General features: G+C 52.8%; 3 protein-coding genes and 2 long non-coding RNA genes across 11 annotated transcripts; 1 reads left to right on the top strand and 4 right to left on the bottom strand.

Moving 5' to 3' along the window:
• Positions 1-6,232: 6,232 nt before the first annotated feature.
• Positions 6,233-14,994, bottom strand: NOX5 (NADPH oxidase 5). 2 transcript variants are annotated; one of them, XM_065688423.1, is made up of 15 exons: positions 14,875-14,994; positions 14,234-14,384; positions 13,775-13,985; positions 12,743-12,965; positions 11,957-12,110; positions 10,990-11,165; positions 10,727-10,909; positions 9,905-10,037; positions 9,013-9,155; positions 8,519-8,647; positions 7,552-7,676; positions 7,147-7,231; positions 6,866-6,965; positions 6,615-6,781; positions 6,233-6,364 (listed from the first exon to the last, which is right to left on the bottom strand). In XM_065688423.1, the coding sequence occupies exons 1-15, from the start codon at positions 14,992-14,994 to the stop codon at positions 6,233-6,235; spliced, it is 2,232 nt and encodes a 743-aa protein (XP_065544495.1). The 2 variants fall into 2 exon arrangements, with proteins under 2 accessions (XP_065544495.1, XP_065544496.1); XM_065688424.1 differs by lacking the exon at positions 8,519-8,647 and adding an exon at positions 7,963-7,986 and having other exon boundaries at positions 8,980-9,155.
• A 19,641-nt stretch (positions 14,995-34,635) lies between these two features.
• On the bottom strand, positions 34,636-48,602 carry LOC136019147 (uncharacterized). Of its 4 annotated transcripts, none has more exons than XR_010614759.1 (5): positions 48,303-48,602; positions 47,402-47,524; positions 44,352-47,130; positions 36,086-36,221; positions 34,636-34,945 (listed from the first exon to the last, which is right to left on the bottom strand). It is a non-coding gene; the product is annotated as an uncharacterized LOC136019147 (long non-coding RNA). The 4 variants fall into 4 exon arrangements; XR_010614758.1 differs by having other exon boundaries at positions 34,636-35,169; XR_010614757.1 differs by having other exon boundaries at positions 34,639-36,221; positions 44,352-44,425; positions 46,007-47,130; positions 48,303-48,535.
• A 43-nt stretch (positions 48,603-48,645) lies between these two features.
• ANP32A (acidic nuclear phosphoprotein 32 family member A) lies at positions 48,646-69,999 on the top strand. Of its 2 annotated transcripts, none has more exons than XM_065689038.1 (8): positions 48,646-48,860; positions 63,974-64,123; positions 64,274-64,396; positions 65,715-65,913; positions 66,120-66,218; positions 67,720-67,817; positions 68,770-68,830; positions 69,009-69,999. In XM_065689038.1, exons 1-8 carry the CDS (start codon positions 48,807-48,809, stop codon positions 69,068-69,070), a joined length of 846 nt encoding a protein of 281 aa, XP_065545110.1. In that variant the 5' UTR covers positions 48,646-48,806; the 3' UTR covers positions 69,071-69,999. The 2 variants fall into 2 exon arrangements, with proteins under 2 accessions (XP_065545110.1, XP_065545111.1); XM_065689039.1 differs by lacking the exon at positions 48,646-48,860 and adding an exon at positions 59,805-59,822.
• Positions 48,892-50,196, bottom strand: LOC136019148 (uncharacterized). Its single transcript, XR_010614760.1, has 2 exons — positions 50,062-50,196; positions 48,892-49,426 (listed from the first exon to the last, which is right to left on the bottom strand). It is a non-coding gene; the product is annotated as an uncharacterized LOC136019148 (long non-coding RNA).
• A 6,552-nt stretch (positions 70,000-76,551) lies between the features above and the next one.
• Positions 76,552-111,710, bottom strand: CORO2B (coronin 2B). 2 transcript variants are annotated; one of them, XM_065688595.1, is made up of 13 exons: positions 111,416-111,710; positions 105,201-105,287; positions 93,703-93,903; positions 83,549-83,665; positions 81,735-81,884; positions 81,073-81,237; positions 80,170-80,286; positions 79,991-80,095; positions 79,579-79,675; positions 79,216-79,328; positions 78,367-78,457; positions 78,130-78,269; positions 76,552-77,668 (listed from the first exon to the last, which is right to left on the bottom strand). In XM_065688595.1, the coding sequence occupies exons 3-13, from the start codon at positions 93,901-93,903 to the stop codon at positions 77,537-77,539; spliced, it is 1,428 nt and encodes a 475-aa protein (XP_065544667.1). In that variant the 5' UTR covers positions 105,201-105,287; positions 111,416-111,710; the 3' UTR covers positions 76,552-77,536. The 2 variants fall into 2 exon arrangements, with proteins under 2 accessions (XP_065544667.1, XP_065544665.1); XM_065688593.1 differs by lacking the exon at positions 105,201-105,287.
• Positions 111,711-126,013: the final 14,303 nt, after the last annotated feature.

The raw sequence follows: 126,013 nt of genomic DNA on the forward strand, positions 1-126,013 counted from the left end.
TTCCTGCAGTTTCTTTTCCCAATGGGAACAACCAGCCACCGGAATAATGTCCCCAGGAAGTGGTGACTCCCCAGCATCGGACACTGTTAAGGTTCAGCTGGACAGGGCGCTGGGACATCCAGTCTGGGTCATGCTGTGCCTGGAAAGGTTGGACCAGGGGATCCTTGAGGTCCCTTCCAACCTGATATTCCATGATTCTGCAAGGCTTTGTGCCAGCAGCACTTGGCCCTCCAAAGGCTGGCTCCTGTCCAGATGTGCTTGCACACCCCGCTGCCTCTTGCAAGACCTCCTTTGCACGTCACAGCCTTGTCCTCTCCGCTCCTGCCCTGCTCCCCTTCCCCTGCTCGCACACTCTGGCTTTGCCATGAGCTCAACCCCCAGCTCCAAACTGCCTTTGCCCAGCGCTGGTGCTGGGACAGCATGGGCTGGGTCTCGGAGCAGGGACGTGAAGCTGCTCAGTGGGGCAGGGGCTGGATCGACCCTCCCAGCCCGGTTTCGGTTCATGGATTCACCCAACATCATCCAACCCCAGCTGCCTCCGGGTCTTTTATACCCTACAGGCTTCCCATGCTAAACCCCAGGTTCCTAAAATCCAATGGTGGATTTTTAATCCCCCGATTTTAAAATAACCAAGTAAGAAGACACTGAGCGAGTGTCTTAATTACAGCATTACCTTCAGTATCTTCATTACCCATCAGCAGACCCAGGAACGGTGAGGACTCCGCATTGCCAAGCCCCCTTCACCACCTCACCCCGTGGCTGCAAAGCAAGCTCCTTTGGTCTTATCTTCTCCAGGACAAGCAGAAGAGCCTGAGCACACGGGATGCAAGGTTTGGGGAGCAAACAGTGGTAGAAAGGGATGCATGAAGCCCTTGACATGGTGCTGGGGTGCACTTTAGGAGGCAAGAATGGGTTTAAAAGGTGGATGCTGCCCTTTGGTTATGTTTCATGAGCTGCTGAGGGTCAGGCGCAGAAGGGACCTCTCAAATGCCTGGATTCTGATGGCTTTGCAAAGCAGGAATAGTCGTAAAGAATTCCTCTTTCAGCGGGGCCCAGGATTGTTTCCATAGCAATAAACACACGCACACCCCGCTCCTTTGTCAGTTACGCTTTAGACTTATTTGTCACACACCATGGATATGGAATCACGAGGTAAAACACAGTTTTGAAGTTAAGGAAAGGGTTTTCCTGCTGCTGGTGCTCCAGGTGTGCAGAGGGAGCGGGCGCCGCAGCCATCCACACCTTAAAGCTTCCATTGCAAAGGAGTTCAGCATCCCAGCGATGCTCCCACAGACTCAGAAGTGGGGCAGGACTCGTCTGTGCTTTCATGGAAGAGGTTCCTCAAGTGCTGTGCAGGAGGGGGTGTTAAAGGGATGAAAATTAACAGGTTCCATCATTAAATGTAATAGTAAAGATAAAGCATCCAGGTAAAACTTGGAGGCCCCTTTCTGCCCGCTCCATGCTGGTGTGATGGCACATCAGCTGTCCTGGCTTGCTCAGTGCTTTGGAGTCTATCCAAAAGCAAACAGCATCCTCAGCACGCACTGTAAAGCAATACATCAGGTGCTGTTGTTCCAGCACAGGATAAGGGATGTGAGCAGAGGCCCCGTCTACCCTAATGCATTTAAATAGAGCTTAAAAGATGCAGCTCACATGCCAGTGTGAAACAATTTACATTGCAATTACTCTCTTGTTCCAGATTAGCTGCTGGGCCCTGTCTGCTAAACCCTTCCTTTCCTCCAGCCCTGTACCCAGCTCCGTTATTCTCCTGCACCGGGCTCTAAGCTGATGATTCATGTATTAATACGTGGTTATGAGATGCCTCCTCTCCCTCCGCTGCTGCTCCCTGTCTCTGGCAATAGAAAGAGGAAATGAATTCTTAAAACCTCAGGAACAAATAGTCCGTGTGTGGAGATCAATCCTGCTCCCACTGACGTCAATGGAAACATTTCCATCGGTGGCAGCGGCGGCAGGATTAGTCCCATCTATCGGATATTAGCTTGAGCTATAACCTCACCAACCCCCATGGAGTGAAGGGGGAAGCTGTATCTGTTAGGACAAATGGTGGGCATCAAGTGGCTGTTAAAGATCTTGCTCTTTAGTGGGGGAAAGCAACTACTGGGGCTGTGAGCAGGGGGGTGCCTGTGTTGTAAGGAGCATCCATGCCCGCACAGGGACCCCCAGCTCTGCTCATGGGGCTGGAGCAAATCACTGCTCTTTAAGTAACCCCTCCACCTCCCCCGCGGAAAGGAGGGGATGGAGCAGGAAAAAGCACCTTGAACCCCACCAGCCCCATTGCGCCCCATGGACCATCCACCCCACCGCAGATAACCAGGGCCAAGGCTGGAATCAGCCCCTCCAGCTGCGCCCAAGGAGGGGTCTAACATCTGGGCATCAGCAGCGGAGAGGAAGGTGTCGTTGTCGCACTCCGCGCTTGCTGGGCCACCCCTGGAATACCGTGTCCAGTTCTAGCCCTGCTGTGCAAAATAAGGCGCGGATAGGGTGGAGAGGGTCCAGAGAAGGGCCACAAAGATGATCCAAGGAAGGAAAGGCTGAGAGAGCTGGGGCTGTCCAGCCTGGAGAGGGGAAGGCTCAGAGAGACCTTATCCCCATGTTCCAGTATCTAAAGGAGGCTACAAAGAAGATGGAGATTCCTTCTTTACATAGAGTCCCATGGAACAGAGGAGGGGTGATGGGCACAAGTTACTGCTGGGGAGATTCCCACTGGACACAAGAGGAAAATGTTTCCCAATGGGAACAACCAGCCCCTGGAATAATCTCCCCAGGGAAGCGGTGACTCCCCAGCACTGGACACTGTTAGGGTTCAGCTGGGACATCCAGTCTGGGTCATGCTGTGCCTGGAAAGGTTGGACCAGATGGTCCTTGAGGCCACTCCCAACCTGGAATTCCAGGATTCCAAGATTTGCTGCTGCCTTACTATGCAGAATCCCCCCTCCGCCTTGTTACATGGTCCTCCATCCCATGGCCCTTCCCTGTCCCTCTCAGTCCCCATCTCCACCAGTCAGGGACCAGTCGTGCTGGGGACAATGGGAGCAGTCACATCCCCTCCCTGTACAGCTCTGGAGCATCTCCCTCCCCGTCCCACCGGCCAGAGGGAATTAAAAGACCCAGAAATCCCCGTTTCCCTAATGAGAAGCCACAAACTAATGAGCCACCATCCAGGCCAAATATTAGGAGTCGCATCATAATTATATCAACGAAATCAACAACAATTTCACAGCAAAGGTTAATTACAGCGAGCTAACAACCTGACAGGCAAACTGATGCTCCAGCAGTTGGGCAGACTAATTGAAAGCTAATGTTGCTCCTAAATTGAATTTCAAATGAATTTTACATCCATAGTTCATTTTGCTAATTTCATTCCCTGGATCCTGTAATTTGTTGGCAGTGATTGATTACTTAAGTGAATAATATCTATGTACCAGGACCACTTAGCAATAGAATATGCCAAGTGTGATCATACTGATAATAAATACGGTTTCTTTGAGGTTTCCTGCTCTGTCTGGGTCTCGGTGGTGCTGGAGGAGCAAAGGGCTTTGGGCAGTCATCAGCTCCTATTTTGGTGTCTCCTTTACACGGCGCATTTCATCCCTTCCCAAATCCTCCTATTCACTTATCCATGGATGAACTCTATGTATTGAGGGTTTATGAGTGAATACCTGCAGGTGCTATTCCATGCAAGAGGTGCCTTCAACCAGCACTCTCCAACCCGAAACCCAGCACCGAGCCCCAGCCCAGCATCCCGATGACATCCCAACACCCATCCCAATGTCCCGAGGCCCAGCCCGCACTGGGACCCCACCGGCTGCTGCTGCCTCTCCTCGGTGGCTCTGGAGCATCCGTTGCTGCAAGATGAATGCAATTACATCTTAATCAAATTTGAATCCAGGGAATGATGCGCTTTGCATCCGACCAACAATCAGCTGTTGCTATGCTACAGCCCCAGTGTAATCACAGTAATGAAGCCAGCCAAGGGAAGGCATTAATCAGGAGGCAGATCATTATCCAGCCTCACCCCCTGCCTCCCCAGCTCCTGATGCCGAGCCTCCTGTTGCTTTAACATGAGAAACAACCCCAAACCAAGGCAGATCCCGGGATTCAGGGAGCAGCCCCTCTCCGGGTACCATTTCCCATCCCAGCTGTGGCCCAAGCTGCCCGTGCCCCACTGCTCCAGCACCGAAACTCCACGAGCAGCAGCAATTCCTCCCCCCCTCAGTCCCACATCCTTTAATCATTTATTCCTCAGATCCAAAGGAAACCTCTGACGAAGCGGAGATGTGCGGATGGAAGGGGAAGGGCTTCATCAATTTTTCATGGCCGTGGCTGGGATGTGAGCAGCTCAGGATTCATCCTGTCAGCACTGACCTTGATGCTGCCTCCATCGCTCCTTGGAGGTGCCCACCAGCGAGGGGAAACACGCTGGGATGGGAGCGGGAGCAGGCAGCTGAATGCCTCTGAGATGCTTCATGCTCCAGGGCACCAAACCACCTTCTATAACGTGCCAGGACAGGGAATGCAAGTCCAGACCAGGAGGAGCACCCAAATTCCTCCCCACAAGCCATGTGCGTGACTGGAACAGGCTACTCCACATCTCGGTGTCCCCGAACACCAACACCTTCCTATAAAGGGAAAGTAAAAGCAAAACCCACCCGGCTCCCAACCCTCTTCCAAAGCATTCCCAGGCAAGGCTGCAGGATTCCCAGCAGGGCGCCATTCCTGGATCTTAGGGGATTTGTGTGATTTCCCCCCAGATTCCTCTGCTTTGGGCACGCTGGTGCCACGGGGCTCACAAAGAGCTCCGTTTGCCTCCTTCGGTGATGGGGTTTTTGGTGCTGCAGCCGGGGAGCGCTTCGGCCCCTGCGATCCAGCGGGATGTGAGTGATTATCAGCAGACACATCGTGATTCATTCTGCTTATAATTGCCTCGGAACGTGGGGCGAGCTGTAATTAACTCTTCTTTATGATCGAGACCAGGGTGTTTTCCTCGGCCACGTGATGCCGCCGCGGACAGCCCCGGTTCTTCTTCGCAATGGGAGCGCATGAATGCGTGCACGGGAATGGGGTCAGTGCAGGAGAGCAGCATCCCTAAATCCCCACCGCTCCATGTGCGGAGCGGGGGCTCTTTCCCTGCAGGAGGCTGCAGCTGAACCGATTTTCCTTTGGACCTGGCAAACAGGGTCTTGCATCATCCCCGGGTTGAAACAACCCCTTTAATGACAGCGCATGGGCTGCCATTGTGGTGATGCTGGTACATGGGAGCCCTGCTCCATGCCGCACAGGATCAGCCTATGGATCGGGGATCACATCCAGGCTCTGTTTCTGTAGCAAAGGCCCTGAGCAGGTTGGGCTCTGCATGAGCCTTTGCTCTCCTCGTGGGTGACTTTGCCATGGGATGAGTGTCTCCTCTACGTTGATCTATTACTTTTAACACCAAAGCATCGGCGTATGGCACGGGTGGCCCATAAGAGACCCTGTAAACCAGCCTCATGTCCCCATTTGATCTGAGCTCGGATGGGTCCCCGTGGGTCACACCAGCAACGCGTGGGGCCATCCCTGCATCCCTGCAGCCATCCCGAGGCGGATGGGCTGTGCTGGGCACATCCACACAGCCTGGTTTCCGGTGTAAAAAGGGGCAAAAGCGCTCTTGTGCTGCAGAGCAGGGCTGGGGCAGGACAGGGGCTGCCCCGTTATGGGGCTTGGCAGAAGGATGCTGCGTGCCCCGCTGGAAAGGAGCAGCCGGAGCTGCTGGGGACGGGCTTGGGACCCGCGCAGCCCCGGTCAGCCGGCCCCGGTTATCGAGGCTGCAGTGCCCTCCTGTGGGCATCCCACAGGGCTCCCCCGTCCCAGAGCCCTGCGAAGTGATGCAGGATCCCATTTCTCCATCCCAGTGCCCTGCAATGTGATGCAGGACCCCGTACACCCCGTCCCAGAGCCTTGCGAGGTGATGCAGGATCCCAGTTCCCCATCCCAAAGCCCTGCAAGGTGATGCAGGACCCTTGTCCCCATATGGCTCCAGGGCCCCATCCCATCCACCTCAAAGCCCCGTGGCCCAACCCAGCCCCTTCCCCTCCCTGCCCGCTCTGCATCCCACCCTCCCCAGCTCTGACCCAGCACCACCGGGAGCCACCCCAGGCAGTGAATAAGGATCCATCCACGGAGCCCATCACCCTGCACCAGGCCTGGTGGACTGGGCTGGGGACCAGGGCTGCTGCTAGAAATGCTCGTTGAAGAAGAGGAAGCCGAAGCGCTCGCAGTGCACCCGGATGACCTTGGCAAGCGCTGGCGAGCCGCAGAAGAAGACCTGGACCTTCCCTTTCTTCTCCTCTGCCACCTTCCCAAACACCTGAGGCGAGAGGAGACGGTGGCAGAGCCAGCCAGGACGGCCGGATCCCTGCCTGCGTTGGGAGCTGCTGCCCGGCGCAACCCCATGGCCCCGGGATGCTTCCCCAGGGGAGGAAGAGGCTTCCCTGGGTCCGGATACCCCATGGTGCATCCTCCTGCTCCGAACCAGGGCTCTCCTGTGCTGTGCCCGCAGGAAGAGCGGGTGATGGGGACGCGGCTCCCTTCCCATGGGTGATGCCACCACCCCTCACCTTGCTCCAGTCGGGGCGGCCGGGCTGGGTCCTGGTGCGCAGCCCGGTGATGGAGTCCCTCTGCTCCTTGGCCGCCAGCAGGTCCAGTGCCATCTGCAGCGCGATGCCCTTCATGTCGTGCTTGCCCAGGGCCGAGGTCATGTACATGTGCATCTCCAGGAAGCGCCCTGCGTGTTCCCGAGGGATGCTCCCGAATCCGGCCCCACACCGCGAGCACAGGGGCGGCGGGGGGGTCCCTGCCTCCCGCTCACCTCCCGGCTCCTGCTCAGCCTGCTCCATTTCCAGCTTGGTGAGCAGGCTGACGAACCACTCAAAGTGCTTCTGGTCCCGGTTGATCCAGATGAAGTCAACCTGGAAGGACACAGCAGCTCCTCATTCAGAGCCGGCCGGCAGCGCGGGGACCACATCCAACCCAGACCTGCTGGGCCGCAGGGATGCTCATGGGGTCTGCAGCCTCAGGAGCCTGCAGCCCTCCTGCATCCATGCCCAGGGTACACCCCTCGGTCCCACATCCCGCTCCATCATCTCCCACCTTCCTGAGCATCATCTCCTCGTCCCGCAGGTCCTCACACCATGAATAGTGGCAGCTGGGGCAGCTCTGCTTTCGCCGGCGGTACCTGCATGGGCAGACACAGCCCTGCCTGCATCCCTCGGACCCCACAGGCCATTGATGGAGACCTTGAGCCCTTGTTCCTCACCAGCTCTGGTTCATTGCCTATGGCCAACCTCTTACCAATGGGTTCCCTGCAGCAGAAATCCCATGGGGAAGGTGTGATGCTGAGGGGGGACCTGGCTCTGGGTCTTGTGGCCGTGTGTTATGAGCCCCAGGGTTAGAAGTGAGGAGGACCAACACAGGACATCACATCCTGTGCCTCCCAAAGCCGCACCAGAGCTCCACCAGCACGCCCACAGCCTGAGCTGCTGCCCCAGCACCAACCTGTACATGATGCTCTGCAAAATGGAGGCGAAGGGGGTGATGCCGATGCCGGCGCCGATGAGCACAGCGTGCTCCGAGGTGAAGATCCTCCGGGTCGGGGTCCCATAGGGGCCGTCGATGTAGCACTGGGAGAGATGAGGAACTCAGGGAGCACTCGGGCAGCCCATGGATGCTAAAACAACTCTTAGGCTGCGGGTAGGAGCAGGCTTATGGAACCCAGGGAGACTTTGGGGTCTTTTATGGGAGTGTTATGGGAGCAAAGGAAGAGGAGGATGAAGCCATCCAGTAGCACAGGGTTTGGATCAGCCCCAGACGGGAACATCCACGCATGGGGCACACTTATGGGTCCCGCCAGGGATGCTGAGCACAGCCCTGCTCACCAGAGCCAGGGAAGGACCGAGCATCCCTCACCTTGATGCTGCAGAGCCGATGGGGCTCCCCCAGCCCGATGCAGACCTGCGAGGTGAAGAGAGCCGTGACCACCTCCTCCTCACCCAAACCCCTCCACGGCAGCTAAAGCTGAAACCCTGCTTGTTCCCGAGGCTGGGATTTGGGGTGGGGGTTTCCCAGCTGGGATGATCCAGGCTGCACACACGCTTCCAGCCGCATCCCTTGGGCAGAGCCGGGGCACTGCTCAAGCCTCTGGGGGGCATCCCCAACATCCAGTAGGAACCCGTCACCTCATGGCGTTGTCTGGACCACCCCTTTGAGCACTGATTCAGAGGTCAACCATCCCAATCCCCGCTCGAGCTGGGAAGGGAGGAATTGGTTCACAGCAGCCAGGAACTGCTGCTCACCAAGGGATAGATAAAAGCAAGAGGGTGACAGAGACACTCCTTAAACCCAGTGCACGCTGATGCTTTACCTGCCAGGGCTGCTCCCCCAGCCCAGACACAACCGATATCCTGGGACGTTTCCATGGCAGGGATAAGGGCCCGTAACGGGTGCCGGTGGGAGATGTGCTCACCTCTGATGATGGGTCCTGCTCTGCCGGGGCAGCAACACCGGTTGCTTTGTATGAGGTCAACTGAACGGCTCCATCCTCATCCGTGGCCACGGACCCCCCGTCCGAGCCGGCTCCGCTGCAGAGACCTTCCTGAATCCAAGCACAAAGGCATCACTGGCTGCGGTGCCTCATCCAGCAGGGTCATACGGCTTCGATGGAGAGAGGGGGATGCAAGTTAACAGGCTCAAGGAGTGATTTGTGTTGGAAGGGACCTTAAAGCTCCTCCAGCTCCAACCCCTGCCACGGGCAGGGACCCCTTCCACCGGAGCAGCTTGCTCCGAGCCCCTGTGTCCAACCTGGCCTTGCTCCTCCAAGGCTGCACAAGCACCTTGCAGGGGATGTGCACCACGAGTGCCCCCAGCCTGGGGCTACCCAGGCAGCTGAGCCCTGGGGTGACCCCGAGGGGCCGCACTCAGCAGAGCATTGACCAAGAGCTGAGCCCTGCCCGCACCAACCTGTGCCCAGCACCGGGGTCTCCTCGCCCGCAGGCTCCTGCTGAGGGGTTTGGGCTCCGGGCTGAGCGATCCCGGCTGCTGGAAGTGTTTATAGAGCTTGGTGGTCCACTGGCCCAGGGACCTGATGTGCAGCCAGAGGGTGTCTGCGGGGGGAAGCGGAGCAGCGGGCAGCATCCTGTGCGTGGAACTGCCCTGCAGCCCTGGCGCCGCGGCCCTGCGCTGCATAGGGCTGGCCCTGGGGACCCCGCAGCAGCCACAGGGTCATGGACAGGGCTGGGGGGAAGGAACCTTTAAGCTCATCCAGCTCCAGCTTCTGCCTAAGAGCTCAGCTCAGCCTCCCCTCGGGCAGGTTCAAGCCATTCCCCTTGGCCTGTCCCTACAGGCCCTTGGCCAAAGCCCCTCTCCAGGTTTCCTGGAGGCTCCCTTTGTGTATTGGAAGACTGTGCGGAATCAGGGGGCATCCCCACTAACATCCTTCGCATTCAGTCCTCACAGCTTGCTTGAAATACCCCGAGTACCTGATTTTACACAGCACTTAATGCACAGGCAGAGATGGAGGTGGGTGAGCTGAGGCATGCACGGACACACACTGCCCTGCTCCATAGTACAGATACCTCTTTGCAGGACCCTCAGAGGGGTTCGAGACGCCCAGATGGGGCTTGTGTGATGGGAAGCATCACCCCAGGGATGGGAAGCATCACCCCAGGGATGCAGCACATCGCGGCGATGCTATGGGAGCATCGATCCTATGCTATGGAGCATCTATCGATGCTATGCGGCGATGCTATGGAGCATCTATCGATGCTATGCAGCGATGCTATGGAGCATCGATCGATGCTATGCAGCGATGCTATGGAGCATCGATCGATGCTATGGGAGGACCAGCGATCACCTTGCTGCTCGGGCGCGCTGCTGATGGTGAAGGGGTGCCACTCGTAGGAGGCGATGGCCGGGATGTTCAGGTAGATGTAGTCACCGGGCTTGTAGTGGAAAAACTGTGGCCTCTCGATCACGAGGTGAGTGACCTGCAGGGAACAGAGACCGGAAAACCAGGAGCATCCAATGGGAACATCAGGCTGGTCGGTCACAACCAATGGTCCTTCTGAAGCCCACGACCACTAGGTCCGTGCCCCCCATGTTAAACAGCGGCCAGCATGAGAAGGGCAGATTTGACCTAAGGAAGGGGTTTATTCTCCTATCCCCTGCCCAGCTTCGCTATCAGACCAAAGTCTCAGCTAGGGGTGGCCTCAAGCAAGGATGTTTTAAGAGGAATTGAGAGTCTCAGCAGTTTGTGCCTTGCCTCCAGGCGTTCTGTGAGCTGAGACCTTCTTTTACTTGAAAACCAGCAAAACCTCTAAATAACAAAAAATAGTGGCTTGAAAATGAAGAACCTGCTGCAAACATCCACCAACGCAGCCCGAAGCCACCCAAACCTACGTCTTTTCCAGACAAGCCATTCATCGCATCGCATCCCTCCAGCACGTGGCTGGGGAAGCACCCGACACGTTGGGGCCATCACTCTCTTCCATGTCCCACTGTCCCTCCTTGTCCCCTGCACTGAATAACCGCTGTGGCCGGTGGCAAAGTGCTTTCCCCCAAGCTACAGGATGCTTTGCAAACAGGGAAGGTGTTTGTGGGGGCCGCAGCACCTGTGTTCCCACTCTGACACGAGGAGGGAGGTGGGAATGGGATCGCAGACCCCACGGGCACAGACCTTGGATGGGAGCAGGTTGACCTCCACGATGCGCAGCCCCCCTGCCCGCCGCCAGGCCAAGCCAAGCACCTTCTCCAGCACAAAGAGGCAGCCAGGAACCACGAACCACTTCCAGAAGTGGGGACCGTGCAGGATGAGCAGGATCCAGACGGAGATGTAGGAGAGGTGGGTCCAGTAGAAGACCTGCGGTGAGCATCCATTGAGAGCAATGGTGCTTCACAGCGCATGATATGGTCCCTTATGGGGGTATTCGTGCGACCCACCTCGAAGTGGCCGCTCCGTCGCACGCAGGGGCTGGAGAAGGCGGCCATGGCGAGCAGCAGCACCTGGAGCGCCAGCCCCGTCTGCGAGGCCGTGCCCCACAGGCCCCCCATGCCCGGCTGTGCCCGCAGCAGGTACTCGGCGAGGGTAGGGTGCCCGTCCTGCTGCGCCAGCCAAACTGGGGTGGGACATGGAGGTGGGCTCTGAGCAGGGAGCTCTGCCCTGGGAGGGTGCTGAGGCGCTGGCACAGGGTGCCCAGAGAAGCTGTGGCTGCCCCATCCCTGGCAGTGCTCAAGGCCAGGTTGGACACAGGGGCTTGGAGCAAGCTGCTCCAGTGGAAGGGGTCCCTGCCCATGGCAGGGGCTGGGGCTGGATGGGCTTTGAGGTCCCTTCCAACCCAAACCAGGCTGGGATTGACTCTATTACATTCTCCCCTGGCTCTGCTGTGGGGTGGGGGGTCCGTGGGGCGCAGACTCCACTCAGGAGCTGCGTGGGGATCGTGGGAGCCCGTCGCTGCCGTCCGGGGTGCCACTAGATGGGGGTAACAGACAGTGCATGGACTGCACAGCACCGTGTGCCCTGGGGCTGCCTGCACCCAGCCTGCAGCCCCCCAACCCGCTCTGATCTCTGCACACACCCCCCCCCCCCCAACCTGAGCTCCCTCCCTGCGATATCTGCACCCCACGGGTGAGCATCCCCTCTATGGAGGGTGTGCATCCTTCCCGGAACACACGCATCCCCTTCTCCGGGACATCTGCATCCCCCAGGACACGAGCATCCCTCCTACGGCTCGGTCCAGGCCCCTGCATCTTTCCACCAGCACCCTGTGGGTGATGCCCCTGCACCAAGGGGCTCTCCCCTGAGCAGGACTGGGAGGGGGAACCCCCGCAGGGCTAATGGGGCACCCTGGGGGGGTCTCACCCGAGGTCAGGCCATGTTCGCCCCCCATGCCCGGGGGCTGCTACTCACTGAAGTTGGCGATGTGGGCGCCCGTGTGAGCGGCTGCCAGCACCAGCACCACGTACCCCACGAGCTGGTGGAACAGGACGTGCTGGTCCAGCGGCAGCACCTTGGCCACGGGGGTGGCTCGCAGCCAGGTCAGGCACCTCCGCAGCATCAGCGCCTACAGGCAGGACAGGAACAGTCAGGGATGGGAGAGGGACAACCTGGGATGCTGGGGGCCATCAGGGATGGGAAAGGGACAGCAGGAGATGCTGGGAGACATTGGAAGTGGGAGAGGGGCAATCAGGGATGCTGGGGGCTATCAGAGATGGGAGAAGGACAATTGGGGATGCTGAGGGTTATCAGAGATGGGAGAGGGGCAATCGGGGATGCTGGGGGCCATCAGGGATGGGAAAGGGACAGCAGGAGATGCTGGGGGCTATCAGAGATGGGAGAGGGGCAATCAGGGATGCTGGGGGCCATCAAAGATGGGAGAGGGGCAATCAGGGATGCTGGGGGCCATCAGGGATGGGAGAGGGGCAATTGTGGATGCTGAGGGCTATCAGGAATGGGAGAAGGGCAATCAGGGATGCTGGGGGCCATCAGGGATGGGACAGGCACAGCCGGGGATGCTGGGGGCCATCAGGGATGGGACAGGCACAGCCAGGGGTGCTGGGGGCCCTCGGTCTCCGGAGCCAGCCCCTGCCGCGCTGCTGCGGAGAGCGCCCAGAGGCCGCGATCGAGGACCCGTGCGCGGGGCGCCCGGGGCTGCCCCGTCCCGCAGAGCCGGCCGCGGGTCCCGGCCGCGCTCACCGCGAGCAGGGCGCAGTTGAGGTTGAGGCAGTGCCCGCAGCCCCGGGCCAGCGCCAGGCCCCCCGCGGGCCGCGCCGCCAGCGCCAGCAGCGCCAGGTTGAGCCCCGCGTAGCCGCCGGCGCAGCGCAGGGCCCCGCCGCGGTTGCGCCAGAACGCGCGGCGCAGGCAGCGCGGCCGCGGGCGGCGCTCGGAGGGAGGCGGCGGCTTCAGGCAGCTCGAGGCACTGCGGGGGGCACCGGCATTGACTGCGGGGAGCGGCAGACCCGCACCGAGACCCGCACCCAGCCCCGCACCCAGCCCCGCACCCATCCCTGCACCCAGCCCTGCACCCAGTCCTACCCCCAGCATCACATCATCCCCGCACCCAGCCCAGCATCGTCCCTGCACCCATCCCTGCACCCATCCCTGCACCCATTCATGCATCCATCCCTGCGCCCAGCCCAGCATCGTCCCTGCACCCATCCCTGCACCCATCCCTGCACCCAGGCCAGCACCGTCCCTGCACCCATTCGTGCATCCATCCCTGCACCCATTCATGCATCCACCCCTGCGCCCATCTGTGCACCCACCCCTGCATCCATCTGTGCACCCATCCCTGCACCCAGTCCTACTCCCAGCACCACATCATCCCTGCGCCCATCCCTGTATCCAAGCCCTGCGCCCATCCCAACACCACCCCTCCGACCAAGTCTGGCACCAGTGTGGCACCATCCCTGCACCTATCCCTGCATCTGAGCACTGTACCGATCTCAACACCATCCTTGAACCCATCCCTGCACCCATAACTGCATCCAAACCCTGCACCAAGCTTGGCATCATCCCTGCATCCATCCTGACACCATCCTTGCCCCCAGCTTAGCACCGTAAGATGCCCCAGTTGCTCCCAGTGATACCTCATGGTCTGGGCACCCCATTAGACCCTTGATGGGAGCATAAACCCCATGCTTTTTCCTCCATTCAGGATGAAGAAGGAGCTCACAAGGGAACTCCCACCCCTGTGGGCTTGTCAGAGGGACCCAGCAGCACACGCACCTGATGGTCAGGTTCTCCATGACCTCCGGGAAACGCTCCAGCTCCTCCCGGAGCTCCTCGAAGGTGATGGAGCCGCTGTGGTCCTTGTCAGCGGCCTCGAAGAGGGCCAAGGTGAGGTCCGTGAGCCGCTCCTCAGGCAGGGCTATGGCGCTCTCCCGCAGGCACCACCGCAGCACCAGGCGCAGCTCATCGGGGTCGATGGAGCCGCTGCCTGCATGGGGTGAGCAGGGACCCGGGAATGTCACAGAGCCCTGAAACGCCTTCGCCCTGTGCCCCTAACCCAGGAATTCTTCTGCCTAAGAGCTCAGCTCAGTCTCCCCTCGGGCAGGTTCAAGCCATTCCCCTTGGCCTGTCCCTACAGGCCCTTGGCCCAAGCCCCTCTCCAGGTTTCCCCTTTGGGCACTGGAGCTTATTTAATAGTCACAACCCCCCGAGCTAACGTGGTTTCCCCCCTCTCACCATCCACATCGTAAACCTGGAAGAGGAATCTCAGCTTGTCCATCTCACTCCCGTGCACGAGCAGGCTCAGGGCCTTCAGCAGCTCCTCCAAGCTGATGGTCCCGCTCCCGTCCGCATCGAACAGCGCAAAGAACCGCTCAGCAAAGAAGGGCTGCGAGGAGAGAACAGGCGCCCTCACAGGCCATGGGGTGAGCTTCACCAGCCCCATGCCCGTGCTACAGACCAGCAATGGGAATTGCATGGCGAAAGCTGAAGGTCATGGGGAAGCCCAAAAACACGAGGGAGGGATGAAGGGGGTATTGGCACTGCAGCCGGAGGCGCTGCCTGGGGGACACAGGGACGGACAGGGCAGCAGGGAGGGAATATATGGTGGGAATAGCCTAGCATGATAAAAGCAGACTGTGAATATCCAATTGATTTTGCATTGAGGATGGTTAATCCAGGTTTTCCACTCCTGCTCTCTGCAGAGCACCATAGGATCCCAGACTGGTTTGGATTGGAAGAGACCTTAAAGCTCCTCCAGCTCCAACCCCTGCCACGGGCAGGGACCCCTTCCACTGGAGCAGCTTGCTCCAAGCCCCTGTGTCCAACCCGGCCTTGGGCACTGCCAGGGATGGGGCAGCCCCATCGGGAGCCCTCACCTCCTTCACCTGCAGCGCGGTTTTGAACCCCTCCAGGTCGATCTCCTTGTCCTGCCCCGCGATGCTCCCGAACTGCTTCCTCACCCACCGCAGCCACTCGGCGTCCTCAGCCGCGCTCATGGTCAGCGCCCTGCGGGAGGATGCGGTGCAGCAGCAGCCCCGCTCAGCTCCCTGGCCCCGCTCTGCCCTGCAGGAGCGACATCCCTCAGGGCTCTGCAGCTGATGGGCACAAGGGAGGAATAAGCCCCTCAGAGCACGCAGGCAGCTGCCCGTACTGCAGGATGGGCAGAGCAGCCGTGGGGCTCACAGCCCTCCCCAAAGGGGCTGTGCAGGCAGGAAGGTTTCTGCTTCGCTCCCTGGCTGCCCTGCATGGTCTCCTTTACTCATCCATCATCTTAACCCGGTCCATGGGCTGCTTGCCCCGTGCCTCCTTTACACAACCGAGCAGCATTGCACAGCCCAACATGAGCTTGTGCTCAGCCAGGCTGAACTTGTTCCATCCATCCCTTAATCCCAGGATTTCCCTAACTTTTGAGAGCTCCATTTTAGAGACTGAACCATTCCCAGACCCCTTCAGCTCCCAGTGACAGGGAGGTGCTGCTCCTCCATGCAGCTGGGATGAACGGAGGTGGCAGCAGCAAGATGCTCCCTCTGCAAACAAAACTGGAGCAGGGCGATGAGGAACTTGGATCCCCACAGGCACCCGGTCCTCTCTCCCCTTCCCTCTCCTGCATGGGCCTCACCTCCATCCTCCTGCTCCATCCCATTCGGTCCCTGCCTCTCTCCTCCCTATCCCCATTCTCCATCTCCAGACCATTGCGCTTCTTCCAAGGAGCCCCAAAGTACCCCAGGCTCTCCTTATATTGGGAAACCAGGAGAAAACCAATCAGAGCTGCTGCATTCAAAGAGCCCTTTTGCAGCCCTGGACCAGGTGTGCTGTGTTACCCCAACCCCTTCCCAAACGGGGTCTCAGCAGACGGACACGGTGCTCCTGGGGGGATCAGGAGAGCTGGGAACAAGGCACAGACCCCTGCTCACACACAGGGAAGCTGCTCCCAAGCCCCTCTCCGCCTTCACACCGGGTTTAATCCATCATCTCCATCTCACACTCACCCCAGTTCTGCCATCGGGTCTGTGGGGGCTGCACGGTGCTCCTGTTGTCATGTACCATTCCAACGCAGCTGATCACAGCTGCTGCCCGTTAAGCTTTCAGCTTCCTTTATTTTACATTCCTTGCACCCTGCAGCGTTCCAGCCTTGGGGAGCGTGTGCTGCCGGCTCCAACAGCGAGCCTGTGTCCGCTCCCTATTCACCAGCCGTCCGGAACACATGGGATGTGTCTCTTTCATACTGCACCTTTATCCCTTCCGGACCAAATCCCGCTTGTACGGCACTAAACCGGGACTAAATCGGGGAGGAGGTTGCCATGGGGATGTCAGAACCAGAAACCAGGTAGTAAAGCGTTTGTGCTTTACTACTCCAGCGCTGCTGTGGGTGCTCCAGGCACTGAGCGAGCGGGGAAGCAGGGAGAGGCTCTGTACACTAAGCGGCAGAGTTTCGCTTCAGCGCCGGGGCTGAGGCAGCCGATCCCAGCTGGAAAACTCCCTCTGGCTCCCTGCTCCATCGGGAAGCTGGTCCAGCTGGGTGCAAAGATCCCGCTCCGGCTCCATAGGAACGGCTCCGGTCTCAAGTGGAGACGATGGGGACCGTGTGCTCACAGCCCCGACGGCCGGAGCATCCTCAGCCTCCCCTCTCCTGCCTCGGGGGCTGCCAGCGGTTACGCCGCGAGTTTTAAAGCAAGCCTTTGGTCTCAGTACACAAACCCCCGAGTGAAACTGCTCTGGCCCAGCCAAGAGCTGCGAACCGGGTGCTGCAGACCCTGCGCTTCCCTGCGGCCGCGCTGTTTGAAGGGGGTTATTGTCCCCGTCTCCCAGGGCAGCAGGATTCCATCTCGACCGCGCGTGTTTTACGTGGAGTTCCAGCTTTCCCTACCAGGATCCAGCAGCAGCCAAGCACAGGTTCTGAGCTAAACCCACCAATTCGCGGCCCAGATCAACTCCTTTTAAAGCTGCGGCAATCCAAGGTTGTGAAAGCCTTTACTGGGGGGAGAGTAAACCAGAAATCACCCGCATCTCACAGACCCCCTTTATACCCGGACTATTCCCACCACACAAACACCCTGCAGGGATCTAACGTAGAACAGAAGAAACCTTCAGTTTCCTTATGGGACTTCATAAATAGTGGCCAGGCTACAACAGGAACAGAATGTATCATGTGCAGGCGTTGGCCATTTCATGGAGCGGGATGCTGGGCCATTCACTGCCCCTGGAGCAGGCGCATGCAACAGCACAAGTTGGGTTTAATTCGGTTCTTGCCTGAAGTTCCTTGTGTAAGGTGATGAAAACAAGCCTGACGAGGCAGCCCCTATAGACAACCACTGTCTGCCCTTCTCCGTGCAATGGAGAGTCATGTTTAGATGTAAATACTATCCTGAAAATTCGGAGGCACTAAAATCTCAAGACATCTATATAAATCTATCTAAATCTATCTAAATCTATATAAATCTAAATATATCTAAATAAATCTATATATATCTATATAAATCTATATAAATCTATATATATCTATATAAATCTAAATAAATCTATATAAATCTATATATATCTATATAAATCTATATATATGTATATAAATCTATATATATGTATATAAATCTAAAGAAATCTATACAGATCTAAAGAAATCTATATAAATCTAAATATATCTATATAAATATATATATCTATCTAAATCTCAATAAATCTATCTAAATCTCAATAAATTTATCTAAGCCTCAATAAATCTATCTAAATCTAAATAAATCTATCTAAATCTAAGCAAATCTATATAAATCTAAATAAATCCATCTAACTAAATCTATATAAATCTCAATAAATCTATATAAAACCAAATAAACCAGCTTAGTGCCTCTCTCACTGCAACTCAGCACAATTCATACAGAATCACAACTGGCCGATGGGTACCAGTCTAAAGGATCCTCTTCAGAAGATCGTATTTCCCTTTTCAAAAGACAATCACGTTCATTCTGTACTTAGCAACCCTCAGAGTATCTGCACTGAGGCAAGCAATGATGTGCGTAGTAACAAAATATGCAACTTCTACCTTCAAACACCTAAATCTGCTCAGATTTTACACAAATATTTCTACAAAGCGGAAAGCAAAGATGATGAAATTGTATTAAAAGTGGCCAAAAATCTTTGAAGAATTGCCTATGATAACGTTTTGATACTGAAACCCACCTGAAATCAGGTATTTGATGCCGCTTTCCTTCTTTTGTGTTCCAAGATCCAACGCTCTTCACCTAGCTGCAGGTTCCCACCTATGTGGTTTTACCTTACTTCAGTGACCGCAGTGCTGCTGTCTTCCCTTTTAAAGGTTGAAGCCAAGGCAGCCTGGAGAAAGCTTTTCATGCCAAATGAAGACAAAAAGCATTTCAACTGCGCCATTAGGGTGCATCTGGTTGTGACATCCCCGTTATTAACCAGTTATTCTGGAACTACCCTGGAAGCGGGTCCCATCAATCAACTGAAGAATAGAAAAGAGCATGTGGCTCCTCAGATACACAGCACCAAGTTGCCCACAGCAGCCTCCCAGTATCTAAAGGGGGGCTTTGATTACTAAAAGCCGCTCTCTGTGGCTTTCTATGATGCTTTTTGATATAGATAGACAGGTAGGTAGGTAGGTAGGTAGGTAGATAGATAGAGAGATAGAGAGATGGATAGATAGATAGATAGATAGATAGACAGAGACAGATGATAGATAGACAAAGAGATAGATAAAGAGAGAGATAGATAGAGAGATATAGATAGATAAAGAGATAAATAGATAGACAGAGATAAATAGATAAAGAGACAGAGTGATATAGATAAAGAGACAGATAGATAGACAGAGCGATATAGATAGACAAAGAGACAGAGTGATATAGATAGATAGACAAAGAGATAGATAAATAGGTAAAGAGATAGATAGATAGATAGATAATGTGTATATTTATTGCTATAAAGTCAATAGTTTACAGCCAAGAGCCTTTTCATTTTCATCAGGCAGAAGGAAAAACGTTTTAGGAAGATTATTTTAACTGAATATGCCAAATGTATGAAATAATGACTATATTAGAGAGTGAGAAATGTATTTTCGGATCAAGTTTCTTTAACCTGGTATTAAACCATCAAGATCTGCAAGTTGTATTTCTCTGTAGCATCATGCTATAAAGTCATTTTTAATGGAGAAAGCAATGTGTGTGTCCTGGATACGGAACAAGTGAACATATTGAGCTTAAAAACATCTTTATGTCAAAGCCCCCGAACCTCCCATTTTCAGCCCTGCAGAAGTTTCAAGAAAGAACAATTTTTGACAGAAGCCTTCTGAGATTTGAAGTAAAACCCAAAGCAAATCCAAACGAACGGGAGGAACACGGGAATAACGCATCGCTCCACAGATCTGGCAACCAACGGGACACGTAAACATTGCACGGCGCTATTTTTAAGTCAGAACATGTTTTCCAATGCCGAAATTCCAATTGGAATACGTCCACATGTAAGAAAAAATAACATAAAATTGGGGAAATTGTTGGAGCCCGTTACTTATGGTGCCATTAATGTAGAACACGGGGTGTGCTCTGAAAACAAGCGTGACTCGAGTTGTCATCTCCTGTCTGCACATATGAAACACACGAAAATCTGGGAAAGCCCACGGAGCATCACCCTTGATTTCACCATGATCCAGTTCATCATTGACAAATAACAGGCACAAGCAAGGGCGTTTAAAATGGTAACTTTTAATTGTTCGGATAAATACAGTTAGAGCTGGTTTGGCGATTGACCAAGCTGGAAATCAACCTTTCAAACCTCAAGGAAAGACAATATCCCAGATATTTGAGTGTTTTCACCGTTCTTAACAGCAGGGATATTTGTCTCACCACCACTATCAATGCAGGTATTTAACTGATGGCTACACTCAGGAAGCAGGTTAATCAAAGATCTTCTCTTCCCAGTTTCTCCTAGACCCAATGGATAGAGATAGAAAGAACGGAGTAGAAGCAGCGTTAGACAATACTGTTCTTACAGATTCCTTCCTTTTCTAGTGCTTCCCAGATCCCAGCCCATCCAACGCACCCATTGAGAGGTGGTTTGTGTAACACTCTCAGGCGCACTCTTTACCTGCAACTTCTTGACCATTCCCAAATGGACTTTGTCCAGAGCTTGATGTTCCACCTTTGACTCGTGCAACCTTTTTCACCATTTTCGCTGGTAGCTTTTGGGTTTTCAACCTGAATTGTGACATTTACCATTGATGTTTTTAAACATTCTCCAAGGATTTCACTAAACCCATGTATCAAGAGTCTTATTTTTAGTGGCAGCGGGTTGAAGGATGAAGGCTCACTCTTGCAGTGCTGTCATCAGCTGAGGAGCCTCATAAACACATAAACCAACAGGAATATCTGGGACAGTTGGGAGTGTCAAAGCGGATGGTGCTGTAGATTTTCTTCTCATTGCAATGTTTTTGAGGGTTTTTTGGTTTTTGTTTTTTTTTTTTTGCTTTTTAGCATGTTTCTTTGAACCAAAGAGCATCAACGGTATCATGAAGAGTGGGTGCATGAACGGAGTGCTGAGCTAGCCATGCCCTGTGTGGGCACACTTCGCATTACTCATAGAATCATGGGATGGTTTGGGTTGGAAAGGACCCCAAAGCTCATCCATTTCCAACCCCCTGCAATTAGCAGGGACCCCTTCCACTGGAGCAGCTTGCTCCAAGCCCCTGTGTCCAACCTGGCCTTGAGCACTGCCAGGGATGGGGCAGCCACAGCTTCTCTGGGCACCCTGTGCCTCAGCACCCTCACACAGGGATGAATTTACTCACTGCAATGTCCATGAGGCTCCCTCCTCTTTAGCTGCTTCTGCCCTAGAGGGAGTTGCTTGAGCTGCTGCAGGTGGTAGATAGCTGTAAGGTTGTGCACTCGTGCAAACATCAGATGCACATGTGCTGTGCTCACCTTTCAGCCAAACAACCTCCAGGACAAAATGCACTTCTGCTAGAGTAATCATAATCCTACTTACAGAGAATCCATTTGTTTTGCCATACGAGATGGTGTCCCTGCTTTCCTGAACGGATGAATAATACAGTGAATCCTGCAGTTTGCTCTGTCTCCGAGGGGAAATGGAGTTTTTTCCACTCCACTCGAGAAACTCCCAGTTTCTACTCCATAATGGACATGGGAAAGGCACAGGGAATACATTCCTAAGAGCTTATTGGTTTGAGCAAGGTCCTATCCTTCACTGTGCAGCTAAAGACTGGTGCTGTGCAAGGAGTTCTTACCATGGACTATAGCCCTGCTTGTGTCTGCAGCTGAAACCTCAGTAGACGAGGATGGATGATGCACCATCACCTGTCAAACACAAACCCCAACTTCAATCACATCAGGACTCGCAGCTCATCGAAGTGATAATATTCCTCGCCATATATTATCACACTGCATGTTTTAGGTTCAGATTAAGACAAACTTCTGCAAAAAACCTGGGGTGGAAGGAACAACTTTAATCCAAACATCGTGCCTGGAGAGGCCTAGAAACTCCAAGTTAAGGCTACTATTTTTAGTAAGGAAGCAATCAAACCAGGCCAAGGGAAAAAACCCAGCGTATTTGTGAACATCCTCCTTTCAATACTCACAACTCATAAATTTGCTTCTCCTCTCGACGCACTCCATGGGGGAGAACACAGGCTTTCTCAAGTGGGAAAATGTCAAAATCCAACTTGCAAATGAACGCTTTCAACTGAACATTTTAGTTCACGCTTTGCTTTCCTACCTTTTCCTTGGAGCCATGGAGAGAGGCACATAGAATCCCTGACTGGTTTGGGTTGGAAAGGACCCTAATGCTGATGCAGTTCTAACCCCCTGCCATGGGCATGGACACCTTGCACTAGAGGAGCTTGCTCCAAGCCCCTGTGTCCAGCCTGGGCTTGAGCACTGCCAGGGATGGGGCTGCCACAGCTTCACTTTGCATTGAGCCCTCTGCAACTTGCATGGATTTTTCCCAAACATTCCCTTCCATAGGTGGAATGAGCCGAACCTCTAAAAACAAAGAGAAAATGGGTTCTTTTCCCATGTAGCCTCTTAATAAAGATGCCGCGCAGAAGCATCCCACGTAGCAACTCAATACAGCCCAACCACCTCCAAAGCAACGGGCAGAGCTTTATTACTGACCTTGCAGAGAATGACCCATCTGCTTCCCCCATGCCCCACTGCCTTGCAACCCATAGTATGTATGTGAAGGCATTCAAGCGTTCCCAGAAGCTCAGAGGTTTGGGGGGGGGGGGGCTGATTTCCACCTGAGCTCATCCCAATCATTCCAGAGCACATTAGGAATGAAGCGAGTCCCAGTTTGACGCCGTGTGCGTCCAGGCAATCCCACTGGTCCCTCCTGAGCAATACAAAAGAGCAGCTTTGGAAGCAAGACATGAAAGGCGATGTAAAAAATGAGCTCTGCTCGGCTGCTGCTGGAGAAAGGAGCGATGCAAGTTTCCACCTCAGCTATTAAATAACCTGCCCAGCAGAAAGGACGTGTGACAACCGCTTCTACACCATGAGCCTTACAATGGCTGCGTAATGGTCGAGAGCAGTGAAAATGGCACTTTGGGAAGTCTCCCACATTAAAGAGAGACCCAAAGGGAATAATGTCCCAGGCGATATTGAACCTGAAGCGCCAGAGCAAGGCTGTGCTGTACTTCCAGCTGTTTCCTAATGCTGTGTTTCCCTGAGATGGAGGCAAGGAAAAATGAGGGGGATTTCACAGTTCAAACCTTGCTGGTTAATCAGGAACCAGGAAACCGAGGTGCAGACAAAGCTCACGGTTATAAAAGCCAACCTAAAACGTTACAAACCTGTATCTGCTGGCGGAACGCAGATGAACTTCTGCTTTTCGCCTGTCCGTTGCGAGGCTGCACAGTGCCTCAACGTGCACATCATAAATAAGGTTCTGTAGCTTTGTGAGCTAAAGCCCTACCAACAGAACAGCATCCACACAAGAACTGGTGGTTGGAGCGAGGCTGAAACCACACAAGAATAGAAACCTGACATTTGACGACAAAGGACTTTCCTCACATCATCAGCTCTCTAACAAGGGAGACTTCACAGAGATGTTCATGCAGCCCTTACAGCAGCACAAAGTCTTCTCGTTTCATCATCTCAATGAGCAACCTTAAGGACTAAAAACCAACCTGAGAACATGGGGGGGAAAATTACAGCTACATTCCTATTGAAGCAACGGAGGACGTCAAAATCCAAGGGATCTCAAAGGCTTTACAGGAGAAGAACAGCTCTGATTAATCAGTTTTGCCCATGGACTCACAGCAAACCCTGAGCCCACGCTGTGATCCAGACGATGGAAAGCCTCTCTGGTCCCCCCACTGCCATTTGTCACCCCTGGAGGACAGATGGAGATGGGAAGGAGAGGAAGAGGACCAGAGCTGTCACAAGAGGCATTGATCCGTGCTCTGCTGCCTTCTTTAAAGCCTCCTCAACCTCCCCACCGTGCAGGAGCAGGGCTGGGGCTGACGTTGCATCCTTGTGCCCATGGGCGCACCAGAAGGGTCTCTATCCACTGGAGCAGCCACTGCCTCGGCATCAAAGATGCTGACCCACTGAACACTGCCAGTGGGGAACTCGAAGCACAGCAGTCCTATGGAGTGGTTTCTTACACGTGTGAAAAGGCATTTTCCCTGCTCTGTATCAACAGAAAACGTTTATAGATGCTGCAGTCAAGTGACATGCCAAGAGAATAGAATTAATATAGACTGTGGTGGCATCCGCAAGTGCCTTCTGCTCTTTCCAAGTGTCCCTTATGGCTCTCTTAGCGACAGCCCTATGACTTCTACCACACCAGAAACAGAACATACACACGAGGAAAGGTTTCAGGTCACAGCTGCGCTTTGCCAGGCTTCTCTTGCATTGCTTTCCTGCATGAAGAGTTTTTGAGCAGTTTATTCAGGTAGGATTTTATGGAGACAATTTAGAGGTTTTACTGCTACACAGGAGGCAGAGCTGAGTATTTCGATTTCTGTGAAGTTTTCCATAATAGCTTAGTATTTAAAACCTATATGGCATCAAAGGTACAGAGAAGACTTGTGAAAAGGCCATGGATTTACTGTAGTCCATCCAATCTCCAAGCAAGAACATAAAGGTTTCTGGTCTTCTCTAACAAGCCACTGCTCAGCAAAGGGAAAAAGGTGGTTTCTGCAGCACAACAAACACAAGCAGCAGCTTCCTGCAGGCACTCGCATGGTTAACCGTGGGGTTATATCAAATCCCCTCCAACCCACGGGCTGATGGATAGGATATGGAAGGATATGGAAGAACGTGAGCTGGAACAAAGCCATGAGCTCTCCTCAGGTTGGTAACAGCATCCTCAATGCATTCCCTCATCTCACCTGCCCTTCCAGCAAGCTCCCCATCCTGCTCACACACCAGCCTCCAAGCTACACATCCAACAACATCTTTCTTGATAAGATCTTGGTTTAAGCAAGAAGAGTCTTGATCCAAGTAATCACTTCCATCAACAACAATGCATAAATGCTGGTGGTTGGGGCATAACCAACTACTTCCAGGGAAACAAATCCGGTGAGGAGTTGTCTGTGTAGCTCAGCACATCAGCATCCCCTCCACACATACCTCTAATGCTTCCTATCTGGTTTTATACGCTCAGTGCCATGAATAAAGCACAGCACAAACCATCATGGTTCCTGGGGAATAAACAGGCATGTGGGCCCAGGACCAGCTCCACAATAAGTTGGTGGCCTCCTGCAGAAGGAGCCCTGTTGGGAAACCTCAGACTTTGAGGCTGCAGACTCCAACTAGGACATTAATGATGCTGTCATTAGGGCAGAGAAGTGGTGATAGCTGAAATCTGTGACCAGCAACAAACAGCTTCCACCACACCATCACCGATACAGACCTTGCCCCAGCAAAGCACCAACCTTCCAAACCCTGAGTACCTGTTACTGCTTTGTGGGGATTGAAATCACAGAATCATAGCATAGTTCAGGTTGGAAAGGACCTCAAGATCATCCAGTTCCAACCCCCCTGCCATGGGCAGGGACACCCCACACTAAACCATCCCACCCAAGGCTTCATCCAACCTGGCCTTGAACACTGCCAGGGATGGAGCACTCACAACCTCCCTGGGCAACCCACCCCAGTGCCTCAGCACCCTAACAGGGAAGAATTTCCTCCTTAGATCCAATCTAAACTTCCCCTGTTTCAGTTTGAACCCGTTACCCCTTGTCCTGTCACTGCAGTCCCTGATGAAGAGTCCCTCCGCAGCATCCCTATAGGCCCACTTCAGATACCGGAAAGCTGCTATGAGGTCTCCACGCCTGCTACCTGTTACCTGTAGGGAAATAGCACATGTTAATAAAACACCGTTGTCTACTTTCAAGCTCTCCATGAGACAAGCCTTTTGAGCATGTCTGTGCTGCATTTAGTGTGCACAAGAGACCTCTATCCCCACAGTATGTGCTAAGGTTGCAACAGGGGACCTGGCTCCCCAAAGAAAATGAGCACAGGATTGATGTGGGAGCAGGGAAGCAGAGAGGTGCTTCCATGTACCCACACCTGACCCCGTGGCCAGTGGACCAACGGCAGCATTAGTCGTTTACACCGTGATTTACTTCTCTCATGCCTCCGAGTATGTTAAAAGAATCAAATGCTATTGCCCACTATTAGCTACTGCTATTAAAGGGATCCTTCTGGTTAACATTTCCTTTAGGAAATAAGAGGGTGAGTTAGAGGTGGCTACAACCTGTATCAAATTGAGAGTGATTCAGTGCAGCAATAAGGCAGCTATTAGCCTCATCCACAGCAGCTTGCCAAGGAAGAGCCTGAGAAATTGTGTCACAAGCAGCAGGAAGAGCAGCCCCGGACTGCTTGCTCCCACTATCACCAGCAATATTTCCTCAGTTAAATAAGAGAACACATCTGAAACGGTTAAATAAGATAATGGCACTCAATGGTGCCATAAGATAAGGCATCTGAAATAGGAGGAATAAATCCCCTGTCGATCCAACATGTCAGAGGAACAGCCATCACCCAGAGCACCCTGGAGCATCTTTCCTTACAGAGCACAGGCACTGTCAGCATTCTGTAGAGGATGCTCTGGTAAAGAGGTCTCCAGTCCTCCTGTGACCTCTGCAAAGCAGCCACACCACTCTGCCCAGCTTCCATGGCGTTCTCCATCGCCCATGGCATGACACAATAGGAGAGAAATACAAGGGGGGAAACACCTCCAGACATCACGAAAACGAGACATTAGGATTTCGCTAGGCAATGGGAGAGAAAGCATTTAAAAGGTGTGAAAATTCAGCTCGGTAGTCTCAGGAAGTTTGGTCCAGAGGAGCGAGCGCATCACATCACGGGTGCTCACAGGCGGCGATGGCTGTAGGGGGATCCTCCGGCAGAAATCTGGCACTGCCTAAGGGAAAGGGGGCTGCGAGCATTTGTATTTCAAGAGCAGTGGGAATGAAAGCCGGGCTTCAGGAGCAGCAACCGGCTGGAGAGAGCAGGCTGCAGGAACCGGGGAGGACGCAGTCTGCACCGAAACCCAGCTGGGCAGGCGCAGTGACGGAATGCTCGGCTTCTCCCACTGTGGAGCTATTTCTGGGCTTGGAAAGAAATCCTCTAGAGGGAGTCAGAAAATTGTTTAAAAGAGGGTTTTTTCCCTTTTCTGATGTTATCAAAAGAGCAGGGGACCAGGAGCCATCCCACACAGAGACTAGAGACGCCCACCGCCTTAGACGAGTGGTGTTTAGAGCATGGTAGAGGCAAAAGGGCATAGAGCAGACACAGACATGCAGCAAACTGCAGAGCAAAGGGGAAGCCGCCTCTCTGGGGACCTTCAGCGAGAGACGTTTTCAGCCGTCAAAGAGGTTTTGGGGGAAGCAAAACCCACGGCAGCCGGAGGAGCTGGAGGCATGGAAGGCTCCCAGCGCCAGGGTGAGCCGGGCGAGGAGGGTCAGCACGCCAAGGTCGAGGCTGCGCTCACAGAGCTGCGTGCATCAGCACTTTCCGCTCCTGGTTCAGCCACCAGATACACAGGGAGAGTAAATATTGCATGAGGCAGCAGCGCGGGGAGCAGAGCATCCCTGTTTGGGCAAGGAAGGAGTTGAAATGACTGTAAAGGGCGAAGTTATTTGGGACCCTTTAAGAATCACAGCCCCTGTAAATCCCTGGGGAAATGCAGCCTCTTTTACCTCAAAGTTCTGGACAATTCCATTATGTCCAGGATTTATTATCCATGCTTTGGCAGGACACTTTCAACCTACTACAGGATTAATGGCTGTGTCTCATTAACCTCTAGCTGTTCATAGGTGCAAGAAGTCCCACAGCAATCAATGGAAACGCACGTGTGAAAATGGGATTTCTGCTCCAGGAAAAGGCTCCATTTCCCGTTTGTGCTTGGAAACTCGCTGCATTTGGGATAGCAAAATGCATCTGAATGAGGCTGCGAAGCTGGGATTGCAAATCCAACAAAACGGGAAACACCTGGGAAAAGGAAAGGTCTCTTTGAGAGTTTCAAAACACGTTTACTACAACCCTGCCTGTGCTTTGATGTCTGCATTTCAATACAGGAGCCAAGAGACCGGCCCCGCTCCCCATCTGCAGCACCCAAGGCACAGCTCTTCCCCCTCCTGCCAGCGTGGTCCAGCACTGGGAGCCAGGAATGGGAAGCAGCAGGAAGCAGCAGGCAGCACTGCCTGGAAGCCGGCGCTGAGCACATGGGGAAGGGAATGCTCCAGGGTAGCTGTGGCCAAAGAGCAGCTCCCATGGGAAGCAGGGCAGTTCCAGACACAGCACCTGGATGGACCTAACGACACAAGACCGCTTCAGAGCATCACAGAGAGGACCAGGTGAAGTCTGGAAGTCAAACAGGGCCCTCTGCCTGGGGAGATCCCCCCTGCAGCCCTGATCCAGCTCTGGGGCAGCAGCACAAGAGGAACCTGGAGCTGTTGGAGCGAGGGCAAAGGAGGCCATGGGGATGCTGTGAGGGCTGGAGCTGCTCTGCTCTGGAGCCAGGCTGAGAGAGCTGGGCTGGGGCAGCCTGGAGAGGAGAAGGCTCCTGAAGGGGAGACCTGAGAGCAGCTCCAGTGCCTAAAGGGGCTGCAGGGAACCTGGAGAGGAGCTTTGGGCAAGGGCCTGTAGGGACAGGCCAAGGGGAATGGCTTGAACCTGCCCGAGGGGAGACTGAGCTGAGCTCTGAGGCAGAAGCTCTTCCCTGTGAGGGTGCTGAGGCGCTGGCACAGGGTGCCCAGAGAAGCTGTGGCTGCCCCATCCCTGGCAGTGCTCAAGGCCAGGTTGGACACAGGGGCTTGGAGCAAGCTGCTCCAGTGGAAGGGGTCCCTGCCCGTGGCAGGGGTTGGAGCTGGAGGAGCTTTGAGGTCCCTTCCAACCCAAACCATCACAAGATCCTGTGGATCCATGTGTCTCTCTCCATGGCTTCATGCTAAAGGTTCAGCTGCTGGAAGCCACGAGCCCAGCAAAGGAATTGCCAGGTTCTCTCTGCTGCCAGCTTGGTGCAGCACCCACCAAAGATGCCCTTCCCCAGCCATCACCCAAGGCATCCTCAACAAGACTCACTCTCTGCATTACTCTTTGTCCTTTTGACTAAGAGACACTTGAACCAACCTCTGGATTGTGCCAAGCACGTCCTTTCCTTGGAATCCATGGCCCCCAATTCCCTCAAACAAAGAAACCCAACTCAACCAACCAGAAACCAACACCCCCCCCCCCCCCCCAAACCAAACCAAATCTACACTCACTTTTTATCCAAGCCTCTTCTCCCAGCTCCTTGGTTTCCTCTTGTTCAATGGAAATAATGCTATGAATCATAGCATAGTTAGGGTTGGAAAGGACCTCAAGATCATCCAGTTCCAACCCCCCTGCCATGGGCAGGGACACCCCACACTAAACCATCCCACACAAGGCTTCATCCAACCTGGCCTTGAACACTGCCAGTGATGGAGCACTCACAACCTCCCTGGGCAACCCATTCCAGTGCCTCAGCACCCTCACAGGAAAGAATTTCCTCCTTAGATCCAATCTAAACTTCCCCTGTTTCAGTTTTAACCCATTACCCCTTGTCCTGTCACTGCAGTCCCTGATGAAGAGTCCCTCCCCAGCATCCCTATAGGCCCCCTTCAGGTACTGGAAGGCTGCTATGAGGTCCCCACGCAGCCTTCTCTTCTCCAGGCTGAACAGCCCCAACTTCCTCAGCCTGTCTTCATACAGGAGGTGCTCTAGTCCCCTGATCATCTGGGAGAGCTCACCCCAGCTTTGCAGTCCTGTATTATCCCAGAAGGAAGGGCTTGTCTCCGCACAGATTTTGCGGCAACATGGCGAGCTCCATTTGTTTGGCAACAAACACGGTTCATTCACAAAACTTGCTGGTATCAGTGTAATTACATTACGATAAACTTATTGATACAGTTCACGAAATCACTTCACGACCGTGCTTAAATGCATGCATAATTGTGCTTAAAGCAGCTCTGAAGCTGACAAACATATGCCTGACGTTTTTCAAGTGCTCGTAAAGAGTATGTTCAAATGAACCCCCCCGAGATCTCCCAGCTAAATTGGGAATCTCAGATAACAGGAACACAGAGATGCCATTAAGGCCCAGGAAATCTGTTCAGGCCCCAAGCCTAACAATTTGTCTATACTGGAAATTCCTTGCTTGCCTTCTCTTTGGTGTTCTGAAGTGTTCTGTGCTGATCAACAGGAGAACTTGGTAGGAAACCACTGGTATTTAGAAGCTCTTAGGATATAGGTGTAGTGGGACACTGAAGGAGCTCACAGGCAGCCGGTGACCCCCAAACACAGCTGCACCTCTGCCAGACCCACTGCTGTGTGCTACCTAACCACAGGAATTCTTCATTCCCCCCCTGCTTCCTGGCTGTGCTGCTGACTGCTCCTAACACAGCTCCTGCCTCAGCTCCTGGCCAATCTACACCAAAGGAACAGCGGAACAAAATCTACCCCTGGAGAGCCTGCTTTGGCCAAAACAGAGGGAAAAGGTGAAAGAATGGAGCAGAGGTTCCATAAAGCGTGATGGAAACAAGGACTGAGAAATAGCCAGTACCCAGCGGGGCTGGGTCAGCCTGGAGAGGAGAAGGCTCCTGAAGGGGAGCCCTTAGAGCAGCTCCAGTGCCTAAAGGGGCTGCAGGGAACCTGGAGAGGGGCTTGGGACAAGGGCCTGTAGGGACAGGCCAAGGGGAATGGCTTGAACCTGCCCGAGGGGAGACCGAGCTGAGCTCTTAGGCAGAAGCTCTTCCCTGGGAGAGTGGTCAGAGAGGAGGTGTAGCCTCCAGACCCGACTTGACACGTTCCTGCTGTAGCTGACCCTGCTTCGGCAGTGGGTTGGCCCAGTCAATCTCAAGAGGTCCCTTCCAACTTCAAGGACCCCGCGACACAAATCCCAGCTCTGAGTTTTGTGCGATTCAGAAACTCCATGGAGAAAACCCTGAAATAATGACCCAATCTCCCACCATTATCATTGCTGTGCATTACTCGGCCAAAAACACCCCAAGGGGAGAACAAACCCTTCCGGTCAGTGGTGCCAGCTCCATTAGAGACACCCTAGTGATGTATCTGTCAATACCAAACTAGCTAGGGATGGACTTGCAGCTGGAGAGGATGCAGCAGTGACAGCATGTAACTGCTGTAGAGGCACAAAACAAGCTCTGCCACAGAGAAAAGTCATTCTAGACATCCTCAGCTTCTCTTGTTGCAGACCTATAGCACATCTAGTGAGGGTCAGCTGGCTGGTCCCCAAGCTGGCATCTGCTGCATGAAGTCTCTCAATTAGAAAACCCAATCAAAAGGAAGCATGTTGCTCTCCATCAATCCCTTTCTCAGTGTGGCCACGTCTAGATGTATGACCTATCATTACACAAGCCTGCAGCAGCCAGCTTGAACTCACCCATGTGAGGAAATCAGTGCAGGTGCCTCCTCCTCTTCGCAAGGGCCTGTCTCTACTTTGGGATGAGGGGGGACTTATAGGAAAGAAATCTAGGGAATAAACCAAGAAGCATCACAGGGATTGCTCAGTTATGGTTATATCATTACTTAAAACACCTTAATCATAAGGGATCTCTTGACTACAGATCCTCTGCTCCCACCAGCACCTGAAATGCAAAACGCTTCATTGCAAACCCTGAGACCCTGAGCTCAGTGTTAAACATGGATGCGCTCGAGGAACTCCTGAACAGAAGTTTGTTACACATGGTACCGTCAGGAATGAGGATCTTAAATACCTGGAAGCCTTCGGATAACACAAACAGCCCTTAGAACAGACGCACATGGAGGAAGTCTGCTCAAAGAGAATCCTCCGAATGGATTCATTTTGGGGAAAGACTGAAAAAGTGCTTTTGGGGGTTTTCCCCCCCCAGGTTGTGAACTCCCTTTCCGTACCCTACAAACACAAGCAGTACAACCAGCTACATGCTGCTTAAACGGAAAGATACATTCCTGCCTGCTGAGATCTTACCCTGGCTGCTGAGGTTTGGGGTCCCAAGGGGAACACAGTCAGAATCAGAGAGAGACGGCAGCAAAATCTGCTCTGCAAAGGAAATTGCTTTACTACAGGTGGCTTAAAATTATCTGGTTTCTATTTCTGTTCATTAACTCAAATACCTGGGGAGAAGCCATAGTGGCTGAGACGTTAAAGCCATGCCTTTTCAAGCAAAGGCTTCCAAAGCCGGCAGCCCCCCAGCTCTGGGTTAGCCACAGGCTCCCAGCAGATAAAGTGATCTAAGCCATAGTTCAGAGCAGGTAAAGAGGATTCCTTTTCCATCCTGGTTTTTGGGCATCATGGAAAATATGTGTTTACAAAACGACATTACAAACCGCTTCTCCCCATCTTCTTCTACGCAGGAACAGCAGCGTGCTGAGAATCATCCACAGAAGTAATAGATCACAAAAGAATAAAACGGGGAACAGGAACCACAAAGAAGAGATTTCAGATGGAACAAACCCCCCCTCACAAGTTTCCTACTTACCTGATTTCCCAGCCATGCGTTGCTGTCATGCCCCAACCCTCCCCCCCCAACTGCAAGGTCTGCATCTTAACCAGCTAAAAGCTATTAAAGAGTCACAGAATTACCTTTGGACCCATGTGCACATGAGAACATCTGAAGGGAAATTAGGCAAATAATCCCTTTTTAGTCACCAGCCTGACTCCATTTTCATGTTAGAAGAGTGCTGCTTACTTCCAGTCCCACCAGTTTTCCCAGAATCTCCACCCCATTAAACCTGCTTGGCAAGATGTTGACGGACACCACATTTCCCCAATGAGATGCAAGTGAAGACTGACTGGATCATCTGCATTCCTTGGTTCCTCAGTGTTTCACTGCCTGCTGAGAAACCTGGGAGGTGATGAATGCTTCCTTGGGTCTCCATGTGCCTGATCTACACTGCTAACCTCTTTCGGGAGTATGACGGCACGGACTCACACGTGGCGAGCTCTTCATGCTCCATATGGATTGCTCAATGACTCTTTGCTCCTGCTGGAGGGCTATGGCTAGGCACTCCGGTCTCTCTTGGATCCTTTGCATCTACCGCCTGCCAAAGATCAGAGTGAACTCTGTAGAAGGTGATCCTAAATAGTATTCCTGCTGGATTTTCTACATCACCATTACAGCACAGCCAAGGCAGTTATTAGTACTGAGGAGCAACACGTCCGCGAATCCCGGGGCGCTGCGAGAAAGGAATCTCAACATCAAAGCCTTCGGAAAATACATCAAATAATGTTAAAGACAGCCAGAAACACCCTTTTTTCATGCAAATTCTATCGACTCTGAATCCCTCCTGCCCCAAAACTGTGCACACAAAGGATCTTACCTCCTTAACTCCTTCCACTTCTCAAAATCAAGGACAGCAAACCCTAACACTGTGCTCTAGGCAAAAGACAGAAGCAAACCTGCTTTGGAATACATGCTTACTAAATGTATGGAAGATTACCGAAGTCTGTTTCTGGGACTCCAGAGATGAAGAATTCCAGAGCCTGAAGCAGCAGGTAAGACCCTGGATGCTGCAGTGGATATGGCTAGGAACACGTCCATGCTAACGAAGGGCTGCTAGAACACGTCTTTGGTTGGGCAACCAGTTAAAAGCACTTGACATTCACCAGACAGCTGGAGGCACCCATACACAGAGAGGACCATTTCGTTGTTGGGTTTGGAGCATCTGACTACGTACGTTAGGCAATGGGCTCATTTCAGTGCTGTTACAGCCACACCGACAGCTTGAAGTCACTATTACTTACCTTGAAGCAAGAACAAATAGGGAGGTTAAAAACACTGTGGCACTTGACAGCTGCTGTTGGGCAGACAGACAGTTGTCTAGGCACACATTTAATGTTCATTCTTCTGCCTTGAAAGAAAGGCTAAAATGTATTCACTGCTATTAATGAACAAGTAAGAACCACGTACGCTCATCGCATCCAAAACAAAGCTTCATAGGGCATTAGAGGCATATTTTAACCCCAAATAAGCTTCACCAGACTGGCTTCTACTCTGCTGCTTGCTGTTGGATGTTCTCAATGGGGTGGCCTGGTTCATTCAAAGCCTGTTCCTGAAGACTCCTCAGTACATTGTTGTGCTCAATGATCCTTCACTCACGAGCCTACTGCACCTGAACATGGCATGGTCCAGTTTTGGTCACGGTGATACCAAGGATATGGACCCTGCTCCCTCTGTTCCACTTGCCTTTGGCAGAACTCATTCCAATCCTTACCCTGAAACCCTCCAATGGTTTCTGGTCTCTGCTGAAGTGATGGTACCTGCCAAAATACGCAGCTCTTTGTAGGAAAGAGATTAAAATCGTATTCAAGCAGTATCCCCCTTTGCTGAAATCCCCTCCCCAGCCCTAGCTCCAAGTCCCACCTGTGCTTCCCTCACGTTCAGAGATGCTGAGTAAAGACACGCTGTATTTACAGAAGGAAAGTTGGAACAAGCTGCAGATGAAAACAAGGGGAAGGCATTTTGCTGGTGTCTGAAAGGCAGAAGTTGGGGAGCCACTGTCTTCATTTTAAAGGAGCAAAAAAACACCTTCAGTACTCAACCCTGGCCAGGAATAACAGGGCAGAACCCCTCCATTTTACCCCACAGAATAAAAACCCAAAGGTGACTCATTTACATCATTGTGCCAATGTAAGTCCTTGGACTAACGCTTTTCCATGCTCTAGAACTTACCTTAAGTAACCCCTATGCAGAGATGTGTGTCTATAGATTCACATCCTGATCCTGCAAGTCTACCCGCACGCTCGCCTTGTCGTTCCACTCATTTATGGCATTACTGTTTCCCGATGCCCGCAGCGGGGTACCCCACAAGTCATTTATTTCCTCTGTTTTCACACAAATTCAGAGTTTCGAATGCCTGACCTGGGGAACGGCCTTGAAGAAACCAGAGGGTGGCCACAGACCTTCCGCACACAGAAACAGGATCTGGCAATGCAGCTCTTCTTGTTCTGCCCCTGCTGCAGTGATCTCAGGAGCTCTCAGCTACCAGAAGTAGTTAAAACGTTATTAACCCACAAACATCCATTTCCTATGGCTTTCCAGTCCCGAGGCTGAGCTAGGAAAGCAAATATTTAAGGAACAATGACAGAAATAGTATGTTTTTAAGATTACTGTAAAAAACAGTAGAAACAGACCCAAGAAAATAAAGCAAGTTACATCATTTTGTGTTTTCAAGAAAGAAGCTATTCATGAAGTATGGAGGAAAGAAGAAGAATGTGTTTTATTCCTCCCCTCACGGGGCTTTTAAATATACACAACATGTCTCAAGCTCTGGGAGCTTTCAACAGGAATAATGCAGCACATGAGCCTCGGAACAGTTCAGAGCCCATCTCCAAGCACACATGCCAGCATGAACACCATGCTTTGAGCTCCATTCTGAAGGCACACAGAACACTGAGGCATTTTGTACGGCTCCTGCCCCAGAAAGCCTGACCCCACAACTGATGGCACTACAAAAGAAAGGCAAATGATGAGGACTTCATGCCTCTGATAGCGTTGTGTGTGCGCTCACCAGGGTGTTTTGCCTATCTGACTGAGCATCTTCTTCACTGCTTGGAAAGCAAAGAGTTCCTCCTCCTGTTTGCCCAACGCTGAACCCCAGCACTCAAGAGGCTGAACTGGGGGCATTCTGTGAAGTGCATCTGATTCAATCACTGCTTTTGTAATCACGGTTCTGTAAAGCAAAAGCTCTTCCATTTACCCAAATGTAAATGTTGCCTTAACAGAAATGGGAATACATGACCCATATCAAGAAAAACAAACATATAGGGGGGCCTAGCCAGGCTGGTTCTTTTTGAAGTGGAGTCTTTTCATGCTTAGCAGATGACAAGCCCTTTTTCTTGGTATATTCAGCATTTAATATCCACCACTTAGTCCTAGGTTTTGCTTTTTTCATTTTAAAAGAAACTAACACCTCATTTTCCAAGAAGAGCAACAAGAAATCATTCCTCTCTTTCTGAACCCAGACCATTTCTGCCCTCTCCAGCATGGTTTTCCAGCCTGAAATCCCTTGTAAGAGCCTGTTGTGCTCAGTTCTGGCACAGTTTGCTCCTCACCCATTGCAGCACCCAGATTGTGGGGAAGGGAAGGATGGATTTCACCCACTCAGCCCATCCACTCCTCAAAGTACCACCTGATACACTTGCACTTATGTTGCTCCAAGGTTCAAGAGCCAGCAGTGAAACCTGGATCCCTTGCAGTGGGACACCGGGAAGCAACAGATCTGAAGAGTTAGTAAAGATGTAGCTGTTCTCATCAGCAAAGAACAAGTCCTGAGAAGAACAGCCAAGAGTCTCTTCGGAACAGATCTCTTCAAGTACCTCGGCACTTGATGAGATTGAAGGCTGAAAAGGGGTAAAATTCCTGCCTTTATGTGCATAAAGGGATAAATATCTGAGAAGCAGATATTTATATATATTATACACTAATTAATATATATTATAGATATATTTTTATATCTATTATATCTATGATATATATCATATATATTATATATTAATATAATATATATTAAATATTTATATAATATCTGAGAAGTCTGATCTGTGACTGCCAAACCACCATGGAAACATTGGATGGCTGATACCCACCAGGAGATATTGAAGAGCCTCAGCATCTTCTCCAGTTGTGTTTCTGCTCCAAGCCACACAGCTTCCTCACGTGGCTCTCACTTCCCTCTAGGAAGAGTTTTCATTGACGTATTGACCATCCAAACCAGCACCCTCACTGAAGGAAAAAAGCTGCAGTTACTTCTCATTGCTGCCACCTCAATCACATCAATACTGGATGGAAAGAGCGAGTTAAATAACGCCACAGGAAATGATCTCCTGGTTGTGGAGGAACGGCAAGGTGACCATGAGTCAACAGCACTGCACTTCATGGGCATTGAAGACAAAGCAGAACACAGGTCTCAGCCGGAGCACAGCACCCAGCTTTGGAATGCTGGGCCTTAAGAGGTGCACCTAATAGACTATATAGAGAAAGGCATCAAGAAATACCTTTTCTCCTTACAGGAAGGATACAAGAAATGGGCTCCCACTGCAGCAAGGAGGACTCAGGTTAGACATTATTACTGGCACGGTACTGGAGCAAATTAGTGGAGAGCTGGCATTTCAATGTTGCTTACCTCTGAGCTCAGCACAGAAACATCAGCTGGGAAGAAAGTTAAGTGCAGCTGACCCTGCCCTGCAAGGAACCATGGACTAGATGGACTTCTGTGCTTATGAGTCAGGGCTTGATTGTTCAGTGTTCTATCATTAGTTATTTCTGGCACTCTAACGTCTACAAAGCCTAACTACTGACTCATGTCCAGAGATGGGATAAACATGCAACAGGAATTCCACCATGTGCACCAAAGAGGAGTGTAGGAGGCAACAGCAGGCAGGTACGGAGGCCAAAGGAACAGCAATATTGGACTCACAGTCCTGAGAGCTCTTCAACAAATAGCCCTGATGACTTCTGCGCTCGCCATAACAAAGTTAAGGGTTGCTTAGGGAATACTCCTCCTTGTAGGAAAGGACTGGTTTTAAATGCAACAGGCAGACATGGAGGCTGGCACACTGTATTGAGCAAAACAGTGCATTGTATTGAGAAGGCAGTGAGGGATCTGAGACAAAGGGAAGTAATGTCCTAGGGAAAGGAAGAGAGCAGAGCACAAGGGATGAAGCATCAAACCACCTTCCTGTACTGTCACTGCGTGGATGCACGGTGAACAATAGTGGAAGAAGTGATGGATCAAGTGGTGAGATACTGTGGAACTTTTCCACATGCTGACGGCCGAGGACCTCACCAGTGAAGGTTTCATTGTAGAAGGAAACATGGAAGTTTAGGCAACTCTACTCAGAACTGGAGGCAATCTGATTTCAACGATGATGCCCAATGTGAATTTGCACGGTAAGCAAATGAGGCTGTTTCATCTGCTGTGGCCAAGAACATGAAGTCTGGCACAGGAAGAGCATCTCCAGTTTCAGTGCGTGAGGCAGAAGCTGCCGCCTCATTTACACCGACCCTTCCAGAAAGCCAAAGTAAGATGTTAAATGGAGACTGAAACCAGAACAAAGCAACACCAGAACAGCTGCTGTGACCATGAGTTTCCTGCTGATGCAAAGTGAGGGACGGAGGAAGCAAGAGGAGGACTGCGGTCTGAGTATGAACACAAACCCAACCATGACATGGTAAGGACGCATCTCGGAAGGGGAAATGAGAAGTGGAGGCAACCAGTCACAGATGCCATGGGAAACCAGGAGTCCAGGAGCACGACAGCTGGTGGCAGAAGCAAAGCGATGAAGGAAATGTCTTGCTTCTAGTGAGGAGAATCCTGGTCCTCCTGTTAGGGGATGAACACACTCACATTGGCTTTGCATCCCATCGTCTGTTGTAGACTGAGCGGTGTAAATGGATTAAGGAAATCGGACATCACAACCACCTCTGTTCTGAGATAAAGCTCAGGTTTGGACTCAAACACCACAACGGTTGAGCTGTGATTCACAACCACAAATGATTTACCACCTTCAAGCAGGTGCTACTAGACTTAAGACAGAAGGGATGGATGAGCCACTTACCAGATGCAGTTGCACTCCCTAAAAGCTCCCAAGACTTGGTTTTCCAGGGGACTATTTTCATGTGCAATTTGATGGAAAGCTGAAGCACCACATAAACCTCGAGCAGTAAAATGGGGTGTAACCAGTAACCTTTAAAATGCATTACATCTATCCAGAGGGCTGGGAACAAGACAATCACATCCTCATTTATATATCCCTACCCAATTAAAGCCAAGCCTTTTGTTCGCATCCCAGATCTCAGCTGCGTCGATTGAATGGCTCTGATTGAACTAAATTGAATCTCAATGCCTCAAGTCTGGGTTTGAACGGTTTTTGCGGCATACAAAAGACCGAAGACTTCCTTTAGCAATGGGAGCATGTGCGGGGAGGGACAACAAAGGGTTTGGCTGTTACCCACATGATAACAAACCCAGAACATGCCTCCATGGAGCAACAGCACACTGAGCTTGTATAACCCCCAGTTTCAAGAAGGGGAAAATGGATGACCCGGCTAAACTAGGATGAATGGATAAACTGGGCTGAACTGGGCCAAACTGGGCCTAACTGGGATGGACAGATCTGAACTTGTCTAAATGGGGCTGGACTGGGCTGAATTGGACTAAATTTTGCTGGGCTGGGCTGGGCTGAACTGGGCTAAACTGGACTTGAATCAGCTCAACAGGTCTGGGCTGGGCTGCACTGAGCTAAACTGGGCCTAGTTAGGCTCAACTTGTCTGGGCTGAGTTGCACTGAAGTGGGCTGGACTGGGCTAAATTGGGCTCAACTGTGCTAAACTGGTCTGAATTGCGCTGGGCTGAAGTGGGCTCAGTTGGTCTGGACAGGTCTCAATTGGGCTAAACTGCACTGGGCAGGGCTAAACTGGGCTGGGCTAAAGTTGGCTGCACTGGTCTAAACAGGCTGGGATGAGCTGGAATGGGCTGGACAGGGCTAAACTGGGCTGAACTGGGGTAAAGTGTCTGAACTGAGCTAAACTGGGCTGGACTTGGCTAAGCTGGGCTGGGCAGGGGTAAAATAGCCTGGACTGTTCTGAGCTGGTCTGGGCTGGACTAAGCTAAAGTGGACTGGGCTCCACTGAGCTAAACTGAGCTGGACTGGACTAAACTGGGCTGGGCTAAACCTGTCTGAGCCTGACTGGACAAGTCTAAAATGAGCTGAACTGGGCTGAACTTGTCTGGACTGGGCTGAATGGACTGGCCTTAAGTGGGCTAAACTGGGCTGGACAGGTCTGAACTGAGCTAAAATTCACTGGACTGAGCTAAAGTGGGCTCAAGAGGGCTAAACTGGTCTGGACTGATCGGAATTGGGCTAAAACCTACTAAACTGTGCTAAATTGGTCTGGACAGGACTGAATTTGGCTAAACTGGGCTGGCCTAAATTAGTCTGGGCAGGGCTAAACTGGTCTAAACTGAGCTGGGCTAAACTGGGCTGAAGTACTGTAGGTTACCCTGCTCTTGCAGGGGGGTTGGACTAGATGATCTTTTTAGGTCCCTTCCAACCCTTGGGATTCTGTGATTCTGTGATTCTGTGAAGTGGGCTAAGGTGTGCCGGACTAGTCTGAATTGGGCTAAACGCTGCTGAACTGGGCTAAACTGGTCTGGACAGGTCTGAATTGGGCTAAACTGGGCTGGACTGAGTCAGACGGTGTTGGGCTTGGCTGGGCTAAACTGGGTTTTCTTTTCCTTGCTTTCCAGGCATATCATTGTTAAGATCAGATGTTTCTGAGCGATTATTCCAAAGATTGGAATCCTGTTGGGCTCAATGGCTGTGTTTTGGCTCAGGGCGGGGGGGCAGGGAGAGGGGGGGTTGTAAGCAGAAGGCTCCCCAGATGGCAGGAGAATGTTCTTTGAAACCATGGCAGGGCTTGGAACTGGATGATCCCAAGGTCCTTTCCAACCCTGCCTATTCTATGATTCCATAAGGTTGATGCACTGGTGGAGGCCTCCTCTTCCCATAAGGAAGCAGGTAAAGACCTTCACTCTTCAGGCTACTGCAGGCACACCCCACGTTCCTCACCCAAGTCCTCCTCCACCCCTGTAGCTACTATTGTGTTAACAGACACCAAACATCCTCGAGGTACAGCTCTACAGGAGGGAGCACGTGGACCACTTGTGAAACCCTAGCTTTTGCTGCCCAGAAGCTCCACAGCCACCTAGAAGGAAACCAAACACAATGTGGCCATACGAGGATTATGATGCTCAGTTATCTGCAGGAGAAAAACCCCGACATCTGATTCCATTTTAAATTAAATGCCAGGCTCCATCTCACTGCTGATGTTTACCAGCAGCTTCTTGTGGGTTGTCCCTTATTCTCACTGCACAAGTAGCACAATCCCATTAACGCTGTGAGCCAGGCCACCACATCCAGTGTGAGGTCAGCCTCCTGCTCAGCACCAGCCCATCAGCTGTGTTCCAGTACATCACTCCCCCTTTAAAGACACCAATGCAAGAACCCTGAGCTGTGGCTTTCCAAAACCATCCATCTACTTTACCTCTAAAATTAATCTGGTATTCAATACTTCTACACTACAGAATTAACTTCCTTTCCCATTTATTCCATCTCTGAATAAAGAAAGGAGCCACATATCGTAGTCTTTCACAGTTGTTACATTTTTTCCTTTCTTACCTCTAAAAGCAGCTGCATTTATGCTTATAAATACCTTGCATAAAGAACTGGTAGAAGACGACACTTGAAGACTACCCTGCACATGTGAGGAGCACCAGGTCCATTCAGGGGCACAGGGAAGGGGAACTCTGGATGTCCAAGTACTGCTCCTATGTTTCTCTACAACATACAAACCCCAACCTCAGCTCAATCTACCCACCTATAAAACAGATGCAACTCTTCCCCCCCCGTCCATCTCAGTTCTGAATGATTCAACGATTATTTGAATGGCCGGCTTTGGTTCAGGTCTGAACCATTATGAGAATGGCAAAACCCCCTTTCAGAGCACTGGCTAAACCAGCAGCTCCAGCTCCTACTGCCCTTTGACAGACAAGCGTTCAAGATTGACAGCAAAGTGATTTGTGTAACTGGGCAGAAAAGGGATGGGTGCACAATGCACCGAACCTTTCTGGTAGGCAGAACAATGAACAAGACACAAAGAAAAGCAAAGACACTACAGGATTATTAAACTCTTATTTGTTAACCTACTTTAGAGACTGAAGAACTAATTGTGGAGGGAAAACACACCGGGATAAGCTGATCTCCTTTTACACCAGCTGAAAACGTGGGTTTCCTTTTAGAGCTAGAATTACTTTTGTTTCATCGGCTTTAAAAGGAGATTGTTTAAGTTTTTAAGAAATCATCACTTTCACCCTGTTGTCCATATTGGAAAGAGGTTTGAAGAGGGCACAGAAAAAGCATTATAATTCAAAATACAACTTTCAGGCTTGGGGGTTTCATTGTTTAAAAAACCCAACCACAGCCTTCAGGCACAAATGGATTTTTATAGAGAATCCTAATTTTTGATGGCATTTTCAGAAGTGCAATGTGACTTCCATCCCATAAACCAAAAGCTGTTTATGACAAAGAAGATCTGTAAGACAACTGCCACAAAAAGGTCACTCTAGTAGTGCTGAGCCCCACTGCATACACGCACCCATCAATGTGAGCGACAGAGCTCCGCTACTTGCTATTGCTCTGTTGCAGTCAGGAGATGCTTGGGAGGAGTAAAGGGGTTTCTTCTTGCCCTATAATAGGGTTGAATGCTATAGCAGGGCTGCTGCAGGACTCACATTTGGCCTCACTTTCTGTTCTGAACCAACAGAAGCAACAGTGAGGGATGTTTACAGAGCACTTCCATGAAATCTGGTGATGACTTTGTACAACTTCCCCTTCCCTCTCTCCCCCTTTCCCAAATCCACAAAGCCTCTGCTTTAGAATGCCAAACAAGCTGTAGGAGGCAAGGTCTTAAGAAAGAGGAGGTGGAAGTGCCAGAAGTGAAGCAACAGGCAGATGGGAGTTGAGAAGAACAAACCTGGAGATGCCTTGAGGAGGATAAGGAAGACTGAATGAAATCAGGGCGGTTGCATGTGTGGATGTATGGGCTGCTGATAACCCAGAAGAGCCAGGAGAGAAGCCAAGTAGCCTCTTAAACAGGACAGAGTAATGATTCCTACTGCACAGGTGAAATGCGATGCTCTGCTAATGCAGGTGTTGGGGTTAGGCAGCAAACCAGCCTGCTCTGATGATGAAAGGCAGATCTCCTGAATTCCAGACCCCTCTTTGACCTTTGGCAACTCCCTGTAACAGCTGTAGACGGAAAGTGCACTTTAGAGTGCTGGAAAAGCGAGGTTTGACGGCACGTTAGTGAGAGGAAAGCACAGTTTGGGGTCAGTATTTCAGAAGTCCCCCACTTCCCAGTGAAAGAATTCTTTTTCTCATTTAAACTAGAAATTCAGAGGAAAAGGAAGCCTGGGTCTAGAACATTCCTCACCCTTTTAACCCCAAGTTCTTCAAGAGCTTCTCACTCCAAATTCCATTTGGAATCAAATCTGAAAGTGTTCTATGCAACATAACAGGAAACAACTATTAATTAATGAACAGTCTGACCTACAGCTTAAGGAATGGCAAATAGGAAGTAATACCACAGAGGGAAGTTGGAAAGCCCTATTTATTACAGCACTGAAATAATGTATTACTGAAATGAAACCTTGCATAATGGAAGTGCAGAAGCAGAAGGTATTTATGTTTAAGGGTTGGGGTTTTGCCTTGCCTGAATTCAACAAGTTTTACTCCTTATCAAAGCAATTCAGCCCCTCAGAATCCCTGCCCTTGCATGATTACTTACAGAAAACACAACCCAAAACCTTACCGAATTCCAATTCCAAGATTTCAGCCCAGCCTAAACACTTGAGGAAAAGCTCGGAAGCAGAACCAGCTCCATCCATGGTGGTCTGAAGCTGGCAAGTGGAACAAGGCATTACCCTCCTGCTGCTCCCACCTTTCTCACTCACACTACACCCAGCAGAGCATTGGACACAGTGGATGTTTTCAGTCCTAGCAGAGGCTCCTACAGCAGCTGCTCTGGTCATTACACCAGTAACTATGTCCCATGAATCACATTCCCCCGCCCAAGAACTGTCCTCACTTATCTTCACTACTTAAACCTTCAGATATGAAAGCTCCCACATCCACTGCAGCGAATTCCCTACGATACACGCTTTCTACAGCAGGTGCTTTTGACCGCACAAAGAAATGCACTCCCTTCTTAAGTACCTGTGCTGCATCAAAACCTAATCATTCTGGAAGGTATAAAATCTACAAGTTCATTTCCCTTTTTTCCCCTGGAAAAGGGTAGAACTGGCCAAACACTCCTAATTCTTGGAAGTCCCAGAGCACAGGAGGACTGCTATATTCTCACCTACATTCACAGGGCTGGTGTGCAGGCCCTGTAAAGACCTGACATCACATTCTTGCTGCTTTAAGCTGCTCAAACTGCTATCAAAACCACCCAAAACACCTTCCTATTTACCCCAACACACAGAGATTTGACAAGAATGTGAATTTCCCCTTTTAGGGTCCTCCAGATGCTTCTCACCCTCTTCAGGAACAGCCAAATCAATCCTGAAAAGTGCCCTCAATAAACTTCTTTTTGGCCTCATCATTTGCTGTTACTTTCCACCTCAGTTACAAAATACATTAACACACGTTTTAGCTTGGAATTTCGGTATGGAACCTTCTGAAGCTTTTTTGTGCTAAAACCCGACATTTTTCCTTCCTACCTCCAATTCTGTGTTTTATCCTGCCATAGCACAGCTGAATTTATCAGCTCTTTGACAGGAATTTAGCAGCGACCCTACAAGAATCCCTACAGTTCTCTTCCCCCTTCTGTGCTGACCCACTCACAGATTGATGGCAGGCTAAAATAACACTACCAATGCCGATTTCCCATTGTCTCCCGTCCAACAAGTCAATGTACTTTGATTCCCTGCAACCTACTCAGGAAGCTGCGTGGCCTCCTCAGACTTCAAACTTAAGCAATTTCTTTAAGTTAGGACTTTTTCCCCCCAAATCACCCTAAAGCTTTACGCAGCAATGAAGCTAATCCAGACTATTTTTGCCTCACAGTGTCTAATTCGTGGGATTTAGAGTTCTGAGGTTGATCATGGATGGGACAGCTTGTAAAAGGAAGACCAACAGCAGTAAGAGTGGCTGCAGATTCAGTTACAAACTAAGTAATATGTATGAGAAGCCACTGGAACTGAACAATTATTTTTCATCTGTTAAATCCTGCACAATAAAATGAAATATCAAAGCCATAAAAAAGCACTTATTTGTAACGATGTCATCTTACCTTCATCATAAAAAGACGAATGCTTCAGGAATTTGCCAGTTTAGGTGAGGAATTGCCCACGTGTCTAAAAAACGCTGAAAAATAAACTTAATGAACGCTCTTAAGCATCCTTTTCGCAAAAAGAGATGATTTACAGCGGGTCTCCTGGTTGAAAAAACACAAAACATACCCAAATCCCCTCCAAAACATACCCAAACCCCCTCCTAAATTATGCCAACTGTGACAGCCAGTTTTGGTAGGAAATAAAGGCACATATTTGGCAAACAGAACTAGGGAGGGACAGTTACTGCAAGAGACTTGCAGAGAGCTCCTTAAGCTATGTTAAACACCAGTGTCCGAGCTAGGGAAGGTTTATGGGTGTATGTATTGACCAGTCTGCTCCCAAAGACCAGCAAAACTGTGTGAAACCATTTCTTCCCTTGTTTCATTAATTATGGATGTCTACGCTCCACTCATACGCCTGACAGCATGCAAATAGAGAGGGAAATAGAATCCTACACTCAACTCAGGGGAAATAAAAGCCAGTTTTGAGACATATCACAAGTATTCAGCTCCTCTCCTAATTTGCCAACTTAAACCAGCTGCTTCCCAGGCTATAGATTGTTTAAATAACCGTTCTTCATGTCTTGTCCAAGCTTCCCATCTGAGTCTCAACCTCCCACTTGAAGCGCAGCTGAAAACAGAGCATAGTGACACAAATGTGGGATGTTTGTGAACAATTAATGCAGAATCCAGTGGGAATCACTTGTATTCCAGAGCAATTACACACCGGTCCCAGAAGCAAGCACAGAAAAAACACTGTTTGGAACTTGCCCAACTCCCTCAAAGGGCTGATTAGAGAAAGAAAAGAGCAAATAACAGCAGACAAGAGCCCTTCTGGGTTTAGATTTGATCGCTCAGTTTACACCTTGCTAACCACTGCTGGGAGATTTAAACAACAAATGGCACAGCACCACCATCCAGCCTCTTAGAGCAGCTGTAAGCTCCAAAACTTGCTCATCCAACGTCTGGAGTTGCTCTTCCTCCTCTTTTTATTCCACCTGCAGCACTCCCCTATTGATTTTAAGGGTCTCAAAGCACAAACTGGTGTTGTCACAAAACTCATATAGTTTCCCAATGCCCATTTTTGTCCCCTTTCCCAGAATTCCTGGATACCAGCAGTCAACACTGTTCTGCACTGCCCTCAATGACCATCCTCCAGCTATGCTGCAGGTGGGGAAGTTAAGGGTGACAAGAAGGATGATTTAAGAACAGAATTTTCTCTTTCCCGTTACTGTATCTACATACACAGAAGTGACTGAAGAAGATGCTACCCCAACATGAAGGCAGGCTTTGTTTAGATGCAGCAGGGACAAACAAGACCCCAGCAGATCTACAAAGGAGTATTATGAGCCACAATAAAAACAATCAGCAGCTCATTTTGGCAAGCACTCAGCTGCCCAGCATTTGTACAGACACAGAACACAGGATTTCACACATGAGGGGGATGCTTAATGCAGAGGAGCTCTTGTTTGAAGCTTGTGTTAATGTAAGGCTGCAGTATTCATGTTCAAAAAAGAAACCAGCCATAACAACATAGAAACTGCAGCTGAAATCACCTCATTGGCCAAATTGCAGTCCCATTAAGTAGGTTCTAAAGCTGGATCAGAAAATACCTGGACGATGATCATAGAGGAGCACATGAAAACCTAACTCGGGCTCAGCCGTCACTGAAGGGTTCCTACAGCGGGTGTTCCAGTGCGTTAGGTTTTGGCCCAGGATTCTGGATCAGCTTCAAACCTGTGTTCAGAACTTCCCTTGCAGACACTTAACAGCAGATCACTTTGGGCAATGGAGAAACTGGGTAAGTATGTGAACCACATACAAAAAAAATCAAACATTAACTGCAGTGATCACCACGATTACTCAAATAGGAACTTCTTTGTACTTCAGATTTAAAAAGCAGCACATACAGATAAGAACAGAGGATATTTTGATGTTCCAAGTGGGGATTGAGCAGGGATCCTACAGAGCAGCTTCCCACCAGTGCAAGCAGGGCTCAGAAAGCTTGCTCTGCTCAGGACTCCGACAAGCCAGCATTCCATACACGGAGGCATTTCTGATCAATGAAATCTATAACAGCTCGACAGCTTTATTCATAGAAACACTTAATAAAAACTCCTCAACTAAGACCAAGGAGCACTTCATCAACACGTAACAGTTTCCTCCTCTATTACAAAAGGGGGTCCCTAGTTAAATGGCATGACCATGTCCAGTTTTAAAGCTGATTCACTTTCTTTTGTATCCTAAAAGTATCAGTCCAGGAACCAGATTTTTCTGTTCCTGTTTAAGAAAAGCTTTACTCTGCAAAAGCATCATTTAACATTTATTTGTGGAACATTTCCATTCCTTTTTAGCTCTCCAAACAGCTCTTGAGGCTTCACAACCCCTTGCGACACGAGCAGCATGCACACGAATGAGGCAGAGGGGAAACCAACAGGTTAAAACATTTAATGTCGGGTTTGAACTTTGAGTAAGTTCCCCCCAACCCTTTGGAGGGGGGCTCTTTATACAATTCCATACCATGAGAACACACAACATGCTTTTTCATCCGAGGAAACAAAGGTAAAAGTATCTCCGCATCCTCAGAAACCTTAACTGTTACGTTGGCTACTTAACAGACACCTTGTTTCCATGATAGAAGTTCCTTTCCAAAGGTCTTCACCTGTGCCATGAACACAAACTCCAGCCCAAACCTTCCTTTGGGAAGCCTCAGCCCAGGGGCCACCTTTGCTCACACCTGCGAAGGAGAACGTAAAGCAGAGCTCAAGTAAAAGTCACCCTGACCCAAAGTCCTAAACACTTCCTAAAGTTTATATCCTAAAAGTACTGCAATAAGCTCCATTATGTTGAAACCAGTGCCACAGAGCAACAAATTGGAGTTACTTGCTCATGCCACAGACACAACCAAACGGCTCTAACAGATAAATCATGAGGCCCAAAACCATCGTAAAAGCATTAACCTGTTGCAAAATACTGGTGGCTCTGTACTAGAAGCTCCACTTCTTTACCTTAAGCTGGATGCAGCTTGACCTTTCTCCCAGCTCTCAGCAGAGCTTGTGCTTAGCTGTCAATCACTTTCATTGCAGTTTATCCGCTGTCAAGGCAGGTAAAAGAAGCATCTCCATCCTGCGCTGCAAAACAGTTGGACAAGGCAGTTTTCCAGCAATCCCCACCTTTGTGGATATCGACAAACACCTCGGAGGGGCTTTTACAGCCACCTGAGGCAAAACCAAGGGTAACAAGCCCACCAAAACCCCGGTGAGTGCGCGCAAGGGGCAAGCGGGAATCTCACTGAGCAAAAGCAGCACCTTTTGCCCGTGCACCCGATGAAACCGGTCCCCTCTTGCTTGCTAAACCCAGCGGAGACGACAAGCACGGGGTTTCGCTCCAGTTCCTGGCGCAGACGGCAAGCCCTGCCAGGACATCCCCGGCCCCTCATTCACAAGCCTGCCTGGCAAAAGACACAGGAAACCGAGCCAGGCCCGGTCCCACCGCCTCACCCGACACCAGACGTGCTCAACAGCAAGCGCCTTAAGCGAACACCCTCAGAGCGGCTCCAAAGCAGCCTCCCAGGTAGGGAACGCAGCCACCCGGGACTTCTCTATCCCAGCGCCTCCCTGGGCCCCCTCTCGCTGCCCGCAGCACCCCGCTGACGCGAAAAGGCCGCTCCAAGCAGCAATACCCCGCGCGGACCCAGCTTCACCCGCACCCCCCCACACCCTTACGCGGCACCGCACCGGGCCCGGCCGCGGGGAGGCCGCTGAGGGCCCGGTGGAGCAGCGCGGCCCGGCCCGGCCTCGCCTCCCCTCACGGCCGCTAAGGAGATCGGCGCCCCACCTCCCTCCGCCCGCCCGCCGCCCCGCCCCGCCGGCGGCCCCCGCGCCATTGCTCCGCCACCCCGCTCCGCACCTTTCCCTCCCTCCTGGCTGCGCGCCCCTGTGCCCGGGCTGCCTCCGGCTCTAAGCGCCGCTCCCCGCCCCGCCGCCTCCCCCAGGGTCCGGCCGGGCGCGGAGGGGGAGCGGCGGCAGAGCGCGCCCCAGCCCCTCCGCGGAGGAGCCGCCGCCGCCGCCGCTCCTTCCCCATCAGCCACCAGCACGGAATGATCCTCCGCTCCCAGCCGGGCTGTCCCCCTGGCCGCTTTCGCCGCTCCCCTATTGGCTTCCACCTCCCCTCGCCCGCCTCTATTGGCTCCGGCTCGGCGGTGCGGCGCCGCGATTGGCTGTTGGCGGTGTCACTCAGCGCGGAGCCCCCGGGAGCGCCCGCCTCCGCAGTTATCAGGTTAGTGTTCGCCGCGGTGCTGGGGCTCGGGATTCCGAGCGGAGCTGGGTGAGCCCTCAAAGTCCCTCACCGCGGCGTCGGGGGGGTCTGCATCGGTGTCACTGCGAGCGGAGCCGGGGACCGCCAGCCGCGGACATGGACATGAAGAAAAGGATCCACTTAGAGCTGCGGAACAGGACGCCCTCAGATGTAAGCAACGCAAAAATAATGCTAATAATAATCACGATAATAATAAAAACCCATCCCGCGTTTATTTTTATGATCTTATTTTTGTTGGTAAGGGGTGCGCATCCCAACCCCTCGCGGGGGAAACCGCTGCTGCCCTTGAGGTGCTTACCTGTGCGCGGAGGGGATGGGGGGCTCCCCCCGATTCGGGGTGCCCCAAGCGCGTTAAGGTCTAAAGGAGGGATGTTGGGGAGCAGCGGCTGCTCCTGACCCCCCCTCCCCTTAAACCGAGCGCGATGCCCGAGGAGGGAGGGAGGGGGGGTGGGGGGGAAAGGTCTGCCGGGCGTTTAAATAAAATAAGTTGGTGGCTCCTCTCTCTCGTGTTTAGTTGGCAAATATTTGTGCTGGGTGCTGGGCAGGGAGAGGCCGGCGGGGGCTGCGAGCGAGTTGGAAACGGTTTAGTTTAAAGTGCGTCTTCGTTTCTTTGCAGTGATCAGGCAGGAGAGACTGGGGAGCCATATTTGTAACTTTGTAGTCCTCATGAACGCGCCCTTTCTCTCTCTCTTCCCTCTTTTCCCTCTCTCCAGATGCTGAGAAGATAAAAGGAAAAGAATTTTTTAAGGCAATGCTCGGCGGGGTTGGGTTGGTCTTTTTTTAAGGGGGGGGGGGGGGGGGCAGCGATCGGGAATCGCCGCCGGTAGCGCGAGCGTTGAATTAATAATAATAATAATAAATTATGGCACGAAATACACGCACTCTCCACCCCCTCCATCCCCACACACGCACAAAAAGGCTGGATGTGTGCGTGTGCGTGTTTTTCTCTTCTTCTTCCCCCCCCCTCTTCCCCTTCGCTTCCCTTTTCCTCCGTTTCCCCCCCCCCCCCTTTTCCCCTGGGGCCGGACTTCAGGTTGTTGTTCCGCGTCTGGCGGAATAAACGAGCGAGCGAGAGAAAACTTTGTCAGGACAAAAAAATTAATAACACGATGTTAATGATCGGAATTGAACCCCGCCGCGATGGAGCTGCTGGCGGAGGTGGCGGCGGGGGGGGGGGGGAAGCAGAGCAGAGCAGGCGCGGCCCCCAACCCGCCTGGCGGGGGCTCGAACCCGGGTCGCCAGGGCAGCGGGGCCGCCGCCGCCGCCAGGCCCTTGCATAATGGCCGTGGAGGGCGAGGTGCGCCCCGGGCCCCGGCGCGGAAGGGGAAGGGGAAGCAGGGGGGGAACGTACCTCTCTGGGGGTAGGGCGGAGGCGAGGCCCCGCGGGTTGCCGGTGGCCGAGCGCGGTGTCCGAGGGACAAAGGCGGGCAGGCCGGTGTACCCTGCGCTTTAAAGTTTAAAAACTCCTGGGCCGGGAGGAGGAGGAGGAGGAGGAGGACGGGAGAAGGAAGGGGGAGGAGGGCGCCCGCCACCGCCGCGGCACACGCCGCCGTCCCCGGCGGGCGCTGAGGCTGAGCCCCGGCCCGTTGTTGGGGCGCGGGGGGCACAGTGAGGCCGCCCCGTCGAGCCGCCGCGCTGCCAGCGCCACACCGCAAGTAGGACGCGGCGCCATGTTTTTTACCTCCCCCCCCCCCCCCCCTTCGCCTCCCTCTTCCTCCTCCTCCTCCTCCTCCTCCTCCTCAGCCGCAGCGAAGGAACGGCCGGGCGCGGGGTTTGGAGCCGGGAGGGGAGCCCCGGCCCGGCCGCCTCCCTCCCTCCCTCCCGGCCGCCCGCTGTGGCTGTGCCCGCGGCTGTGTGGAGGTGCGACATGGGCGGAGGGGGCCTCCCCTTCGGCGCTGCGGGCGGACGGGCGGGCGCCCTCTCCGACATGACTGCCAGCCGCCGGGGCTGCCATTTTGTCGCCGAGCGCGGGGCGGGAGGAGGCTTGTGACGGCCGCGGCGAGACGAGCCAGGAGGGTAAAAAAAGGCGCCTCCCCCCCCCCCCCCCCCCCTTTATTGTCATTTCTAATTACTATTATTTTTAATTATTATTCGGATTTAATTCCGCGGGGGCCGCTGGGGGAATGGGGGGGGGAGGTAAAGGCCGACCCCCCCCCCCCCCCCATGCTGTGTGGACCGGGCCCCGACGGTGTGAGGTGCCCCCGGGCAGGGAGCGGGGAGAACGCCTCCTTCCTGGGCAGGGCCCTGCGGGAAGGGAGGTCTCTGCTTATGGAGCTCCTGGGTTTTAATTACCCTTATTTTTAATGATTTTTTGGCCTTTTTTTCTCTTTGTTTCCGGTCGATTTTCCATCGCTCCTACTGCTGGAGGCTTATTTAGCGTTTTAAAGGCAAGACCTGCGGCTTAAAAGACTTGATCCAAAGTGTGCGAGGTATAAACCACGCTTGGGTTTTGTTCTGGTTTTGCTGTGCTCTGTGTTAGGCCGTAGGAAGTTGCGAGCGCTGTGATCTGCGGGGGGTTCTTGTCCCTCCGTCGCTCGGGAGCCGGCAGCAGTTCACTGTAACCTAAGGCTTATTGAACCTGTCACCACGTCTTACCTGCTGGCCTTTAACTGTCAGCGAGTCGTGTGTCTCCTGCCTCCCGAGGTCATCTCCTCCCTTAGCCGAAGCTTTCTAGTTCCGTATGGAGGGGGATAAAGATGCCAACTGGGAACAGTTCTGTTTAGAGCCATTAATTACAGATGTGCGCACGTGTGTCGGGCAGCATTAAGCGCGTGGTTTGAAGCCTTGTTTCTTTACCTCTTAAAATGAAATCCAGCTAAACCCCCCGAAGGCTTTAGCTAAAAGACTTGGAACTGGGGGTCAGAAGCGGCCCTAATGCCGATATCGTTTACCTATGGATTTTAGGAAGTCTGGGGGCATGAACGGGATGGTTCTGTGCATTGTTTTCCCTGGTTGCTGCTTTGACAGATAGGTAGGATCATTATGTTCGAACTCTTAAGCTCAAGGTAAATAAATCTCAGTGAAAATAACCATGAATACACTTGTTTTGGGAGTTCTACCCTATATGCACTCAGGTTTTGTGGTACATCGTGTATAGCCTCTTATCAGAGCATACAGGATCATGACTTTTTGTAAATCAGAGTTAGATAATAGGATGTCGATAAGGCAGTGTGGTTCTTTCTTAGCGTAGATTGGTCTGTTAGAGCTTGATCTGCCCCATATACTTCTTGTGTGGTGCTGTGCAGCTGAGCTAGCTGCTTTGAGCTCTTAAGTCAGCCCGAAAGGTTACGTGTTGGCTAATAAAACATAACATAAATGGCCTGAAGTGGGTTATAGTGGCTTGTGTATTTCAATTCTCCCTCCGTTTTTATATGAGTTCGGTGTTGGTGAGAGCTCTGGGGTTTTGATGCTTGAAATCTGGTTTTCTGTGTGTTGTACAGCCAGAGTTGAGGTTGTGCATCTACTTTGTGCCCAGAAATTTCAACCTTTTATCCCATCAGCCTTTGTCACTTTTGTCCCTGCTTATCTTATCAATGTGGTTTTCTATTATAATTCTATTATAATTAACTGCCTGCTGGAAATGGGTCAGATACAGTTATTTCCCATGGGTTTCCTCCAGAACCAGCAGCCTGTAGTGGTGGAACCTCTGACCTTGCGGGGCGGGGGGGAGGCTCACCTGGATGTATTTGGGGCCATTCTTATTCATCCCCTTTGTAAACTCATTAGTAAAATGCAAAGACTGTGGAACAGGTTCAGGACTAAGACTCTTAACCCTGGGACACAGAGGTAGGCTTTTGACATTGTGCCCCACACTCATCTTCTCTGGTTTACAGCAACTCACTGGTTCATTTAGACTGAGGATTTAGTCCATCAGCTCAAACCTGTGGCAGTGATAAAATACTGATGCTAACAGTGAGACTTTCCTACAGTTCTGACTGTGTTGCACTTTCAGGCTTACTTGTCAGTCTGATTTCTCACTGGGCTTCTGTAGATTTTAACACTAAGGGGAAATGGGATGTGAGCATCTATACACATGAAGAATATAAATAAAAAGGCTCTTTTCCTCAAGCGAGTTCCTTGTTGTGATACTTGTGAGAGCTGTAAAGAGCTTAAAGTGACACAGATCACTTCCAAAACCTGCGTTTAGAAAATACTCTGGTCTTGTGTATGGGTGCAAATACAGACTCTTTAACTTTGCCCAGGCTGAGCAACCTCAAAATAGGAAGAGGTGTGAACAAAGTGGGATAGGTTGTGTCTGGGATGGCATGAGATCAGCACGTACAGCCTCTGCGGGGTGTGCAGATTACCATGGGGTTTTGCAGACTTGCATCACTTAACTGCTGATTGAGCTGCCAGCAGGGCAGAGATGGCCCAAGAAGTAGCTGTCCCCTTTGGAAACTTCCTAAGTTTGTGCAACAGCTGCTTTTTAGGGCACTGAGTTTCCAGATGCAAGTGTCTGTAATGAGTATCTAGATGGATGGATGGATGTTAGTCTTGGAGGCACTGCAGCCTGCAGTATCAGGCTGGTGATGTGCGAGCTGTCCTTACTGAGTTTCAGACCAGTTTCAGAGCTGACTGCTGGCCTGACCAGGCAAATTCTTTTCTCTCAACCTGGACTAAGTTTTAACCATATTAAAGGAGCTGTGAACGTGGGATTGAAAACCAGTGGAACTAAAAGTCGTTGCCTCGTTTTCCCACTTCTCTGTGACGCTGCTCAAAAGTAGCAAGGGCAGATTTTCATTTATTTAACCCTCGTCTCTTGAGCATTCCCCTTTTAAGCAGCACTATGTGAAGTACAGTCACCAAATCTGCTGTATGATTCAGGTGTGTGTCCAAATCTAGCTTGATAAAAGTGCATGAAGAGAAACAGCAGGTTTGGCTGATGTAAGTGTGTTGTAGTCCATCAAGAAACACATCTTCTGAAGAAAGACAGGTTTTTGTCCTGCCCACTAAGTGAAACAAGTTGTTGAAACAAGGGAAAAAAAAAAGCTGCTTAGTACAAACCTTCCAGGGTTAAGCCTAACTGTTATAATCCACCCTTGCAGCAGGATTTGAGTGTTCTATATCAATAAATAGAATATACCTTTCCACTGTTCTGCTCTAAAGGTACACCAAAAACTCCTGAGTGTTTCAAGGTACCATTAATCATGTGCGGTGATTTAGGGCTTCTAGAATATCTGTATTTATTGCTGTATTTAAAAGAGCTTTTTGTCTGTCAGTGGTGCATCTTCAAGTGTACACTGAATGATGGCATGAGTATCGGTGGCTGCTCTCTTAAATTTTTACATCCCATGAGGCTGATGCTGGCTGAATCTTCCCGTTTCATTCATTCTGTGTATTACTCCCCCCATCCTCCTTCTGGTACAGGTACAATTGGAGAAGCCTGAAAATTAAGAACTGGACCCATGAAAGGGGCGTGGGTGCTGCATCTTGAATGTTCTCTGAATGAATTAGAAGTCAGGGAAGGTTTAAGGGGTTTGGGGGTGGTTCTGGTTGGCACACCAGGATCCCAGGCACTGCTGGAATTCCCGAGCTGTGCCTGGGAGGGAGCAGGATTCGCCTGGGGTGCCAGGAAGGGAGGAAAGGAAGAAAAGGAAAGGGGGAAGGGAGGTCCTCTCCTCACCACCCACCGAGCCGGGCTTGCCATTTGTGGAACGTGTGACAGCTTTTCAGCAGTCCTGACTGACAAACAGCTCAGCTCCATGAACCAAGCCCTCTGTGTGTGCAGTGAGGTGCAAGTCTCAAGAGGGAAGAGAGAGCAGTGATGGTTTTGTTATGCTTTGGAGTGATGGGCACTTCTCGGCTATGTGTGACACTGCTGGACTTGTTCTGCGTACAGTTTGTTCCTGTCTCCTCTCTTGCTCTCGCTATCCTTCAGACAAAACTGCTAGTAAATACATAGTCTGTACTTTTTTACTACGTTGCTAAAATCAGTCCTGAAGCCCTTGTGTGTGTAAGCATGACCTTTGAAATACTTCCAACGAGGGGGGAAAACGCCACAGTGGTTTTCCTTTACACCACCGTGTAGAAGTTGTGCTGTGAGCACTCGTTTGTCCGACTTGGTCTAGTGAACACTTTCCCTTCGAAGCCATAAAAACCCCTAGGAAGAGCTTATCTTTTCACAAGTATGACTTGCTAATGCATTCCTCCAGCAGCTGACATCTTCAGAGACTGCTTTCTCTATTAAATATGCAGCTCTTAAAATTAGTCTTCATTTAAATGCAGTGTTCCTTTTTTATGTGTGTCTCTTTGTTGCTGAGGGCAATTCGGAGTACGTGCAACCGAACAAACAGCGGCTCAGCTAAATGCTTCTAACTGAAGAGTTTCTGAATTAAAGGTGCAGTGGGATCTTATGTTTTGCTTCTGGTTTATTTAATAATAGCTGGCAGTGAACGAAGAGCACTTGGGATGTGGTATCAGACACTCTGTTTGTCAAATACAGAGATAGCGAGACGTGGAGCTGAAGGGACCAGGCAAAAAGTCACTCTCCCCAGCCAGGAGCAGAGCGAGATGATACCAGTTGAAGGAAAGAGAAGCAAGTAACATTAATGTGAATATTAAAAAACGTGTAATGCGAAGATCAAGCCATTTAATCAGATATTTAAACTAGAAATATTTGGAGTTTTTTACAGAGTTATGCTGCTAACAGTAGAAACAAACGTGGAAAGTAGCTCCATGCTTTTGAATGAAACAGCTTTCCCTGTCACTGGAGCGTGTTCTCCATTCGTTAATTACTGTGTTGCTTATGCATATGGCTATACTGACCCTTGTAAATGTGTGAAAGTGTATTTGTGTGACTCACAGGGTTTCTTGGTTGGGGGGATTCCTTGTTTGAGGAAGAATAATCTGCCTTTGTCTTTCTGGAAGTTCCTGAGTGCTGGAGATGCCTCATAATTAGATAAAAGGTGTAGCCAAGAACTGCCAAGCCTCTTCACCCTTCTGCCACTCGTGTGTTTCACTTGGACCTTTAGTTTCTCATAGAACAGAGCAAAAGCATGTAAAATGAGTCGGAGCCGTATGTAGTGCTCTCAGGGTTTATAGCTCTGCTGTGTAAAATATTAAGAGGGGAGTAAAAAATAAATGTATTGATGTTGAGCCAGATTTTTTCTGAGCTGCGCAAGCAGCCCTTAAGCTGCCTCTGAACACAGAGCAGGTTTGACTTAAAGAAATAAATGGCACACAACAGCAGTCAGACAGACAAAACGACTAATTTCCCATCTCTCCTCCCCTGCACCTTTCCCTTTGCTGGGGTAGGGGTGATGCAGAGCCCACCATACACATATTGTGGCCAGCAGAAGGAGGACACCAACTGTGCTCATCCTTGTGGGAGAGAACACAGAGGGAGCCCAGCCTGAGGGGACTTTAAAAGGTGGCTTTAAACTGGTACTTTACTGCATCACTTTGAACTTGGGTACAGTGATTTAACAAGCTGCTTGAGCCCAAACTGTGACAGATGTCTGCAGGCATGCCCCTGTTGTCACCGCATCGCAGTCCCTAAGCAAATGTTTTCACGCAAGTCCTTTATTGCACCCTGGGGTAAATCTGAGTTCCTTTATCATGTGATTGATGGATCAACTAAATTAAATACAAAGCTCTTGCTGGGATATAGACAGAGAGTAAACCTGTATGAGAACAGTGGCATTATAGTTCAGAGACAGCAGTAACAGGATCTGTGCGTAGTGGTGTTCGTAGTGAAAAATATGAGAGGCACCAAAACTGTATCAGTGCAATGCTGGAAGTTTAATTTTGGGCTTTAAAACCGTCTGTTGAAGTGTGCAGAGGTATTGGGAGTTTCCAAGAAAGAGATGCAGAAGAGGAATTCTAATACAAAAGTTTGGGGTTGTGTCATTTTGAGCAACCCTAGATGAATTTTGAAGGTCCAGTAGTAGTTTCACATGACTTTGTTGCAAGAATTTGGGAGTTCCAGATTGGTTGAAGTGGTATAAAATAGGCAAAAGAGCTGGAAGTGGAGCAGGTCGCTGTTGACCCAGGCTGTGCTGGAAGCTGTTGTGTTCAGCACTTGTGAATTGCGCAGTATCAGAGAGGCCAGTCTGCTGGTGGAAGGGACACCTTTGTTCCAGTGTGGGGAAAATCCTATAAACTTCAGCCTGGGGGGAATTCCCGCAAACTGGAGCCTGAACTGCTTTGAAGTCCTGACAGGTGTCTGGCATTCAGTGACGCTTGGACATGGTATCCATGATGATGGTAATGGAGCAGTGCTTACAATTACAAGGTAGACTTTCTAATCCCATCCAGTCCTCCTCAGCTGTCAGTCACTGCCCCTGCTAATGCAGTTCTCAAGTGCTCTGGCTGCTCCTCATCTTGCCTGTACCTCGAGGGAAGTGGTTTGTGTTACGTGGCCATTTTTTGCTCAACGTTTCTCCCTGCCCCAAGATTGACAGATTCTTTGCTCAATACAGTGATGACCAGAGCCTGTGCTAAAGTGATGGTCCTTAGCTATCTAGTTTAAGACATGTGCTGTAGGGTAAATCTCAGATACTTGTAATGAAGGCTAGGAAGGACTTAAAATCCCAAATCACATACTGGTTTGGTAAGGAAAAAAAACTTGCCTAACTTTATTCTGGTTTGCTTTTTACTTGTGCATCTCAGGGGTGGAAGAGGATGTCAATTCGATTGGAATTTTCCCTTTCCCTATTAAATTGACTTCTGTCTGTGGGCAGGTCCTCATCCCGGAGCATCTCCACTGAGCTGCCCAGGAGGAGCAGCTGGGGACTGCTCCATGGAAGAGGAGTCCCTTGTGGCATGCAGCCAGTGCAGTGGCTGCCACAGCACCTGCTTCTGTCCCTGCCTGCGGGCAGCATGCCAGGGGTAGGAGAAGGCTGAACAGCTCCTAAGGTAGGTCTTAGTTGATGTGCAGCAGTCCAGTAGCTGCTCTGATTTGGACAAGGGTGGTGTTCTATGCTGCTTTCCACCAGGAGCTGGACCTCTGCACTGTGTTTGTATCACAGGGGGCTCTAACGTAGCTAGAGATCAGTCTTGAATGCAGGTGGCAAATGGCATATGGTGCTGTCTTTATTAAAAAATACATTAAAGTTCAGTTCTTCAAGTTGGTTACCTTCTCTTGATCATCTTAGAGCAGAAGTTGCATTGTGTCTTTGAGCCTTCAGAGCAGCTTTGTCAGCCCAAGGTGTGAAGTATGGTTTGTCAAACATTTGTTGCCCTAGTCACCTTCCAGATAGTATCTGACGTGGAAATTCATGCAATATGTATCTCCTGCAGTAGTAACTTTAGGGGAAGCTTGTAGCATGAGGGTGGAGAACATGGTATCCTTGCCATCACTGTGGATCTAAGCATGAGTGATGGGCTCCTGCAAGACTTGGGCTGTTACCTTCAGCTTTGTCAAACCCATGCCTTCTCCAGCAAATGAGGACATTGTGACTGGAGGGCTGGCTTCTCTTAAACGTGCTTGAGCAAACTGAATGGCATAGAAATCTGAGGAGGTCCATTTCTGCTCAGGGATCCCCACATGTGCATGAGTACAGATCTAGAGTACAGTACAAGAGCTCACACAACTCTTGGCAGTCTGGTTGCAGTAGGCAGCAGTGGTCATTCTTTCCTGTGGAGCAGTGCAAGGCTTTGCATGGACTGTGCAGGCTTTTGACACCACAGAACCGCCAAAGACAGAAACCAAATGTCTTGAAGAAGTGTTTTGCATCTGGGAGAGAATAAAACTGTCTGTGCTTTCAGAAGTCTTTTGGACTTTGCTTCCACTTTCCACAACAGGTTTCCCTTGCTCTTCCCTCCTTCCTTACCACAGCTGTGCCCTCTTCTAAGTGAGGTTTCCACTGGATTAAGAGGTCTTAAGGACTCTTGCCCGTGCTCCTCTGGATCGTTTGGTTGCGAGCTGTGCAAGACCAGAGTTAACACCCTCATCTTTACCTGCTTTTTTCAGTAAGAATGCCACATAGCGGGATATTCCTGTCCTTGGGGTACCATATGCAACGTGCACTTCAAAAGCATCTGGTCCATTGTGCTGAAAATGAGATGTTGCAGCCTTTGCTGTTCCTGCTTTTAAAGCCTGCAGAATGGTGTTTGTACTTGTAAATTTGCTTTTTATCTTTTAAAATCATATTCACAGCCATGTCCTTCTGTCACCTTGTTAAGCCTTCAGTTACAGGCTGGGATTTGGGAACTTAGTACCAAGGTCATGGATCTCCCTGCCCATGGGTTGGAGGCTTTCTGAAGGAGAGACTTCATCTTTTTACCAGTTAGGTTGGAAATGCAGACTTAAGGTGGTAAAATGTGTGGCTTAATAGTTGTCTGTGTGTAATTATGTTGTATTGATTGTGCTTGTGTTGCTAACTGGAGAGTGTGGTCCCTTCAGGGAGGCAGGGGCAGGTCTGCCAGGTACTGTGCACAGCGAGCGAGACCCAGATGTCACCAGTGATGAATCCTAGAAAATCCAGTGGTTGCTTACCTATCCACGGTTGTTTGTCCTTACCCTTGGAACAAGTTGGAGTCTCTCAGTAGACCTCATGGCTATATTAAGGATGGCATATGCATTTGGGAACGCAGCTTAGTGTAGTAACCGTACTAGGAAGCGAGTAAGAGTCCCTGGTTATCAAGGAGGCAGTAATGTAGAGTGTGATGTCGTGGAGGTCGTGAAGAGATACCCGGGATGCTGTAATCTACAGTAACAGTGCAGTGTGTGCTAAGAGAGAAGTGATGTCATGTGCTGAAAGTGTCTGAGACCATTGGAAATAGAACCAGGGATGACCACAGGAGAACAGGTCCAGGACACGTGGTCTGAAGAGTGTGTTGGAGAAGCAGCAACCTCCTTGCTTATGTGCGGCTGCTGAAAGCAGGACTGATACCAGCAAACCACAGAGCAACGCTCGAGCGAGAGCAGGAGGCAACCAGGAGGAAGCACCTGTTCTGGCAGATGGCACCCACCAAGCCAAGGGGGGGACAGGGGCAGCAGAGCCATGGGCCACCCCAGGAGTACAGAGGACCAGGAGAGGGCAGGCTGGGCAAGGAACACTCAGCAGTTGAAGCTGAACAATCCCTACCCCAGCACCTGATGGTGCATTATCACAAGTGCTGTCGAGGACATGGGTATGTGCTCTGGGAACCAACCTGGCCACCTGCATGGTAGGTTTCGTGCTAGATGTTCACCTGCAGGTGCCTTCGTGGCTGTTTAGGTGAGCATTGAGGTGTTGTTTGCAGTGGTGTGTTGCCTGTGGTGTGTTGCTCCTCCAGTGTTCCTCACTGAACAGCAGGTTTTGGAGAAGATAAATATGGGTTATGTGGCTTGTCTGTACTAGCACTTACATTAGTACTTGCTCCAGTTAGTGCTTTGATTTGCTTATGCGTTGTGGTATAGGCAGTGATAAGGGTAATGAAGTTGTATCTTCTTGTCTTTGATGCAGCTAAACACAGATTAGCTGAGGACACTTATTCCCTTAGCTTCTCTCTCCACATGTGTTCTGATTGTCCTTCCTAATTCTGACTACTCATCTACGTGTCTGTAGTATTAGAGGCTGCAGTGTGATAGAACTGAATTGGTTCAGACCAGCAGAGGCTTGCTCATCTCCTTCAGGTATACAAGAAGACTCAAAGGGTGCTCACCCAGGCTGCTTGCATCAGGCAAAAGTTTGTTCTGTGTTTTGGTGACAGAAGATGAGAAAAGAGATGTAAAAACTGTAGTCTTACTGTGTGTTTTCAGGGAAGCTCAGTAGATGTTTGGAGAGTGATTCAGGAGCTGGAATTTTCCTTAAGATCACAAAGACTTCTGAAAAACAAACAAGGAATAGGATTTTAGTCCTTCTGTCATACTTCTGTGGTAGTGAGCTGGTTTAGATGGAATGTAGCTTTACTAAGGTCACCTTTCCACTTCTCCCTCTCTGTATACTGACGCAGTTATGTGCTCGCTGTCAGGGCTGTAGTGTGCCTGGATGAGGCCCAACATCCTCACAAGGGGGCTAAGGCTGGAGAAGAGACCTCTGTGCAGCAGCCAGCCTGTTGGAAAGGTGCCCTGTTAATAAGGGGGGCAACAACACTGCCTCTCCAGATAGCTGCAAACCAGCAGGCCTTTGAGGAGGAGAAGGCAGGTCAGAGTGGAAGGGGAGGAAAGCAGGGTGCAGAGGACTTGCAGGCTGAGAGGCTGTGGGTCATTTTAATACTTAATAACAACTGTATAAGCTGATGTAGTTTGTACTGCTTGTACTGTGTGCAGGGGAATTGGGTTTGATGCAGCAGTGAGCGTGCACGTGGCAGCGAGTGGGGAAAAGGCCCACACGCTCTGTTCATCCTCCTTTTGCACATGTGTTTTCTATGGGATTCTTAAATCTAGAAGTTAAAGCCATCTTAATTTTGATCTTAGTTTTACTTTGTGTAGTCACATTCATTTAGAAGCAGTTCCGTGTGTTAATACACCTCTAACCACATCAGCACTGAAAGTATGTTGCTGTGGCTGAACGTGTGGAGCAGTGGGAGCCTGTGCTCTGCTCCTTCCTGAACAAGCTCTTCAATTCTACCACTTGCAAACCTGGCCAGATTTATTCCATTATAGTTTCCCCATGGAGTCGTTCTGACTGTACCGTTGCCCAGTATCTCGGTGCTTGGCACAGTGAAGAGAACATGGCAGTTCTGTATCAAAGTTTTCTGTAAAGCAGACTAAAAGTAGAAGCAAATTAAAGGGTTTTTCTTATGCATCCATGGCTTTTTCCAGCTCCCCCTCAAATCTCTACCCCTGAGGGAGCTTTGTCTGGTTCCGCCTTTGCCTCTCCTCCATCCTTGGGGAGGATGAAGGGATGGATGTCCCACCTCCTGGGGTATGAGTAGCTGCACTTACTCTCTCGCTGTGAGGTTTAGGTGCTGCTTCGCTCCATGCCTTTGGTCTGCTGCATAGCTCAGAGCCAGTTCTGACTCCACACTGTGCTGGCTGCTGCAGCTGCGAGCATTGTCCCTCCCTGAACTCCCTCCCGCCTTGCTTCGCCTTCCTACGGGTGCTCTTGCAAACTTCCTTTGTCGAGAGGATGAGGCAAAATCCCGACCTTGTGCTCTGCACAAGCAGCAGCTTCCCATGTGGAAACCAGGCCCTTTCTGCAGAGACCCTCTCCTGCGGCACAGGCTCCTTTGCCCTCCTTGCTCCGTGTCTGTGGGTGGGTCGGATGAGCCGCCTCACTGGGCAGGGGAGATAACGGGGCAGGCAGGGCCATGCTGTGCTGGTGAGGAGGGATGCAGCGGGCAAAGCAGCTGCTGGATGGGCTCAGTCTGGGGGGGAGCTTCTTGTATTTAACTTCTTTCTTGGCGGAAGCTCAGTGTGTGTGAAGCAGATGACTGAGCAAACTGTCCCCACACTGGTCTCACTGGAGGATGCTGATGCTTGAATACTGTTACAGGCAGGGGATACGTGTGTTTGCCTTGAGAATGGCTTTCCTGCTGTCTGCCTTTCAAAGCAAGAAGGCTTTATTGCAGTTTGGTTGGGTTTTCTTTCTCTCCCTCACTGGAATAGATGCAGTTGGGATCAGGAGCATTTGACTTGGTCTTTGAGTCCTCTAAGCAGCCTAAAATTCTTCTGGAAGACTATTGTGTAGTCATTCCCTATCAGAATTCTTCTAGGAAAATTGTGGAGTCTTGGAAAATGTATTTCCTGTCTAACGCTGATCCTCCTACTCTCAATGAATCACTTGTGCTCTCGTGTTGCTTTGGGCTCCTTTCCCTATTGACTTCAGTGCTGGGATTTAATTAGAAACCTAGGGATGTTGTTTGGAGCTATAAAACTACACAGGATTCTTCTCTGTGCAGTGGGATTACACTCATAAAAAAATTAAGAAAATTAAATATTTGCATATTAACTGTCCATGGTGCGAACTGAAGAGCTGCTTCATGGTTCTGCATACGCCACTCCTGCAGACTTCCTTTTATCCCGTCCCCAGCGTAAAGCAGCGTTCCCTCCCTTTCCAATCCTGTAAACAGACCTTGTGCATGGGATGGGGTCTGTAGTACACACAGACGGGTGGGTTTTCCTGGGGGAGAAGTCAGAAAAAGCACAGAAACTAGAAGAGGGGAGATAGAGATTAGACATTAGACAGCTCTTCCCCGTGAGGGTGCTGAGGCGCTGGCACAGGGTGCCCAGAGAAGCTGTGGCTGCCCCATCCCTGGCAGTGCTCAAGGCCAGGTTGGACACAGGGGCTTGGAGCAAGCTGCTCCAGTGGAAGGGGTCCCTGCCCGTGGCAGGGGTTGGAGCTGGAGGAGCTTTAAGGTCCATTACAACACAAACCAGTCTATGGGTGTTCCCCACATGGCTGAGCCCTTCCTGTGGAGTCACAGCCCTCAGTGGCAGAGCTTCCCCAGAGACTCACGTTAGCAACTGACTCGAGTCCCGCAAGTCTGACCTAGCTTAGGGTGAAAAGAGCAGTTTTATTCAGGGAGGGAGTGTATTTAGGGGCTCTTTTGCATTGATGCTGTTGTTCTGTGTCCGTTGAAGATCACACCTGCAAGAAGAGCGGTGCTCTGTTTAAAAACAACAAAAGCCTGCGTTTACTTGCTGGGGCTGTCAGCTTTGGCTGGCAGGCAGCTCCTCTGCTGCTCAGCCCCATGGGGGCATTATCTTCACCTCTCCCTTTGAGCCTCCCCACCACAGCAGGGTGAGGGAGATAAGGGGTGCAGTGCTGCAGGAGAAGGATGCTCTCTGAACCTCCCTGCCAGCACCAGCTGACACACCCCTTGTGGTTCCCCAGGAAAGGAGTTGCTTCTGTGAAGATCTTCCCCTGAAGTACCATCATTAAGCTGCCCTAACAGGAGGGCTTGAGGTCTGACTCCAGCGGGACCTGGTTTAGGATCACCAGTACCAGCTTCAGGTTTCGAGAGTGTGTGAGCTCTCCATGCTTGAAAAGCTCAAGTAGTGTTTTACACTAAGAAAGAAGCTATTTTAACAACTGCTGATAGGTTGTAATAGGACCAGTTGTACGGAGTGTCAAAGTTGTAGGTGAGCTTGGAAATAAATAGATTGGTTTCATGTTCCTTAGAATGCTCACTGCTTGCAGTCACCAGAGACAGTGCTGCTTCTAACCACCGCATCGGGTAAGCAGGGATGAATGGGTTTGAACTGTTGATGTTGATAGAACAAAGGGTAGGCGGCTGAAGCAAAGCCAAATACCTGTGTTCCTGAAACACTGCTAAACCAGAATTCCTTTCAGTTTTGCCTCATCTGTGTCATTCCTTGCTTGTGAGGGAAATCTTTATCTTCCATGCAGGACAGAACATCTTAAGTGTTGTTTGTGGTGTTGTCTTTGCAGGTTAAAGAACTTGTTCTTGACAACTGCAGGTCGTACGAAGGCAAAATCGAAGGCCTTACAGATGAGTTTGAAGAGCTGGAATTCTTAAGTACAATCAACGTAGGCTTAACCTCAGTTGCAAACTTACCAAAGTTAAACAAACTTAAGAAGGTAAATACAGTGTCCTGTGTCATATCCCTCCCTCTTTGCACTGTACCGCATCTGTAAAGGTGTTGCTCATGTAGAAAGTGATGTAGCTGACCACACTGCTTTGTGATCCGTGTTTGCACTGAAAACTCAAGATGTTTCTGTGCCTTTCAGCTCGAGTTAAGCGACAACAGAATCTCAGGAGGACTGGAAGTGTTGGCAGAAAAGTGTCCAAACCTCACACATCTAAATCTAAGCGGCAACAAAATAAAAGATCTCGGTACAATAGAACCTCTGGTAAGTTGATGTGATGCAGGGTGGAATAAACCCCATTTTGCGATGAGTAGAGGCATTATGGGCTTGGAAAGCCCGCAGAAACTTGTGGTGGGGTGTCTTTGGCGCTTATCTCTCAGGCCGGGTTGCTGTGGGCTCAGCCTGCCTCGGGGCTCTCCCTCCGCCCTGCCCTGGGGCTGTGCCGGCAGCGAGCGGCTGCTTCCCTCTAGTGGCTGCTGGGGCTGGGCTCTGCCCACGGGCGCTGTGGGGATCACCCTGGCTTTCCATGCTGGTGGGGGCTGTGGGGCTGTCTCCACATGCTCTGCTTGAGCTTGGTGTGTTCTCCCTGGAGTGTTGGGTCTAGAACAGCAGCCACTGCTTCCACCCAAGGGTGCAGCGTGTGGTGTTGGGGGGACCAGCTGCAGCCCATGTGCCTCCGTACTGGGCTTGCTTGCTGCAGCTGGGCAGAGGTTGCTGCTGGTTTCCATTACCTCTCCTGCTCATGGTCATTATACTTCTTATTTCAAGTGCTGAGATCAGGTTTGCCAGGTTGCAGTTCATTCCGATTGATGTCAAGTTCCAAAAAGCACCCAAGTGTCAGTTCTGGTGGTACTGTTTTCTAGTTTGTGGTTTGTGTGCCCTTTGCTCTCTAGAATGAAGAGGTTTGCTTCATGCTTATTTCCCAAATGCTTCCTTTCAAAATGTCTCAAGGAGCAGTTATCATCTTGGATCTCCTTTCCCGCAGCAGAAGGGGAGAACAGAGCTGTTTAAGTCATATAGCAAAGAGATGAGAGAAAGGATTGTTGCTGCTCCTGGTTTGAGGCTTATTGTTTTCTTGGTGTCACTGTTGCTCTACATGCTTAACTCCAGAAGGGAGATATTTCATAAGATCTGATACAAACTCCCAACTGCTTGTGCTTTTATTGGTAGTACTTTGGAGTGCTGTGGGCAGTGCAGACCATCTCCTACTCCTGTTCAATTTCTTAGAATCCCAGACTGGTTTGGGTTGGAAGAAACCCTAAAGCTCACCCGGTTCCAACCCCCTGCCATGGGCAGGGACACCTTCCACTAGAGCAGCTTGCTCCAAGCCCTGTCCAACCCCAGTGACGTTTCCAAACATCAGTCTTATGTTTGTGAGATACTAAACTTGAGAGAGAGCGTTTTCCACTCTCAGGTACTGAAACAGCACTGGTCAGGCTTTGCACATTTCTGTTCCATGCCAACTTAGCAGACAGAACCCCAAATGACCTTTTTGTCACGGGAAGCTCTTGAGTACGTGAACTCTGGCCGCTGTTGCATTCATTTTTGTAGCCCTGAACTTGAGACTTCTCTTTCTTTGCAGAAGAAGCTAGAAAACCTGAAGAGTCTAGATCTTTTCAATTGCGAGGTAACCAACTTGAACGATTACAGAGAAAACGTGTTCAAGCTCCTCCCGCAACTCACATACCTCGATGGCTACGACCGGGATGACAAAGAGGCACCAGACTCTGATGCAGAGGGCTACGTGGAGGGCTTAGACGACGAGGAGGAAGATGAAGATGGTATGTGAATTGTGCTGCTTAGTGTACGTAAGTTAAAAGATCGATATGCTGCCTAGTACATTTTGCTTCCAGCTCTGACTTGTTGGCAAGAAAAGGGTGTTCTCAGCAGCTCCTTCCTGACTGATGTAAAGGAGAAGTACCTCAGTGTCCTCTGAAGGAACGAGGGGAAAGGAGATGGGCAGGGCCTGAAAGAGCTACTTTCTCAGTCTTATCTCTAGTGAAAGATCGGGATGACAAAGAAGCACCGGACTCTGATGCAGAGGGCTACGTGGAGGGCTTAGACGACGAGGAGGAAGATGAAGACGGTATGTGGATTTGGGCTACTCGGTGTATGTAAGTTGAAAGATTGATACGCTGCCTGTGGTATGTTTTGCTTCCAGTTCTGACTTGCTGGCAGGAGAAGGGTGTTTTCAGCACCTCCTTCCAGCTGACGGAAGTATCTCAGTGTCCTGTGAAGGAACAGGGGGAAGGGAGATGGGCAGGGCGTGAAAGAGCTGCTCAAGTCTTATCTCTAGGTGATAGAAGAAAGGGCTCAGGAGGAGGAGTAAGACACGGAAAGAGTTCAGGGAACAGTAAACTCCAGGGGATGAGAGCATAAAGCAGAAATGGGTAGGAAAGGATGGTGTGCACACGCTGCAGTTTTCCAGGAACAATACGCTTGGGGAAGTGTGAGCAGTCGTATAGAGCCTGATGGAGAGGGGTAGGGTGGAGAACCAGACTAGGCATGGGAAAAAGGGCTGAATCAAGGCATTTAGTGAAGGAGCCAGGGCATTAGTAGGAGTCTGGAGCTGCTCTGTGGGGGCAAAATGAGCTACTTGAGATGAGGCAGAAGAGAGGAGAGTGTACGTATTGCAGTCTGCCTGGGGCAGCTCTGTGAAAGGCACTAACGAAGGAGCAACTTTGTAGTGTTGGAAAACACACGGTGGGCCCCAGTGGGGTGCAGGTGCCATTGCAGCTCCCCACAGACTGCCCTCGGAGGCACCATGTACCGGTCGGATGAGTTTCTGGCTGGGTTTGGGGAATTTGCTAGACTCTTCAAACCCAGCTGCGCAGCAAAAGCAGAATAGCTGGACTTGCACTTTCCCCTCGAGTGCTGAGTGTGGGCTCTGGTGAGAGCAGCGAGTGCTGCAGCAGCGCCTGGCAGAGGCTGCCTTCAGCAGGCACAGGCTCTCATCACAGCACAAGTCTGGGCCTGCTTTCAGATGCGTGAAAAACCTCCAAAACACCATTCCTGCAGCTTGGAAAACACTTTCTGGTTTGTTGTTTTGGCTCAATCTCTTTCCCCTTGTAAAGAGATTGCAAACCCAGACGATGGATGGTGTGTGACCCCTTTGTGTTGCTCTGGTGGTATAAAGGCGAGGGGTGTCCCTTGGGGAGGGTTCCCAGTGCATGGTTGGCTTGTAAGGTTCTGCCTCATCCCTGGTGGGAGCAGATGGGCACTTACAGATGAAGAGCTGTAAGAGTCCCACGGGCTCAGAAGTGCGTGTTAGAGGTGGGAACAGGAGCAGCTGAAGCAGAAGCAGTCCTGAGGTGCCGTCACTTACTGTCAGGACCATGAGAGCCCTAAAGCAGCTCAGACTATGGGTACAGCTGCCACACCAGCCTGTCACTAGGCTAAAGAGGCCCAGGACCACGTTTAGCTCTGTCTAGCAGCTGGAGAGCTGCTTTAATTCTGTACTGCCCTTGAGCAGTGCTTTCAATTTGCTCCCTGTGTCGATGGGAGGTCAGATCTCAGGTGGCAGTGTTGGGGAGGTGGGGGGGAAGTAAACTTTAAATGTCTGAGTGGTTGATCTTGTTTGGCTGTAGAAGAGGAGTATGACGATGACGCTCAGGTAGTAGAAGACGAAGAAGACGAGGAAGAAGAAGAGGAAGGAGAAGAGGAGGACGTGAGCGGAGAAGAGGAGGTAAGGATTTATGCGGTTAATAATGGGTGTGGAATGAGTATGCTCTAACTGGGAATAGTTGAGTAAGAAGTGGACCAAGTATTGGAGGCTTTCACTACTCGCAGACTGTGTTTGCTTAACTCGAGAAGCATGGCTGTGGGGGTGGCTTTGAGGCGTGCCTGTCTATGAGCCAGCTGCCATCTAGTGACCATTGACATGAAATCATCCTGTTTATTGAGGTGATGTCAAAAATACCATCAGGAGCATCTGCAGGTCTGGTTTTGTGGGGCCTTTAAAGGCTGGGGTTACAGACAAGAGAGTAGTACATGAATTACTGACCCTGGGCTCTCAGAGCAAGGTTCCTTCTTGGGCCTGTACCTCGGGATCCTTCAGGATGCTTAAATTCTTTGTGTGGTCCAGCTTTTGTTTCTAAGGTGTGCTGAGCCGATCACAGTCTGCTGAGACCTTGCTGTTAGCACAGCCATTGGGATGGGGCTGAAATTTGACTGTAGGTGATTGTATTACCTGTCCTTCAGCCAAACAGCCTTAGCTACTTGACTGCCACTCTGGAATGGTTGAAAGCCTCTTCCCAAAACCAACATCAGCTCCTCAGGCTCTGGAGATGCCTGGTTGTAGCTCTCTTCCCGAGAACACGTACCTTCTCCTACAGACCAGACATCAAACTCAGGACATCAGAACAAAGTCTGCAGTTACATAGCAGCATATATATACTTATAAAACCATTTTCTTGCTGCAGATTTGAAGCTAGAGGCGGCTGTGAGGGTCGCCTCTGATTTTCTGCACCGAAACATCTGGAAGTGCATTGGAAGGGTCTGCCTTTTGTTTCGTTTCAGGTTAAGATACTTCAAGGACTTCCTCTCTGTTGCAAAATGCGGTTGGATATTGCCAGATTGGGAAAGGACTTGCACCAAACCCAACTTTTCTAATCCTCTATTTTTCTTTCCAAATGCAGGAGGATGAAGAAGGCTACAACGATGGGGAGGTAGATGACGATGAAGACGAAGAAGAGCCCGGTATGGCAGCAGTTTTTACTAGAGATAAAATACTGGTTTGGAAAGTGAATTCCCCTTTTCTGTGCTCCCGCTCTCTGAGAGCCAGGCAGCTGCCCCAGCAGGAGCCTGTTGAACCCGCTCAATTCCTCACCAGCATGAGGGAGCCCTCGTCTAACTCCAGTTGTGTTTTGTTTTCTAGATGAAGAACGGGGACAGAAGAGAAAACGAGAACCTGAAGACGAAGGGGATGAAGATGACTAAACTGAATAACCTATTTTGACAATTTCCTATTGTGATTTGACTGTTTTTACCCTGTATTTCCCCTTCCCACACCCCCAACCTTTATTTCCCCCCCCCTTTTTTTTTTCCCCCTTTTTATTTTCTGATTGTAATGTTGCTGTGGGAACGAGAGGGAGCAGCAGACTGGGTGGGCAAGGGAATAAAATACTATTTTTACTGCCACTCCTCCTCCTCTTCATTTGAAACCCTTTTCTTTTTGTCCCTCTCTTAGTCCCGGTAACTGCAATAGTAAGTATAAACCAAGTGGTAATTTGTTTCTTATTATCGGAGTGGATAGTTTGAGATTCTGAAAAGAGGAAAAAATGTAAGTGGAAAATCAGTGGATGAGAACCTCAAATATACCTATTTGGAATAGCGTTGGTTCGTTGGGATTTTGCCACCGCTGCCAGTCACTAAATACATGGAAGCATATTTTTGGGGGATGCTGCAAATTGAGGCCCAGCATCATCCCCCCACAGCAACGGGGGTGAGAATGGCATCTGGATCAAGTGATTTCTTTGTTGCCTGTCCGTCAATGACTGCCATTTTCAGCCAACGCTTTCCCTGCTTTTGTAGGTACCTTTCCTTTTGCTCTTTGTAAATAGTGACCAAATGGTTTTGGTTGGGGTTTTTTTTTTTGGGGGGGGGGGGAATGTTCCTTTGAATCTGGTTTGTGGGGTGAATTTGCAATCCCTCCTCTTCCTCACTGCCCTGTGTGTTGTGTTTTCCTTTCTGTTTATTTAGGGGGTGGGTTCCTTTTCCTTTGGCTAGGGTATAGCCAAGACACTGAAAATGGCAGGCATTTAAATATATATATAAATATATATAAAAAGTGTTCCTAATCCCTGAGTTACTAGTGAAATGAATCTGACAATTGTAATAAAACAAAATGTTTCAACCCTTTTCAATAAGGTGTGTACTATTTTGGTCTGTAATATATAACACCTAGTCGATTTGAAGTGATGAGAAACTACTTCCACTTGTGCTCTATACTTGGAGACTTTTTACAAACCTAAAGCCAGGAGGCAGTTCAGCATGTAGGGTAGGAGGTTTCTTTTCATACACTCAAGCACGAGATACTAATACAAAGTTGTATTTTCTTACCTAGTGGAAGTCAGTAAAATGACTGAAAATGCCTAGTGAATGTACAGTTTTACTTTCATATCCCTCTTTAAAATAGCTTTAGAAGTGACTTGTATTTCCTAGTCAATATTTCATCTGTATAAATACATTTGCAACAGTTTTGGTTTATTTTTCTTTTGGTTGGTTGTTTCGGTTTGGTTTTTTTGTTTTGTTTTTTTTTTTTTTCCCAGAAGAGCCAAACTTTTGAGTTTTATGTCTGTTTGTCATTGATGAATTTCAATAAATCTTTTGATACAAGTTCTCTGTGGCTTCTTTGACTAAAACGGGCCACTGGGAAGGATTCACGTACCTTTTAACAAGGCGTTTACAAAGCTATTCTGGTAAATTCCCTGGTATTTTTAGGAGCTTGATGATACGTTTTGCTCCATGAAAACTCCTCTTGGCCATGGTTGGGTGAAGCCAAGGGCGAGGTTGTGGCTTTAATGTAAATAACTCTGTACCATTTTTGGTGCGCAACAGGGGTTTCTGCAGGGTTCCCAGCATGATTATTGCACTTAAACGTGTGTTCATTTCTCCTGTTTAATCCTATCCCTGTTCATCCAGGCCCAGAAGAAAGGACTCTTGATTTCCTTCGGTGCATGAGGTCTGGGTTAGTGTGTCTGCAAGACAAGGGCTGTCTGCTGTGACTTGCCACCAGCGCAGAGCTGTCTCCATGTTTTCCTCTCTGTGATGAGCTGTGTATTAAAGGTGGGCAGCATAGCAAGCAGCATGTTCTCTATACTTACATAAGTTTCTATGCTGTGCAAGAGGATCATGTATTCCTTAATTGGGTCTCTTGTGTGGTGACAGGACAGGGGGAAATGGCTTTGAACTGACAGAGGGGAGGCAGATACTGGATATTGGGAGAAAGTTCTTCCCTATAAGAGTGCTGAGGCGCTGGCACAGGGTGCCCAGAGAAGCTGTGGCTGCCCCATCCCTGGCAGTGCTCAAGGCCAGGTTGGACACAGGGGCTTGGAGCAAGCTGCTCCAGTGGAACGGGTCCCTGCCTGTGGCAGGGGTTGGAGCTGGGTGAGCTTTAAGGTCTCTTCCAACCCAAACCATTGCAGGATTCTCCTGCAAAGCAAAGAGCAGCCGCCAGCCCCTGCATAAGGCAGGGGCAGGGCTAGAAGCTCTCCAGCTACAACCCAAACAGAGCCCTTGTGTCACTAAACCAGCTTAGCCTAAGAGGCAGTTTGGCTTTGTCCTGGGAAACTCAGTTTTCTGGGAAGTGCAGTTTAAAGGTCTGTAGTCTTAGAAGGCATCAGCAGGGGCTGGAGCTGGCTTTTCCTGCGTGATGAGCCTCTCCACATCCCAGAGACGTATCCATGCATGGTATTTACTGCGTGCGAAGCAGAGTCCCGTTCCCTGTTCAGTTCTGCTGGAGCCCTAATCCACCTGAATGATGAGAGAGGGGGAAGAGGGGAGGCAGGTACCTGATGAACAGCAAGGTTTTGACTCCTTGTGTTGGGAAAGGGGGAAACTGAGTCACTTCTGCTACTGAAAACAACCAGGAGGCTTGCCCAATGTGGGTCATTTCATAGTTACCCCATGTTCTGTAGCGTGTAAGTGCAGTCTTCTGCTGAGAACCAAGGGCTTGTTATCCTGAGTGCTCTGTTGCATACGTAAGCTCTGGCTGAAGGTACTTGGCAACTCGCAGCGATGCTTAGCAACTTCCCAACTCCTGGATAAAACCCAAGCCCCGGTGTTTTATAACAGCTCAGCAGGAAAACCCAGGTAGGAATAGTGTCAGGAATGAGTAGTGGGGGAGAGCAGCTCCTTCAGATGCCAGGGTTTGTGTCGCTTTGCTTTCTGCTCTCAGTTTGCCCTTTAACTGTGCAGTAGTGTGAGGAGCCCTGGTCGTGCTGCAGCCTGGGGCTGGCACAAGCTTGTTCCTGGGGTGCTTTGTTTTGTCTTGCTGTTCTGAACCTGTTCCGAGCACCTCAAATGTCCTGCTGGGGCTTTGCGGGTCGATGTGTGCAGGCAGAGACTAAGATGCTCTCAGTCCCAACTGTTACGTGCCGAACTGAATGTATGGGCACTGCAAATCTATATAGTCTTAATAGCATAATGGCCTGGGTGTTTGCATTTTGGCACCCTAGGGATGGCTTCTCTGTGGTCGATTTGATGATGCTTTCTTGTACCCGAGCTGTTTGTGGTGCTTAGAGCAAGAGCGGGCATGCTGCTGAAGGTCAGGATGGCCTCTTAAGCCCAAATCATTGTCAGCATTATCCAGTTATGCAAGAGGAGATGGCTGCTGGCTCTGGTGAGGCAAGGCTGGGCTCTGCAGCAGGTCCCCACCACCAGTTTAAATGGTATTATCCTTAAAACTCCGGATTTGTGATGGGAAAAGCTGTTCCTTCATCCTTTTGCCCAAGGGGGTACCGGCTGGTTGCAACAACTGACCATCCATACCTAAAGTGGATTCCTTAGTGACAGAGGAGGGTCTCCCCCTGCCCTGCGATGCTTTGGTGGATGTTAAATCACTGCCCTGGTCCTCTGCGGAGCAATCCCTGCTTCAACCAAGAATCTCTGCCAGTTCTCTTTAAAGATACCTGATGTTGCAGTAAGAGCGAATCATCCCGTGCCGAAATGCGGGCATCTCTCACGGTTACAGACTTCACCCTAGGAACGAGGCGATGGAGGATTTCCAGTCCACATTAAAGGAAGAAATGTACAGCAGGGTACTTAAAAACGAGACCTGGTTAGTGATCCAGCTGCATGGAGCTCATCCTGATGCCCAGCTTCCTGGAGGTCACATTGGCCTTTGTTACTGAAGGCAATGTGCTCATACACCTGAGACAAGCCCCGTGATGCTTTCCCTGTGCCCGGAGAGGCCAGGGCAGGCAGCAGTGCTCTCCCTCCATGTCCCAGCTTGCTGCTCTCTCCTGCTCATGCAAATAATTCCTCCCACCTCCATCTCGAAAGCTCTCCTCCTCCCTGCTGCAATGACAGCGCTTCCTGCAAGGGAAGCAGTGGCCCTGCACAGCCCACAGCTTCGCTCGCGGCAGCCCTCATCCTCCTGGCAGGCAGCAGCAGTGCCCTGATTCACTGCACGAATCACAGAGGGAGGATTAAAATCCCCCCGAGCAGCTCCAGTGCCTACAGGGAACCTGGAGAGGGGCTTGGGACAAGGGCCTGTAGGGACAGGCCAAGGGGAATGGCTTGAACCTGCCCGAGGGGAGACTGAGCTGAGCTCTTAGGCAGAAGCTCTTCCCTGGGAGGGTGCTGAGGCGCTGGCACAGGGTGCCCAGTGAAGCTGTGGCTGCCCCATCCCTGGCAGTGCTCAAGGCCAGGTTGGACACAGGGGCTTGGAGCAAGCTGCTCCAGTGGAAGGGGTCCCTGCCCGTGGCAGGGGTTGGGGCTGGATGGGCTTTAAGGTCCCTTCCAACCCAAGCCGATTTGGGACTCTGTGATTCGCACTTGGTTCCAATAACATCACCGTGTGCTTTCTCTGCTGTCAGCTGCTTGCTGTCACCGCTGCTTCTGCTCCTTCTGCTCAGAGCCAATAAAAACCCATTGAAGAACCTTTTGGCAAGACTCGAGCTCTCTCTTTGGAGGTTTTATTTTGCCATTGCGCTTGGCACTTGCCAAACGTGTGCAGAGAAAGGAGGTGGCAGCAGAGGCAGCACCGGGCGAGTGCTTCACCCTGCACATCCTTCCATGAGGACCACCAGCGCTCCCTGCTCCAGCACCACAGCTTTGCTGTAAGTACTTAGTGTGGTTTCCCAGTGCTGTTCAGGAAACACCAGGGGCCTGTGGCACCCTGTTTCCCTGCTGAACCGTTACGGATGCTGCGGCACATCTGGAGCACCACATCTGTCTGAAGCTATGTCCAAGCGCTGTCATCAGGCAGGTAGGGTGATGGGGCACGTGGCACGTAGCCAGCGCTCACCAGGACACAAATCCTTTTGGAGCTCCGTTTCTACACCGAATTCCCCTTTTGGTGTTTAAAAGCCTCCGGGAGGGGATGGTGAAGTTGATTCTGGAGACCTCGGCTCTCTGAGCATCCCCGGATCCTAGGGATTTAGGTCCGAAAGCAGCAGAATTCCTAAAGATGCACTGAATCTGTGAAAATGCTTCATGCTTTTCGCATGGGGGGTCCCTGGGTGCGTGCCTGGAACCGAGTTCTGTGAGAGCAAAGCTCCCCTTGCTTTTAAGTGTGTCAGAAAAAGGAGGAAGCAGCATCATCCTCAGCAAATTGATGGGAAACTCCCAATTTCATTAAAGCAACCCCCATGGGGGCTTCTCCTCCGCATTCGGCCCATTGTAGCCCTGATTTTGTGTCTTCATCTGCAGGTTCAGGGGTGTTTTCATCTCTTCAAGACACTGGAAAGCAGAGAATTAACACTGATCCCACGGCTCGGAAGCATACGAGGGGGCCGAGCGGCGAACAAAGCAGAACCCTCCAGGAAGCCGAAAGTAGGTCAGGTTGATAAGGATGAGCACAGAGGGACAGCAGGAACACGGAAGGGAAAAGCAGAGCAGGGGATAAATCACCCCATAGCTGGAAAGAGGAAGGGGCTGTTTGCTGCGGGCAGCTGAGCTCTTGAAGCCTTGTCCCTTTCCTTATCCCTGAAGATGCCCGCTGGGATGGGAGGTGGTTGCAGTTAGCAGCAGGACAGGAAGGGTGAGACCTCAGCCTGGGTTTGGATGGGGACGGCTTGGGGAATGCTGCAGATAAATGGGATGTGTGTGGATTACGGAGGCTGGGTAAAGCTCCTGGAGGAGCTGGTCCTGGGAAGCGTGGGGGGCTCTGCAGGAGGAAGGGGAAGGGGGGAGGCTTGAAAGGATCTAGAATGTCTGCAGGAAGGATGGGAGGGGGAAAGCAGGAGGTTACAGACCTCTTGGTCTCATTTAGACCCTGGAAAAGTACCCAGAAGCATCTAAAACGCATCAGAACCTCAGGTTCATCAGGGGCGAAGGGCAGGGACATGGGGCAGGGCTGGAGCAGGTCTCAGGGTTCCCAAGTAGCCCAAAAGCTCCAGGAGCAGGGGTGATGCAGCAGGCCCCTGCAGCGATGCAGGGTTGCACCCAGCTGATGGGGCCCTGTGCTGTGCTCGAGTCATAAAGTTCCAGCGGTGCAGGGAGTTCAGGGCTAAAATCTGATGTATCTAGTGCCCCCAAAATGGGTCTTTTCTGCTTAAATAGCATCCGGATGGTGCAGGAGGAAACGCTGGGAAAGCCAGGAGCAAGCGGAACGGTCCAAGAGGAGCAGCAGGAACCTGGGCCAGGGTTTTCCTTGGGAAGAGCACCACGGATTTTGGATGCATCCCAAAGGTTTCGGCAGCCCCATGAGCACGTGTGGCTGCTGTTCCCTGCACGCCGAAGCCCACCCAGAGCCCACGGGACAGCATCCTACATCCCCACCCCAGCACATCCCCTGCCCACAGCACCACCAGCCTTGTGCTGCTGTTTGCAGGGCTGGAGCTGGCTCGTTGATCACCCCGCTGTCATTGGGTTCATTGTGCATTGATTCAAGGGGCTTTGGAGAAACCTTGGCTCTTCTTTTACAGGAGATGATGTAGTGCAGGAGGTCCCAACACACCTCTGTGACTGAGGCCGTAAGACATCAGTAACCTCAGCTGAGCCGCTGCTGCTCTGCACAAAGCAGCTGAGCTGTGCTTCTGCAGTGCTTTCTCCTCCCAGTTATGAGATGGGATAAAAGCAGGAAACTCCAGACCCGACACCAGGTGATAACACAGTCCTCAGTGCCTGGATACAAGGGGAAATAAAGCTTAAAGCTCTATTTCCACCTGAGCAGCCCTCGTGCTGCCTTCTTGCTTGCTCTGGCAGCAGAACCACCTCAAATTTGGGGTCAATCTATGCCTAGGGGGGGTTATAAGAAAGATGGGTGCAGACTTCTTCAGTAGGGCCTGCAGGGGCAGGCCAAGGGGAATGGTTTTACCCTGCCTGAGGGGAGACTGAGATGAGCTCTTGGGCAGAAGCTCTTCCCTGTGAGGGTGCTGAGGCGCTGGCACAGGGTGCCCAGAGAAGCTGTGGCTGCCCCATCCCTGGCAGTGCTCAAGGCCAGGTTGGACACAGGGGCTTGGAGCAAGCTGCTCCAGTGGAAGGGGTCCCTGCCCGTGGCAGCACCTCCTTCCCTGCACAATCAGTGCTTGTGCTCCTTGTGCCTCACCCCTAACTCCTGTGCAGCCCACAGCATCACCCCGAGCATCCAGCCAGCATCAGTCTGTGCTGCGGGGACCTCCCAGCCCAGAGGAGCTGCTGCAGCAGAAGCAGCATCCACCTCTATGCGCACCCAAAAGTGCCCTTTTAGGTCCCACCACCCTCTCTCGGGTGGGGGCCAGCCCTTGGCAAGGAAAGGAAGGAGCAGGCAAGGGTTTGGTATCTTGAAAACATTTTATTTCATCACTATTCCGTGGTAGCATAAATAATAGGCAATGACAGCACATGTAAAGAGGGGGGAGCAGCGGGTGCGGGCACAGGGTGAATTAATGGGGAGGAGAATCCATCGCACTGGTGGTGCTGGGCAGTTCAGCAACTTAGTTTAGTGAATATATATATATATCTATATATATATCTAGGTAAACCAGCAGTATTTGGTGTCATTCCTGTGCTCATCCACAAACCACTGATTGTACAGGCGTGCTGAACCCACCCCGCACAGCTCCGCACCACTGCATCCATCCCTTGGGTACCATCACCCTCAGCGTGAGCTGGGTGACGTCTGTCCCCCTCCCCACGGCACTGGCAGTGGGCAGGAGGACGATGAGTCCCTCTTTGCAGAGACACAGGGAGCAAAACCCCCTCTCTGTTTGGGAGCCCAGCCTCTCCGGGGGTTAAGGACGCAGTGCATGTGCATGGATGCACGCACACACACGTGGAGCGACTCCGTTGCGCAGGCTGTGATGCTCACCCAAGCCTGGCTGTGCCGGAGCTGTTCCACAGCCGCTGCCATGGGAAGGGTGCCCACATCCCACCCTGTGTTTGTGACCGAAGCCCTTCCCACCCCTGTTCCAGTTCTGCGCCCGCCCTCGCATCTTTGCATAGGAAACACACGAACAGCAACGAAGCTTCGCGCTCTCCCCGTGCCGGCTCATCCCGACGGAGGGGATGCGGCTCCACTACTTACTCCAAGCTCATGGCCCGGGGGCTCGCGGGGACCCCCCGGCCGCCTCTCATGCAGTAGCTCTCGGTTAAAGCAGTTTTAGTGCTAGACGGGACGAGGAGGACGTTATTTCCAGTTAGCTTTGCGGGCTCTCGGCAGGTCACTTGGTTGTGGCTCATGTGGGGTGTGAGTGGGTACAGGGAGAGTAAAGAGCGAGTATAAACAGAGGCAGTTCGTTTAGAAAACAGCCCTGCCAGTTAATTGTTCTTGGGGTTGTTCCGCAGGTTCTTGAGGGTCAGGTGGAGCTGCCGGACCTGGATGTCCTTCTGCGAGAGCTCTTCCTTCAGCCGCCGGATCTCGTCCTGCTGCCGGAAGAACATCCGGAGGAGCTGGAAGGGAATGGATGGAGCTGGAGGGACCGGCCCTGGGGCTTCACCTTCCTGACAGCCCCCCCCGGAGCCGCCTCACAACTCAGCTCCTTCTGCAATACAACTTGAGCTGCCGCTCGCTCGGCTTCAATACATCGCCCTCCAGCATGGGGATACCCCACACACGCAATGTGCCACCCCAGCTCCAGCAAAACGGATTCCTTCCGGGACTTGATGCTTCCGCAGCGCCTCCGTATGTTGTCCCCAGAGGGTTTTAAGTCAAAAAGAGCTCGTTTGGGAGCTGAACGCCGCTCCTTTGGGTGCTCTGTGGTGAACGTGAAGCTGGAGGCTTCAAGCCACAAGGAAACACAGTGCCCAGGTGCTGTTTGGGACGTGCAGAGCGGTGGCTTTCCAGGAAACGCATCCCCATCCCATCAGTGACCGTCCACGGCTATCCCCATCCCCATCCCATGCTGCCCTACCTCATTCTCCGTCCGCGGCGGCACGTTCTCCAGGAGGTCTATGCCATTAACAAGGACGCTCCTCTTCGCCTTCACCGGTGCCTTAAAGACAATTCTGGATGTCTTCTTGTAGCCCTCCTTCAGCGATATCAGGATGGGATCTGTGTGGAGCAGAATGGGGGGGAAGGAAGTCGGGGGGGGGCCGTGGTCCCATCCCTCATCCCTTGTCACCCCCAAGCACAACATCCGTGGCTTTACCTCGGTTGACCCCGCTGAGCCATTCATCCGGAGTGAGGGCTGGCTCCGTCCCCGGGGTCATGGGGTAGATGTCCTCTTGGTACGTCTCTGACTGCAAACAGAGGGAAGGAAAAGCCACCTCCTTTGTGACTGCTCAGCTTAACCTGCACATCCTAATGGTGCTGCACGTGGTTGTGCTTAATCCTCTTCGCCCAGGGCAGCGGGAGGTGATGAACTGGGGTTTGCATCGCTAATTTAGATGAGGAATCCCAGCAGATCTGGGGTGGCAAACACCAAACCCTGCTCCAGCGCTGGGACCAAACCCTGCTCCAGCTCCGGGACCAAACCCTGCTCCTGCTCCAGGACCAAACCCTGCTCCTGCTCCAGGACCAAACCCTGCTCCAGCTCCAGGACCAAACCCTGCTCCAGCTCGGAGATGCTTCACCAGAAACACCCCCCAACCTCACGTGAGACAAGCCCCTTGGTACCCATCCCAATGGGCCAAGCTGATTTTGGACAAGGCAATGGCAGCAAGGCCAGGAGCAACACAGAGAGGAATTTCATAGGATTATGGAATGATTTGGGTTAGAAGGGACCTTAAAGCTCACCCAGTTCCAACCCCTGCCACGGGCAGGGACCCCTTCCACTGGAGCAGCTTGCTCCAAGCCCCTGTGTTCAACCTGGCCTTGGGCACTGCCAGGGATGGGGATTTCCTAAAATCATTCCTATTGAGCCTTGAGTAACCCCCCTTGGGAATCCCATCATAACCACAGGGGGTCTAAGACCCAGCCACCAGACCGGTCAGTGAAGCAGCACAATGGGGCCATCCCCATCCCACCTGACTTGCATTGGACCCCCCAAGGGACTCACCCTCCTCGGCACGATCATGGAGATGGGCTCGATCAGCCCCTTGAGCGTGATGAGCTTGTAGAACCGGAAGACCTCGCAGGCCGACACGTCCAGCCCGTACTTGGGCATCACCCCTGCCAGGAGGCACAGGCATAAGCAGGGGTGCTGCACCCAGCCGGGACCCATCCGCCTCCCCAGCACCGAGCACCCCAAACACCCGTCTTCTCCAGGTCTTCAATGGATCAATCCCTGCTACCATCACATTGAGGACACGGGGCACAGACCTTGGCCACCCCGGGGACATTGGGAAAGGGATGAGCAGCTTTTATTCAGGACAAAGCACCTCTCGTCAGCCGCCTTTTGCACATTCAGGACCATCCTTACCCAGTCCTTTCTGCGGGGCCGGGGAGCGAAACTCCATGAGATAACTCAGGTAGGGCTTTTCCGAGCCGATCTCGTAATAGCGAATGTTCCCGTCACCCTGGAGCAGGGAAGAGGGATGGTTTGGGACACATGAGATTGAATAAAGCCCGTGGTAACAACCCCCATCCTTAGGGAAATACAAGCTGCGGGTGCTGCAGCCCTGCATCACCCGGAGGGATGCATCACCACCCGTTCAGCAGCGGTGGGCACCTCTCCAAACTAGGCTTTAGTGGCCAAAGAGCTGCATAACGCTCTGCTGGGGGCTCAGCACAGCCCTGCTCCGGGGAGGGTTCTTATCCCACCACGCTGGAGAGAAGCCCTTTCACCTCCCCAGGAGATGCCGCAGCGATGGGATGGGATGCACAGCCCGTACCTTGCCAGCCAAGTACAGCATGTGGGTGTCAGCATCATAGAAGGGGAAGAGGAGCCCCGAGAGCCCGTCAATCTCCTCCTCTATCAAGGGCATGGTCAGGTCTTCCTGCAGCAGAGGAAAAAGCCCTTTATTGAGCAGCCATGGCCGGGGGCTGGGGCTGGGGGGGTCCTGGCACCCACCTGGTCCCAGAGCGCGATCTGCCGCGTGTTCCAGCGCGACACCCCGGTGGTGAGCAGCCGCTTGGTGCTGCCCAGGAACACCACCCGGTTCACGCGGTGGTTCTTGCAGCTCGCCTCCTGCAGCACAGCAGCGCCGTCCGTGTTAGGTGTGGAACCAAGGGTATGGGACCAAGGGTATGGGACCAAGGGCATGGAACCAAGGGTATGGGACCAAGGGTATGGGACCAAGGGCATGGGACCAAGGGCATGGAACCAAGGGTATGGGACCAAGGGCATGGAACCAAGGGCATGGAACCAAGGGTATGGAACCAAGGGTATGGAACCAAGGGCATGGAACCAAGGGCATGGAACCAAGGCATGGGTTGGGCTGGAAGGGACCTTAAAGCCCCTCCAGCCCCAACCCCTGCCAGGGCAGGGACCCCTTCCACTGGAGCAGCTTGCTCCAAGCCCCTGTGTCCAACCTGGCCTTGAGCACTGCCAGGGATGGGGCAGCCACGGCTTCTCTGGGCACCCTGTGCCAGCGCCTCAGCACCCTCCCAGGGAAGAGCTTCTGCCTAAGAGCTCAGCTCAGTCTCCCCTCGGGCAGGTTCAAGCCATTCCCCTTGGCCTGTCCCTACAGGCCCTTGTCCCAAGCCCCTCTCCAGCTTTCCTGTTGGCCCCTTCAGGCACTTTCTGCGCCACCATCCCCTAATTTCTACTACTCCTCACCAACCCGCAATCAATAAAAGCTCCCAGCTCCTGTGCTTGGGATGGGACTGTCCCCTCCGCACAGCAGTTACCTGCGGACCCTGACCCCCCCAAACAGCACATCACGAGTACAGATATTTCAACCCATTTCAGTGTGATTCCTCCCCTGGATCCCATTTCCATCCCCATGCATCCCCTGCCTCTCACATCACCCACCTGCAGGACCCTGCCGGAGCGCGGCTCCACCACCCGCAGCTTCTTGTCCTTGCAGGTGGTGGCCAGGAGGCTGCCGTCCGTGTTGAAGGACATGCAGAGGATGACGTCCTTGTGGCAGTCGATCATCTTCACCGGCTCCCCCACGTCCAGGTTCCAGATGAGGACCTGTGCAAAGCAGGGACGTTATCCTTGTGTCTCCGCTCCTGGAGACCACCCGACCCCTCCTGCAGCCCCCACATCTGCCTCGGGCATCCCGATACCTCCTGTTGTGGCTGGAGTTGCTCCATCGTCACCCACAGAGCCCCTTCCCCTCCATCCAGGGCTGCCCTGAAGCTGCAGCTTGTGCTGCGCCCTCACTGAGTTTGCCAATGGCACTGAGCTGGACACGCCGGAGGGAAGGGATGGGATCCAGAGCCCTTAGAGCAGCTCCAGTGCCTAAAGGGGCTCCAGAAAACCTGGAGAGGGGCTTTGGACAAGGGCCTGTAGGGACAGGCCAAGGGAGTCCTTGCTCCTATGACGGGGTACGAGAAGGCTCCTTCTGCTGCAGACACTGGGCCATTCTATTCCAGTGAGCAGGATCCTGCTGCGTCCCATGCCACAGGCAGGGAAATCCTTTGCAAGGGCAGCCCCGGGCAGCAGGAATGGGGCTGGGCAGGACTCACCTTATAGTCATAGCCAGCGCTGAAGAGGATGTTGTTGGTGGTTGGGTGCCACTCCACGAGACCGACGCGCCGGCTGTGCCCATACAGCTCCAGGACGGCCTCTGTCATGTTCCTCTTCAGGCCGCCCTCGGGGATCTCCCAGATCCGCACCTACAGTAGGATGGGATGGGATGGGATGGGTCAGGCACCGGGATGGGTTTGGGAGCCTCGAGATGACCCCGACACCCGCCCAGGGGAGCTCTAAGCTGCTGCATCCCTGCAGTGCCCCAATGCCAGCAGCATCATCCTGCAGCCTAATGGATGTCCTGAGGTTGATCTGGTCCCCCTGTGGTCTGGTCTCCCGCAGGGGGAGAGCACAAGGAGGGTGATAATTGTGCCACAAGGACAAATATCCCGTGGTATCCCATGGGAGAGCATCAGGAGAGGACCGGTGCCTTTATCCAAACCAGTCTGAATGGATACAGATTTGACAGTGAGGCGATAACAACAGGAATAACGACAGGAAGGGTTTCAAGCAGAGCAATAACCCGGGTGGCCCATGGGAGCGATCCCCTCCTGTGAGGCAGCATCTAACCACAGCCGTTAATATAGAGCCATAAAATCCTCATCACCCCCTTGGAGAGGGTAGATCCACAGTGATGCCCCAGGGATGAGGCTGCACGGGTTGTCCTCTCCGTGCAGGGCAGTATGGAGGGAAGCAGGAGTCTGGAGCAGGATGGGTCGGCAGCATCACCGTGCTCCCCCTGCAGTGGTGTCCCCAACCTGGGACCAGCAGTGACAAAGAGCATCCAAATGCTCCGTTTCCTGCAGCTCAGACTCCATGGGCACCCGAGCATCCTCCCTTTGATAATGTTGGCCTGAACCTCCTTACACCTCCTAGAAGAGAGTGGGGAAAGCCCAAAGGTGCAGAACCCACCCGTTAGCAGCACCCTGGGCATGGGGTCACACCAGGAGCCATGAGCCCCATAGGACAGGGGGGAAATTAACTGAACTTCCCAGGTTTAATGATCCTCATGAAGTCTCCCCAGTACTCTCCCTCCCTCCCAGCACTTCCTATTCCCCAGCGACTGAATCTAAAGGTTATGACTCAAGCTGGGAGACAGCTCACCATGATTCATGGCCATGATCTGAATCTCTTTTCCCCACTCAATATCCTCCTTGACAAGCTCTCAGCTAATAATAAATGCCAATATACCGAGCTGCAGGAGGATGAGGTGTCAGGAGGGAATACAGTGAAACGCTAAGGCTCAGGAGAGGCAGATTTGTAACTGGTTAAGAACTGGATCACGCCAAACCCTGTCTTCTGCCATGCGGAACGGGCAGTGGTGTCTGATCTCTGTTGCACAACGGCTTTATTTCCTTCGTGATGCAGCCTTTGGGATGGACTTGGGTCCAGAAAACCAAGAGGATGCAAATAACTAACAGCTATATAAAGATGATCTGATTCATCATCCCCCAGCCTTCTGCTCCCATCGCTTGATGGATCAGGCCATGAGAGCTGTCGCAGCCCCTGCGGTCCCCGAGAGCAAGAAGGATCAATCCCAGCATTGCTGTTGGGCTTGGGGAAAACGAAAAGCCCTCGTTGTGCACAGCTCTGTGGCTTATTTGCATGGGGGACACGGAAAGAGCAGCGCCGGGATGAGAAATGATGCTGGGGACAAGCAAAGGAGCTGCCCCTGCACCATGACTGCGCCTATGGCTCTGCAGCAACCTCTTATCCCCTCTCTGCTCCAGAGGTGGTTGATCCATCCCCTACCCACAGTGCCTAAGTGGTGTATTTTAAAGGCAGGAGGTGCATGGGGCACGGAGCTCACCGAGGTGTCTTCGGAGCATGATGCGATGATGTTCTCAATGAAGGGATTCCACTTGATGTCCAGCACGTTGCCCTGGTGGCCACAGACTTTGGGGTAGTTCGGTTCGATGCGGCCTGTCTGTAAAAAGAGGAAAAATAAGTGGCAAATTTGGTCTTTTTAAGGCTGGAGCCTCGTTAGGGGAGCGAGGTCCCCAGCACATCCCGGGATGCGGCTTTTGGCTGGAGGAGACACCCAGCCAAGCCAGGGATTGGTTTTACCCTATGAATTTTCCATCGGAAACCACGGGCAAAAGGGCTGGAAGGGACTCGAGAGGCTCCAAACCAACCCTCAGGTCTCAGGTGGATCAACCACCGGGCCATGCACGAAGCATTTGGTACGTTCACCCCAAACTTTGGAAGCAATGCTGAGCAAGGCGTGCGTGTGTACCCTGCGGGACAAATCCCTAGCGACGTTGGGATCAACAACCCTAATGTTTAATGATGCTAATACCCAGCCATCACCCCACTTGATGGGATCCTTCCACACAGATGGAAATCCTCAGGGATGATCCGGTCCTGACATCCCAGCAGAGCTCCGCAGCAGGACACAGTGCTCAGCCTCCCATCAAGGCTCCCATCCCCGATGGGTTGCAGGGACCCTGCAGGGTCACCCCATCACCCTTCCTTCCCCCGTGCTGGCTCCGTGCCGCAGCCTGGAGGTGCTGGCACGCTTGGAACGTGCAGGATAAAGTAGGTCAGCCCGGCAGAGCCGTTAAATATTTGATGGCCCTTCCAGCACTGACCTCCTACCGCACCGAGCTCCCGGCTCCGCTTCACACCAACAAAGCCGTGCTGCGGGTACCACGCTGCACCTTCACCGTGCACAGCGAAGGGCAGCGGGCAGGGGGGGCTCCAAGCAGCAGGATGAGGCCCAGGGGCTCCCCCTGCGCTGTTGCTGCTGGGGAGGTTGATTGGGATCAGTCAGGGAGATGTGGCTGCTAATTGCTGCAGCGCTGCATGGGATCACAGAATGGGTTGGGTTGGAAGGGACCTTAAAGCTCATCCAGTTCCAGCCGCCTGCAATGAGCAGGGATGCCTTCATCCAGATCAGGTTGCTCAGAACCGCATCAGCCTGGCTTGAATGTCTGCAGGGATGGGGCATCCACCAAATGCATGGTTGGTGGCAGCTCCAGTGAACTCGGAGCAGCGCGGGATGCGGGGGCAGAGCAGGGATGGAGATGCAGAAAACCATCACTCGAGGTGCTGAGAAGTGCAGGGAAACACAACCCTCCCCAAGCCTATTTCGTTGATTTAAAAGCACTTTCCATAAGCTTTATTATTAGAGCAAAAAGCCAGTTCTTGCTCAAATCGCTGCAGCATCTCTAAGTCATCCCTTGGACACAACCCACATGTATAAGATAAGAACTAGGCTGGCCTTAAAACACCGGGACTCAGTTATATGGGTCATTTGTGATCGAGTTAAAGGGATAAAAATAGGTGCCTGTTCTTGCTGCCTTCAGAACGTGGGCAAAGGGGCACCTCCAGCTCCATCACTGGGGGGGTACCAGGGTCATTGTTCCCCTCTGCCCTGGCTGCATAGAACCATGGGGCTGTTATGTCCCCACATAACACAGCTCAAGTGCTCCTCATTGCTCCAGCAAAGGGAGGGCTTTGAGGGGCTGAAGTTCCTGGAAGATTTGCTCCTTCCAGCCCATGCCATGCAATACGTCGGAGCTGCTGGAGCCCGGCATGTTCGCATAGGAGGGATGGAATCTGGGTCACTGAGCTTCTCCTAGCCAGGGATCAGGGATCCAGCGATTAGGATTCACCGCGGCTTAACGCACAGCTGCTGGCAAGGTCCTTCGAAGAGTGACTAAATGGGAAACCGCAGCGTGAATCCCTTATTCCCATGGGGTTTCCTTTTTATTTCCTTTATTTGGCTCCTTCTCCTCTTCCATTTGCCCTGGGCTCGGGCATAACCCACCCCTGCCCTTGCGCCACCCCTTGCTTCAGCATCTCCTGCATTCTCACTGCATTCAACTTAATTATAACCCAAACCTCTTGATTTCTTGGTCAGAAACTATCCCTTGTAACCAAAGTGTGTTTGTCCTCTTGAAAGCCTAATGAATTTTGACAAACCCCATCAAATCTACTTGGCAAAGGGAATCACTCGGCTGGTTGCTCGGAATTAAAGTGACTGTGCATTAACTGATGCTGTTAAAGGGTCTGTCCGCCTGGAATTTACCAGCTGCTCCATGAATTCCTGCTCCAGACAGCGAGTTAATAATGTCATGCTAATGCAAATAGGAAAATAAGGGGAAAGCTGGATAATCGGAGCCGTTTGGGGAAGCGATGTCTGCTGGTGTACTTAATGTAATAACTGATCAAGCTGTGCTTTGCATCCCATTAATTCACAGGAGGGATGCTGGAGGCAGAGCTTCGGCGTTGCTGCATGGGAATGCTGGGGTTAGGTGTTGAGGTGTTCTCAGTGGAAAGCACCATTTTCCTAAGTCTTCCCCTCCATCCCTTTTGGAAAAGTCAGTTCGGTGGAAAACTGACTTTTTGGGGGGTGAAATCTGGTTTTTAGGCTCTGCGTTGGGAAGGCTTCATTTGTATTTCAATGAAGGGTTTGTCTTCAATGATTTCCTTTGTGTTACAGCCCATGTACTCTCAGTGCTTGGTCAGGCCCTGCTCCTCCTTGGATCTCGCTTTTCCAGGGGGCCACTGGCTCCCAGCATGGAGATCTGTGTCCTGGGGAGAAGATGCAACAGCATCTTCCCGAGGGGCTGTCTCTGCCTCTGAGTAAAAGGAAGCATTAAAATCCATGGGTGATGTGGGCTTTGATGTATCGCCCTTCCCATGGGATGCTCCAAGGGTTTGCAGTGCTGATGGTGGAATCCAGGCAAAGAAAAGCCTCCTGGAAGGGATGAGGAGCTGGGGGGACTCAAGGGACCATCCTTATGGCCATAGCATCATCCAGAGCCACCGGCTGCCAGAGGCTTGGGTCACCCTGGCAAAGCTGTCACTAAGTCACTTGGTTTTACCTCTGGAATCCCAAACTGATTTAAAATAGAGCCAGTAAGAGCCAAATCTGGGGCTTTAACCAGGAAAATGCCCCTTTAGCTGCTCGATAGTGTCAGGAACGTGCACTTTGATCACTTGCTCATCTGGGGTGAAGCTGCCAGGTCAATGCAGGGAATAAAGCACATCAGTGGCTGGCAGGAGGCAGGTCGGGGGCCAGGGCTGAGGTGGCAGCTCAGATCTGAGGCAGGCTGTTGCTGATGGGCACAATCCTCACAGTTCAGGCTCTCAGAGCGAGCCAAAGCGATGCTGTCGGTGGCTGGAGGAGGAGGTGGGAGCAGGATCCTGGCTCTTCATCCATCCCTGCGCTGAACCTGGCCCTGACGGGGGTTCCATCACACTAACAGGTATCAGCCCCCGAAGGGAAGGTGAACCTGCAGCACACGGATGGGGAACTGGTGTAACCTGCCCTAACTAGAAGGAAGCTCCCAAGTTAGGAATGAGCCTTATGTTCAGTGCCCACCACAGACCGGCTGACGGGGATGCGATCCTGTGTCCCATGCAAGGGAATGAATGAGCATGGATAAGGGACCTGCTGTAGTGGAAGGGGTCCCTGCCCGTGGCAGGGGGTTGGAACTGGATGAGCTTTAAGGTCCCTTCAACCCAAACCATTCCAGGATCCCATGTATTTCCTAAACCCGGCTTTGCACCAGCTTCCCTGGAAATCCAAACCCAGAGCATCTCCCAGCCCTTCTGTTTCCTACCCTCAAACCAGTTGTGCATGGAACACTGGACAGAAACAACAGCAGTGTCCATCCAGCATCGATGCCAGTGCCTGTCCCTGGGTAAGGAACATCCCCAAGGAAGCAGCTCCCACCACCACCCCGGGGTCACCCTTCCCCACACATCAGCTTCCCCCAAATGCTCCCTAATCCCTTATTAGCTTGTAGAGGGATCAGGGAAGCGCTGCCTGAGCCGTAGGGGATTTAGAGGGTTTCCCAGGAAATCCTTGAGTACACACGAGTCTCCAGTGGCTGAGATTAAGAGTAAATACATTTACTGCTGCGTTCTTAAAGGCCTCTCCTCTCTGGGAGCCGAAGGGGAGGAAGTTACACAGATTCCCCTGACCTGGGGCAGATCCCTGGATGGTTTCGGTACATGGGAAGGTCGCCGCAGGTTACCTCCTTCTCATTAGGAGCCAAGCCAAATGGAACCAGCGAAAGCAACAGGGAAAAGGGACAAACCCTTGGCAAGGACCCAGGAAACCCATTGCCATGGAGCGGGGCTGCTCGAGCATCTCCCCATGGAGCAGCAAGGCTCAGCCCTTGGGAAGCAGGAGCAAGCAGAGGGCTCCGGGCCCGTCTGGGCATCACATCTGCAACACAGATGTGGAAGCAAAGAGCGGAGAGAGCCCAGATGCAAGGGGAGGTGTTGCACCAAGAGGCAGCGCTTGCTGCCCCGAGCACACAGGATTCCCCAAGGGAATTCCACGTGCAGGTGGAAGGATGCTGCTCTTGGAGGGGTTTCTCTCCCACAGCTGAATACACATAGAGATGCCCCAAGCCTTTCTCCACCCTCACCGCTATTCCTTTGCATCCTCCCTTATGCCAGGATGCTCATCCAGCCTCCAGCACTGCAAACCTCCAGATGGGAGCCATTCATGGCCAGCCAAGACTCAGCAGATTGGTCTATGCCTTGTGTTCCCAGCGGGATCATCCCCTGCGAGGGATGGGGCACGCAACTGACCTGCCTGGAACCTGCTCCAGGGAGTCTCATCCATTCAGAAACCCAACCCCAAAGAACTCCATGCATGGAACAAACAACGTTGTTCATTGAAACACCAGTTCCAGGCATGGGAAAGGTCTGCGAGTGCTTCTGGGTCCTGCAGGGAGTAACCTGGTTGGTGCGGACACGCTGCCAAGCTTCCTGACTGCTCCTGTGGATGGGAACAGTGAGTAAAGCACGAAGGCAAGAGCCGGCTCCCTCATAGGCAAACTGGGAAGGCTCAGCTCAGGCTCTGGCACCTCTGAGAGAAGCAGAGGTTCCACCTCCAGGAGCACAACACCAGGAGTGAGAGCAGCCAGGAGCACCTGGGAGATTCCAGCAGGGAAGGAGATGGGATGTGCTCTGTGCATCCTCCAGCACCGGCTAAAGCAGGGCTTGTATCCCTTACAACCACTCCTGGCCACCCTCTCCCTCAGCCTCCACACCTTGAGCAAACAGCACCAGCGCCCGTGCCTCAGTTTCCCCAAGTGCTGCTGTCCCTGGCTCTGGCGAACTCATGCTCAGGGTTGCTTTGGGATAAAGAGTCCCAGATTTACCATGTTAATCACCATAAAATAATCACACCCACGTGTAAGCCTCATTACTCTTTTTGTTACCCAGTTAAGCCATGGAAATCATAAAGCAGGGGAAGAAATCACCGCCGCTTCAGGCTGGTTTGGGTGAGATGAAGGCTTGAATCTCAGTTCCCCCTTCCGTGCGGGCAGAAATGGGGTTACATGAAATAGATGTGACCCATCTCACCCCCATTGCCTGTGCCGGGGGTCACCGTCGCATGAGCTTCCCCAGCGCACAGAGCCCTCAGAGGCGATGCCCACAGCCTTTGGCAATGAAGTGGCACAGATTGACCCCCCCCGCCCCAAGCCTTGCTGCGGCATCCACCAGCGCCACAGCAGCAGCAGCAGCCAGGCTCAAGCCATTGGATCACGGGCGCTGGGAGTCGATCCCTGCTTCCTTCGGCGCTTTACCCCGGCGAGGACAGGCTTTAACCGGCAGAGGGGGCCGGCAATTGCCGCTTGGGCTGCGCTCCATGGGCCCGACCCAAGGCTTTGCGGCAAATAGAGCGGCACCAATGGGGACAGGATCCCTATTTCCCCTCCCAAGCTCCTGCTGGTCCAAGGACCCCGTTTCCAAGCCCCGTTCGTCCTCCGATCCATCACCAGCATTGAAACCTCGCACTGATGCTTTTTGATTGATCCAGGGGCTTAAACCCAGCCGAATCCCAGCTCTGGGCTTCCCACAGCTGCTCTCCTGTTATCTCCTTTACAAACGCAAGGACACGGGATAATGGGGCAGCAATGCTGATGTGTCAGCTCTTCCTGTAAGCCCCAGGCTTCTTTATTTTCTGGCCAGCTCCAGGTTAAAGCGGAGGCCTCCTGCAGGCTAAATTCGGATAAGAAAGACATTCACAGGGAAAAATAGGTAGCACGGAGCATGGGAGGCTCCTGTGCCCTCAGTTTAAAGATAGAAAAGCTCCAAGGACATGAGAATTGGTTCATTGTGTAAAGAAACCGAGAGAAACCTGCGCTGTCCCTGCAGGAAACCTCCTGGTGCTCTGAAGCGCAGCAGAAGCAATGAGAGCAGACGTGTGATGAGTGCGTCTGTTCTCTGCCCAGCCTTGGCACAGAGGTGTCCCTATGGAGGGGACGTGCACAGGGCTCCCATGGGCCATGCTGTGAGCACACAGGCAGAGCAGATGCCACCAGGACCCTGAGCCAAGCCGGAGCCAGGGCAGGATGCCCGGAGCACACATCCTGCTCCACCCGCTCGCCAGCTGCTGCCCTGGGGTTGAACCCCAGCCTGGTTTGGGTTGGAAGGGGCCTTAAAGCTCCTCCAGCCCCAACCCCTGCCACAGGCAGGGACCCCTTCCACTGGAGCAGCTTGCTCCAAGCCCCTGTGTCCAACCTGGCCTTGAGCACTGCCAGGGATGGGGCAGCCACAGCTTCTCTGGGCACCCTGTGCCAGCGCCTCAGCACCCTCCCAGGGAAGAGCTTCTGCCTAAGAGCTCAGCTCAGTCTCCCCTCGGGCAGGTTCAAGCCATTCCCCTTGGCCTGGCCCTACAGGCCCTTGTCCCAAGCCCCTCTCGAGGTTCCCTGCAGCCCCTTTAGGCACTGGAGCTGCTCTCAGGTCTCCCCTTCAGGAGCCTTCTCTTCTCCAGGCTGCCCCAGCCCAGCTCTCTCAGCCTGGCTCCAGAGCAGAGCTGCTCCAGCCCTCGCAGCACCTCCATGGCCTCCTCTGGCCTCGCTCCAGCAGCTCCACGTCCCTCTGGTGCTGTTGAACACAGAACTGCAGGCTCCTTGTGGGATCAGCCATGGGTCTGTCACCTCCATGGGCAGCCTTGTACCAGCCCCTCTGGCTGCAGTGATGGGCATCAGTGTCCCATACACGCAGTGGGGCTCAGCCCCCTGCTCGCACCATAGCACAGCCCTGCAGTGGGGTGAGGGGCTTCCAGCCCCACAAACAGCTCCCAACCAACCACATCTACGATGTGAACAACAACTTTGGCCTTCAGCTTCCTATGGGTAAACAGAGACTCCCCTTTCCTGCTCCGGCTTCCTCCAGGCACGCGGGCAGATAACATTGTCTGGCTGCGGAAAACAAGCTCCCTTCATCCCCTACAGAAACAAACCCCTCCTGCAGCAGGGCAGGTGATGCCAAGCACCCTTCCCCTGCCTAAAGGGCCCCCTGCAGCACCCCCAGCAAGCTGCATCGCAGCCCAATCGCCTTAAAGCGGCCCTCAGCATCCTTCCACCCCCCAACACCATTGAAATCAAGCTCCTTCAACCACGCACAGCTGAAACACATCCACAGACGGATGGAGCTTCCTCTTCCCTGGCTGTTTTGGCCAACCCTGGGTCAGCCAAACCTGGTGCTGCCGGAGGCACCTGTGGAAATGCTTCATTTCTACCAATATAAAGCCTGGGAATGCCATAAAAGGCACCTTGGAGTGTTTGGAAGCCCAGAAGGAGGTGAAGGATCATCCATGGGGCTTTGCGCTGTCGATGGGGATGCTGGATTTCAGTGTTGGCACTAAGGGATGTGTGAGATTGGACTTTGCTCAGCCTCTTGCTGACTCACAACACAGGGATATTTCTCCCTGCAGCTGAATTTGGGACCAAATCCTTCTGCTGCTTCAGTTTGGGAAGCAAATCCTCATCTTCCCGAGCACGAGCTCTCCTTCGCCCCCTCTCCAGGGATATCTATAGCCCAAAGCCTTTGCAGTGATGGGGAAAAGCTGGATCCCAGTGGCCAAAGCTCCAGCATCTGGGATCTTGCACCCTCATGGAGAGGCTCGGGAGGGATGCGGGAGCACGGAGCAGCCGTGCTCCATCTCTCCAACCTCCTCAGCCCTGCAGAAGCGGTTGCGCATCCCTGGATGGCGATGGGGATGCAGGAGGAGGCAGCCCCTCCGCTGTGCAGCACAGGAACATATGGCCCAGCGTATGCAAATGCTTTGTCACTTGAAGCAGAAAGCAGAGGGGTTTCTGGTGAGCGGTTCTGAGCAGAACAGAGGGCAGACGTGGGGAGGGGGGTGAGGGAAGGACGGCAGCAAATCAAAGCCTGAGTGGAGCTGCAGTATCTAGGTTACCTTCATTATGCGCAGCTAAATATGGATGCCAATTAATTAGAGGGCTGCTGATTTCCAAAGAAAATCAGTTTACTCTTAATGAGCTAATCAGAACCTATTTAAATATCACATAAATAATGACATGATTGGTCTGCACAAAGGCGTGCGCAGGCCCTTGACACGGGCTGCTCCGGCTGGGATTTGGTGCGCTACTGCCAGGATTTCCACAGCGATCCCTTGGGAACAGGATGCAAACAGCATCGTGTTCCCTCTGCTCTGATCCCATCGGGGCAGGGCTGTGTTTGATAGGGTAAAAGGGTAATTTGCTGGCAACACCCAGTGATTAGCTGAGGATTGAAGGCCAGGAGCAAGCGGTGTGTGGATGAGCATCCTCCTGGTCCTGCTCCATGGTGTGAGGCTCCGGGTGCTCAGACAGAGCTCCTGGTATTGTGAATGTTAATAAGAGTCAAGCTGTGCTCTGCAATTAAAACCCTGATTATAATTTCTCCCATCTGTAGCTGATTCTACTCCAGGAATCAAGGAGGGATTCGGAAGAGATGTGAACATTACATGCATGTGGCATGTCTTCAGGTCACATACGGTGACTGCATCCTAAAGGGGAGTGAGTGCAGCTCTCCCAGTGTCAAAATGCTCCTGAGTGTCCCACATCCCTTCCTGCAGCCTGTGGATCCCCCAGTGCCTGGGATGGGATGCAGATGCCGGCAGGGAGGTGCTGGTCCGGAACACCGGTGGGACAGCAGCAGCATCAGTGTAACCCTGGTACCCAACGGCAGCGCTCAAGTTGTGTGAGCAGAGCAAAGCAAAGGTGATGCTCGTTTCGTGTTCAAGGTCGCTGCTGCCCGGCTGCATCTGCCAGGGGACCAAACGTGGTCCCATGGGGCGGCTTCTGAAGCAGCAGCTGAGTTTACAGGAGCTTAAAGCTGCAGGAGCAGGAGATTTGTGGGGTCACAGGGAGCTGGGGAAGCAAATGCACGAGGGAGGGAGTAGGGATGTGCGCTGCAGGCAGGGCATAGAGCAGGCTGCAGACAGGGCTACACGATGCCTCTGTACAAAGTCCTTTAGGTGGGTTCAGCTACAAAGTGAAGCCCAAGTCCCTCTGCACAGCACATGGCTCTTGGGCACTGGGGATGGATCTTGACTATGGATCTTGTGTGAGGTGGCATCTGCTGCCCTGCACAGAGCAAAAGCCCTGGGGTTTTGCAATAGGAAACGAGGGTGTGCAGCCAAGATCTCCCTCTCAGCATCAGATCTGAGGACTGAGGTTGCATGGACGAGCTCAAGTAAAGGGCAAGGACCTGCTGGGCAGGACAGGGGGGTCTCCCTGCTTTCTGGGAGCTGTGAAATACCAGGGTCACAAACGCAAGTGGCATCTCCATAGGGTGGAGACGTGCCCGGTGTCTGCCCTGCCAGCACCACTGGGAGATGCCAACCATGCTTTTAACAAAGGTTTCGTTTTCTTCCCAAAGGAAAACCCAATCCATTAAAGCAGCTCTAAATCCTCCCTGCCCTGCACAAGGAAACCAGGAAAGGACAGCCCGGGAAGTGTTTAAGGTTGGATGGGGCTTGGAGCAAGCTGCTCCAGTGGAAGGGGTCCCTGTCCATGGCAGGGGTTGGATCTGGGTGAGCTTTAAGGTCCCTTCCAACCCAAACCATTCCCTGACTCCATGACAGCAGAGACTTCAACTCATCCCAGCGCAGGAGGGGATGCCCCCAATGGATCCTGCATCCGCACTTCAGGACCACCTCCAGGTCGGCTTCACCTCCGCCGGTCCCGACGCCGTTACCTGCTCGATGGGGATGACGAGGAAGGAGCCGCCGCCGGCGCTCTCGGTCACGATGGCGAGGAAGCTGGCATTGACGGCGCAGAAGTGGTTGTCGTGCACGTTCTTGGTGATGGGGACGCCGTCGAAGCAGTGCTCCCGACTCGCCACCTTCCCGTAGACATTCCGGAACTTGGAGCTGCGGTACTGCGGGCGCCATGACATCTGCAGGGCAACACAGAGGGATCAGCATCCCCCCGTACCCCGCTTCCCACCCCGTGCTGCAATAGGGATTTTGCCTTTCGGGGCATGGCAGTAGTAGGGCAGCAAATAGAACAGCCTTGATACCAACCTAAGGCGGCACAAGGGACCGCTCACAAAAGGCATTAAAAGGCTCTCTGCTGTTGCGAGGTTGAAGCTGCTCTCCTTTGGAGCAGGAGCTGCTATCTGGAACACGCGGCACCGCTGCTCCACGGGCATATGACAAATGCATTAAGGCTTTTAATGCGGTGACTTGGAAATGGATCAGTCTGGACCACACGAACGCAGGCAGTGGGGCAGAAGAAGAGCACTTAAGGCAGGGAGTGAGCAGCGCAGAGCTGGTCCAGGCTGTGCTCAGCTGTCTCAACTCATTCCATACAGGTTTTCCCACTTGGAATAACCAACAGCTTCGCAGGAGCACTTGCTCCTGCTGGTGAGATGCTCCCAGAGACCCATCAGCTCATCCTTGTGGACCAGGGATCCCACGGACCCACCAGCTCATTCCAGTGGAGTAGGGATCCTATGGACCCGTCAGCTGATCCCAGCTGATCTCATGGATCCACAAGCTCATCCCTCCTCCCGAGAGCAGGTCCAAGCACTGCAGAAATGAATGTGCTTTCTCTGCTCCTCACCGCTTTGCTTTTCCTTAGTAAAAATATGGGGCTTTTCCATTTTGGTCATCTTTAAGCATTCCTTATGGCAGCACAAGTATCCATGATGAAATCTATGAAGATTTAAGGCACTTCAGTGCGTAGGTATTCAGCTCCATCTCTACACATGGCAATGGCACGCATGAGGGCTCCTCGCTGCTTGTGTCTTCCTAACCAGCATCTATTGACAAGAGCGCGTAAGTGTGCACTTAAGCACTGGAGCATCTCCCAGCGAGGGGCAACGCCAGAGAAACGCTCCAGTGGCTGCTCTAATCCTGAACAAACCCAATTCCCTGCTTCCGCCCCAAACCCAGCACCATGGGCACAAGGTTGGGAGCACCAAGTGTTTGACCTGCTCTAGCAGAAGGTGTCCCTGCCCATGGCATGAGGTTGGAACGGGAGGGGCTTTAAGGTCCCTCCATCCCAAACCGTTCCATGACTCTGAGCTCATCAGCTCAACCCGTAGCTATGGGGCAAAAGGCAAAGTGAGGAGTAGCAGAGGTCCGGCCATCCGCAGGCTGCAAGGAGAAAGGACACAGATCCTTGAGGATTTAACCCGAAACGAGAGCAGAAACTTGCTCTTTTCAGCTGGAGACGTTTCTGCTCTGCAAAAATGCAGACTCACGTCCAACAAAGCACTGGGGAGCTTTGCCAAACCGACCCAAGCGCTCGGAGCCAGGCAGGGCAAGGGGAAACAGCCCGAGCGCAGCCTGCAGAGCGGCTTCCATGGCTTTCGCTCTCATCTTCCTTTGCCTGAGCCGTTTTCGTATTGAAATTTAACCTTTTGTTGTGATAACGCAGCACTAAAACGTGTTTTGATGGGATTTGAAGCTCCCGATTTGCTCCGTGGTCCCGAGACTTTGATTTTGCTCTTGTTCCTGCTGTCTGCGCCCCTCTGCTCCAGACCGACTGCAAAAAAAAGCCCCATAATGTACCAAAATGGGCTTTTCCCCCCTATTTTTCCCCCTCTAAACTCTTCAGATGCCTCGTAGCAGCTCCCCACACAGGAGAAAACCCATGTGCCCCACTGCAGAAACCCCTCTGACCCTGTGCGGTAGCAGAAAAGAGGCTCCCAATAGTTTCTGCATCCAGAAATTCAACCTAACAGATCCCTGCCAAGCAAAGCACCAGCACAGATGAGCTCCGAGCAGCCCAGAGATGGGTTTTACCCTTCGCATGGCTCCCCCCATGTGTGCTATGGGTGCTCCCTCTTCCCTGTGGTCCCCAGCCACCAGGGTGATGCTGCTCCAGCATCTTTTGCATCTTGTTTTTCCCCACCCCTCCCTATTTTATTCCTTCTCCAAAGGCAGGGCCAGGCTCCATTCAGCCCCCGCCATGCAGGGAGGAAGGAATAAGCCCAAGCGCCTCTTTCACTAGAGAAATCCAGAGTTTCTTTCCCTTAACCTCAGCCAGTGTTTCCTGTATCCCAGCCTCACATCAGCCCACGGCCCCGGGGCTGGAAACACCGGCAAGATCCCTGCTCAGGGCTGCCCAGAGCCCACACTGTGCTGCGGGAGGCTCCCGGATGGGCCCCTTCCTGCAGATCCTTGGCTTTGGAAGCTGGAGGAGGCCTTCCCAAGCCAGGAATAGACCCCGTGCCACACGGAGAGCCAGGGCGTTCCAGCCCCATGGGTATCGGGGAGCATCAGCCTTTGGATGCGGAGGAGCAGGGAAACACAGCTGATGGGACAGTTTCGTGCTGATGGGGGACTGAAAGTCATTTGCACTCACAGCATAGGCATTGCCTACAAACAGAAACCTAGGAAGATGTTCTGGCCAAAATAAACCCACCAGTTTCCCATCTGGATTCTCCCATTTGGATTATTTCCCACCGCATTATCCCATTTGGGTGTTGTCGTAATTGATGCTTCAGTTCCAGATTGATGAAAACTTCGAGTTTCCAAGCAGATGCCGGCTTTGGTTTTCCATTTAACTGCATTATTCATTCCTCCACTTATTTTTCCCCACTATAAACACCTCAACCTTCGCTCTGAAACTAGTGCTGCAGGCAGGGCCATCGCATGGAGCCTCCAAGCATCCAGGGGATGGTGGAAGGAGCAGGAGCCCTTTGGACACCACAGCTCTATCCAGGAAGATTTCCCTGGCACCCAACTGCTCCCAAAGGATGCAGAGAGAGCACAAGGCCCCCGAGTGACCTCAGGGATGCCAGGAAGAAGAAAATCAATGAAAAACCAACACGCAAATGGTGATGCGCAGCCCCTATGTGCAAACGTGGCTGCTGACAGGTTCCATGCGGGATGTCTTCCCAGCAGAATACGTAGTTCCACAAGAAACCCCACTTTATGATGGAAAACTGTGGAAAAGCAGGTGACTTTTCTAGCCGGGAGGATGGGAATCTCCTATCTCGCAGCCTCCGCAACCCGGAGCAGCGGTGCAGCTCCTAATGGGACATGGTTGTGTTATTTACTTATTTATTTCCCTTCCACATCTTCCTTTGCTGAGTCCTTCACTCCCTGGGGTTTCCGGGCTCGGAGGAGGAGGAATGCTGGAGCTCGGAGCTGGACAAACATCCTATTTCCTGGGGAAGGCTTTTGAAAGCAAGGAGGGGATGGAGAGGAGGGGGGGGATGATGTGGGATGCTGTGGTGTGATGCAGCACAGAGCATTTTGCAGATGGTGCTGAGGAAACAGCCCCTTCCCCAAAGGAGGGAGACAAAGCAGGAGAGGAAAGGCTGGAAAAGACCCAGTCCCGGTTCCACCCTGATCCCTCTGCCCTGAGCTTCCTCCCAGGGGCACCGTGATGGTGCTGGGGGCTTTGGATGGGTTTTGCATGTGGAGATTGAAGCATCCCGTGTCCCACAGGGTGTGGGGACATCGGCCATGACCCGACTGTGGTGGCACTGATGTACTCAAGGGGATGGGACCTTCCCTGACACTTAAAGAGAGACTTAAAGAGGGGAATGGCTTGAACCTGCCCGAGGGGAGACTGAGCTGAGCTCTTAGGCAGAAGCTCTTCCCTGGGAGGGTGCTGAGGCGCTGGCACAGGGTGCCCAGAGAAGCTGTGGCTGCCCCATCCCTGGCAGTGCTCAAGGCCAGGTTGGACACAGGGCTTGGAGCAAGCTGCTCCAGTGGAAGGGGTCCCTGCCCGTGGCAGGGGTTGGGACTGGATGGGCTTTAAGGCCCCTTCCAACCCAAACCAGTTGGTGACTATGGTTGCGTTGCTGTCTTCACCTTGAACTTAAACCCTTGCGTTTCAGCACCCACGGAGACGAGCAGCATTTCAAACTCTTGCCTGGGTTGTTTTCCCCTGATTTCTTGACCTTTTCCTTCTCACTCACAACTTCTTCGACTTAAAACTGTGTTTGCTCAGAACTCATCGATCCCGCTGCAAATCATCCCCCCCCTACGACCACACGTTGCTATGCTCTAGAACAGAGAAATGGGAAAAGGAAACGGGGTGAATTCAGGGAAGATGGGGGATGCTGGAAGCTCCTTTTAGCTCCTGTGTGCCTCTTGCCCCGGTGCACGTGCACAAAGCCACGGGCATTCCTGGAGCAATGGCTCTGATAGAGCTGCTTTTATCAAGGGCCCAGCTCCTGCGCCGCATCCAGCAGCTCTGGAAGCTGTTATCCCGAGCCTTTGCAATCCTTCAATACACAATTCCTATGAAACTCCCTTTTTGAGTAATTCCCCACATTCTCCTGACGCTAACGGGTGGTTTTATTTTTCCATCACCTCACTCTCCATGGCTCGGAGGCGTTAAAAGGAATATTATTGATTTATTGGAGTCATTTCCATCCGTCTCCGGATTCGGACCCATGTGCCACCATTTCCAGGGTTCACTCTAGCCCTGCGTTATTCTTGGACTCTGGTTTTTCCTTCCATTACAAAACTCCTCCCTTGTTTGGAGCAGAAATTACACGAAACCCAAGAATACCATCGAGCACTCTGAGGTGAGGCAATGAAATAAATCACAGCATCCAGCATCACCATCAGCATCATGAAACAAGCAGAGGAATTCTCTGCTCCGCTCCGGTGTTTTTAGGCTCATTGCAACGTTTGGCTTCTTTAAGCGCATGAGGGGAAGAGCGTGTCCCAGATCTCAAGCTGGAAGGAGGAAACCTCTTTGGCACCAAGTTGGAGCAGAAAGGTGCTTATCGGGAAGCCTTGAGCAGTGATACGGGCCAGGGCTGAGCATCTGCTCCCCCCCGTACCCCTGGATGGGAGGAGGAGGATGGGCAGCGCTGCCATCCCGCTCCTCGTCTCCAAACAAAAGAACAAAGCAGCTCATTGAGGTTTCATAATGGGAGCAAGGATATCTGCACCCGGGCTGGGCGACATCCTGCCTGCAGCTGAAATATCCCATTGAGGAGAAAGGCAGAGAAGGGTTTGTGTGTCACTTCTGAGCCGTCCCTCAAACCCAGCGGCAAACCCAGACCTGGAGGTGGGAAGCAGCCCAGGAGCAGTGTTACAGGTGAGGAGCCCCGGGGTTTGCAGCTCTGGGTGAAGCCTGCCGCACTCCCTGCACCTCTGAAGGGTTGCCTTGGTGTCTTACTGTGGTCCTGCCCCACTGCACAAGCAGATACAGGGAGGAGATGGACAGGAGCATGAGATGTAGGTCAGTCAGCAGGAGATTTTCCATACACACAGGGCTGGGTTAAGGTGATGATGCCAAGGAGCAGCTGCAGCCTGTACCAGGCTGCTCCGTGCAGGAGGTTGCAGGGATGTGACTTGCCTCTTTTGCCCAGCTATCCCAGGAGCTGCAGTATTCCACCGTGCATCGCAGGGCTGCCACATGAGCAAGAGCCAGGGGAGCTCCCAGGGGTGAGGAGCAAAACAGCTCTGCGGCTGCAGAGGGGTCAGAGCTGCCCCACTGCGGGCGGCCGGCGAGCTCCTGCTTCGTGAAGAGATGGAAATGAGCTTTGAAATGGGCGTTTCAGCCCCTCATTCTGATGCAGAGGGATTCAGTTTCGCAGCAGAGAGCAGCTCCTGGAACAATTCCGGTGACACCAACCCAAACAACTTCGTATCTTGCAGGGCTTTCCCTAGGATGGAGGCTTGGTACCCACACCCCATCAGCCAGATGCCGTGGGGCAGGCAGCTCTACCCCAGCAGCACACAGAAACCCCACAGCGACCAGCTCATCCCACACCCCCCGGGAACAGCTCTGCCGTTCGCCTGGAATAAAAGGAACCAAGGAGCAAAAGAATCCAGCCCCAATTTGGAGGCTTTTCAGATGTGCTGGCAGCTCCAGGCTGTGCCTACCCGGAGCAGCAGGACACGGGGCTTGTCTCAATGTGCTTACTTTTAAATGCATCTTTTCAAGCCCCGGCACTCTTAGCAACAGCAGCCGGGAGGCAGAGCTTGTGCAAAGAGCCCCGAACGCTGCAAGAGGCAGTGCCAGAGCTCTGTAATCCCTAACAATAATTCCTATATATAGCGCCGGTTCATCTGCCTCGATCACAGGAGCTTTCGGAGCAAGGAATTCCTGCTTTCACCTGTACAGAGCAGTGGTTTTGAGGGCTGGCAATAACCCCCAGCCCTGGTGCAGTGGGAGCCCTTCCTCTGTGCTGGAGAGGTGATGGGGGCTGTGGCACTCACAGAAGCTCTTTGGGCTACCACGATGGCATGTAGCCTCTCCTATGGCCCTGGAGAGGTTTCTTAATGGGAAATCAGTGCTCCTTCACTGTGGTTTAGGTTGGATTTAGGGTAGATTTAGGTTGGAGATAAGGCAGAATCTCTTCCCTGTGAGGGTGCTGAGGCGCTGGCACAGGGTGCCCAGAGAAGCTGTGGCTGCCCCATCCCTGGCAGTGCTCAAGGCCAGGTTGGACACAGGGGCTTGGAGCAAGCTGCTCCAGTGGAAGGGGTCCCTGCCCGGGGCAGGGATTAAACCCCTTCCCAAAGGATACGGTACCTATTGACCACGGACCTGAGGGGGAGCCCACGTCCTGGCACAGCCGGAGGCCTGTGGGGCACTGGGATGAGCAGAGCTGTCCTTGTAGCCTAAATCAACGCTGGCAAACAGCAGAACACCATTCCTGCAATCACTGTATGGTAGTGGGGTCCCCCCAAAGCCACCTCCTGCCCCAACCTCATTGCATTGCTTGAGCACAGCCCGTATATTCGACACTCAGAGGGGAATATGCACAAGCAGGAGCTGTGTCCTGCCCCGTCTCCTCTCAACACAAGAGATGGGGTCTGCGTTAGCAAAGCCTGTATGGAGGAATTCTGCTGCTCCCTAAGGAAAAGCTTGAAACGAAACATCTATTCTTCGATAAGACACCCAGCATCGCCAGAATTAGTCATCAAGTGCTTATTGTTCCGTGCACATTAGATTAGAGCCAAACAAATGCTGATTTCCATCTCCCCAGTACTCTAATGCTCTGATGCTTCTCAATTCAACCTTGAAACCGGCTTTTGTTCACGTTAATGGCTTTCACGCTAACGAGGCTCGGTAAGATTTAACACTTCGGCACATCCCCTGCTTCATTAGAATGACAATTCCACCCCCGAGAGCAACACGTTCTGGCGGCGTGGAGGCACAATGCAGGCACCAAACCTGCCTGGAAGCCCAGGTCCAGCATTGCCACAGGACTGATGCTTCGGCCGGGGCATCTGGGCGCATTCGCAAGCCGAGATTGACTTAAAAGCAGCAGAAGAAACAAGTCCCTGGTGTAAATCAAGCGGTTTCTCCTTTGTGCCAGGGGACGTTCAGAGCAGAGGCAGCCGGTTGGGCCCTTGGCTTGCTTGGGCTGCAGTTGCATCTGCCTGGCCCTGCCTTAGTAAGATGCCCTGTACAGGACGCTCACCAGGCTGCTGTGCCTGCCGCCCCCAGCACGCTAGGCTTGTGGAGGTCCCTCATTGACTCGACAAGAGCTCATACAGGCAGGGAGAGCAGGGACATTCCATTCACCATCCCGGGGGGGAGAGGTAGAGCACACAACCCCTTCATGCCTGCAGTGCACGGCAGGAGCCAGACCCGCACTGGGATGCTCCCGGGTGATTCCGGCAGGAGCTGGAGCATCACTGGTGGCAGGACATGAGGATGAGCCCTGCGAGCCATGAGCGGCAGCCACCGCAGTGACCCTCATCTCCCTGCGTCTGCCAGCCCCACTCCTTTAAACGTGCACCACCGCCTGCTTTGTTGGAACCAGGGAATGGTTTGGGTTGGAAGGGAGCTTAAAGCTCCTCCAGCTCCAACCCCTGCCCCGGGCAGGGACCCCTTCCACTGGAGCAGCTTGCTCCAAGCCCCTGTGTCCAACCTGGCCTTGAGCACTGCCAGGGATGGGGCAGCCACAGCTTCTCTGGGCACCCTGTGCCAGCGCCTCAGCACCCTCACAGGGAAGAGCTTCTGCCTAAGAGCTCAGCTCAGTCTCCCCTCGGGCAGGTTCAAGCCATTCCCCTTGGCCTGGCCCTACAGGCCCTTGTCCCAAGCCCCTCTCCAGGTTCCCTGCAGCCCCTTTAGGCACTGGAGCTGCTCTCAGGTCTCCCCTTCAGGAGCCTTCTCTTCCCCAGGCTGCCCCAGCCCAGCTCTCTCAGCCTATTCTTCTAGAGAACAAAGTAATAAGCGATTTCAACACAATTTTTGCTCCTGAGAGCAAATGGAAGCACTTGTGTACAGGGCACATTACCTGACTCATGCACAGTTAAGTGCTCATTAACCTGTCCAGAAACCCCGGCACCAGCAGCAGGATGTAAAGCAACATCTATTCGTGCATCTCTTCAGCCCCCTCTCCTCCCAGGGGGAAAAGATGAATCAGCCATGCAGGGAGAGAGTTCTCCTGCTCCCATCTCACCCCACCGGCTCTGTTTGCACCATCTCCGTGATGCTGGAGCATCTTGGTGTGTTTGTACCATGATGCGAGACCCCACGCCTCCATCCCCATCAGCCCTTTACACATCAACCCACAGAGCAGGGGAGAGCCCTCCAGCCTGCTCTTGACAACACTCTGGAGACCCAAATCCTGCAGCAATCAGCAAAGTTCCTTGTTTTCTCCTTATTTATGGGCCTGGCTGATGGCACAAGCAGCTGGAGCAGCAGAGGGAAGCCAAGCGAATGGCTTCAGCTCTGCACCCACCACAGGAAACACCTTTTGGGCTCTAATAAACACCGGAATAAATGCTCTGAGCGGGGCCTCATAGAAAAGCTTGATGCTATGAAACAGGCTCTCGCGTCCCCATCCCTTCACCCTGCCTGGTACAGCTGCGCAGCAGTGATGGGGATGAGGGTGCAGATGCACGGCAAAGCTAAACCTCTGCCGTGGGGCAGCAGAGGTGCTGGGGGTGTTTCACAGGCTGCTGCAGGGCAGGGAATGCTGCCATGCCATCGGGAGATGGTTTTACAAACGCTAAGGATTAATCCCATCGCCACGGACTACACAAAAGACCGAAGAGAGATGAACGTTTCCGAAGCCTATCAGCCAGCCCAGTGTTTTCCAGCCTGGAAGGAAGTGACTGGGATTTCCCTGGAGTTCAGCTCTTCAACGCTGCCTTCTTTCTAGGGAGCCTGGATTGCCGGGGAAGAGCCTCTCCTCCTCCTGCAGAGCTGGGAATCAGGCACCAAGCGAGGCCAGATGTGCCCTGGCCATGGGGCCGGGCTGTCCCCATGAGTCCCCATCCCTCTGTGGCCACGGCGCTGCTTCCCACTGTCCCCACGCACTCCCCACGGTCCCACCGCCGGCACGGACCGCTGGGGAATGATGCGGAAAGCATCCCTGGCACCAGCATTTGTGGTACCAGCGCGGGCCCCATTTTGGACCATTCCCCCCCACACACACACCCAGGAAAGCTTCCGGAGGAGGAAAACCAAACCCCTCCTGGGCCCGTGTGCCGAGAAGCAGCACAAATCTCACGCTCATCCATAAGCTCTGTAAACAAGCACCGTTTTCCTCCCACTCTCTTTCCCAACTCCTTCCCACCCGGCAGAGCCAGAGGAAACATCCCGATGGAGCACAAAGCATTTCTGGCCCCCGGCGCTGCCCTGGGTCACTGACCACAGGATTTCACTCTCCTCCCTCCTCCAGCTCCTTGGAATAACATCTCCTTGAGTGCAAAATGTTGCAGCTCCTTCTCAGCTTGGGAATGTTTTAGGAAACTCTGAGAGGGGGAAAACCAGTCCCTGTTCGTGCGTTGGGATGAGCAGGTACCGGAGCCAGGAGCTCGCCCATGAGGTTTCTTCCACATCCCATCACACACCAGCAAGAAGACAGAGCCAAGAGACTTGGTTGCACCAGGTTTTTCCCAGCCAGGATCCAGCAGTGGGAAGCAGAATAAGCAGGATTGCTGTACAACAAGAGAAAGGGAGGGTGCCCTAAATCCAACCCTTCCAGAGGTAACCGGCTCTTCAATTGTAAGGAAGTGAAAAGCCACCCGGATGGGGATTGAAGAGCTGCGGGGTGGTAGGGAGGAGGGTGGCTGCTGGATGCTATGGTAAGAAACTGCTTGGGAAGATGCGATGGGGGGAAAAAATCCAGGCAAAAAGGAGCGCCGGGAGCACCAACATTCCTGCTTCTGGGATAGCCGGAAGACATCCTTACCAAGCGCCAGGTGGGGCATGAACCATTGAAACTCCCTTATCCTGGCAAACAGGACTTCTGGAGAGCAGGGAGACAGCGCATTGCTTCCCACCCAGAAACTTCCCTGGAAATGAGCATCCGGGGGGTCCTCAGGCCATGGGGCAGCATCCCGCAGCCTGGGCTCTGGTTGTGCCTTTCCCATCGCAGCCGTTCCTGCCCGGAGCCATTCGCTCACGTGCAGCTCACAAAACCATGGGGATTTTTTGGGAAGTTTGTCCCGGTTGGGGGTAAAAGTTTTCCCGAAAGAGAAGGAATTAAAAAAAGCCAGGAAGAAGGAAGGAACAAACACAACCTTCGGAAGGCGTCAGGAGCCCGCTGCCTGCCAGTGCCTGGGTGCACGAGGGTCGCATCCACCATGGGATGCAGGAGGCACCGAGCGCCCATCGCCAGCCTGCCCCGTGCCCGACAGGGAGCTGGAGCCCGGACAAGCCCTTCCTTGTGCACCAGCAACCGGGAAGAGGGAACCCATCCCCACAAGTGAGACGGAGCCGTGTTCTTCAGGCACAGGGAAGCTCACGGAGGAGCAGTTGCGACGTTCCTCCCCTGCTCTGCCATGCACCCACATTCCTCAGATCTCGCCTTTTCCCTGTTTCTCCTTGGTTTTTAGCACAGCCTGCTCCAGAATCCGGTTTCTTTGCATTTTATGTAAGAGCAGCCAAAGTGACTCTGTTTGATGGAGATTCACTGTGAATCCCTTGGGAAGGCACAGGAGCCACCTGAGCTCACCCGGATGCTCACTGCACACCACAGCTCACCCGTGTTCACCCAAGCACTACTTCTGTATATTCGGCTTTTTGGGCGCCTGCTTAAAGGATTCAGCATTTCCATGAGGACTGAGTTTTCCATGGATCTGCTCGCAACTGACGTACAAAGCTTCATTGGGATACAGGGTCAAATTCCGGGAGGAGGAGAGCTGCTGCTGCGCTCAATAAGGAATGCTGTTCAGGCCATACCACTGCCTGCCTGTCCCTCTGCAGAGCCATAGGGGATGGCTGAGGGGCTGCTGAGCATGGTACCGTGTCCCTGGGCTGTTTCCATCCCTCTCCATGCCCACCAGGGTCCATGGGGATCCTCACCTGCCCTGCTCTGCTTCGCGGGCTGAGGTGCCTCCGGACACCCAGGAACGGACACAGGGATCAGAGAAACGTGGGTGCTCCTCGACCCTGGAACAAAGGGAAACCCTTTAGTTCAAAGCACACCGCTGCCGCCTGCCCCACTGGGCACGAAGCCTGAATCTCGGCTGCACCAAACGCACTGGAGGGATGCTGGGTGCCAACGTGCACCGGGGGTGCAGCCACCGGTGCCAGTGCAGCTGCAGGCAGCTAATTCCTAATGATATTAAGATTAATTCCAGGCCCCCCATGGCAAAACTGCTGCTTATCCCCGCTGAGAGGAGGAATTTCATCAGGCTGAGCCATCCCTCATTCACCATTGGGGATATCGAGTCGCAAAGCACCCAGTGCAGAGGCTCTGGGTGCTGGGGGTTGGCATGGGGATGGCTCCGTCCCGCCTGCAGCCACAGGGCCTGCAGCCATGGAATCTCCAATCATCATCCTGGTGGCTGGGTGAGGATGTGGCCCCCATCACTCCGGATCTCCCCCAGCCAGTGTGCCTTGGGGCAGGCATGGAGAGGATGGTCCTGTGCCTGGACAGAGAGGCCATTATCCCCTGGGGAATTTATAGCGGCTACTGTACAGGCAGAGAGCAGGATGCTCAGGGCTGGGCTGTGCAAAGGGTTGGCAATGGCTGCAAAGGGACCCTCGCCTGTGCATCGCTGACAGCTCAGGCTTTGGCACCCAGCACCCTTACAACTCCAGGATCCAGCCTTTTAGGTCCTTCCTGTCACCAAACCCAAGCAGCATCCGCTCTGTGACAGTGATGCCTGGCACTGGCACCTCCCTATCCCCAGTGCACATCCCCTGGCCCTGATGGGGCTTTTTTGCCTGGAATGTGGCTATTCCCAACTCTCTGGTGCAGGAGGTGAGTAAGGATTTTTCCATAAGGGTTTTTCCCAACAAGTTGTTGAGGGATTCACACAGCAGGTGGAAGAAACCACCGCTCTGAGAGGGTCCCATCCAGATCCACATCCCATTGGGAAGACAGGGGCTGCAAGTTGGCACCCGGACACTTGCAGGCACACATCCCATCGCTGTGCTGAGCAGGAGGAGGCGCTTCCTTGGCCGTGCTTCCATGAGCGCATGGAGAAACAGGTTGGAAACCCTCATTTTGGTGCAGAGAGGTGGCTGTCACCCTGCACTGCCCAGGTTCCCCATCAAGCAGGGTCCCTCTTGTGCTCTCCACCTACTTGCCGTAGCAAGACCCCAACCTGGGCTCAGGCCTGAAGGATTTAGCCCTATTGAACCCTGGTTCCCTACTGCCTTCAACTCAAGCACCATCTTGGCTGCTCCAGCACGGCCTCAGCACAGTTTTGCTCCCCAGGCTTTCCCCAGTGATGCTCAGGGCTCTGCAGAGCCGCAGCGAGGGGGCTTTGCCAACAGCTCTGCGCTGAACAAAGGAGCGCAGGATTTCTGGGAGCCCAGCCTGGCGCTGGTCCCCTCCCTGCGCGGGAGCGATGGGATTCATGGATTTGAGGGGGGCTCCAGCAGCTGGCTCCGGCACGGAGGCTTTGCTGCTGCCAGGTTCGGGTAATTACACACTGAGCCGGGAGATGGGAATCCGGGATCCGATCCTGGCCGTAATGAATTGAACTATTCATCATTTGATAACATTTCCATGCAAAGAAGGAGGAGAAGAGGGGGGCTGACCCCGCGCTGCCTCTGCAGGGTATGAATTACAGAGCCCGGCCAGCCTGCTGGCCGCAGACAGGCGATATTAAAGCGCCAGATTAATGCTGCATTGAATCGCAATTAAAACTCATTGCGAAGCCGCAGGCCGGACAAGTTGCCTTTGATGAGAGCAATGCTTCTTGAAACGGGAGCTTCCATTTTTAGGCTCAAAGCAGCCCGTTATGCTTGTTCCCAACCCCCAGGAATCCCTCCAAAGCTGAAGACCAGGGAACGTCCACGCTGCTGGAGACAAGGGGGCTTGTTCTGTGCTTCACGGACAGCTCAGCGCCTTGTTCCAGCCCTCTCCAGCTGGGCAGCAATGTGATCCCCTTGCCTCCTTCCAGCCGTGGCACCATTATGTGATTGCCACCCACCACGTGCTGCAAAGGAGCTCCTTCCAACAGAGCCAGCATCCTCCCTACCTGCCTCCAATTGTCCTCAGGAATCCACTTTGCTCCAGGACTTACTCATGTCCGGGCAGCCCAAAAGGGGGAGGCTTTTCCTACTGCCACATCGCCGAAAAGACAGGGATTTTGGAGCAGAAGAAGCCCCACTACCCCCACATCCACCTTCGCTGCTGCCTCCGTGTCCCACTCCCAGCAGGAAGAGCATCTGCCCTTGGTCACAGCACTGTGCCAGCAGCTCGGCTCTGCATAGACCAAGGGTTAAAGGAGCCCTATTGTTCTGAACACCATGAGCAAAATCCCATGTAATAATAGATGTATTAATCTAGAGATGTTAATGTAATTAATCTAATCTATTTTCTAGAGATGCTGGCTATCCAGCACCTAATCCATTACCTTGAGTTTTATTACTCTCATTTGGAGTCAGTTCTCAAGCATCAGAGCACACGGAGTGCTTCATCAAATTCATCTTTATCAAACCACCTAGAGAAGACTTCACCCCTTATTTCCTTGTGAATAAAGCCTTGCCTTACTGCTGCAAAGCCATTTCCCCTGATAACATGGCCCAGTGCCTCCAATCGAGCTTCCTATTGATTGAACCAGTATCAGCTTTTCCATGGGGTCAGCATTTGCCCCAGACCATTTAAATCTGCCCTTATCACCAAGGCAGAGGACACCGTGACTTGCCAGCAGGAACATCGTGGCATCGGAACCACACCATCCCCATCAAGGCAGTAACTACTGTTTTACCTGGGTTAGAGCATCATTCATTTACTGTGATCACCACAGGCCATGGTTACAATTTCCTCTCTTCATCTGCTTGCTGGGCTATGCGGATGAGCTCGGCATAGCGTGGCTTTAATGACATAACACCAATTAATACATGGTAAAGCCAGAGGAGAGCACAGGATGATTCCCCATGGGACCTCCCGGATGCATCCACTTTTAAACTGCATCTTCCATGTAAACCCTCCAGTCGTTTGAAAACTATTCCCAAAATGAGCACACCCCCAGGCCCCAGAAACTTGTGTTCATGGTTAATTCTATTCAGGGCTTTGGAAACTGCCTCTGGTGATGGGCGGGAGCTGGAAGCACCATTGATATCCCAAGGGACTTCTGCCATGCCTCCGCCTGCCAAAACACACCCGGCGCAACCCATGCTCCGAGGTTCAATTTGCCAAGCTCCTCCCCGGCCACAGGATCCCCACTTGGGTATTCCCAAAGAGCCCGGTAGCCTTTGGATGGCAACTGAATGGGGAGAGCCCAGCGTGGGCTCTTCCCTCCCGCTTCTGCTCTCCATCCTGTGACTCACATCCCGAGCCCCCGCCTGGCTCCGTGCTCTTCCTGATGAGGAGAAGCTCTTCCCGGGGTGAGGAATTACTCACCCAGCCCTGCTAAAGCAGGGACCTGCCATGGGACCTGACCTGTCAGCGCTGCTTGCTGTTGCTCTTGCAAGCAGACTGATTTAGCCCCATCGCATTCGGGCTGGTTTGCTGTTTGCAAGCAACAGAGAGCAAACCTGAGCCCCAGGCCCTCACAGGACCAGCTGCAGCAGGGACGAAGTTGCCCCTGATGCCTACAGCATCTTCGCCGCTGATGCCTCCACCACCACCTTGCTGGCTCGTAATGCCGTGCCACACAATGCAATACCATGCTTTGCCGTACAACGCAGCAGCATGCCCCGCCACGATGCCAGGGAAGTGTTGCAGGGTTTGGGCAGCTCCCTGAGCGCGAGGCGTGGGCTCTTCCTGCGTTTCCATCGGCCTCTCTCCATCTATTTAGAACCCGTGTAAACTCTCCCGGGTAGCAAACTCCCCCAGCAGAGCGAGGTCTGGGATGCTGCCGCTGCTTGCACTTCCTCCTGGGGGAGGGAAGGGGGTGGCTTGGGACAGGGATGCAAACAGCTTGTTGCACATCCTGACAGCAGGCATTCCTGCCCCCTTCTTCCCTTCCCCTCCAATGAGAGAAGCATTCCGTGCCTCCCCAGCTCTGCCTGGTGTCAGCACCCACGTTTCAGTTTCAAACCAGTTTTTCCCTAAGGATCAATTGCTTGGGAATACTGGCAAAGCCTGAAACCCTGCCCATGCCTCCCGTTTCCAGCATAGCCTGGGAAGCACCCGCAGCGTGGGAGCGCTTGCAGGAACGCTGTAGATGCCTCCCCCTGACAGCACTGGGAGCTGTGGGCTGTACTGGTGTTAGCTGGACACCCGCTGCCAGGCAGGACGCAGACCCCCGAAGTCCCCTTTGCCTGCCCCACTGTGGGGTCACACACGTGATTCCTGGTCCCCAAACCCTCTTTTCCCCCATAACCTTGGGTCACTGGGCTCTTCCCTTTGCACTGAGTCCTGGCAGCCGAAACCACATGGAAAAGCATCTCCTTTCCCACAGGTGCTTGTGCCACTCTCTTCTTCCCTCACCACATCCGCCTGGGTACTATGGGGAGGACCAGCAAGTGAAGGACACATTCACCACCTCGGTGCTGGGGTCCATGCCTGCGGCCTGATGCTGTGGCAGGTCAGGAAGCTGCTCTGGACAACAAGCCATCACCAAGACAGTCCGTACTGCAGGAAATAAAGCCTATAGGGTGCATTAGAGCTTTACAGTGCTCGAGCAAAAGCCTGCTTTGTGCACATGACATGGATCTTCCCATTTTGCACCCCCATTCCCTGAAATCTAACAGCAGGCTCCTTCCCCATCCTACTGAAGGTGCTTTCCCTTCGCCCTGCGGCCCTTTCTCAGTGTAGCTCTGAATACATCTATTTGCACTCGGCAAAACTCCTGTTAATGAGCACTACAAATTAGCCAGCCTGGCTTAAAACCACGACACTTGATGCCAGTCTGTAGTTCTTGTAACCCAACTGACATTTCAGGTCCGTCCATCCCTCCCTCTTTCCCTCCATCCCTCCCTCAGCACCCAGGCAAGCTGGAAACACACTTTGTCTTGAACGCAGCTGCTGTGGGACAACACGGGGTGCTTGGAAACACACACCAACAAATGCAAACGCTGGTGACGGCCCAGCAAAAGCCCAGCAGGCAAAATGCAAGCGATTTGTTAAAGATAATGATGGGAGAGAGGGATTCCTCCCCTTCACTGGGGAGCCTGGGCGTGCTCTCCAGGCTCTTTGGAGTGAGGAGGGCCCGGGTCAAGCAGGTCCAGCATGGACTGCTCTGCTCCCCACGGCTCCACAGTCCATGGATGCTGCCATAACGTTCCATGTCGCACTAACCCAGCTGAGTGCTCTGGACCACCCTGAACGCAGCATCCCCCTGGTACAACCTCGGTGCAGCGATCTGGGGGCCCAGCAGCTCCCCATCACCTCCCACACCCATCACCTCCGCTGGGGGGGGGGGGGGGCTATGTTTGCTCAGCCCCTCGCACCCCGCAGCCCCCCCCAACTCCAAGGGTGTGTGTGTCCCCCTCCCCAGGCCAGCAGCCACCTGTAGAGGCTCAGGGTCGGGCACCAGCAGCACTGGCGAGCAGCCCCGAGTGGGGCCGGTCCGTGTTGGGGGGGGCTCAGTTCGCCCCGGCCCCCCCCGGGTTTAACCTCCAAGGGTTAAAAATGCAGCACAGCAGCGAGCCGGGGGGGGGGGGGGGGCGGGCGGGAGGGAGGGAGAGGCAGGAAAACAATAAACCACGATGAAATAACGTCAGAAATCAGTGCAAACACAAATAAATGGGTAATAGATAATAAGATAGATAATAATATAGAATAAATAATGAAGTAGTCGAAGTAAATAGAATAATAATTAAAATAAAATAAATTAATAAAAATATAATAAAGAATAAAAATTAAATTAAATTCAATAATAAATAGAATAACAGGAAATATTAAAATAACAGAAAAATAAAATAGAAATAAAAAAATACAATACAAATAAAGTAAAAATAAAATAAAATAAAATAAAATAAAATAAAATAAAATAAAATTAAATTAAATTAAATTAAATTAAATGGAATGGAATTGAATGGAATTTAATGGGATTTAAAGGAATTGGCCCCGCTCCGCTCCCCTGCGCGGCACCTTGCGGGCGGCCGGGACCGCGCGGTGGGTGTCGGGGCTCAGGGCCGCGCAGCACCGAGCCGGCCCGGCCGGTCCTTACCTTGGTGACAGTCATGCGGGAGGCGGCGGAGGGCTCGGGGAGCTCCGCGGGCGGCGGGAGATGCGCGGCGCGGGGGGAGGAGGAGGAGGGCGGGTATAAAACAACGAGGAACAGGCGGCTCGGGGGGGGGGGGGGGCCGGGACACGGGCAGGGACCGGAGCGCGGAGCCCGAGGACCGGAGCCCGAGGACCGGAGTCCGAGGACCGGAGCCCGGCGCCGCCCGCCCGGGCGAGCCGCCGCAGCCGTCGGTGCTCGCGCGGCGGTGATGTCAGCCCGCGCGCCGTGACGGAGCTGCAGCCTCCCTCGGCGAGGGGGGGGGGGGGAACGAGGAGGAGGAGGAGGAGGAGGAGGAGGAGGGGGGGGGGTTGGCTGGGGCAGGCAGGGGGCAGGCAGGGGACAGGCAAGGCGGAGGGGGGGGTGGAGGGGGGGGTGTCACTTCCCGTTGTTTAACTCTTTGCCAGCCCGAATTCCCGAACGATTCCCGTTCCCGCACCTGCTGCCCCCCCTCGGCGATGCGCAGTGATGGGGCGGGGGGGGCAGCGGTGACCGGTTAGCCCAGCGCGCAGCGGGTCTGCTGCCGCCGAGGCGGTGCCGGTGGATGCGGGCGCCCGGCGCCGCGCAGAGGATGGGTTGCGGAGCCGGCGGCTGCAGCCGAGTCACCGGCTTCCTGCAGCGGGAGATGGGGATGTGCTGCAGGGTTCACACCTTGCTGCCTGGTCCCTTGCGTAGTAGGGTGCTATAGCATCCATAAGGGTCCTGTAGCATCTATAAGGGTCCTGTAGCATCCATAAGGGTCCTGTAGCATCCGTAAGGGTCCTGTAGCATCTATTAGCATCCTGTAGCATCCATTAGGGTCCTGTAGCATCCATTAGCTTCCTGTAGCATCCATTAGCATCCTGTAGTATCCATTAGGGTCCTATATCATCCATAAGCATCCATCCATGTGCTTGTTTCCCTTCACATACAAGGTTATTTGTGTTTTTTCCCCTATTATAGGCAGTGACAAGTGATGCAAGACTTTTTTCCTCAGATCTCATCTCAGTCTCCCCTCGGGCAGGTTCAAGCCATTCCCCTTGGCCTGTCCTTACAGGCCCTTGCCCAAAGCCCCTCTCCAGGTTTCCTTTAGGCACTGGAGCTGCTCTAAGCTCGCCCTTTAAGGAGCCTTCTTTTCTCCAGCCTGAACCAACCCAGCTCTCTCAGCCTGGCTCCAGAGCAGAGCTGCTCCAGCCCTCTCCATGTCCATATCCATGGCCTTGTGCCCTTCATGCCCTTGCTCCAGCCACAGACAGGAATCCCCTCACGCTTTTCAAGATCCATATCCCTGGAGATGAGAGAAGCGCTACTTGGAACAAGCAGCAATTTAGCTCCTGTCTCCTGGTGACAGGGGAATGAAAGCAGCAGGATACAGCCCCGGCACAGAACTCTCCAGCCGTTAGATGAGACATTGCACCCATTTATTGTATTGTTGCTGCATTACGAATACTTGAGGCCCATTCCAAGCGCATTGCCAGGTCCCCTTAAAGCAAAGCACTCCGCCAATAAACAAAGGATTTCCTTCTCATAAGGGGATTATTGAGCCAAGAGTCTGATGAGAGATTAGTGGGGTTTATTCTAGTGCTCAGCCTCCCTATAAAATACCCATGGATCTGGTACCGTTGGACCAAGAGCAGTACCAAACTCCCTGCTCCTCTGATATTCTTCTAAAACCCAGCGCTGGTTTTAAAGCTCTGGGTGAGCTGGGCTGGAAACTGTGAGCAAGGTTAATGCAATTAATGTAGGGCTAATGACATCAGCCACCTCTAATTCGCGATCCACCCAGCGATGACCTCTTCCCAACAAAAGGCCCATTTTCCTGGGAGCTGGGGATGGAAGAGGAAGGCTCCATGGGGATGGAGATGATGCTTAACACTAAGCAGAGCTTGGGCAGTGACCAACATGGGATACTGAGGCTCGGATAAGCCAAAGTGGGAGAAACTGGGCTCTTGCAAAGCCTCGAAGGAGCCATCGTGTCCTGCCTGTCGCCGCTTGTGCCACCGAAGCAGCAGCATCCAGAGCCTGCTGTGCCTCCTGCACCCATCTGGAGCCATTGGGATTAATTAGCACCAATTAGCTTATTGAAACAGCCCGCTTGGAGCAGCGAACTAGGACATCTGGGGAAGGTAGGGTGAGAAAGGGAAGGCTGCTGGGGAGGCACGGGGTCCCACTGAAGGATGGATGGATGGATGGATGGATGGATGGATGGATGGATGGATGGATGGATGGACGGATGGATGGACGGATGGATGGACGGATGGATGGAGGCTGCAGCCACTCGGCCTCTCCACATCTTGCATCACCCAAACCCCAAATGCTGCTGCTGGGGGGAGGTCCGGAATGTTGGGAAAGGGCTGGGACCCCCTTTCAGGCAGTAGATGGAGTGGGAAGGGCTGGGGGACGCAGGATGCTCAGCCTTTTCTGGGAGCAGGAGGGATGCTGGGGCAGTTCAACTATTGCTGGGGTGGGAAAGGGCGGATTTTGCAGCACCTCTGCATGAGTCCTGGAAGAAAATGGCATTGATGGATGCATGGAGCACGGTGGAGAGCTGGAGGGGGCCATAGATGTGCCCCATAGCCAGGAAAATACCACAGGCTCGTTGTTTCACCAGTACAGCACAGCAATTCCAACCCCAAATCATTCAGCCTTTGGCAGCCTGGAAAGGATTTTATTGTATTTTGGATCAATATCAAGCCAGTGACAAGGCTCGGGGGCTTTGCTACTGGGGTTTTGCTTTGAAGGCTTGTTGGGACCCCATTAAGGCTCCAGACTGGACCTGGGGGGCCAAAGAGGTCCGTTTGTAGCCCTGCAATGACAGCACCCGCTCCCCTGCTGCAGCCCCAGGGAAAGGGAGATGCTCAGAGCATGCAAAGAGTTGAAATCTCCTTCTGGCCCTGGATCCGGCCGAGGAAATCGACATCAGACACACCGCATGGGGAGGATCACTTGGTCCTCATCCTCTCGGGAATGTGTCTCTGGTACCCCAGGAGGATGCCTATGGGATGGGCAACAGGAATACTCCTATAGGGCAGGATCAGGCCGTGCAGCCCCAACCCTGCCTGCTTCAAAGAGCTGTGGAGCAGAGCCCTTGCTGCAGGGAGCCGCAATTCCCACCTGGAGATGGAATTTCCCACCGGCACCACGGGCCTGGGTGATGGGGAGCGCGGAGCAGCCGCGCTGGGAGGGGACCTGGGTGGGTTCAGGGCTCTGGGGTGTCTTGGGCTCCCTCTCCTGGCTCTGTGAAGGTAGAATCGCGGCTTGCATGAGGATGGGAAGCTCGCAAGGCTGCGGGCGCACGCTGCGGGGACAGGGTGGAGGATGCGGGGGGACCCCAGGGATACTGGATGGGGGGAAGCGGCAGTGAGCATCGCTATAGGCGGCTACAAGCCCATCACCATCGCTGCAGCAAAGCGACCCCAGGCAGAGGGATGCTCAGGGGGCTGAGCTGGGCGAATCAACAAATCCCCCCCCTCCAAGCCAGGCTGGAGAGGGGGGAATCTGGGCGCCCACCTCCCTGCTCGCAGCATCTGGAGCCCATGCGTGGAGCAGGGCTGCGCTTCCGTCCTTCCTGTCCTGCGGCTCGTCTCTCCCCTCTGTCTGTGTGCTTAAGGGACTGGCGCTGCTGAGCGGGAGGAAGGAGATGCCGCTGCCTCCTCGGTGGATGGGAGGCACTGGGAGAGCTGGAGCCTGCCTGGCTGGGCTGTGCTGTGGGCATGGGATGCGGGAAGAGCGCGGCTCGTGATGCTTCTGATCAGGAGCTTTGGGACACATAACTGCAGACGCATCTCTCTCCAGAGCAATACACCACCGTGCCAAAGGGAAGCTCCTGAGTGGAATATTGCTGGAGCCATCCTGAATTGTGAGTCTGGAGAGACTTCCCCAACCCATTGCTCACTACTGACCCACGGCTATGGGGCAAGCTGCCAGGCTGAGCTGGGTATACCACGGATGAGTTTTAGCCCTTCACTTGATGAAACTCTTGGAAAGACACAACTCCATCGCACCAGGCAGCCTGTGGACGTGTGAGGAGAATAACGAAGCCAAGCTGTAACACATAATTACTGTGTCACCAGAGAGCCCTGCCTAAGAGATGATTCATGAATGGAGCTGGCCAAGTCGCTTGCTGCATGATGGCTTTGCTCCGGGGATGCAGGTCAGGCCCCAAGTCTCCTGCACAAGACAGTCAGGAGATGGAAGTGCTTGGGTGCTTAAGGCTGGCTGGAGCGCTGTAGGGATGGACCACGATCAGTGCTCCCATCGGATGCGGTGATCCTGATGCTGCCACAAGTCTTCATATCCCCCAGGTCCATGCTTTTCCTCAGCAATGCCATTCCCTCCAAAATGAAGGCTGCGTGGTCCTCCCTTAGCAAATACTTCATTCTTAAGGAAAGATCCACCGAGCTGGTTCCTCGCTCCGTCACAAATGAACTACAGCTCTCAGAGATGCTCCCATTGCTGGACTGGCGGAGTAGGGCAGCCAAAGCTGAGCGTGCTGTTTGTGCTGGCTAAAGTTACATTGAAATAAATATAGCATAGATGCTACCTCCAGTCTGTGCATGGCAAATCGTCCTGGATTATCCCCACAGTTACTGCAGCTGTGAAGTATACGGAGGTTCATGTTTGGATTCCATAGCGGATAATTTATAGAGAAGGCCAGGGACGGGCTTTCATCTGCTTTGATGGAAGTTCGTCTGGAATAACAATACGTGGTAGAACCTGGCACTTGGACCGCACGTTTTTAGTGTTAGTTTTTAGCCCTTCTACTTGAAAGCAAGATGTTTCCATTTAAAACCACTGTTAGCAAGAACAAACATCTCCCTATTACTGACTCCTTTCTCTTCCCCTCCTCTGGAGTCATCTGGTTCGGATTAGTCCTGGATAAGGTCCCATTTTTGCTCAGGGAAATGGGAGGGGAACTTGGAGCTATTTCTACTCATTTCAAGAATGAACTGAATGTGGTGCACAAATGAAAACGCGATGAGCTCCAGCAGGCAACGGGAATCAAAGGGCCATGGAAGCTCGTCCCGGTGGAAAACCGCTCCTCACGGCACAGGAGAGGGATGGTGGGAGCTCGGTTTCCCACCTCAAACCAGTGCCTTCAGTCCCCACTTCCCAGATAACCACCAGACTGGTGGCGGTGACCCCTGCTAAGGGGGATGCTGGGGTTGAAGTGTGGGTCTGGGGGGGAAACCCAGCTTGGTTAGGCCAGCACCAGAGTCTGGGGCTCCCAAACTGCTTTCCTGGCATCCCTCCCTCCTCAGCAAGGAAACGGCAAGGAGAAGGGAGCCTTCCTCATGCCTGTTCCGAGCAAGGCTTCCAGCAGCCTGCACGAGCTGGCTGGGAGGAAACCCTCCTCTCACGAGTGGGAAAAGCTATTTCCAAGGAAAGCCAAGCCGGAGGGAGCCTCCCAACACCAGCGAGTTAAACTCAGCCCCTTCTTGTGGCTTCTTGTTTGCATAGCGCCTGTTTAGAGCCAGCTCCTGCTATAGCTGCTAATTTGATAGCATGTGATGGGGTGGAAACGCTCTGCAGAAGATGACAGAGGGGAAAAGAGACATCACATCAGAGGCTGGAGCGGAGCAAGAGGCAAAGTGAAGCGAAGCTGGGGCGAAGAGATGCTTAGATTTGGGGTTAATGTGTTTTGGGGATATAAATACGACACGTTGTCTCTAAGTATATATCTATTCTCTTAGGGGTGCTCAGAGCTTGACACTGCCTGCGTGTGCTCCTTCCATACCTGCAGGTTGGTGGTCGCTGCAGCACTCGAGCATCAATATTTGGATGTATCCGTGCCACAAAGCACAGCAAGAGGAGAGCTACCTGCAGGCAGCAGAGCAAGGAGAGGATGGACACGTCCCGCAAGCAAAGACCTCAAGGTCTCAAAGAGAGTGATTTGATGCGGGTCTGAATTCCTGATGGCAGCAGAAGTAGGGATGTGCTTGAAGATAACCACGTGCGTGTGCGTCCTGCCTTGGGGTCGCTGTCCGGAGGTGGGTCCGAAAGCGCCTGAGCTCATTGCACAGTAGCCAAGGTGTGAGCCACCCATAGAGGAGTCCCTGTTCTCCTGTGTTTTCACGCTACCCAAAGGAAACCGTGGTTACCGAGCAGCCCATGGAGCCCTCTGCGCTCAGCTTCACCACCCAGCCCTGACAACCCGCACCAGTGCCCCGGGAGGACAGAGTGTGCCGGGAGCACAGGGCTGATCTCCACCTCTGAACCTGTTTCACCCCGTTCCTGGCCTCACAAGGGGCTGCCCATCACCGGCATTTCCCATCTCAGCTCCTGGCACCGAGCTGGTGGCTCTGGCAGTGATTCGTCACCGTGCCCCATGCCGGGTGCATGTGGCTTCAGGCTTCCCTTGCCCTGCACACCAGTGACACTGTGATGTGTGGGTTCCAGGGTGGAAAACACTCTTAGACCTTACAGGGAGCTCACTTCCTGACCCTCATCAGTCTGGGTCCTCCTGGCTGAACCCCCGCTGCTCAGACAGGCAGCTGAGATGGGGTTCCATTTAACTGGAGTCCAGAAGTCCCATCTCCTACTAGGGAAAAGCACACACTGGACTTGGAAAGCCGGAGGATACGGGGGCAGATCGGAAAGTGTCCTGTTTGGGAGCTCTCCTTGCAGCACGGAGGGCATGGAAACCAGACTCCACTTTAAGCAGAGCATCCTGGCAAGCGTCCTGGGCTGTGGGAAGCCAGCCCGGGCAATGGAAGAAGGGTTTTCCGTAGCTTGAGCTGTCGTTTGGTGAATGTGCTTGGCAGTTGCCTCCAACGTGCATTTTAAAGGCAAACCTGAAACCTGGCCCGCTTGCTCTTTTTCCCCTCTCAGGACGAGCACCCCCAAGTCTCCCTGTGCTCCTGGGAAGCTGCTGGGGGGGCTTGAGACCATCAGGGTGGGCAAAGTGACCAGATCCCCTCAATCACTCCCGCTGACCCACAGGGGTGAGCTGCCAAGGATCCCCGCAATGATCGTATTCCCAGAAATGGGATCTGTTTCCCAACTGGAAGACCCCAGTACCCCAAACCTCTGCAACACCCACCCCATCTGATCTGCTGCTCCCACCCAGTTTGAGCTGGAGGAGGAAAGTGCCAAGATGAGAAATGAGCCCTGAGCCAAACACTTCTCCAAGTGGCTTTTGTGCGTTGAGGTCCAAGCACTTCATTTTGGGTGCTGATCCGTTTTGGGTGCTGATCCGTTTTGGGTGCTGATCCATTTTGGATGCTGATCCCTTTTGGGTGCTGATCCGTTTTGGATGCTGATCCGTTTTAGGTGCTGATCCGTTTTTGGTGCTGATCCATTTTGAGTGCTGATCCGTTGTGGGTGCTGATCCGTTTTAGGTGCTGATCCGTTTTAGGTGCTGATCCGTTTTTGGTGCTGATCCATTTTGGGTGCTGATCCGTTGTGGGTGCTTCATTTTTGACACACAACCGCATTTTGTGGGTGCCGGCCTGCAGCACTGCAGCACCCATCAGGGACCAAGCTCAGCGTGCACGGCAGCATCCTTACAGGGCTGAAGCTGGGGTAGCACAGCTGAGCCGGGAGCACTGCAGTGCTCTGGTGGGTGATCCTCCGGTGCCCTGCAGTGTCAAGGCTTGGAGCTGTGGCACAATGCAGCATCTGGGGGGGCTGAAGCCTGGGTCCACGCCGGCACTGGGGGGGCTGAGCCCACCGCACGGGTATCCCCGCTCCCCCCGGCAGCCCCACAGCCTCGGTGGCTCCAGCAGCGCCGGTAGCGCTCGCCCTCTAGCGCCGTCCGGTCCCCGCGCCCGCGGCACGTTAAGGCTGTCATTAACGTCCCTTCCGACCCGAGCAGCTCCAGGATGCGATGGGTTTGAGTCTGCGGGCTCCGGGACGTGCGGTGTAGCCCGGGCAATAGCAAAGATGATCCTGACCCACTGTGAGGGTGCTGAGGCGCTGGCACAGGGTGCCCAGAGAAGCTGTGGCTGCCCCATCCCTGGCAGTGCTCAAGGCCAGGTTGGACACAGGGGCTTGGAGCAAGCTGCTCCAGTGGAAGGGGTCCCTGCCCGGGGCAGGGGTTGGAGCTGGAGGAGCTTCAAGGTCCCTTCCAATACAAACCAGGCTGGGATTCTGTGATGCTATGAAAAGCCAACCAAGCATCACCCAGGATGATGGATAAAGGCTGTGCTGTTTCAATGTGGTCCAAACGCTGCTGGGCTGAGTGTGGTGAGATGTCACTGCAGCCCGGGCGCGGGAAAGCCACAAAACGCAACCACGGAACAGGGCTGATGGGTGCGTTTCCAGCAGCCAGGATCCCCATCGGCTCTGCTGTGTTTTATACATGGGAGTCACTGACCCCAAGACTCAGTGCAATGGGATCTGCAGGGGTGCGTGGCCATCCTCACCCCCCTGTGCCTCAGTTTACCCAGGCAGCACATGGAAGCTGCTGCCTTCCAAGCACTGATTCCAGGCAGGCACAGGGCTCCTGCAGTTCCCTGGGCATATTGGTCAGACAACGCTTCCCCCCCCCCACTAAAATAAACAGTTCTGATCACCATTTCTAAGTGCTTATATTGCTTTTGTGCCCAGGAGGGAGGAGTTTTCATCCTGCAGCCCCCCATGGCTGAGCTGGGGAGCGCAGGAGGGCAACCCTTGGTGTGTTCATGGGGCAGACGCATCAGCTCCCTCCTATCCTGGAGGTTTCAAGATGCTGTTTGACCCCCCCATGGGGCCCGCAGCTCTCCCAGCCCACCCACATGCGCTGCACACGTTTTGTGTTGATTTTTCCAAGGAATAGCAGCAGGATCCTGTTGGAGACGTGGGGTTGGGGCTATTGGGGAAGAGCCCACTTGCATGGGGGCTCGCACAGCGCCTCTCACTGCAGCAAGGTCTCCGTCACTTTGTGCCATGTTTGCCTCTCGTTCTCCTTCCCTGCTGCTGTTTGTCACCTCCAGCCATGGTTTCTGGTAGCAGGAGCCTGTGAGTGCTCAGACTGGGAGGCTTCAGTTGGCTTTGCCGAAGCGTGGCTGCTTCAGTCCCTCTGCCCCTCCATGTCCCCATTGCGGGCACTGCTGAGGAGCCCCCCAGCTGCAGCAGGAGTGTGCTGCCAGCTGTGAGCTGATCAATGAGCTCATTAGGCTGCAAGTGCTAATTAGGAAGCAGCCTTTGCTTAAAAGGGCTGGGGCTGGCTCCCAGAGGGGGCTTTGGGGGTGCTGTGAGGAGCTGGGGTATCCTGAGCTGCTTCTGCTGCAGGTGTCTGTCCTGGAGAGACACCAAAGCCTTTCTGCCTGGCTTTGCACCCAGGGGAAGGGTCTTCCTAGGCTGGGTCCGTGTGTCTGTATGAAGGATGCTGCGTTGGAAGAGCTTCCCCTTGCCCGGCTGCGTGTGGTGAACCCCCATGTGCTTGTAGGGGCCTCATCCCCTCAGTGGCACCTCCTGCTGTGTGCATCTGCTGGGAGAGCTGGCCCAAGGGCCAGTGAGTGAACAGCCCCGTGCCCCTCTGCCTGGGGTAAGTACTGGGGCCTGGGGCTGCTCAGGCATGGGGAAGGGAGGATGCTGTCCTGCTTGGTCTGTGGCTCGTAGCAAGGCTCACTTGTACCCCCAGCAAAGCCTGATGGACCTCGCTGCACCCAAATTATGGGAATCTGAGGCCTCTCCAAGTGCTTTGTGCCGATAACCGGGTTGTCCTTGAGGATGCTGTGTCCTGGTTAAAGGGTCCTGGCATGGGGATGTGAATCCTGAATCTGAAACAGCTTTGTCGTCCCCCCTGCCAAGTAATGCATTAGATTGGAATGAAGGGTAGTGCACAGCCTGCCTGCCATGCACAGAGGGCTCTTAGGGATGGAAATGGGCTTTTAACCTCAGTCCCATGCCATTCTTTGCAATGGGGTCAGGAAAAGGCTGACCCAAAGCACTGACCACTGCTGCCTTCCTGTGTTGTTCCCCCAGCCCTGAGCTAGGAGGGCTTCGCAAGGGAGATAAAAGCACCCTGAGCATGAGGAAACCCCTCTGCCAGGTTCACTTTTGATGCTGATGAGTCCAGAGCACCCCCAAAATGCCAGAAATATCTATTTTGGGGGTGTTTCAGCTTTGCTTTACATTTTCCCTGCTCAGCCTCACAGTGAATGACGGGGGGGTCTGGCTGCAAAAACAACCTGGGTAAGCATGGGGCTGGATCAAAGGCATTCCCACTTGGTCCAAGCCCACTTAGCACTTGGAAAGGTGATGAAAAGGGGCTGTGTGCGTGTGTGTGAAGTGAAAAATGCCCTTAAAGATCCCTCTCCTATAAATCCCTGCAGCTGAACCGGGGGCTGGGACCGGCTGCCAAGTGCTGCAGAGGAGAAACCCGGCCTCTGGGTTGATGTTTCCAGCAGACCTGGGTGAGCACAGCAGTGATTTAGAGCTCCCCTAAATGGTTTTCAGGTGCAGGTACATAGTGTAACACGGGCTATAGCGCTGAGTGAAGGGAATGGCTCTGCTTCCATTGATGTATTAACAATACATCATACTTAGGAGTAATAGAGACTTGGCTACATAAAGCAAGATATTTTACATGATAGGAGTATGGAAAGAAAGGCTGAAGTAGTAATTTTACAGTTGCGATGTCCTGTAATGATGGTTATAGCAGGGTTTGCGACTGGAGAGATCCAGGCTGGGTCTGGATCTGGGATGCTCAGGTATCAGAGGTATCTGATGGATAAAGGCCATGCTGTTTCAACGCGGTCCAGATGCTGCTGGGTTTATTGTGGTGAGATGTCGCTGCATGGGCAACTGGTCCCTGAGGTCTCACTGAGCTTGGAGCTGATGGGTGCCTTCTCCAGCAAGGACCTAACTGGTCCCAGTAGAAGGGGGATGCTGGGGGAAGGTCCCTGCCTTTAACCCTCCCTGGCTTGCTGTGCAGGGGCTGCAGGATCAGACTGGGGCAGGAGGTTGCCTTGGCTCCTTCCATTATGGGGGATAGGAATGGGACTGGGGTCAAGGCACAGGAGCCACCTCGTGCTGTGTTTCTAATACAGCACTAACCCAGGAGGACCCTTGCGGCTGTGGGTATCCCACATAAGCAATTAGCCCTAAAATCAGTCTGAGCTTGCACCCAGGTTCCCCAATTCCCTGTGGTCTCCCACCAGTATCCATGTAACTGCCAACACAACTCGGATGGAACAGGGGGGGAAAGCGCCCTTAAAGGGCTTGGCAAGTCCCTGCTCATTCCTAGAGGAGACGTCTGGAGCTTTCATGACATCATTTAAAGCTTTCCCCCCCTCTTCCTCAACCAATAAACAAGTCCGTTTGCCATGGGGCTGGCTTCCCTCGCCCTGGCCACCTGCACGGCTGGCTGCCGCTGATGGAACATGTGTTTTCCCAGCAGTCTGGCCTGCAGGAAAACGTCTGCGGAATGACGCATCCCTCCAGTTCCAGGCTGCAAGCTTGCTGGGGTTTTCTGCCCTGAAGTGCTAAACATAATGGGGCTGCTTCTGCTGGCGCCGGGGTAGGAGGGAGCAGGGATGCGCTGCTGAGGAGAACCCCCCTTTAACATGGGTAGTGCTTGGGGGGCGATGGAAGTTTGCTTATTACATCCCTCATTAAAAAGGTGGAAAAGGGGATACTTGCGAGTTCTCCCGTTCAGCCAAGCTGGGTGGCTGAGCCGAGGGTCCCCCCTGGCGTGCCTCAGCCCATCCCAATGGAAAAGGCTGGGGTTTAACAGCAAACTGCATGGAAATAATTAAAGCTCCAGGTTTATGAGGTGTTTTCCAGCTTTTTAAATTTGCAGCTACCAAAAGATGTCGAGAGCTTAAAGAATGCAGTGTTTTTAACCAAAAAGCTGCTGAAATGGGAAAGTCGGGACGCGCCATAAGCAGCCGGTGGGGCTTTGCATTGGCAGAAGTGGATGTGGGCGCTGATTCCTTGGGGTTTGAGGGCTCCGGAGGATGAGTTTTGCTGTTAAATTATGAGCAACCCATTTTGATCTGAAGCCCCAAACTGGTTTTCATATCGGACACCAATGTCACCCCATGTGGGATGAGCGGTGGGTGGCACTGGCTGTGCTTCCCCTTGGCTTTTGTTCCACATTCTGACATCGAAAGAGATGCCTTTATGACTAACGCTTGACTCCATCACAAATACGGCATGCAGATGGCGTAGCAAAATCCATTTGTCCATTGAAAGAAAGGCCTCAAAACCTGCTTCTTGGCAGATTTATTTGGTTTATGAAGGTGTTTGTTCATTGCAGCACTGCCTTTGGTATCTTTCATGAATGAAATAGCTTTTCACTTCTCATCACTAGGAAAACAGAAAGCAGACAGTGTGTTTCCTTTACTTTTCTTTCATGTTGATGCATGGATTGCTTTAGGTTAGGATTTAATCAGTGGTGAAGAGCTTTACATGTGATTGCTCTGAGGCCAGGCTCCCCTGCAGCATCCCTGGGCTACGTCAGGGGTGTCTCTGCTTTGGGACAGGCTTGTGGAGGACCAGCAGCAGGAGGGTCCTGGCTGCATCCTTTCCAACCCAAGCCATCTACGATATATTCCCAGGAAGATGGGCAGCCCTGGGGTTAATCCCTGCTCTGAGTGGGTACCAGTTTGCTGCAGTCGCTGGCGCATCCCTGGTATGTGCTAGCAGCGAGTTCTCTGCCCCTAATCTGTCCCAGGCCCTAGGTTGGTTTGGGCAGCAAAACATCTTTTTCCTGTTACAAGCCAAGGCAGGTTCTTGCTGATGCTGCATCGCTCCCCATGGCCAGCATTTCTGTGACACTGACTCATCCCACCGGCTGAAATAGTGGCTTAGGCAGTTCCAGGTTCTCCAGCTGGGGATGGTTCCCAGAGGGTGATCCCCAAAATCATAGAACCATGGAATGGTTTGGGTTGGAAGGGACCTTAAAACTCCTTCAGCTCCAACCCCTGCCCCGGGCAGGGGCCCCTTCCACTGGAGCAGCTTGCTCCAAGCCCCTGTGTCCAACCTGGCCTTGAGCACTGCCAGGGATGGGGCAGCCACAGCTTCTCTGGGCACCCTGTGCCAGCGCCTCAGCACCCTCACAGGGAAGAGCTTCTGCCTAAGAGCTCAGCTCAGTCTCCCCTCGGGCAGGTTCAAGCCATTCCCCTTGGCCTGTCCCTACAGGCCCTTGTCCCAAGCCCCTCTCCAGGTTTCCTGCAGCCCCTTTAGGCACTGGAGCTGCTCTCAGGTCTCCCCTTCAGGAGCCTTCTCCAGGCTGAACCATTCCTGATGTTTCTGGGATTTCTGCACAGATTTTGTAAAACCATTGCCCGAATCCTGGCTTTCCCAGTGAGGAAACCAGGTTGGGAGATTTGGGAGGGGGGAAAAAAACCAGAAGAGAGTGTGAGTTTAGACACCCGTGGCTGGGTGAGATTTTTCTCTGCAACTGCTCCAGCAAAGGGGGTGGCTCTTCCTCCTTCTCATTTCATGGCAAAAGCCATGGAGGAAGCCAAAATCCAAGCAAAGAGAAATCCTGGCAGTGCTGGTTTATGATTTTAACCGAGTGATGGAGTTAAACCTTCAGCGAATTCCCAGACAGAAGCAGGAGCGAGCAGCTCCGATGCTCCTGTGGTTTCAAAGCAATCTTGTCCTGGGACATATCTGGGATGGTTTTATGGACCGGAGGGAAGCAAAGAAGCCACCTGCTCATTGAGGTAATGCATTCCTTGGCCTGGAATGCTGCGTGTGTGGATGTCCGGGATCCATGAGGCACTGGTTTAGGCGGTGAGGCTGGCTCAATGAGGACCAGTCTGTCGGCTGCCACTCTAAGTGCTTTCCCATGTCCCTTTTTCCATCTCTCCCGGTTCCTTCAGTTGGATCCTTTGGAAGGTGTTTCCTGCTGTGCAGACGGGGCTGCATGGCCAGGCTATGGCCAGCACCGCAGCCAGGGGAGGGTGGAAAGCAGGGTCAGGGTTGTCTATAAAGAGCTGTCTTTGTAACGTCTCCAACCCTCCTTTCTCTCTTTCCTGGAAGAACTACATGTGAGAACGTGCTGGCATTTGGCTTTGGAGCAAAGCCTCTGGTTTCACTAACAAAGAAAGCACCTTCTTCTGGCTGAGCTTCGCTTACAAATCCAGCCTTCGAGTGCTTCTTTGGCAGAAGCAGGGAGCTTGGCACTGCCTCTGGTGTCAAACCTAAACCGGTGCACACACCGATGCCGTGAGGAGGATGCTTTTCCTCCGCCTTGCTCTGCTGCCCTCATCACCCAACTGGGTGCAGCTCTGCATGGTGTGGCCAAGGCCAGTTTGCAGTGGCCAAGGCCAGTCTGCAGTGGCCAAGGCCAGTTCGTCGTGGCCAAGGCCAGTGTGCGTCTCCTCTGCTCTCCTTTTTGTTTAAGCTGATCGCTGTTAAACCTTGGTGTTTTCAATGCATGGACGGGGTTTGCATTGTGCAAGAGAGCATTTTGGGAACTGGAGGTTCAATGCCATTCTCAGCTTCAGAGACAGTGGCCAAAGGGCTACTAAATGCAGCTGATCTTGTGCCTTCGTGCTTGCAACTCGGGGTGGTAGAAAAGCTTTTGACCTTCTGACAAACCAAAGGGTTCCGAAGCCCCACGCAAGCAGATTCACAAGTGGAAAGCAAAGAGGAGACACTTTAAAAGCCTAAAGGTCCATGTGT

This window comes from Lathamus discolor, chromosome 8 (assembly GCF_037157495.1).
Source record: "Lathamus discolor isolate bLatDis1 chromosome 8, bLatDis1.hap1, whole genome shotgun sequence".
Taxonomy (NCBI): Eukaryota; Metazoa; Chordata; class Aves; order Psittaciformes; family Psittacidae; genus Lathamus; species Lathamus discolor.

What these genes read in the sequence shown, in the direction of transcription:
- NOX5 (XM_065688423.1), bottom strand. Translation starts at nt 14,994, where the DNA reads ATGAGCGCGGCTGAGGACGCCGAGTGGCTGCGGTGGGTGAGGAAGCAG. An exon ending in GACGGAGCGGCCACTTCGAG is followed by an intron (nt 10,910 to 10,989) that starts GTGGGTCGCACG and finishes TGCTCACCGCAG; the next exon opens with GTCTTCTACTGGACCCACCT. An exon ending in CAGCGCGCCCGAGCAGCAAG is followed by an intron (nt 9,156 to 9,904) that starts GTGATCGCTGGT and finishes TTCCCCCCGCAG; the next exon opens with ACACCCTCTGGCTGCACATC.
- ANP32A (XM_065689038.1), top strand. Translation starts at nt 48,807, where the DNA reads ATGGACATGAAGAAAAGGATCCACTTAGAGCTGCGGAACAGGACGCCC. An exon ending in GGAACAGGACGCCCTCAGAT is followed by an intron (nt 48,861 to 63,973) that starts GTAAGCAACGCA and finishes TTGTCTTTGCAG; the next exon opens with GTTAAAGAACTTGTTCTTGA. An exon ending in TCGGTACAATAGAACCTCTG is followed by an intron (nt 64,397 to 65,714) that starts GTAAGTTGATGT and finishes CTTTCTTTGCAG; the next exon opens with AAGAAGCTAGAAAACCTGAA.
- CORO2B (XM_065688593.1), bottom strand. An exon ending in TGCTGTACTTGGCTGGCAAG is followed by an intron (nt 79,676 to 79,990) that starts GTACGGGCTGTG and finishes TCCCTGCTCCAG; the next exon opens with GGTGACGGGAACATTCGCTA. An exon ending in CCATGATCGTGCCGAGGAGG is followed by an intron (nt 78,458 to 79,215) that starts GTGAGTCCCTTG and finishes CTCTGTTTGCAG; the next exon opens with TCAGAGACGTACCAAGAGGA.